We start from the raw sequence: 144,179 nt of genomic DNA, 5'->3' as shown, positions 1-144,179 counted from the left end.
GTGATATTGTGTTCCCCAAAATATTGTATACCCTAACAAACTTCTCTGGGGTCAGAGAACAGAAAATCCACTAAAAATATAGAGGCCAGAAAATGGTGGCACACATGCCTTTAATCCTATCACTTGGGAGGCAGAGATTCATCTGGATTTCTCTGAGTTTAAAGCCACACTGGAAACAGTCAGGCATGGTGATTCACGCCTTTTTTTTTTTTTTTTTTCCGAGACTTTTTTTTTTTTTTTTCGAGACAGGGTTTCTCTGTGTAGCTTTGCACCTTACCTGGAATTCACTTGGTAGCCCAGGCTGGCCTCAAACTCACATAGATCCGCCTGGCTCTGCCTCCCGAGTGCTGGGATCAAAGGCATGCACCACCACCGCTCACGCCTTTAATCCCAGGAAATGAGCCTTTAATCCCAGGAAGTAATGGCAGAAACAGAAAGGTATATAAGGCATGACCAGGAACTAGGCTGGTTAAGCTTTTAGGCTTTTGAGCAGCAGTTCAACTGAGATCCATTTGGATGAGGACTCAGAGACTTCCAGTTTGAGGAAACAGGATCAGCTGAGGAATTGGCAAGGTGAGGGGGCTGTGGCTTGTTCTGCTTCTCTGATCTTCCAGCATTCACCCCAACACCTGGCTCCATGTTTGCTTTTATTAATAAGACCCTCCCCTCTAAGATTCTTGCTACATCTGTACTCCAGAAAATCTCAAAATCTAAAAGAAATGGACAATTTTCTGCATAGATACCACATACCAAAATTAAATCAAGACCAGATAAGCAATTTAAATAGACCTATAACCCCTTTGGAAATAGAAGCAGTCATTAAAAGTCTCCCAACCCAAAAAAGCCCAGGGCCAGATGGTTTCCATGCAGAATTCAACCAGAATTTCAAAGAAGAGCTAATACAAATATTCCTAAACTGGTTCCACACAGTAGAAACAGAAGTAACATTACCAAACACATTTTATGAGGCTACAGTTTCCCTGGTACCCAAACCACATAAAGGTGCAACAAAGAAAGAGAATTACAGACCAGTCTCCCTCATGAACACTGATGCTAAAATACTGGCAAACTAAATCCAAGAACACATTTAAAAAAATCATCCACCATGATCAAGTAGGCTTGATCCTAGACATGCAGGGATGGCTGAACATATGAAAATCTGTCAATGTAATCCATCATATAAACAAACAAAAACCACATGGTCATCTCATTAGATGCTGAAAAAGCCTTTGACAAAATCCAACATCCCTTCATGATAAAGGTCTTAGAGAGATCAGGAATACAAGGAACATACCTAAACATAATAAAGGCAGTGTACATCAAGCTGACAGTCAACATCAAACAAAATTATAGAAACTCAAAGCAATTCCACTAAAATCAGGAACAAGACAAGGCTGTCCACTCTCCCCATATCTATTTAATATAGTACTCGAAGTTCTAGCTAGAGAAATAAGACAAGAAAAGGAGATCAAAGAGATACAAATTGGAAAGGATGAAAGCAAACTTTTACTATTTGCAGATGATATGATAAGGTATGTGACCTCAAATGTTTTACCAAGGAACTCCTACAGCCGATAAACACCTTCAGTAATGTGGCAGGATACAAGATTAACTCAGAAAAATTAGTAACGCTTCTATATACAAATATTAAATGGGCAGAGAAAGAAATTAGAGAAATATCACCCTTTATAATAGCCACAAATAATATAAAATACCTTGGGGCAACTCTAACGAAGCAAGTGAAAGACCTGCATGACAAGAATTTTAAGTTTTTGAAGAGAGAAATTGAAGAAGATATCAGAGTATGGAAAGATCTCCCATCTGAGGACCAAGAATAAAATTGGAAATCTTACCAAAAGCAATCTACAGATTCTATGCAATCCCCATCACAATCCCTACACAACACTTCACCGACCTTGAATTTTTATTTAATTGATTGGTTTTAAATCCCAATCAGCTTTAGCAATTAGGGAAATGCATATTAAAATATATGCACTTTGCTAATAGGCAGACAGAAGTAAATAGGTTAAAGACATTTTCATAGTTTTTTTCTTAAATCAGAAAAGAATGTAATACATTTGATATAAGGAAAATTGCACTTTGGTCAAAATTTTATAATGAATATTGTTTTTAAATTATTAGCTATCATCTACATTACATATTTTGTTAAATTTGAATAAACTGTTGATAACAGATAACTTAGACATAATAAAACTACTTAATTTGCATTTCTTTATTATAAAATTTACACTTATTTATATAAATACGCATTTATACACACACATATATATGTGTGACCTCAATTTTGATTCAATTTCATCTAAATTCACAATGATACTATATGTAATTAAATAAAATTTGTTCCAAGATAACACATTCAAATTTACATTACTGTTTAAGAATTTTTTATTTAATTCGTATGAGTGTTTTGCCTGTCTTTGTGTATGTATACCACATGTATGCCAGCCACACATGGAGACCCCAAGAGAGTATCAGATTGCCAGCAATTACACTTTCAAATGGTTTTGAGCTATCATACTTGTGTTAAAATACTAACCGAGTCTACTACGAGAGTTACAAGTGCTCCTAATCACTGAGCCATCATATCTACACCCCCTAACTGTACATTATTTTTAACGTACCATATATTTGAATTGCTACATGATACTTTCTATCTTTGTTAGACTCTTCGTAACACAGACACTTCACCATTTGTAACGGCAAAATGATCATTTATGAAGTTTTCCATGGACTAGTAAAAGAGAATATGGGAGAGGGACTATGATTGCAAATATGCTAAAAAAAAAGAAAAAATATTCTAGGAACAGGAACTGTACCATAAATAACACACAGTGTGTGAATATAGAAAAAAATCAAGCAATTGTTCACCATCAAGTGTCTATTACAGAGTATATGAACTGTATACTAGTGACGTATTCAAAATATAGTTACAGACACTAAAGCAGTGAAGTGTTCCAAAAGCAAAAGATGAACTGAATAAAATGTCCTAGAAATGACTACACAGGTGCAGGAATTTCATTTTCTAAATTCTGGTTCAGTTAAATAAAAATAATACAGATTACATTTTTATTTTTATTTTTATTTTATTTTATAATTTAATTTAATTTTACATATCAGCCACGGATTCCCTTGTTCTCCCCACTCCCGCGCACCCCTCCCCCCGTCTTCCCCCCCAGCCCACCCTACATTCCCTGGGGATTGAGTTCAACCTAGTAGATTGAGTCCAGGCAGGTCCAGTCCCCTCCTCCCAGGCTGAGCCAAGTGTCCCTGTATAAGCCCCAGGTTCCAAACACCCAGCTCATGCACTGAGGACAGGTCCCTGTCCCACTGCCTGGATGCCTCCCAAACAGATCAAGCTAATCAGCTGTCTCACTTATCCAGAGGACCTGATACAGTTGGGGGCTCCTCAGCTATTGGTTCATAGTTCATGTGTTTCTACTAGTTTGGCTATTTGTCCCTGTGCTTTTCCCAATCAACAATTCTCACTCATGCAAACCCTCCTCTTTCTTACCAATTGGACTCCTGGAGCTCTACCTGGGGCCTGGCCATGGATCTCTGCATCTGCTTCCCTCAGTCATTGGATGGGGTTCCTAGCATGACAATTAGGGTGTTTGGCCATCCTATTATCAGAGTAGGTCAGTTCGGGCTGTGTCTCGACCATTGCCAGTAGTCTATTGTGGAGGTATCTCTGTGGATTTCTGTGGACCTCTCTAGCACTTTGCTTCTTCCTATTCTCATGTGGTCTTCATTTATCATGGTCTCTTTTTCCTTGTTCTTCCTCTCTGTTCTTGATCAAGCTGGGATCTCCCGCTCCCCTAAGCTCTCTTTCCCTCGACCCTTGCCCTTCATTTCCCCCACTCACGTCCAGGCTGCTCATGTAGATCTCATCCATTTCTCTGTCATTGGGTGATCCCTGTGTCTTTCTTCGGGTCCTGTTTTCTAGGTAGCCTCCCTGGAGTTGTGAGTAGCAGTCTATTCATCCTTTGTTTTACATCTAGTATCCTCCTATGAGTGAGTACATACCATGTTTGTCTTTCTGAGTCTGGGTTACCTCACTCAAGATGATTTTTTCTAGATCCATCCATTTGCTGGCAAACCTCATGATGTCATTGTTTTTCTCTGCTGAGTACTACTCCATTGTGTATATATGTACCACATTTTATTTATCCATTCTTCAGTTGAAGGGCATCTAGGTTGTTTCCATGTTCTGGCTATTACAAACAATGCTGATATGAACATAGCTGAACCAGTGCTCTTGTGGTGTGGTTGAGCATTCCTTGGGTATATGCCCAAGAGTGGTATAGCTGGATCTTGGGGGAGATGGATTCCCAATTTTCTAAGAAATCGCCATATTGATTTCCAAAGTGGTTGTACAAGCTTGCATTCCCACCAGCAGTGGAGGAGAGTTCCCCTAGCTCCACATCCTCTCCAGCATAAGGTGTCTTCAGTGTTTTTGATCTTAGCCATTCTGACAGGCGTAAGGTGGTATCTCAGAGTTGTTTTGATTTGCGTTTCCCTGATGATTAGGGATGTTGAGCAATTCCTTAAATGTCTTTCAGCCATTTGAGTTTCCTCTGTTGAGAATTCTCTGTTTAGTTCTATAGCCCATTTCTTAATTGGACTGTTGGGCATTTTGATATCTAATTTCTTGAGTTCCTTATATATTCTGGATATCAGTCCTCTGTCAGATGTGGGATTGGTGAATATCTTTTCCCATTCTGTAGGCTGTGGCTTTGCTTTGTTGACCGTATCCTTTGCCCTACAAAAGCTTCTCAGTTTCAAGAGGTCCCATTGATTGATTGTTTCTCTCAGTGTCTGTGCTACTGGTGTTCTATTTAGAAAGTGGTCTCCTATGCCAATGCGTTCAAGACTACTTCCTACTTTCTCTTCTAGCAGGTTCAGAGTAGCTGGGTTTATGTTGAGGTCCTTGATCTACTTGGACTTAAGTTTTGTGCACGGTGATAGATATGGATCTATTTGCAGCCTTCTACATGTTGATATCCAGTTTTGCCAGCACCATTTGTTGAAGATGCTTTCTTTATTCCATTGTGCACTTTTGGCTTCTTTGTCAAAAATTATTTGTTCATAGGTGTGCGGATTAATGTCAGGGTCTTCAATTCGATTCCATTGGTCCACATGTCGGTTTTTATGCCAGTACCAAGCTGTTTTTATTACTGTAGCTCTATAGTATAGCTTGAAGTCAGGGATCGTGATGCCTCCAGAGGTTGTTTTATTGTACAGGATTCTTTTGGCTATCCTGGGTTTTTTGTTTTTCCATATGAAGTTGAGTATTATTCTTTCCAGGTCTGTGAAGAATTGTGTTGGTATTTTGATGGAGATTGCATTGAATCTTTAGATTGCTTTTGGTAAGATTGCCATTTTTACTATGTTAGTTCTGCCTATCCATGAGCATGGGAGATCTTTCCATTTTCTGACATCTTCTTCAATTTCTTTTTTCAGGGACTTAAAGTTCTTGTCATATAGGTCCTTCACTTGCTTGGTTAGTGTTACCCCAAGGTATTTTATGTCATTTGTGGCTATTGTAAAGGGTGATGTATCTCTGATTTCCTTCTCCGCTTTTTTGTCCATTGTATATAGGAGGGCTACTGATTTTTTTGAGTTGATCTTGTATCCTGCTATGTTGCTGAAGGTGTTTATAAGTTGTATCAGTTCCTTGGTGGAATCTTTGGGGTTGCTCAAGTATACTATCATGTCATCTGCAAATAGGGAAAGCTTGACTTCTTCCTTTCCAATTTGTATCCCCTTAATCTCCTTATGTTGTCTTATTGCTCTGGCTAGAACTTCAAGTACTATATTGAATAAGTATGGGGAGAGCGGACAGCCTTGCCTCGTTCCTGATTTTAGTGGAATTGCTTTGAGTTTCTCTCCATTTAATTAGATGTTGGCTGTTGGCTTGCTGTAAATTGCCTTTATTGTGTTTAGGTATGTTCCCTGTATTCCTGATCGCTCCAAGACCTTTATCATGAAGGGGTGTTGGATTTTGTCAAATGCCTTTTCAGCATCTAGTGAGATGATCATGTGTTTTTTTTCTTTGAGTTTGTTTATATGGTGTATCACATTGACAGACTTTCGTATGTTGAACCATCCTTGCATTCCTGGAATGAATCCTACTTGATCATGGTGGATAATTGTTTTGATGTGGTCTTGGAGTCTGTTTGCCAGTATTTTATTGAGTATTTTTGCATCAATGTTCATGAGGGAGATCGGTCTGTAGTTCTCTTTCTTTGTTGTATCCTTGTTTGGTTTGGGAATCAGGGTAATTGTAGCCTCATAGAAGGAGTTTGGTAATGTTCCTTCTGTTTCTATTGTATGGAACAATTTAGAAAGTATTGGTGTTAACTCTTCTTTGAAGATCTGGTAGAATTCTGCACTGAAACCATCTGGTCCTGGGCTTTTTTTGGTTGGGAGACTTTTAATGACTGTTTCTATTTCGTTAGGGGTTATTGGACTATTTAAATAGTTTATCTGGTCTTGATTTAATTTAGGTATGTGGTAACTATCCAGAAAATTATCCATTTCTTTTAGGTTTTCCAGTTTTGTGGAATAGAGGTTTTTGAAGTATGACCTGATGATTCTCTGGATTTCCTCAATGTCTGTTGTTATGTCCCCCTTTTCATTTCTGATTTTGTTGATTCGGATGCTCTCTCTCTGTCTTTTGGTTAGTTTGGATAAGGGCTTGTCTATCTTGTTGATTTTCTCAAAGAACCAACTCTTTGTTTCATTAATTTTTTGTATTGTTCTCTTTGTTTCTATTTTATTGATTTCAGCTCTCACTTTGATAATTTCCTGGCATCTATTTTTCCTGGGAGACTTTGCTTCTTCCTGTTCTAGAACTTTCAGGTGTGCTGTTAAGTCACTAGTGTGAGATTTCTCCAGCTTATTTATGTGGGCGTTTAGTGCTATGAATTTCCCTCTTAGTACTGCTTTCATAGTGTCCCATAGGTTTGGATATGTGGTGTCTTCATTTTCGTTGATCTCTAGGAAGTCTTTAATTTCTTTCTTTATTTCTTCCTTAACCCATTGGTGATTCAGGTGGGTGTTGTTCAGTTTCCATGAGATTGTAGGTTTTCTGTAGTTTTTGTTGTTGTTGAAATCCAACTTTAGACCATGATGGTCTGATAGAACACAGGAGGTTATTCCAATTGTTTTGTATCTGTTTAGATTTGTTTTGTGACCAAGTATGTGGTCGATTTTAGAGAAGGTTCCATGGGGTGCTGAGAAGAAGGTATATTCTTTTTTGTTAGGATGGAATGTTCTGTAGATGTCAATTAAGTCCATTTGAGTCATGACATCAGTTAAGTCCTTTATTTCTTTGTTAAGTTTCAATTTGGGGGATCTGTCCAGTGGTGAAAGTGGAGTGTTGAGGTCTCCCACTATTAATGTGTGGGGTTTTATATGTGATTTAAGCTTTAATAATGTTTCTTTTACATATGTGGGTGCCCTTGTGTTTGGGGCATAAATGTTCAGAATTGAGACTTCATCTTGGTGGATCTTTCCTGTGATGAGTATGTAATGCCCTTCTCGATCTCTTTTGATTGATTTTAGTTTGAAGTCTATTTTGCTGGATATCAGGATGGCTACACCCGCTTGTTTCTTAAGACCGTTTGATTGGAAAGTCTTTTCCCAGCCTTTTATTTTTAGGTAGTGTCTATCTTTGAATTTGAGATGTGTTTCTTGTATGCAGCAGAAAGATGGGTCCCGCTTTCATATCCATTCTGTAAGCCTATGTCTTTTTATAGGTGAATTAATTCCATTGATATTGAGGGATATTAATGTCCAGTGATTGTTCATTCCTGTTATTTTTTGGTGGTGATGTGTGTGTACTTTTCTTCGTTGGGGTTTACTGCTGTGGCTTTATCTATTGCCTGCGTTTTCGAGGGTGTATCTGACTTCCTTAGGTTGGAATTTTCCTTCTAGTGCTTTCTGTAGGGCTGTGTTTGTGGATAAATATTGTTTAAATCTGGCTTTGTCATGGAATGTCTTGTTCACTCCATCTATGATGATTGAAAGTTTTGCTGGGTATATTAGTCTAGGCTGACATCCATGGTCTCTTAATGTCTGCATTACATCTGTCCAGGACCTTCTGGCTTTCAAAGTCTCCATTGAGAAATCGGGTGTTATTCTGATAGGTTTGCCTTTATATGTCACTTGGCCTTTTTCCTTTGCTGCTCTTAATATTCTTTCTTTATTCTGTACGTTTAATTGTTTAATTATTATGTGGCGAGGGGACTTTTTTTGGGGGTCTAGTCTGTTTGGTGTTCTATAGGCTTCCTGTATCTTCATAGGCATTTCCTTCTTTAAGTTGGGAAAGTTTTCTTCTATGATCTTGTTGAATATATTTTCTGTGCCCTTGAGTTGGTATTCTTCTCCTTCTTCTACCCCTATTATTCGTAGGTTTGGTCTTTTCATGATGTCCCAAATTTCTTGGACATTTTGGTTCATGACTTTGTTGACTTTAGTGTTTTCTTTGACTGATGAATCTATTTCTTCTATTGTATCTTCAACGCTAGAGATTCTCTCTTCCATCTCTTGCATTCTGTTGATTATACTTGCATCTGAAGTTCCCAATCGTTTTCTCAGATTTTCTATTTCCAGCATTCCCTCTGTTTGTGTCTTCTTCATTTTTTCTATTTCCCTTTTCAGGTCCTGGACTGTTTCCTTCATTTGTTTCATTGATTTTTCTTGATTTTCTTTCAGTATTTTATTGTTCTCTTCCAGGACTTTTTTGATTTCTTCTAATTTGTTTGCCCTTTCCTCTAGTTGTTTACAGCATTCTTCACATTTTTTTGTCTTTTCCTCTACACGAGCCTCTAGCTTCTTCATGATGACATTCATAAGGCTATTTTCTTCTGCTTCTTCCAATTTCTGATGTTCAGGTCTAGGTGTTGGAGGAGGGCTAGGGCCTGGTGATGGTGTATTGCTATTCATTTTGTTGTATGTGTTTCTGCCTTGACGTCTGCCCATCTCCTTGTGGTTCGTTCTTGGCCTTATCCGCACACTTGGTTCAGACAGAGCTGACAGATTCAGGAAGTCTCTCTCTCTTGTCCAGATGGGAGCTCTCTGTGCTGTGCTGTGCTTCAAAAGGGAAGTCCGGGGCAAGATCGTTATTTTCTTTTATAGTTCTTCAACTGTAATTCTTCTTTATAGCTCTAATTCTTCCTAGTTCTAATTCCTTCTAAGACATATAGATTTTTTTTTCAGGAGGCTTTTTTCAATAAAGAGAAGAGTTACAAAGCTACTGCTAAAGACCATAGCACATTCCTTTAGTAAACAATAAGGGGCAGATCCCTTTACCACGGCAACACAAAGTTTCAAGGTTCAAAGTTTCCCGGTACAAGACTGTGACCAGAGGCCAGGGGCACAGTGCTCTGTAAGACAAGCCACTGAGGGATAGACTTTTATCAGCCAGTCTTGGCAAGTGAAGAATTGGCATTTTTTTTAGGTTGCTTTGTGTTAATAACCTTGGTTAGACATCTGGGACGTTTTCCTTCTGTGTATCTGTAAAGTTTTTATGGAAATCCATTTATGGACACATTCAGTCCAGTTTGAACTTGCTCTTAGGTAAAAATGAACTACATGTGCATAGTTTGTCCATACTGGAGAGGAATTGTTGCTTTTTATGTTAGTTTGAGTTAAAGGAATAGAGCAGGCTTTTAAGGTCTTATAGTCCTCATGGGAAAAATAGATCTAGATATGAAGCAAATTCTTATATATTTTCTATATATCAAAATTATATAGCTTAATGAGAAGTCATCTTCCTGATCATCTATAAATATATATGCCCATAATATTGAGATTCAATCATGAGATTACGTATACATATCACATGAAATTAGTGCAGGTATTGGGGAGACACCATAGCTGTTTCTGCACATATGAAATTACAGACAGGAGAAATAGTTTCCAGAGTTGGTGATCCTGCAAGCTCCACCTGGAAAGAATTCTCATCTATCAAAGAATCATTCCTCTGGAGGGGTGACATCTGAATTATATCCCATAATAGCTCTTGACAATATTCAACTCTTGCCAAGACACAGATCACCCAGACAAAATCTAAACTGGGAAATGCTGAAACTAAATGATATGAACTAAGCAGACCTGAAGAATAATTAACAAAGCATCTCACACAAACACAAAATAAAATACCTTCTTCACAACACATCATGGACCTTTTTCTAAAATAGTGTGTGTGTGTGTGTGTGTGTGTGTGTGTGTGTGTGTGTGTGAAGGAACAAGTATCCCCCTAGCACTTCATTAGAGAACAGAAGACTACTTGAAAGAATATGTTCTCTAATACCATAATATCATAATATGGGTTCCAGGGATAAAATAGAAGTCATTAGACTGACAAAAATTGTTTTTCATACTAGAAATTCTTAGAGAACAAAATGAAACTCATGTTACTACATAGTTTTAAGAAAAATTGTAATTAAGTCTATATATGAACGTCAGTAGTTAGTATATCAGAATATGGGTTACAATAAAGCCAAATGTAGTAAATGTTCTCTTAAGAATGATACTTCACAATAAACATAGATGTAAAAATGAAGTGTTTATCTTATTTATTTATTATTTATTTATTTATTTATTTTGCAAGACAAGCTTTCCCTGTATAGCTTTGGGGCCTGTCCTGGCATTCAATATGTAGACTAGGCTGGCCATGAACTCACAGAGGTATGTCTACCACTGCCGCTCAAATTATGAGATTAAAGGCATGCACTATCTTGCCAGGGTTAAAATGAAGTGTTTTTAGTTTGGTAATATATACATCACTTAACATACATGTTAACAGATGAATGTCTCTTAACATTACAAAGAAATGTTATTTTGTAGTGATCACTAGTGTAGAAAAAGATACGATAGAAGGCTAGTTTCCCTTTTCCAATGTGAAGAGTGTTCTAACCTCACAGTTGTTTTGATTTGCATTTCCTAATCGCTAGGAACAGTGAACATTTTAAACATATTTCTTATTCATTTTTTTTTCTTTTTAGAACTCTCTGTTCTGGTCTCAGGCCCAGTTTTTGAATAGGTCATTCTTTCATTCTCTTTGTCGTTTTTGTTGTTCTTTATACATTCTGTATCTTCATCCTCTGTCAGATGTACAGCTGTAAAGATTCTCTGCCATTCCATGGACTGCCTCTTCACCTGGTTGTTTATTTTTTAAGCTGTACAGAAGCAGAAGCATTTTAGCTTCATTAAGTCCAACTTGACAATTGCTGGTCACAATTCTTTGGCAAATGGATTCCTATTGAGAAAATCCTGACGGGCGTGCGCGCGCGCACACACACACACACACACACACACACACATATCATGCAGGATACTGCCTATGTTTTCTTCTAGCAGTTTTAGTGTTTTATAATTAATGCTTAAGTCTTTGATCCTTTTGGAGTTACATTTTGTGCAAAGTGATAGATATGAGTCTAATTACATTTTTCTGCATGTAGGTATGCAGTTTTCCCAGGAACATCAGTTGAAGATGCTTTATCTCAAGCTCATATTTTAACATCTTTGTCAAATATTAAATGGATGAAGTTATGCATGCTTATGTTTGGGTTTTCAATTTTGTTTTATTGGTCTATATATCAGCTTTTGTGTCAGTACCATACTTTTTTTTTTTTACTATGACTCTGTAATATATCATCAAATATAGAATAGTAATCCCTACAGCATTGTGTCTAATGAAAACTATTGAGGTCCAGCCCCTGGATTGCCTTCACCCAGAGTTCAAGAAAAGATGCTACCAGTGGCAGATTAATCTGAGGGATTCTCTAATAAATCTATATACACGAAATTCTTTAGTCGATACACTTTACTCTTCTGAGTCAGTTCTTTCTCTACACAGATTCTTTTCTGCTCTCATAAATTGCCCCTTTCTTGATTCTCTCTACATCTTTCTGCTGTTTCCTCTAAGTGCTATCTTAATTCCTTCGTCTTAGTTCTGCCCCATCTTGGTCTTTCTCATCACGTTCTTACCCACCTAGTTCTTCTCCATCTGGCTCTTCCTCATCTTCCATCTCATCCTTCTAGTTCTCCCTTCTAGTCTTCCAATCTAGTTCTCCTCTAATCTAGTTCTCTTCTAATCTAGTTCTTTTCCATCTCAGTTCGTTCTCCTCCAGTTCTTACCCATCTAGTTCTTCCATTCTCTTTTTCCTTCTCCATCTCCTCACTAAAGTCTCTGAGGTTTACAGCTATATACCCATGCAATAGCAATGTTCTGGCTATGACAAAGTCACCAGGCTTGAATTCCATCAGGGTCAAAAGGAGAGGCAATAAGATCCACACAAAAGAATAGTAATTGCCAGCCATCATCTGTAACCCAAAAGGGAAGTGGCTAATGGGAAATAGAATTAACTGAGGGCAAATTTTGGTTAATATCTGAGCAAAGGGGATTTTATGTGCTCAAGTATATATATATTCTTAGAAGTGATTAGTTAAAGTGTTCAGAATCTATCAGTGATGAGTGAAAATAAAACTGCCTTATTTTCCCTTGACCCATTTTCTGTCCAACCTATCTTGGCTACTGTGGTGTTCTGGCAGGGCAGGAAAGTGCACAAAAAAGAAAGAAAAATATATGATACATAGTTAAAGATAGATATCTCTGCAAACTTAAAGACACAAAGTCTTATCTGTAATAAAAGTCATGTTATATTTTAGTAAGTTGTTTGCATAAGAATTTTCTCAGTGCTATTGTGACATCTTTGTTTCTTAGACTGTATACCATGGGATTAAATATGGGAATCACAAGGGGATTAGAAAAGAAAAAGCACTTTGTCACTTCTACCCAAATGACTAGTATTGGATCTAAAACATGTAATCATAGCTGATCCAAAAATAATGTCATAACTGCAAGATGAGATGAACAAGTGGAGAAGGCTTTGGCTTGACTTGTGGCTGATGGCAATTTCAAGACTGTAGAGATGATTTTACAATAGGAAAAGACTGTCAACAGGAATGGAACAAACACAAATATCACAACACCTAGGAAATCCATCATCTGATTCACCCCACAGGCTGGGTGAAGTTTTGGGGGGATGTCACGAAGAAGTGATTGATTTGATTGGAACCACAAAACAAACATGAGAAAATCTGTGATGTCTGCCCTATCTGTTTTGGAATTCTACTGATCCAGCAGCCAATCACCAGCTGAGAACACATCCTTTGATTTATGACTAGAGGATAGTGCAGAGGGCTACAGATGGCCACATGATGGTCATAGGCCATGACAGCCAGGAGGAGGCACTCTGTGGCCCCGTGGATAAGAGTGCAACACATTTGTGTAGTACAGTGTAAGAAAGACATAGTTCTCTTGGTCCCAAGGTTGAAGACCATTCTGGGTAGAGTAATTGATGCACAACATAGCTCTAAAAAGGAAAAGTTGCCAAGAAAAAAAAGTGCATGGGGGTCTGAAGAGCAGAGATTAGTACAATAGATTATGGTTGTATTCAATGGTGCTGTTTCCCAGTAGGATAAAGGAATACATGACAATCAAGAGTCCAAGTAGAAACCACTGGAGTTGGGGAACATCTGAAAATCCCAGAAAAACAAACTCCTTCATATTGGTTAGATTTCCTCCTTGTGGATTTTGTTGGTGGTTCATCTATGAAGCAGATTCAGGCAGCATGAGGTGTTTAATTACCCTTTTGTGTGAGAGGCTTTTATCCTAAAATCCAGTCATCCGAATAGTTTTCATTATCTAACCAGTTACTTCTAATGTAAAATATTACTGCTTATAAATTTTAGTTTTAGCTATTTTAGAACTTAGTATTATTCCTCTGTAGATTCCAAAAAGTATCTCCAAATTTTAATGTTAGCCTGCCTAGGTCTACAGCTGAGGCTATACTAAACAGTGGTCTACACAGCAGAGACCTTGGCACCATTGGAAGCTACTTCTGATAAAAAAAAAAAATATGAACAGATTTGTATTGCTTCTAAAACCATTAGTTGTATATCCTGACAATGCTTTTATTGGGCTGGTGAATTGGTTCAGCAGTTCAAAACACTGGCTGTTTGTCCAAAAGACCCTGGTTTTATTACAAGCACCAGCATGACAACTCAGAACTGTAATTCCAACCTACAACTCCAATTTCTGGCTAATCTGAAATGTTTATATTCAAGCAAAGCACTTCTACTCATAAAATAGAATTAAAATTAAAAAGTTTAAAAGAAAATCCATTTTTTATTCATGTGAATTTTGTTTGATTTTTAGAAAACTATATCCTTAATATTTTACAAATATAATTTTTAAAAATTTTACTAGATATTTAAAATAAAATTGTCCTTACAGTTATCCATGTTATATTCAAATGATAATCATTGGCAAAACAAAATTTTGTTTTCTCCAATGCAGTCTCACTGGATGTACAAACCACTATTTAGTGCAGACCTCGTACCCTATAGTAGATAGCATGCACAAAACAAACACAATGGCATTTGGGAAAGTTCTTTGTCTTGTAATGCTTTGTCATAGCATTTTTAGAATCCTAACAAGTCTTTTGCATATGTATTATGGGTTCCAGTTTTGAGTTTCCTGGGAATGCAGATTGTGAATATATGTGTTTTTGTGATATGTTTTCTGGTTTCTCTTCAACTTGTTCCCTTCTCTTTGCTTGTTGACATTGTCCTATTCTACTATGTTTGTTTTTATTTTTCATTTTTATTTTCATATTATTGTAGACATCTGGTGTTTTCTAATGAGATAAAGAAAATTATGCGGATTTGGTTGGGAGGAGCTCAGGGAAGGGAAATTATTTCAGAGTATATTGTATAGAAAAAAATTTCAATAGAAAAGAAAACAGATAGAAAAAAATAAAATAGTACACACCAAATTCTTAGCATACTATTGTTCATTTATTTCTTCACACATTTTATTATAATAGCTTTGGGATTAAAACTTTCAAAGTATTCCTTGTTAGCTAGTTTGAGTATTACAACACATTTTTATTTATTTATTTCAAGGGTTCCTTTCATCTCATGATTTAATTTGTATGTATTTGCCTCATTTTTTCACTTCATAATGACAAGCTACTTAACAATAATGACAGAAACTTCAGGATATCACGGTATAAGAAGTATCTTTCTGAATTATATTAAGTAGGGGTTTTAGAAGGTTTCATTCATTTAATCCAGCTTAGGAACACATTTCATATCGTCATGAAATTGGAGTACAATGGAAGAAAGACAGGGCACTGCGTGTAGAGGACACAGAGAAAGAGTCTGTAGTCATATAAAGCAAAGTCCCTGGCTGTCATGTCAAACTCCCAGGACTCTGTGTACCACTGCAATTTTAAAGTTCCCCACTAACCAACTATTCATATAAATATTTTAACCTCATTTCAAAAATTTTATAATGGTACTAAAATTAAACAATCTAATAACTTCTACCATGGTGTTATGATAGCTCATCATAGTGAATTTTCATCCCATATTTTTCTGTTTGATATCAGTGAGATAATACTATCCATATCTGAGCATTTTATTTGGTGAGAACTAAATAAAGCAATACAAAATATTCCTTATTAATTAACATAAGGAATCAATTCTTCGGTTTGTTCCTCTATTTACATAAAATTCTAGATATTTTATATGATACTATATGTTACTTTTTCCAGTAATTCATCACACTGCTTATTAAAACTTCAATTGATGGCCTTATTGATTTACTTTACAGAAAACTATTTTCTTTCAACCTTTCTTTTCAGGGTATTAAACTAGATATGTTCAGAAGGAATACTTTCATACAGTAACAAATGGTCCTCTTCATTGTAGTGGGTAATTTGTATTTCTACAATCCCAAAGAAGATGTTTTCTAAGAAATTTTATTTAGATGATCTCTAATTTCTCACTTACACCTATTCATCTCTCATCTCTACAACACCATGCGTTGAACCTTGTCTAGTCTTTTAAATTATATATTATTCAAAGTTGGAATTATATACATACAGTATTTAGTGATAACAATTTAATTAGTGATCAATTTCCTCAAATTAAAATATCAGCTAACACAATTCATCAACATAACTTTCAACATGAAACATTAAAAATATCAAATATATTTAATTGCCGGGCGGTGGTGGCGCACGCCTTTAATCCCAGCACTAGGGAGGCAGAGCCAGGCGGATCTCTGTGAGTTTGAGGCCAACCTGGTCTCCAAAGTGAGTTCCAGGAAAGGCGCAAAGCTACACAGAGAAACCCTGTCTCGAAAAACCAAAAAAAAAAAAAAAAAAAAAAAAATCAAATATATTTAATCAAGTGTGATAATCATCAACCTTGATTGTAGGCATAACAAGGAGAGATGTTTCCTTTGTAAAGTTATGACATAAACTGTCCTATAACATTCATGTACAAATGCCTGTGGTTAAAGGTCTCTTTCCTAGATTTATGTATAAGATAAATGAATGAAATACTGTAAGACGTATAAAATATCAATTGCTTAAGTTTTTGTAACAACATACAATTTAAAACATATATTTTTATGAGTTCACTTCAAAAGTTGTCGAACTTTTCCTAAAGTGACATATATTTTAGAATTTAAAGGCATAAGTTAGTTACAATCCCCAAGATTAGCTCTTACGTAACAAAGACTAGGATAATATATTAGTTATATGATGTTTTGAGTTCCAAAAAATACATTAGCATTTTGTACCGATACTTTATCCCACTTTGAAAATCATGACAGTGATATATTTGGCACTGTATCCTATAAAGGAAAATCAGTGGGTTAAGGACACAAAAACTGTAAGAAATCTCACAGACATAAGATGGAGTATATGCCAGAATAAAAGCAAGCAAAGAAAAGTATTTGTAGGCACCTAAAATTCATACAGAATTTAACTTCAGAGATAGCTGAGTGTATCAAGGGATGGCTGCACAAGTATAACTGTCTAAGTTGCATATGTAAAGTCGATGTAAGAAAGCCAGGTACAGTGATACATACTTACAATCCCAGTGGTTAGGGAGACAGAGACAGGTGGTTATCTGGGGCTCTGTAGCCTGCCATAGGAGGATATTCGGTGAGTACCAGGCCAGTAAGAGATCATGTCTACAATACAAGGTGGATGGCCACATGTGTCTATGAGCAGCAATATCCAAGTTACACACATTCGAACTTGTACACACACAAATCATACAAAAAATGTAGCTTATTGACTGCTAATTGATGATGGATACAGAACCCTTCAGTTGTCAAGGAGGACGATGAGCTATAGGGAGTGACAAACCTGACTGGGAAGATATTATCAAATGCTCCTCCTTTTCATTCACAGGGTGTGCTTTCCTCATTCGTTAAGTTTAGGGACACATTAGCTTCAACTGTTCAGATGTTATCTGAAAACAAAGGGACTATTCACATTTAATTCAGCTGACATTCATCAATGGTTATAAGCTAGTTATCATACCTTGCAAAGATATTTTGTACTTTAGCTGAACATTCCTATAAAAATGTCAACTATATATTCCCCATATTAAAATTGATACTGTACTATCACATTTGCTAATTTCGCTATAAAATTGTGTAACCTTAAGCAAATTAAATTTCCAAACTTTTATTTCATATAGAATGCTTAATGATTAGAGAGCACCATGAAATACTACAGGTTCAAAGACTTTTATATAGCAAAGCATGAAGGCAATATTGATTGGCAGTAAAGGTCAAAGACACACAGATATAGGTTTGATTGGTTATTCCGTGGTGATTCACATTTGAATTTATGAGAATATGTGTTTTCCTTATCTGGGTTTATGGATTAGAAGCCTAGATGCCTCTGGCCACTTTTCAAGTTATTATTATGTGTGTATGCCTGCATGTGTTTGGTTATGTTCTTTTGTGTGTCACTGCAGAGGCCGGAATCATCAACATCTCCTGGATCTGCAATTACAGGTAATTGTGAGCATCATTACCTGTCTGCTAGAACTTGAACTCCTGTCTCTAGAAAAGCAGTATTTGTTCTTAACTGATCGATTGTCTCTCCACAACACTACTACTCATGCCTGCTCTGTCTTTCATTTTTTTTATTGTAGTCATTCTAAAATATATCAAGTGACATCATGATATATTATTTTGTGTTACTTCATGAGTAAGCGTTGAACATTTTTTTCATGCATCTATCAGACATCTTAATGTTCTAGAAATATCAACTCATAACTTTCTCACATTTTATTACATTATTTTATTTCTTAAAACTGAGTTGTTGAGTTCTATGTATCTTTATGGTGGACCTTCACAGTTTTTCAGCTTTATAGTCAAAGCTGTTGGTCAATTTTGTGCATTGTTACATCTCATCTCAGTGAGAATCATGTTGAAAGCATATGTCTCTCTGAGTGAAATTATAGTTGTCAGCAGAACAGTTCTGCCTTCTGGAGTCTGTCATGCACAATCATTTTATATCCTCAGTGATGTTATTAGAATTCTGATTCTTTTGAAAGAAGGAGTGAGGTCACTGTTTTCCCAAGGAATGTTGGTTAGTTAATTACCACTACCATCTATCCTCTTAAGTTATTGCTTAATCAGTTTGTCCAATCAAAAATGGTAACTTAAATCCTGATGCTTCAGTTCTCCTCTTTACTTGTGTCATGTACTTTTTTTTTATTTCCTAGTTTAAATATTAAGATAATTAATTAGGATGCTTGGATTACTATTTATAGACAAGAACATGTATCCATTTTGACAAGTAACAGTTTTCCTCACATATTCCATGAAAAAGACTTGAATATGTTTCTAAAATATTCCAGGGAGGCAGTCTCAATAAATTCAATGTTCATCAGGTGATCTGTTTCAAAATGTCATAAATTGTTCCCTGATGTTCCATGAGGCAATATATTACATATAAAATCAGATGTTTAGTACACAAATTCTGTTGTGCTTATATTAGTAAGTTGTTTCAAGAAATTCCCACCTGCGGCCTATGGGAATATATAAGCATGGCATAAGAGAAAATCATAACCTAAAACATTGTGATTTGTGTGTGTATGCATACATTCATGTGCATATATGTGCATGCACATGTGTGGAGTTGAATTTTGCATATGATAGTGCTTGTTTGTCTTCTCATTGAGGTTAGAGGAGAATGTGAGTTGTCCTTCTCTGTAGCTCTCCACACTATTTTATTCTTTCATTTAATTGGAACTAGAATAACCTCAAACGAGGTCCAGCCATGCTCTATATTTGTTTCCCAAAGTACTGAAGCTAAGATACATGTATTGCCCTTCCATATTTTTACCTAGATGATGGGTATTGAAATTAAGATTTTATGATTGCAGAGGATGATCTCTTTTCTAATAGTACTCACCATGTGATTTTTTTATTGAAATAATATTTTTTCATACAGTATATTCTTATTATGACTCACATTCCACCAACGCCTTACAGATTCTCCTAATTCCCTACCTACATAAATCCACACCCTTTCTTCCCCTCATTAGAAAACAAACAGGTATCTAATAATACAACAATAATACAAAATATGATACAACAAACAAACTGAATAGGACAAAACAAATAAGCAAACAATCTGAAAACAAAAAAAAAAAAAGAGCTGAAGAAAAAGCACAAGAAACACATAGACGCACACATACATATTCACACATGGTGAAAACCCATTAAAACAAAATCAGAAACCATAACACGTAAGCAAAAGATCTGTAAGGTTAAAAAAATATAAAACCCCCAAATACCATTTTTTGTTAGCCATCTACTGCTTGCCCTTAAGTTTGGTTTGTATAACCTGTGAGACTCCATTGGTGAAAACTAATTCTTTCTTTGTGAGTGGTTATAACTTAGGGATAGGGGCTTGTGTCTACTTCTTCCCTTAGCAGTAGGATCACATCTGGTTTAACCTGTGAAGGCCCTGTGAATGCTGCCACAGTTTCTATGAATTTCTGTGAATTACTCCTGCTGTATCTTCGTGCCTCATTTCCATGGTGTTTTCTATCCCCACTGATCTTACACTGTTTTCACATTCTCTTCTGCAAATTCCCTGAGTCTTAATGGGAGGGATTTGATAGAGACATCCCATTTAGGAATGAACGGAGAACAATCTCTTACCTACTGAACCATCTTATCAAGTGTATATTACTACTTTGTTTCATTTTTTATGTACTAGATTTCATGATTCTGTAGTGTGAAATTTGTTGAAAACCATGTCTGTTGAAATGTTGGAAAGTTGGATAGAAATGATACAAGTTGAATATACTAAATATATCATCAAAACACTTGTGCACTGTCTAAAAGCACTTGGGAACAAAAAAAAAACAACTTTTATTATAGTTACTACTGAATTCTATACATATTAATAATATATTGAAATATTTTTGTATCTTCATTTAAGACATGACATATCCAGGAGTTCTCAAAATTCTGAGACACAGCATATTAATATTAACTATTTCATTAACTCATTTAGCAATTTATTCAACATGCATTGATATTGAAGTACTGCTGGTAATTCTGTTGAATGCTGAAATAAAAAGTACTAGCAAATATCAGGATAATGATTTATTAAATTAGGTAAATAACTTATCTGTTAATTTATAACACATTACAAGACTATGAATTATGTTCAAAATTTTATCACAGAATATGTGATCCACATTGTATGTTATTCATATTAAAATATCTTGTTCTTTTTATAATTCATTGAATGAAGACAGAAAATATGTACAGGATATTTCAAAACAGAATATGTATCAGGCTATTATTCAAAATAACAAAGGCATTTCAGAACAATTAAATCATTAGTATTTTGAAGGAATGAAGAAAAATTGACGTATTTCTTCAGTAATTGAGTAAGAAACAAATCAATCATTTGTTCCAGAGCTCTAGTATTATTTTATAAGTAACAGTTTTCTCAGTGCAGCAATCACATCCTTGTTTCTAAGGCTGTATATCAAGGGGTTGAATATGGGTGTTACAATGGTGTAGAATAGAGAAAGCAGTTTGTCAGTTCCTGGAGAATGTGTGGACTTCGGCCTCAAGTAGGTAACAGTAGCTGATCCAAAAAACAAAAACACTACAAGCAAATGGGAAGAACACGTGGAGAAGGCTTTTGCCCGTCCTGTGGCTGTTGGCAACTTCAAAATGGTGGCAATGATTCTGGTGTAAGAGGCAAGGATCAACATAAAAGGAAAAGCAACAAAGAGCATAGCCACTAAGTAGACAGAGAGCTCATTAACAGAAGTGTCCCCACAGGCTAACTTGAGAATGGGCGGTAAGTCACAGAAGAAGTGGTTGATTTGGTTAGAATTACAAAAGTGTAGAGAGAATATCTGACACGTTTGTCCTATCTGAACTGGGATGCCACCAAGCCAGGAGCCTGCCGCCAGCTGAGTGCACTTGGTTGGGTTCATGACCAAGGGATAGTGCAGAGGGTTGCAGATGGCCACATAGCGGTCATAGGACATCACAGCCAGGAGGAAGCACTCAGTGGCTCCCAGCATAAGGAAGAAACACATTTGTGTGGCACAGCTTAGCACAGAAATGCTTCTCTCTTGAGTAGCAATGTTGAACAGAATCCTTGGGAGAGTTACTGATACATAACAGATTTCCAGGGAAGAAAAGTTTGCCAAGAAAAAATACATGGGCTTCTGTAGTGCTGGATCAATTTTAGTTATCAAAATTATGAAGCTATTTCCAATCAAAATAATCAGGTACATTATGGAGAACATTCCAAACAGAAACCCTTGGAGGTTGGGTAGGTCAGAAAATCCCAGGAGGAGAAAATGTGTCACAGTAGAAGCATTGTCCTCTTCTCTGATTTCTGTGTATTTCATCTGTAGGAATGATTCAAACAAAATTGCAAAATATTTACCTGTCCTTGGATTCTTTTTATCCATTCTAAAATAGTAGTAGTAACACACTTTCAAATTTTCCAGTGCCCATGAAGAAAAATTATGATTTATATATGCTCCAAAAGTTTAAAGAAGATCTCTTTTTTTCTTAAAAGCCTATAAAATTTTTTCCAATACACTAAGTGTTGTGTTATTTTCTTGTTTTTTGATGGTACGCCTTGACATCTTAATTTTTTTTCTCTTAAGCTAAAAACGCAACCTCTGTTTATATTTCTTTGAATAATTAATCTGTTCCTCAGATTACATATTTCTACTTAAGTTGCTGTTCTATGGCCATTAATTCAAGATTCGTGTTAATATATGACTAAATATTCTTAAAGACATTCAAAGTACTTTTCAGGTAGAATGCTTTAATATGCAGAAGTGATTTCTATTTTCATTTGATAGTTCTGCTTATGGATCATTTTAATATGAAATTAGTTAGTTGCAGGGAGCCATATAAGATGGGAAGTTATTCATTATTATTCTGGGTTTTCAGTTCAGGGTAAACTTTTTGAAATTGGAATTCATGAATTTTAATCACATTTTCACATTCACATAGCATTCATATAGAAACTCAAGATAGAGTTAACACTGCCAGATCATCTTTTTCTAGAGGGGATCTGGGCATTTGGAGTAGTCTCTTCAGCATCTATGTGCCAGAAGTAGGTTTGCTAAGTAGAGTCTACATTCTTTTCTTGTGTCTACACTTCTACTGTAGGAAAGGAGCATTACAACAGCTCATCCTGAACATTTCCTAGATATTTCCATCCTCCCAATGATGCTGATCTTGCTGAGCATCTCTGTTCTACTCAGTCTACTTCACTGCATACATTTTTATAGGAACAGATGTGATCACATTGGCATGCTCCTTTTCATATTTATTATTCTCTATCTCTAGACATGCAATTATTAAATTTTATTTTATTTTTACAAAAACTATAAATTGTTTGAAAATGAATAAACTTTAACTTTTTTCTAAAGAGCTATCAATACACTTGCCACATTATTTGAAATTAATATATTACTGTGCCCAATATTTCCCTTGTCTTCTCATTTCCCTGTCTTTCTACACTCTACCCCCATTAATGTTTTTGTCTTCATTTGATAGCAGTTATAATTTTCTACATAATTTCTTTGGCTCTGTAATAACTCAGTATAAGTGTAGGAATTATAGTTTTCTACTCTTACAGAAATCATTCATTATGTCATTCTCTTGATATTTATTGAACATTTGACACATTTTGATTTACCTAAAAACTTTGGACAAACTGGAAGCAAAAAGGAGGCTGACCTCAAACTATGATTTAAGAGATGTTCATGGCTGATATTCAAGAGTTCATATTAAAAAAATTGACTCCAAATGGGAATGAGTAAAGATATTTGGCAACCATGCACTATAGAAGAATTTTATGATGATCAAATGTTAAAAAGAATTTCTTTTTCATTTTTATTTCTCCATATTGAATATTAAAATACTATAAAACAAATACTACTTAATAAAATAAAACTACAAAAAACTTTCAGCAAAATATAGACTTCTCAATAATAATTTAGTATTATATTGTGACTATACTTTAAATTAATATACACAATGAATAGGAACTGCCAGATAAAAATAACATTACTAAACTATGATTCCAAGAACAAAAGCTATAAGAGGTTATTTTTAAAAACAAATTATTTAATTAATTAATTAAATCTAAGAATCATTATACAGACAACAACTGAAAAAGAAATGAAAAACCTTAGTTTCAACTATTTCATGCTAGATTCATAAGCATTATGCATGCTGTATTTGGTTGGATAAATACTTCTCTTGAAAATTGTTACCTAAGAAGACTGAAAATGTACTAATGTAAAAGCCCTGATGTAATAGATTTCTAAATCAATTTCTAATCATATTTCCAAACTACTACAAAGCATTAGTAAGGATTTTACTTCTTCCATAGCTGCAGGAAATCTTATTGATTTTTGTTGTTTTCTGGTTTGGGGAGGGCACATCTCAAATTTTTATTTATAAACTATCTACAGTTTTATTCATTTTCTGGGAATTAGCAATTTCCATGAAAGAAGGTGTTGGGGTTATAGTAGCCTATCCATATCATACTTATCTATTTTTTTCTGTGATGCTGCAGATGCCGCCCTGGGCTCACACATGCTAGGCAAATATTCTGTTAAAATATTATTCCCTGGGCACCGGTGCCTGAAAGACTTAGAGTCTAAAATCTTTGTACTTATTGTTATTGTTTCGACTGTTGAAAACTTTAGAAAACAAAATTAATACTCTGAGAAATAAAACCCCTAGCATTTTTGGAAATATGGGCACTTTTGCTTTATTCAATTACTTCATGCATATTTTTCTGTCATCTTTGAAAGAAAAATTGCTTCTCCTACAGTTACTCTGATCTTAACTACCACATTTAACATGAAATATTACACCAGGCTTCTACTTCTCTGACCAAATTTATCAAAAACAGAGATAAAGGTTGGAAAGGCATGTATAGTGACATGAATTCAGAAAAGTTTTTCTCTTGGCAAATTGCCTAAAGACACATGTAAATATAATAATTCTGTAATATTTTCATTTTCACTTACAGAATTTAATCATTAACTACTAGGTAAAACTTTGACTATAGTAGGTGGCAAATATGTTTTAATAGTGCTCATTCTTGATCATCTTAAATGTAGATTTATTTTATGAGCTATGAGCTCCAACTAACTCATGTAAAGCAAAAGTATACATGAATAACTGAAATGAAAGCTTTATAGACTATAAATAATACCTTTAAATGCATAAAATATGTTAAATATTAATAGAAATTAGCACATAAGAAGGTGTCCATATTGATATTTTTGCTCTTTAATATATTGGCTTTTTATACAGAAGCATATTTTACATTTTATTCTTCTTATATCTATGTGATAAAATGGCAGAAAAGTTAAAAATATTGAAATTATATTTAAAATAATGAAAACATTAGATACAAAATTGTTTTCAACTTTTTTTTTAAATAGTTTTTTTTTTTTTTAAAAAAGGGATTTGCTCAAATCCCTTTAATGGTGGCATTTTAAAAACAGAGACAAATTCTATGTATATTTGATATGAGTCAAATGTAATTTGAGCTTATATTTGTAATGTTAAGTTAAATATAAGTCTTACCTTTATTGATTAGTAAAAGAAAATAAGTAAACCTGGTTTTTAAGACTTAAATACTTCCTTTATGTTTAACAGGCATAACATATTCAAGCATTTATTGTACTGTCAAACACACAGTGCTGTTTAAGCAGGAAATGATCTCTACTCTGGGGATAAGTTCCTTCCCCAAGATACATTCTAATTGAAGAAAACTATTTGCCCTTCCACTAAAAGTTAAGCATAAGTATACATGAATGAAAATAAAAAAATAAAATGAAACTAATGAAAATTATTCCTTTTGGACATTCCGTTTTGTTTTACAGTTTTGTGATTTTTAAGAAAAATGAATATTGAGAGAATCAGCAATTGCTCATGATATCTGTGTGTGTGTTCATGCGTGTTTGTGTTTTTCACTTGTCCCTGTATAGCATCATATTTGGGCCACTGTATCAGTGATACCAAGGAAGAGTAAGAAGATGATTGATGTTGACATAGACACAATGCATATGGATGATCTTATGTTTATTCATACTTACATTGTTCTGTATGTAAAATACATATATGGTGTGGCTGATTTTGTGAAAAATGAATGCTTTTATATAATATTCATTGTAAAACTACTTGCCAATATTCTTAGTATTTATTTTCTTAGTTCTTCTCTCATACTCACATTTGAATAACATTTATTTTGTTTAATAGCATCATTTGCCATACTGAAAAATTCATGTATAAATAAACATGCACTGTACTTAACACACACATTCATCTGTAATGAAACTACAAACACTGAAATGAGAACTTTAAGTCATTATGCATGCAGCTACATAGAATAAACTACTTAGTATGTATGAGGTTCTTGTTAAGAATATCACCACTACAAAAACAAACAAACAAGGAATATAATAATACCTTGGGGTAACACTAACTAAACCACTGAAAGACCTATATGACAAGAACTGGAAGTCTTTGAAGAAAGAAATTGAAGAAGATATTAAAAATGGAAAGATCTTCCATGCTCATGGAGAGGTAGAACCAAAATAATACAAATGGCAATCTTACCAAAAGCAATATACAGATTCAATGCAATCCCTATCAAAATCCCAACACAAGTCTTCACAGAACTCACAAGAACAATATTCAAATTCATATGGAAAAACAAAAAACCAAAGTTAGCTAAAGCAATCTTACAATAGAACAACTTCTGGGGGCATCACCATTCCTGATCTCAAGCTCTACTATAGAGCTATAGTAATAAAAAAAAAAAGCTTGATATTGGTATAAAATCAGACATTTGGACCAATGGAATAGAATTAACAACCCTGACATTAATCCACGTACTTATGAACACCTGATTTTTGAAAAAGAAGGCAAAATAGTACAATGAAAAAAGGAAGCGTCTTCAAGAAATGATGCTGGCATAACTGGATGTCAAAATGTAGATGATTGCAAATAGATCCATATCTATCACCATGCACAAAACTCAAGTCCAAGTGGATCTAAGACCTCAACATAAATCCATTTACACTGAATCTGATAGAAGAGAAATTAGGAAGTAGTCTAGAATGGATTGGCTCAGGAGACCACTTCATAAATATAACATCAGTAGCATAGACACTGAAAGCAACAATTAATAAATAGGACATCCTGAAACCGAGAAACTTCTGTAAGACAAAGGACACAGTAAATAAGACAAAAGGACAGCCTACAGAATGGGAAAAGATCTTCACCAACCCCACATCTGACAGAGAGTTGATCTCCAAAACATATAAAAAAATCAAGAAACTAGACATCATAATACCAAACAAACCAGTTAAAAATGAGTTACAGATTTAAACAGAAAATTCTTAACATAAGAATCTCAAATGTCAGAAAGACATTTAAGGAATTCATAACATCCTTAGTCATCAGGGAAATGCAAATCAAAATGACTATGAGATACCATCTCACACCTGTCAGAATGGCTAAGATGAAGAACATTGATGACAGCTAATGTTGGAGAGGATGTGGAGCAAGGGGAACACTACTCCACTGTTAGTGGGAATGCTAACATGTACAGCTACTTTAGAAATCAGTCTGGCAACTTCTCAGATAATTGGGAATCAATCTACCTCAAGACCCAAAGATACCACTCTGGGGCATATACCAAAGGAATGCTCAATCATACCACAAGGACACTTGCTCAAGTATGTTTGTAACAGCATTATTCATAATAGCCAGAAGCTGGAAACAACCTAGATGCCTCTCAACTGAAGAATGAATAAAGAAAATGTGGTACATATACACAATGGAGTATTACTCAGCTCTAAAATACAATGACATCATGAAATTTGCAGGCAAATGGATGTAACTAGAAAATATCATCCTGAGTGAGGTAACCCAGATTCAGAAAAACAAATATGATATGTACTCACTCATAGGTGGACACTAGATGCAAAGCAAAGGATATTCAGACTACAACCCACAGCTCCAGAGAAGCTATGAAACAAGCAGGACCCTAAGAGAAACACATGGATCACCTTGGGAAGGGGAAACAGATGAGATCTCCATGATTAAACTGGGGATGGGTGGGTGCTATACAGGGAATGAGACAGGGGGATAAGAACACAAGGGAACAGGATGATTGAGCTGGGGGAGGGTAGGAATGGGAGAGCAATGAAAGAGATATATTGATAGAGTAAGACATTATTGGGTAAGGAATGCCAGGGAAATTCACAGAAACACACAAGGATGACCCCAGATTAGACTACTAGTAATAGTGGAGAGGGTGCTTGAACTGGCCTACTTCAGTAATCAGATTTGTGAATATCTAACTATCATCATAGAACCTTCATTCAGTAACTGATTGAAGCAGATGCAGAGATCCACACCCAAGCACCAGGCCAAGCTCAGGAGTCCAGTCAAAGAGAAGGAAAAGGGATTTGATGAGTAAGGGGGGAGGAATCATGATGGGAGAATCTACAGAGACAACTGAACCAACCTCATAAAAACTCTTGAACTTTAGAGCAACAACTGTCAAACTTGCATGGGACCTGACTAGGCCCTCTGCATACAGGAGACAGTTATTTAGCATGTTTTGTTTGAGTGGCCCCTGGCAGTGGGATCAGGAATATCACTGATGCATGAGCTGGATTTTTGGAGCCCATTACCTATGGTGGGACCACTTGCCCAGCCTTGATGCAGGAGGAAGGGGCTTGGTCTTTCCTCAGCTGAATGTACTAGGCTTTGCTGACTCCTCATGAGAGGCTTTATCCTTTTGCAGGAGGAGATGAGGCATGAGTCAGGGGTGAGGAGGCTGGGGGCTAGGGGAGGAGGGATGAGACAGAGATCTGTGGTTGGTATGCAAAATGAATTTTAAAAAATTATATAAATGAAAAAAAACTAGCAAGAAAATCTTGGGCTCTTATGTTGAAAATTAGCTCTTTGGAGAGTCACTTTTAAGCCAAATTAGGTAAGTGAGTATGTGCATGATTTTGTGCATATCTTTCATCCAGTGTCCATTGTCTGCTGTAAGCATTTGCTTTTTGTTGATGGGATAAAGACTGTGATCCAAAGCAACTTGTGAGAGGAAAAGACTTTATTTTATTGTCAGCTCATCTAATAGTTCACCAAAGAAGAAAGTTAGGGTAGGGATTTAAGCTGGAATTTGGAGCCAGGAATTCTGCTAATAGATGTACTTCCTATGATTTGTTCATGTACTTAGGTAACGCCTATGTCCATCTGGGTAACAGACGGCTGGAGCATCTTAAATCAATAAGAAATTAAGAAAATGCCCCACAGATTTAACCATGGTCCCTCCTAATAGAGGGGAATTCCTCAATCAAGTTTCCACTTGTGATATGACTGAAACTAGTTTGTGGCAAGCTGACAAAAACTAAGCAACAAATCTATATTCTTTAAAAAATGCCCACCCTAACCTAACACTGTAGTGTAAATGAGAATTACATAATTTGTGATAATATAACGTCATCTCTGCTAGAAGATCAAGTCATTCCCAGTGTTCATTCTCTCTGATGCTTGTGATTTGAGATTAGAACTATCAGATATTCCTGTAGCCATTGTTTTTACATCATGGACTCTAAACCGCTAGGCTAGCAAGCATGATGAATTGCTTTCTTTTATAAAGCACTGTACTTTTGAAAGTAAATACTGGTTACTTGGTAGTAAATACAGAACTGTTCTTCAACTTAAACAAATAAACTTTTATTTGGAAATAAGTACCTTTGTAAAAATAAAACAAATGATACACACTGAAATGAGAATAGTTCTGGAAATGTTATACACACAAAAAAAATAAAACCATATCTTCCAATTTGTAATGCTGAATTACAGTTAATTCTTTGAATTATGACTACCTCACTGTCATTATGTTTTTAAGTATCAGGGTCACAATAGTAATATCACATCTACAAGATTCAATGAACAGACACAGCAGGTTTTGGGCCAACATACAACTAGTAGCAATTTAAAGACTATAGAGATTCTTTCACATTACTAGAAAATTATTAACAGAAATTGAAACAAGACAAAAAATACAGCATCATGGAACACGACCATCTCATCCACAAAGGTGTCCAAACATAGCAAGTGAATCAGGGAGGGGGCAATGTCACAGAAGAAGGACTGGTTGGATAGGAATTAGAAAAATCCCAACAAAACATCTTTAAATCAGACCCATGTAAGCAGGATTCTACTGACCTAAGAGTGCACTATTAGCTAGATGCACAGGCTAGACACTAGTCCCTAGAGATTATCAAAGAGGGCTATAGAAGAGTATGTAGCAGTAGGGAGTAGCATATTATGACATCCAGGATAAGAGTGTCCCTGTAACACAGGTAGTTAAAGTACTTTAGACATTAGTGTAGACACCCATTCTGTTATCTTCTAAGTAAGAATTTTCTCAGTGCAGCAATCACATCCTTGTTCCTAAGGCTGTATATCAGGGGGTTGAACATGGGGGTCACAATGGTGTAGAACAGAGAGAGTAGTTTGTCGGTTCCTGGAGAATGTGTGGACTTCGGCCTCAAGTAAGTAACAGTGGCTGATCCAAAAAACAGAAACACCACAAGCAAGTGGGAAGAACACGTGGAGAAGGCTTTTGCCCGTCCTGTGGCTGTTGGCAACTTCAAAATGGTGGCAATGATTCTGGTATAAGAAGCAAGGATCAACATAAAAGGGACTGCAGCAAAGAGGATAGCCACTAAGTAGACAGAGAGCTCATTAACAGAAGTGTCCCCACAGGCCAGCTTGAGAATGGGCGGTAAGTCACAGAAGAAGTGGTTGATTTGGTTAGAATTACAAAAATGTAGAGAGAATATCTGACATGTTTGTCCTATCTGAACTGGGTGCCACCAAGCCAGGAGCCTGCCGCCAGCTGAGTGCACTTTATTGGGTTCATGACCAAGGGATAGTGCAGAGGGTTGCAGATGGCCTCATAGCGGTCATAGGACATCACAGCCAGAAGGAAGCATTCAGTGGCTCCCAGCATAAGGAAGAAGCAGGTTTGTGTGGCACAGGCCACTTTGGATATACTTCTATTCTGAGTACCAATGTTGAATAGAATTCTGGGAAGAGTGACTGATACATAACAGATTTCCAGAGAAGAAAAGTTCGCCAAGAAAAAATACATGGGCTTCTGTAATGCTGGATCGAGTCTGGTTATCACAATTATGAAGCTATTTCCAACTAGTATAATTAAGTAAACTATGGAGAACATTCCAAACAGAAAGCCCTGGAGGTTGGGCAGGTCTGAGAACCCCAGAAGGATGAATTGTGTGACTGTGGAGACATTGTCCGCTGACCCGATCTTTGTATGTTCCATGCTTGGAGATGTTTCATTCAGAAGTGCAAGTCATGTTACTACATTTGATTTTCTGATGCAACATATAAGCTACAGATACCACACTCCAAACTTTGTAATTTTCTAAAATAATAAAAAAGATAAACCCATACATCTTACACGTTCTCTTAAATGTTGGGGAAGTGTATTTCTTGTGAATCAGGATATCTAGAAAAAAAAAACTTTCAGTATTTTTTATTTGCTTATTTGTACTATTATAATTTTTGTTGTCTTGCATTCTTATGCACATCAGTTTAAATTTTCTTCTCAATATTCAAAATGCAAAATTTGAGTTAATATTGTTAAACAATGATCCATTCTTTTTTCTGTTATTTATTTTTTATTTAATTCAATCTACTCCTCCTCTGTTTCTGTTAATAATGGTGAAGGTCTCCCATGGGTATGATTCTTTCTTACAATTGAGTTTTTTTCTCTGCTCAATATTTTGTTTTATGATTATTAGCTTGAAATTAATAAATAATATGTGAGTAAAATTCAAAAAGTCCTAAAAAGGTACACTGATAATATATTTAAGTATTTCAATCTTATTCCTCTGTCAAGCATGTTAGTTTGATACATAGGCTATTTTAGTAAAATTAGTCATTAACTGTCCCCCAAATATTTTATGTAATGTAAAATAATTAAAATTGGTATTTCTTTTCAGTATTCAGACTGTGAAAACTAATGTCATAATTTTTATATATATTTTAAAGGTTCTGTACTTGACCTAGGAACTTAGGATGAAATAAAGAATGTTAATGTCTTTCTATCTCAGGATGCTCAAGAAACAGAAGTTATTCCACACTTTTGCATCTGCACACACGTTCAGGGAAGTGTATCTAAGTGGTGCATCTCCCTATTCTGAATAAACATCTATTGTAGCAAAACTGCATCCATTGGGGCTCATGTCATGCAGCTCTAAGCCTTTCACGTTCACCCTGATTGTATTTATACAGCTGCCTCACTTGTTCCATTCTTCCACTGCATGCCTTTCTGGAGGTTTAAGCTTGAGAATGCTGACGTGTTCTCATGCATTTTCCTAGGCTATATTTACCATAGAACTATAGCGTTCATTTAAATGTCTCTTTTACCATATATTTCTTGGTTTTCAATACTTTATTATAAAACTTCTCAACATTTAGAAAATTGTGAAAGTATTTCATAAATAACAACTGAACATATCCCTTTATCAAAAAAAAAATCACATACTCTACTGATTCTACCCTTATCTTCCTTGTTTCTATCCTTCTACCTCTTCATGCATCCATTTAACTCTCTTCGGCAGTAGATACATTTTCTCTTATTGTATGTGGCCACGGGTTAGTATGTGGGATTTACAATGATTGTCAGTTCTGTCAGAAATACCTGACTGTCTTATTCTTCTCAAAGCATCAGCACATTTTCATGTTCAGTAATAGTCACTTAAGGATGAATCCGCAAAGTCATTGCAAGGAGGAGTTTGGCTTTCAGTTGTGTTTTGAGAGTGTTGTTTGGCTGGTGTTCAAAATTTCAGTCCCTCAAAATATATGAAAATTTGGAAGGTGTATGGGTTTGTGCATATCTTGGACTTGGACTTCCTAAAGATGTTTGACAAGAATAGGAATGTTAAGCCAAAAAAAATTTTTTTCCATCAGCACTATATCATATTTAATGATAGTGTTATAGTAGTGGTAGAACTTGATGCTCCTTTTAAAATTCAGAATTCTGTAGATAAAATTTTAATATAAAATGTGAACTTACTATAACTGAAACTTAAAATGTACAAATACTTTTAGTAAAAGGTGGCAGATCTAAACTATCATTTCAAGATCATAAAATTAGTCCACGAAGTTATTTTCTTCTTCATTACACTACATGGTGCATTTAAACATGTATCCTCAACAATTTAACACAGTCTAGTACTGTATACCATTTTCTAGCCTTTGTATCTAGTGGCTGTTCTGTCTCTGACCCCAGATAAGTTTATTAGCATGCACAATATTTTGGGGAACACAATACCACAATTGCCAAACCCTACAGCCAGATCATTTTCTAGAAGACTAGGATGTAGTATGTGACCTACATCTGCTTGAAAGATACTGCCATAAAAAGGTGCCATTGTCACAATATAAGAAATGCATAAGTATAAAGTGTGCCTTCTGCTTTGATTTAACTGTGTTTGATTTTGGGAAGTGGGGGTGGGTGTGATATGCAGGTTCTTTATATATTGTAGTATGTTTTGCAGCATTTCAAACCATTTCAATGAAAATGTATGTTTCTAAGTAGAGATGTGCTTTAAAAAATACTATATAAAACAACATTAGCAGATGTTTTGCTTTCCCTATTTCTACAGAAATCTTTCTGTTTTAATGGGAAATATCATTATTTCATTTGGAAGAGAAAATCATCAGCATATGTTGTATCCATATATGAAATTTGCAAACAACTAATAAATGGTATAAATAAATAACTTTGAAAATTGAAAAAGATACCTATTTCATTCATGTTTGCTGAATTTCCCATTTTAAACTACAAGTTAATCAAGAGAGATTGGAGATTCTTGTATCTATCCAAACATACTTACCCTTTTCTTTGTTGTTTGACATTTACCAGCTGAGTACCTGGGCTGGTGCATGCTAGTCAATGGTCTGTCACTATGCTACCACATCAGTTCCTGCACTTCCTTCCACAAAGGATGCTGAAATCATGTATCAAAACTCCTATTTTTCTGTTGAAAAACATTTAATTAATTAAATTTAACTAAGAAATAAAGCTTAAGGAGGAATATGTGGAAATGATACAGTATTCATATATGAAATAATTAAGAAACAAAATTGTAAAATTGTTAAGCATTGCAGGAAAATATAGTGATTTTTGCTTTGACTAAAGATATTTAAGCTTATTTAAATCACATATCCCATGAAACAATGAAATTCTTGGTTGTCAATATTGTAATGTCAAATAATATAATATCCCAATAAGTATAATGCATACAAAGCATACTGAGGTATTATATGAAATAACATCAAAGGTAGAGAATAAATGTAAATTTGAATACATGAATTCAGAAATGTCTTTATAGCAAAAATATCAAAACAGAAATGGAAAATATAGGGTTGGAGATTTAGCTCAGTGGTAGAGTGCTTGCCTAGCAAGCACAAGGCCCTGGGTTCAGTCCTCAGCTCTGGGAAAAAAAAAAGAAATGGAAAATATGCCAATGTGACCCCAGTAATTTTAGATTCTTTCATAATAGATGTTAATTTTGAACAACCATGAGCCCTTTTGATAAATGTAGACCACAAGTACATTTTGATGTTTATTAAAAATTCTGATCATTTATTTACATAGTTATATTTTATAAGATATGAATTCTAGTTATTTTGTTTGTTTGTTTTAAATAATTTCTTTAATTTTATTTTATGTGCATTGATGTAAGGGTGTTAGAAGTTACAGACAGGTGTGAGCTGCCATGTGTGTGCTGGGAATTGAACCCAAGTCCTCTGGAAAGGCAGCTAGTGCTCTTACCCACATAGCTGTTTCTCCAGCCCCAAACTCTAGTTCCTTTGTTTGTAAAATAGTTTAAAACATGTGTAACAGAAAAAGACTACTCTAAAATTACTAAAATAAAAGATCAATTACTATTTGATTCATGGTAGTACATAAGACAATGTCTTTAGTGACTTTAACAATATTTTCTACTACATTATCTTTCATATTGAAAAATATTTCATATTTTGCTTTCAACTGACCTAGTAATATTATCCTAAAGCTAATGCAAAAAGCACAGGGAAATATAAATTTGATATGTATCCCAAGTAGAATATAAGAAACATGATCCTTACCTTTGTAAATTGGCATAAGACAAATAATGATAAATAAGTTTGTATTTCTAAGCTTATGGATGAATTTATTTAAAAAGAGGTTAATCACCTTCTAACACACTTTTCACACTGTGCTTTTTTAAGTAGGATACTGTCTCTGCTCTGGGAATAAATTCCTTCCCCAAGTCACTTTCTAATTGGAGGAAATGTATTTCCCTGTGAATCAAGAAACACCACAAAGCAAAACAAAACAAAACAACACCAAAGATACACTTGAGTAAACTATTCTTTTTGCAGTGTAAATATGTTTTTTTTTCCTATTTTGTGATTACAAAAGGCCAGGAACAATGGTGCATGACTGCAACTCGAGATATTCAAAAGCTGAGGCAGGAGGATTGTGAGTTCAAAGCCATGTAAGGTTTCATAGTAAGACTTTGTTTCTAAGTAAATAAGTAAATGAATCAATAAATAAGTTGAAACAATGTTTTCACTTTTCAAAAAAGAAATAAAAAACAATGAAAACATCAGAAATTGGAAACTATTTTATTTAATTTTATTAATTTATTTGGAGGCTGAGTCTTGTTTGTAGTATGGATGGACTGGAGCTCCCTATGTAGATTTGTCAGACCTCAAAATTATGATAACCAGTCTGCTTCTGCCTCCCAGTCCTGAGAGTAGTGCCAAGCACCAATGCACCTCACTGTACACACATTTTACATATTATATTAAGACACACTAACAAAATTCCAGATTTATAATGCAGTCATATAAATGACGGTAAATGCACAAGAGGTCTTGGCATCACTCACCAGGAATGAAATTCAGCATGTCTCCAAGTCATTCATCATATAACTTTATTTTTCCAAAAATTATAGGAAGAAGAGAATGAAAAGTAACCTCATTTTTCTCCCTGGGGTGTGTGAACTGGGTGTTATGCAGAATTTCCAGAATGACCATTTTTGTAAAATGTAGATACATGATGATAGCAGTGAAGGTGAGAATAGACAGCTTCGTTTCTATCTTTACTACATGTTGACAGCTAGGACTCAGTATTTATTAATCAGCAATTATGTTCAGGTGTCCCAGCTTGGAAATCCACCTACTTCCTACTTATGATCCCCACCAAGGACCTCCTAAGGTAGAGCATAAAGTAATATGAATAATTTCTTTAAACTCTCCAAATGTCACCATACAAATACACATTGATGGGTCAAATTATAGCAGAGGAGAATTCTAGAACATCCCACCAGATCCTATATTAATGCAGAACTAATATTTTAGACAAGAGAAATTAAAATAAGTACTTTAGAATCATGAATCTTCATCATGAACCATGCATTATTTCATATTTAAAAACAATTTTGTGAAATATTTTCACTTTAACTGCAGACATCATTATGTTTATAGAATACTAAATAATCACTATTAGAATTTGCATTCAAATCATTACATAATGATGATCAGCATCTTTATTTTAAAAAAGTTTTAGTTTTTATTTTCGTGTATAAGTGCATACATGTGGTGCCATGGAGAGCAGTAGAAGACACTTGACAATCTGGAGCTGGAGTTACAGGTGGTGTTAAGCAAACTCATGTGGGTATGTGAATAAAATATTCAACATCTTGAAGAAGAGCAGCAAGAGCTGTTAAATGATGATCCAGCTCTTCAGCTTCTGATAATAACCTGCCCCAAATAATAATAATAATAATAATAAATATAATAATAATATTAATAATTATATTAATTATTAATTAAATAATAATTATTATATATTATTATTATTATTATTATTATTATTATTATTTACAACTGGAAGGAGAACAAATGTAAAAAGAGACATAGAACTTTCCCAAAATTCTGTAAAGGGATCTAAGTCATAAAGCAAAGTGTAAAATCTTTAAGACAATCAAACTAGCCTCTATAAAAGCTTTAATGAGGTAATGAGTTTAGTATTATTGTTTATGAGTTACATGGAGTATATGAAATGGAACTTTATTTACCAGAAAATTCTTTGCAATGTTCATTGAAGTATATTATATTTAGGACACTGACATGAGAAGAAGAAATAAATCACATTTAGTAATACTAAATATTAAATAAATATGTACTTTTAATGCTATTTAGGTATTAATAAAGACTTTTTCTCACAATTTTGTAACATGACATAAGCTGACTAGATTACATGGATTCCTAAAACTCATAAAATCTTATCAATTTAAAAGTAATAAATATTTTATATTATCTTAATGACATTTAGAGAGAACCAGTTTGCATCAAGTTAGAATGAAGTTGTGTAGGTACTTTATAAAGCAACATCCCACTACAGGCTTCATCCTGAGAAGGACCACTCATGACATTCCAGTCTTTCAGAAAAAGGAACAAATTCCAAATCCTTCCTTTAGTGTCACTCCCTATGGTGGGCAGCCAGTCTCTATTGATAATGGACTTCACTGGACTTTTCCAATCACATTTGAATGTTATTGTTGTTAAAAACAGGTCTTGCTCCTACCCAAATATATATATATATATATATATATATATAATAGTTTATCGGGCACATTGAGAATATAGGGATTTCTCCGTTTCTACTTTACTCCACTCTAATTGAAGTAGAGGGAGAGGTTATTTACTTTATGGATTTCTTTACTATATTTTTCTTAGTTTTATTTGCCTCCTGATGTTAATCATTCTACTACATTTAGTGATGTCTGTTGACCTCTTTGGATAAGAGTATTGGTGGTTTATTAATTATTCTCTTTGACTTACTTGTCATTTGGGTGATTGATACACACTTATGATGTCTTTATCGAGGCAAAAATGCAGTAACACATGTGTTTTTAGTCTTACTTAGGATTCTACAAATAAATGTGTTTAGAACTGGCTGATTTCACTGATTTAAAAAAAAAAAAACCTTTGAAATCATGTTCAAATTTCACAATGTATTGGATACCTAAATCTCACTGTTAGGTCAGCATGTGTCTGAATTTACATCATCCCTATGTAAAGCCTCTTTTTTAGGCAAGAACAGAATACTAAAAAAATCAGGTTTTAATTGTATGAATAAGAAGACAGAAATATCACCAGAAAGTCTCCTACTATCAGAGAAGCTACAACCATGGAGTTTAGAAATATGGTTGTCTAAACAAATACAACACCACTAGATAAGGTATCATAGAGGGGGAAAAATTCATGGGGCCTCAAACATAGACAAAGAACTAGAGGTAACTAGGGAATGCTGAGAGCATGAGAAACAGTCTTCTCCAATGAAGAACAAACACATTGTTATCCAATAGCAGGTGGTCAGCCATAAAATCATGCAAGTCAATTTACATAAACTGAACAAGTTTGTGTACATATATGTATATGATGTGTATGTAATGGTGTGTGTGTGACAACAGGAAAAGAATAGAGGGCATGAATATGAATAACACATACATAGGAATGGATGGAGGGAGGAAAGCAAAGGGGGAAACAATGCAAATATATTTTAATTTCAAAAAGGAAAAATATTTTTTAAAAGTTATTACTGACTTCTACATTCACAATGAACACATTTTCTATTTGCTTTTATTTAAACCTTAAGTAATAATGTCACAAGAAACAAACTGCTATAGCCATTTTAATATCTGAGGAACTACACTTCAAACTAAAACCAATCAGAACAGATATAATATATATTATATGCTATCAAAGGAAAAATCAACCAAGAAGATATTACAATGTTAAATAACTAGGCAACAAACACCAGGTCCCCCACATTCATAAAAGGAACACTATTCCAGCTACAATCACATAGTGCCCTTCACACAGCAGGAGTAGGTGTCTTCAGTACTTCACTCTTGCCAAGAGACAAATCACATAGACAAAACATAAACTGGGAAATTCTGGAACTAAATGACGTCATAAACTAAGTGGAGAGAAGCTTTCACTCAAACACAGAATAAAATATCTTCTCAGCATCTCATGTAACTATTTCTAAAATTGTGTGTGTGTGTGTGTGTGTGTGTGTGTGTGTGTGTGTGTGTGTGTGAACTTATGGGAACATGTGTTCCGTAGCACTAGAAGTCTGAGGGCAAATTGAAATAGTAGGTACTCTACGGTGATATTGTGACTTCTAGAGCTAATGTACAGGTCACCAGACACAGCAGCATATCAGAATATGTGTTACAATAAATCTGGTAATATTAATTATATCAAGTATTCTTTGGGAATGAGAGTTCACAATAAATATAGATGTAAAAATGAAGTGTATTTAATTTGGTATTATATACATCACAAAATATATTTTAAGAGATAAATGTCTCTCAACATCACAACTAAATTTTATTTTGTAGTAATCACTAGTGTAGAAAAGATAAGATACATAGTTAAAAAATAGATACCTCTACAAACTTAGCTATAGGCACATGCAAATTCATATCTATAATATAAGCCATTATATTTTAGTAAATTGTTTGCATAAGAATTTTCTCAATGCTACTGTGACATCCTTGTTTCTTAGACTGTATACCAAGGGATTAAACATGGGAGTCACAACAGTATAGAAAAGAGAAAGCACTTTGTCAGTTCCACCTGAATGACTATTATTGGATGTAAAATATGTAATCATAGCCGATCCAAAAAATAATATCACAACTGCAAGATGAGATGAACAGGTGGAGAAAGCTTTGACCTGACTAGTGGTTGATGACAACTTCAGGACTGTAGAGATGATTTTACTATAGGAAAAAACTATTAACAGGAATGGAACCAACACAAATATCACAGCACCTAGGAAAACCAACATCTCATTCATAAAGACATCACCACAGGCCAGGTGAAGTATTGGGGGGATGTCACAGAAGAAGTGATTGATTTGGTTGGAACCACAAAATGAAAGAGAAAAAATCTGTGATGTCTGCCCTATCTGTGCTGGAATTCCACTGATCCAGCAGCCAATTACCAGCTGAGAACACACCCTTTGGTTCATGACTAAAGGATAGTGCAGAGGGTTACAGATGGCCATATAACGGTCATAGGCCATGACAGCCAAGAGGAGGCACTCTGTGGCCCCCAGGATAAGAGTGCAGCACATTTGTATAGCACAGGCAATGAAAGAGATGCTTCTTCTCTGGGTACTAAGATTGAAGACCATTCTGGGTAGAGTAATTGAAACATAACATATCTCTAAAAAGGAAAAGTTGCCAAGAAAAAAATACATGGGTGTCTGAAGAGCAGAGTCTACCCTTGTGATGAGTACAATGAAGCCATTGCCAAGTAGGATAAAGGAATACATGACAATCAAGAGTCCAAGTAGAAACCACTGGAGATGGGGAACATCTGAAAATCCCAGAACAAACTCCTTCAGATTGGTTAGATTTCCTCCTTGTGGATTTTGTTGGCGGTTCATCTGTAAAGCAGATTCAGTCAGCACGGGTTGTTTAATTTCCCTTTGGGTTAAGAGGCTTTTATCCTAATATCCAGTTATCTTGATTAGTTTTTGGTATCTGACCAATAGTATCTAATGTAAATGTATTGCTGCTTATAAATTTTAGTTTTAGCTATTTTAGAACTCTGTAGATTCCCTAAAATATCTTCAAAAATTAATGTGAACCTACCTAACTCTACAGCTCAGGTTACACTAAAAAATGGTCTATACACAGAGACCTTGCACCACTGGAAACTCCTGATAAATATACCGACAGACATGTATTATTTCTGATACCATTTCTGACAATGCTTTTATTGATCTGCAAAATTGGCTCAGCACTTATAAACACTGGTTCTTCTTAAAAAAAAGACCCAGGTTTGACCACCAACACCCACATAGCAACTCACAACTGTCTGTAACTCCAGATTTGGGATGATCTGAAACATATATATTCTGGCAAAACACACACACTTCAAATAGAATTTTTAAAATGTTTAAAAGAAAATCCTTTTTTTAACTTCATGTGAATTATGTTAGATTTTTTGGGAAAAATATAACCTTAACATTTTCCAAATATAATTTTTAAAACATTTCCTAGATATTTAAAATAAAATTGTCCCTACCCTAATCCATAAGTTATATCCAATTGATAATCACTGCAAAAGAAAAAATTGTTTTTTCTGATACAGTCTCACTGGATATACAAATCACTCTTTAGGGTAGACCCCATGATCAACAGCAGATGGCCAGCACTAAACAAACACAATGGCGTTTGGGGCAGTTCTTTGTCCCAAATGCTTTGTCATAGCACTGTTTGTAAACCTTACCAATTTTTTGCATACATAATGTGGATTCCAGTTTTGTGTTTTCAGAGCTTTCAGTGTGTGAATATATGGCTCTCTGTGATACAGGCTTAGGCTTTTATTATATTTTTGGCTTGTTCTCTTCAGTTTGCTTGTTTGTCTTATCCTATTCTGGTATGTATGTTTTTACTTTATCATATTTATTTTCATATTATTTTCTAAATGTCTGTTGTTCTCTAATGAGAGAAAGAAAAAGTGTCGATGTGATTGAGAGGCGTTCAGGGAGGGGCAACCATAATCAGACTGTATTATATGGAGAAAACAAATTTCAATAAAAAAGAAAAAAAGGGAAAAATGTGAAATTATACACATGAATGCCTTAGCAATACTATTGTTTATTTGTTTCTTCAAAGATTTTATTATAATAGTTTTGCGACTAAAACATTCAAAATACTGCCTGTTACCTAGCTTGAGCACTATAACACACTGTTATTTATTTCAAGGGTTCCTTTCCTCTTATGATTTAATTTGAACATATTTACTTCATTTTTCAATTCATAATGACAAGCAATTTAACAATAATGACATAAAATTTTGGGATATCATGTTTAAAAGAAGCATCTTTCTGAATTATATTAAGTAAGGGTTTTAAAAGGTTTCATTCATTTTATCCAGCTTAGGAACACATTTCATACCAGAATGAAGGTAGCAGTACAATGGAGGAAAGACAAGGCACTGTGTGTTGAGGACACAGAGGTAGAGTCTGTAGTCATATGAAGCAAAGTCCTGTTGAACTCTCAGGACTGTGGGGCATACTTGGGCTGCAAAGGGGGTGCCGAAAGAAATTTAGATAAATAGAGCTTAAGCTTTAAGCTGTTTGTGCAGAGAGTGGATACAAATGGTACCAGAGGAAGTTAGTAAGCTGTTTGTGCAGAGAATAGATACAAAGGATGGCTAAAAGAAAGTTAGCTTGGGTTGTTTGTATGGAGACTAAAGACAAATAGTGAGAAAGGAAGTTAGCTCAAGTTATTTATGCTAAAAACAGGAGATGATGTCAGGGCATAAACAACTTGTAAATAGGGTGATCTTTAAAATGATTGGTTGGTTCCTTCATCCCCTCCTAGGGTTCTGAGGTTTTCTAGTATAAAAGAGACTTACTGCCTGTCAATAAAGGAGTTCTTGCTTGACTTGATTCCCCGCTGTGTCTGATTGGGTAAGAGGGAGGCTGGGGAAGGAGACGCCTTTCCTCAGTTCCAGGCCACCTCTTCACAGGTGACCTAAGTTTCCGGTGGGGCAGGTCCCCACACAGGACTCTGTGCACCATTGCAATTTTGAAGTTATTAAAACTTCAGTTGGTGGCCTTATTCTGAAAATTATTTTCTTTCAAACCTTTTTTTCTTCAGGGTCATAAATTTGGTGTGTTCACAGGGTATATTTTCACACAGTGACCAAGAGGTCCTCATTCACTGAAGCAGCTAAATTTGTACTTTTACATTCCTGAAGAGGATGATTCCAAAGAAATTTTATCTGCAGTGATAACTGACTTCTCACTTAGGCCTATTCATCTTTCATCTCTACAATACTGTGCATTGGACCTTTTCTATAAAAAAAAAGTGTAGTAACATAATTGTCAAGAGAGAACAGAGTCCTACTAAAATGTGATGTAGTTGAATAGTTCTTCCACTTTCTTCTACTGTGTAAGATACATTCTGTGGTAGCATTTGGCCATAATTTGTTAAGCTATCCAATGACCTAGATTATAAAACTACTTAGAAGTATTGTGAGAATTGCACCTCTTAATATAGGTAAAAAACTTGATGTAGTCATAGCACACATGTTATTACAAATGTTATCTATATTAGTTTTCTAATACTGTGTTTAATTCTTCTACATTTTCTAATAGTTTCAGTCCAAATGGATTAATAAAAATTTAATCAAAGACATTCTCTGGATCCCTCCCTTTGCTTAAAATTTATTTTGGAAATGAGTGTCATTTCCTTGTTATGAGAAAACTTTAATGAAATCTTTAAAATCTGCCTGAAGGTGATACAGCAATGAATCTCTTTTTTACAACTTTTTCCTTTCATTCACCTCTCCTTAATGTTTCTCCAATATCAGGACTTCTCATGGGAACCTTCGTTGAAGTTTTCTCTATGCTTTAGTGTGAATTATATCACACAAATCATAAATGACATGCAGGAAAAGGGCCAGGACCTTTTTACTACTTCAACCATGTTTTTTCTTTAGTAAATAGTACTCTGCACTTGTCTGATGCTCATTATGCCATTCAGCTTTGAACTAAAGGCAGTTTAAAGGAATTTTTCACTCTCAAGCAGCAAAAAAATTATTAATGTGGAGGAAAAGAACAATGAAATTCTCCTACATTATGTTTTCAAGTGGCAATGATTTATATATTTTACTCTTATAAAATATTTCTAGATCTACTCACACTAGAGTTTAGAGATATGCAATACTAAATATAGTTACTCAAATGACATTCTGACCAATGACTTATCTTCTGATCTGGAGGAGGCAAAGCTATAAAGAGAAGAAATTTACTCACTGTGCTATACTCAAATAATGTTTTTGGGTTTTTTTTTTGGTAAATGTTTCATTTCTATTATGTTTGCACCAATAAGAATGATGCCAGGGAATTTCTATTTTAAGTTTCTCCTGTCTTAATAAATCCAAAGAATTAAAAGAATTTGTACCAGTATTCTAAGTCATCTGAAGATCAGACTTTACACAATGTTTTTAGAGTGTATTTTGCTATGCATAAGCTATACTTCCTCTAATGAATTTAAATATTGCCATTGATCTTAAAATATTTTTCATTATATTGCAAAGTACTTATTTCTGTGAATTCATTATGATTCTTTAAAAATAATTAGACTTGGGTCACCGTTATTATAAATATATTACATTAGCTGTTTAATTCTAAGACTCTGATTAAAATATGATTAAGACTACATAAAGGAATATGCCACTACTTTGTTAATTTGTTAGAATGTACTGCTTCAAAATGAAGTTTTTCATAAAATTATCTATGTGTCACAAAATTATAATAGGTAAAGATTTCTCGATTTTCAAGTGGTTCACCATCTGTGTTTACTATAACAATCACTATATAAATTATATTTATTTAAAAAATCATACATTAACATTTAAATTAGTTTTCTATAATATGTTAAAATTTGGAATACATTGATATTGAACTAAAATGGATTTCAGTATAAAATAAGTCATATTTACCTTTCTAATGCAGATTAATTTTGACTTTTTATCACCTTGATTTAATGTCTCATTTATTTTAAGTGGAGTCACTTGTATCCTCAAAGCTTTGTCATCTTCTGTTAAGGAATTTTGTTTCTGAAGGCCATAAAGTTCTCTTCAAATAAATGTCACTGTGTCCCTCACCTGAACGCTGTCTACAGATCTAAATTTCTGTGTCACTGAATCTCTTTAAGGTTTGCTTACTGGCCTATTTTATAATGTTTACTCCACCTTGACATTTAAATTGGGCCCCCAGTGGAATTGAAAGCACGTTGTGGTTTTTTTCCTAGACATGGACAGTTTACTGAGCAACACTGTGAGAGATAGTCCAAAATTAAAACCTTGACAATAATTACCTAATTTGGCAAAATTTAAAGCTGTGATGTTCTCTATTATGAAGACACTATGTATAGCCTTGGTTCATAATAGCCTGAGTCTGTGAGCATGTATTTTTTTTTTCTCCAGTCAGTATACTATAATGGGTTCTGTATCCTGTATACCCTAACAGGATAGCCCGTGTTACAGTTTTAACAAACAAAGTAATCTTTATTTAGGGTGAAATGAGAATCTAGAGTAAGCCAAGCTGCAATAATGAAAAATCCATGAGGAAAGAAATCTGCATATTCCAAATTTCAGGCCCGAGAGTGACAATTATGCCTAACATTATGTACCTTAAAAATCTTCATGAAGGGGGAAACAATATTGTCAAAATATGTCACAAGCAAAATGATTAATAAAAATTCATTTTGAACAGTATCGTCAGTGGAGTTGTTAGGTTTCTAATATATAACTGCTTCATATTATTCATTAAATAGTGCTTTTAACAGTTTTGATGGTTATTACAAAATCATTTCTGATAAGATCTCCTATAGTACTGTGAGAGCAAATAGCATTTGATAAAGTTCATTACAAGTTCAGAAAGCATTAAAATGGTCATGGAAAGGTATTGAGGAGCAAATAGTTAGGCCTCATGTCAATTCAGGTGTGGCAGAGCTCAGGATGGCAGTGAGATGCCAACGCTGACTATTTTAGGTGAACATCCAAAAGTTAGCTGATTTAAAGGGATTCCTGTGTCCTCAAAAGAACGATAGGAAGATGTGTTGATAGAGAATGAAATATTCTGCAAAACTACAAATATATATGAGAATTATATAAAAAATTGATGAGACAAATTCATAAAATTTATATATTTAAACAAAACGTTTTAGACAACTGAATAAGCTCTGAGGAAAGAAGTTAACTTTTATTAATAATTGATGCTATAACAAAATTAATCTTAACTTATAAACAGTATTATATAGAATATAGAATCATGAAATTATCTAAAACTTTATTTTTAAATGACTACTAATCTAATCATATCTAAATCTTTAGAATATCAAATAAAAATAAAAAAGAAGCTACAAAATAAAATAATTCTGCAACGAATAAAATACTCATTTCACATTATGCACAATGTTAACAAATAAGAAAAAAAAAACTAATATTCTTGTGTCGAGTATAAAGCTATTCTTCTCTTAGTAATAGAATTTTACATGTTAAAATAAAGTCCAAAATACAACTAATATATATATATATTATACTATATTAATTATATATGTATATATATGTATGCCAATGACAGAAAAGAAGAACAAATCCTGTAAATATTTGGACAGACGCCTAACAGAATTAATCATATAAATCTGAGCACACAGAGAGCTTTCAATAATCTAAAATTCTTATATTACTTATATGAATTCTACATGAGGATATAAAGCTAACATCAATGAACCTAACCAAAGCTGTGTTCTTTGAATCAGTGGTTAAGCTGTACATGGATAAGACTATGCTTAATATCAAGACAATGTTTCTCTATTTCTATACAGTAAATTTGATATGACCCATTCTGTAGTTTGCCTTATATGACTCTGCTCTTTTGTATATATTCACCTCTTTCCTTCTCTTCTAAAGCATCAAGCCAGCATGTCCATCAATAAAAAAATTGAAAATCCTAGTTTATTAGTCTCATTCTGTTAGAGACATATTTATTATTGTTATCAATTGTATTTTTTTTAAATCAATACAAAACGTATTTGTTTACTTGGTTTCAATGACCAATAGTATATGGCCACAAGACAATCAACTGTATTGTTTTTTTTACCAAGAACAACGAGTCTTATTTCTCTTGTCTATGTCTTTATTTATACATTTATACTTATACTGTGTATCTAGCTATGTAGGCAACCCAGACCTTTTTCTCTCAAGCTCTGAATATGTACATAATATGATTATAGTACTACATGCATTTTAATTTTAGTTTGTTTTTCTATAATAATTTATTCTTTGTATGTTGCTGGCTTGTTCATCTGGTAATTTTCTAATGTTACCTCAATGATTAACTGAATCATGCTTTGATGAGACTTCTACTGTTGATCACTAACAGGGATGTTCTGAGACAAGTATTTGGTAAATGTCTAGTACAGATAGACTCTTTAAATGAGGCCAGACTATTTGTTAAAACATTGCCTCATTTCCCATGCCGTCACTGCATCAATTGTTTTCAGCTTTGTGTGTATGAATGTACCCTATTAAGTCTATTTCTTATTTATTTAGGTTTTTTTTTTTCAAAAAAAAGATGTTTTAATAATTTAATAATGATTTCTTCTCTCTAAGCTCCTCTCCTCTATTTTTTTCTATCACCCAACATTCTGCTTTCTCTCTCTGTCTCTCTCATGGAACAAAAACAAAACCCCACATAAATGCAAATCAAGTAAAAGACAAATAAAACAAGCAAAATACCAATGAAGTAATAAAAAAAATCTGACCACAGAGAAAAAAAAATTAAGTCCAAATTCTGTTGGTAAACCACAATGGGCATTAGGCCTTGCGGGAATGCAACTAATAAACCCAGTGATATTCCTTAAGAGAAAATTGATTTTCACTTGGCTAACAGGCATCAACATTAAAACACAAACTATAAAACCATAATATGACCAACAAGACAAAAGATATCTAAACAAAGAAATATGAGGCAAAAAATACCATTGTGTTTTTTTCTGTTGAACATCTCACTGATGAGCAAGGGACCTATCCTGAAGTATTTCTAATATTCTTAGTGAGACTTCATAAAGAAAGCTAATTTTTCCTTTACAAGTGGATCTCAGTTGCACATATCTTCTTTGTTAGGGATAGGAAATCATGTGTACTTCCTACTTTTCAGCACAGGGGCTTCATCTATCATGAGCCTGTAGAGACCTTGAGCGTGATGCAACAGTATCTCTGACTTCATATGTGCATCAGTCTTGTTTTGTCTGGAGAGTGTAGTTTCCTTGGAGTCATCCATCCCCTCTAGCTCTGACAATCTTTCCTCTTCCTCTTCTGTATAGTTCTTGGTGCCCTGAGGGGAAGAATGTTCTGAAGCCATCAGTTTAGGACTGAGTGTTACAAAGTCTCTCATTCTCTGCACATTGCCCACTTGTGGGTCTCTGTGTTAGTTCCCACCTACTGCAAGAGGAAGCATCTCAGGAGATGGATGAGCAAGGCACAGGTCTAAGGGTATAGCAGATTGTCATAAGGAGTCATTTTATTTCTATGATCCTTTAGCAGAGTAAATAGTATTTAGTTTTCCCCTAGGCCCATGGTCTATCTAGTCTTAGAATTTTGGTAACACAAGCAGTGTCAGGCATGGGTTCTTCCTCATAGGGGTGAGTTTTAAACCCAACCTAGAACGGTTTGTACTCCTACATCTGAGTTACTATTTCGTATGTGTATCTTGGAGGCCAGTCACCATTGTAGATCATAGGTTTTGTAGCTGGGTTGATGGTTATCTTTCTCCTCTGATAGTGTCTTCCAGTGAATGTTAGTCAGAAGGAAAAAGTTTCTGTTTAGGCACCAGCTCAACTTCTTGGTGTTCCGTGATATAATTATTGTCTTTAGCAATAAGGCCTTACAATCAGTTTGTGGACAGCAACCAATAGCATGAGTTGAATATTTCTTTAAGTATTTCTCAGTCATTTGTTTTTTATCTTTTGAGAATTTTCTGGTTAGTTCTGAACCCTTTTTTTAATTGAGCTATTTGTTTTCTGGATACAACGTATTTTTTAATAATTAATAAATTTTAGATACTTACCTTCTCTTACATGTGTATTTGGTAAAATCTCCTCCTATTTGCTATCTTACCACTTCTGAATGATGGTATCTTTTGCCATATTGAAGCTTTGCAGCTTCATGAGGTCCCAGTTAGTAGTTGTTCATAGTACCATGTGCTATTGGTGTCCTGTCCAGAAAATATTTTCCTGTGCCAGTTATTTCAAGCCTATATACCCTCTTTTCTTTTCTGTCAGATTCAAGGTATATGATATTCTAGCGTTTATTTGCAGGGAACACTTCTTCAGGTAAATAATATTTCAAATCGCTACACAGAATTCATAGCTATCACTGTCAGGAAGACATACTCTGTTTCCAACTGTGAGGAAAAAAATATTTGTGTTACAGTTAGAGAAAAGAATGAGTTTTGTTTTTTAATTCCAGAGTTTAATACCATTCAAATAAAAATGAGAATCACAAAACAACAGCCAAACTAATAAAACATGTAAAACATGAGTCCTTAGAAATTGGTTAACATTTGATTTATAAATAATGATGTCATTTCTAGTCACTGTTAGTATGATCACCCAGATAAGACAAGTCTTATGAAATGTAGCAGAGTTTGAAAATGCCAGAAAATCAGAAAAGAATAAATTTAGTTTTGAAGTGTCATTTATATCTCTTGGCTTTTCTTTTTCTTTTTCTTTTGGTCTGTGATAATAGTATAAGCAATCATTTGCCCTGTATTATTTATTTTCCCCCTCCTGTATTTCTAAATTGGACTAACTACACCTGATTAATTAGTTTATATCCTTTTTTATCTTTGCTCAAATTCTAACACTTTGAATTATGCATACAAAGCTTAGGGACCTTTAGGAGTTAATATATGATAAATATCTAAGCGTACTAAAACAATGTACTCCCAGCTCACACTTGTATACAGTTAAATAGATATAAAGAGACACTTTCCCTTTGGCTTCTTTTTAAAGTATTTTCATTTTACTTATTTATAAACAAAACCTTGATATAGAACTGTTGCCATTTATTTTTATTTTCTGATCATATGTCTATGACCACATATTTTAAATGTTTTCTGGCACTATTTGTGTATTTGGTAAGTACAGATTCTGTATATGTGTACATCTGCATGTTTACACCTGGGTAGAAGCAGAGGGCCCCTCACTTTTTGAGATATAGTTTTCTACTGAAACTTGTATGCAGTAATTAAGACAGACTACTGAGATAGCAAGCCTAGCAACCTTCAATTCTCCAGCTTCTAGCTTTAAGATAACAAGTTTGTGCCAACGTATCAGAATTGTAGGTGGTCTCCAGGATTCAAAGAAATTCCCATGTTTATTAAGCAAACATTTTGTTGACTAAGTCATCTCCTTCTATGTCATAATATTTTGAATTTTTATTTTGTTATTTTGTATTTTTAATTTTATTTTTGAGATTATAATATAATTTCAACATTTGTCCCTTCCCCTCCAAACCCTTCCATAAACCTCTCTCTACTCTACTTCAAATTAATGACTTTTTTGCCACTAATTACTATGGCATTCCTAAGTGCATATACATGTATCTATGTATCTCTCTACACACACACACACACACACACACACACACACACACACACACACACATACACACACACACATATATATATATATATATATATATATATATATATATATATATATATATATATAGAGAGAGAGAGAGAGAGAGAGAGAGATTCCTAAATATATGCTGTCAGTCTGTATAATGTTACCCTTATATGTTTTCAGGGTTGTCTGGTTGGCACTTGACAAAGAACTGGTATGCGCTTTTCTGGAATTACCACCTCCCTTTCTAATCTCTTCCCATTTGCTAATAGTGTGGTATTGATACCTCACAAGCTTTTCCCTGTCCACTTAGGCATATTCATTGGTATTATCCTTCTTCAGCTCATGTTTGATCAAGTGATGTTTGTGAGACCCTATAAATGTAGCTTCTGATGTTACTAGGACAAAAATGTCACAGAAAACTCCCTAATCCTCTGGCTCTTACAATTTTTTTTACCACCTCTTACTCAGTATTCCATGAGTCTTAAACATTTAGATGTTTTGTAGATATATTAATTGGGACTGGGCGCCACAAATCTACATTTTGATTAGTTGTGTTTTCCTGTAGTAATCTTCTGTTTCAAAGAGGTGTTTCCTTGATGATGATTGAAGGCTACAATTATCTATGGGTACAAGGAAATGTGCTCATAGATTGTTGTTGGGGATTGTGCCAGTTTAGTAAATTAGCAGCTGTAGATTCTCCTCAAATAACTATGATGTCACTAGCACCAAGTAGTTAAATAGGTTTTCCTCTTGTTGAGCAGAATCCCTCATGTTAAGTCCATTTAGTGAGCTGAACTTGACCACCAATGAATGTGTGCCTGTATTAACCTTTAGGGTTATCTTGTCATGATGATGTTTATGTTCTTCATAGGCATCATAGCTGTGTTGAACTGTTAGCTACCTCTCTCCTTTTAGAGCTTGCAGAGCACTGTCTGGTACCATGAGAGCTGATACTCAAGGAGGGGCCTTCAGGTCAGTTCCTGCTCAATAGTGTCTAGGCTCAGCTTCTTAAATCTGTGATGTCTACATCAATAGGCACTTATATTCCACTTTTTTGGGATAATGAAGGGCAACAACAATGGGCTATATGTTTTGGGACTCTCTTGAATTCCCATGCTCAGTAACTTAAAATAAGGCTTCTCGTGTCTGGTATTAGGGGCTTTGTTAGGTGATCTTTGGTACTTGGAGGGAGAAATGTCAGCCAAAATGAGAAAAGTTCATTAAATCTTTATGTTCTATAGAGTGAGTTTCAGGACAGTCAGAGCTACATAATAGAAAGACCCTATCTCAAACAACAAAACAAAACAAAAACAAATAAAGAAACAACTATATGTGCATAATTATATACAGAATTAAGAGTATTGCAGATTTGGGGGATTTGTTTTTAGGTAAACAGTTAATCCAATTTTTTGTGTTTTTTTTCAGACATCCTTATGCATATTTCACACATCTCCCTCATTTTTTCTGTATTTACCATACTTCTTGTTTGTGGTTTATGTTTTGATGGGGTCAAGTAAATTTTATTTTCTTTAATTTTTGAGATATTAATGTTATTAAAATATTCCCCCCATCCCTTTCCTGTCTATTATTCTTACATATACTTTTCCTTGTACTCTTTCAAATTTATGGCCTCTTTTTCCATTAATTGTTGTTACACACATATATGCATATGGATAGATTATCTTACACATAACCAGCTGAGTTTGTATAATATTACTTGTATGTATATTTTCAGGATTGACCATTTTCTACTGGATAATCAACTGGTGTGTTCTTGTGTGTATAAGGTTACTTATCCTGCTCTCAGAATTCATTAGTTGTCTATAGACTTTGTGGAAGTTTGATGCCCCGTGGGCTTTTTCTCAACCACTTTGGAGTGTCTATTGGTAGCATCCTTGTTCAGCATATGTTTAGGCAATAATGTTTGTGAGATTTCATGGGGATAGTTTCAGCCATTAGTAGCAAACATACTTTCATTTTAAATCTAATAATGTAAATTGTGTGTCAGAGGTGCTTGTAATTCTTATGATTTTCTTCTAGAATTATGAATGTATTATTTGAATTTGATTGTGTTATTGTATGTGGGATATTCTGAAAATTCTATATGGTTTTTATTATATTTTCAGTAATTTATTCTTATACCTTTATACAGGAGCATAAATATTCAATATATTGTTAATTCAAATATATAATAGCATATAATATTCCATGTTATTAATTAATAAATAATGTATCAATATTTAACATCTATTTTGATATTCTTGAAATATTTTTAAGATTTAACTATATATTCATAAATAAAAATATATTAATTTAAAAACTAGGTTTATGGAGTGCTGTTCAATTTTATGTCTGTGTATCATGTGCATACCTGATTCCCCCAGAGAAAAGAATAGGGCACCAGATCCACTTTAACTAGAGTGAAAAAAACGGCTAAGAGACACCCTGTGATTTCTGTGTCCTCTGCAAGAGCAGCAAATGCCCTTAACCACTAAGTTGTCTCTCTAATCCCTAAAATATATTTGACTATGTAAATAAAACCTCATAATTTAAGAAAATACTCACACTTTCATAAAGGACATATTATTTCATTTTTCAGGGATGGGAATATTGATCTGTAATTTTTAATGAGAGATGTCACAGCTTAAATAGCTTTTTCTAAGAAATTCATAGAATTGTCCTGCTAACATTTTTCTAAATATATTTCCATCTTTTTATTCTTATTTCTGTACACGTTTTGGTAATACTATAGTAAACAAAATGCCAAGATTGCTTCAAAATTTTTTTATGCCACACCTTCTCCTAATGCTACAACCAAGGATGAATTGAGACATTGCTTCAAATCATATACAAGATGTAATTAAGATTTAGCATGTTTTTACTTGTTTTCTGTCAAAGTAGTTCTTTATCAATGTTATACATATATATGATGAGTTTAGGTTACACTTTGTTTATAATGATTCTATTTGCAAAACATGTGTATAATGAGTTCTATATGCTCTCTCTCTCACCTCCTCTTCTCTCTATCATCAGTCTATCTACTTATCTATCTATCTATCTATCTATCTATCTATCTATCCATCTATCCATCTATCTATCAATCTATCAATCTATCTATCATCTATTCATCTATCTCTGAGCCCTATCAATCCTGCCTCCTCTCTATTCCTTTCTCAGAATCATGCCTTTTGGTTTGGTTTTGTAACTCAGTAAAACCAAGGCCCTCTGTGTGGCCATAGATCAGGATTATCTATTGGAATGTGGCCGTATCATTGGTGTATAAAAGATGAAAGAAAATGACCCACTTACCTGAAATCTATAAACAACAAACAATTAATTAATGAGAAATAGTTCCTTTGAGCTACTCATCCACCCATGCTTGACCTTTATACTTCAACTACATTAGCTACCTTTTAGCATTTTAGTGTACTAAAAACAAACAAACAAACAAATGAACAAAATTAACTACAGAATCAAGGAAGAGAGTGTATGAAAATCAAACTAAATCCATCTCAGAATATGACAACTGCCCCTGCTCATAGATCACAACAAATTATCTGCCAAAGAGCTGCTCAGGCAGTCTTAGAAGAGTATTTAGCTGACAGTGAAAAAGTCGGTCTTAATAGCAGACACAGGCAGCTGATTTATTTTCCATCTGGAAACACGGAGGCCCTGTAATGAAGTATGAAATTAATGTCGCATGACAAAATTTGGCTGTTAAACATAAATTTAATCCATATTAAAGAATGTCAGAAGAAAAATACATTTGTGTGTGTGTGTGTGTGTGTGTGTGTGTGTGTGTGTGTGCAAATGATAAACACATACGTGCTCTTCAAATCTTTATCTCATACTAGTAACTTACTGAGCAGTTTTCTCAGAGCCAGCATGATGTCCTTGTTCCTCAGAGTATAGATAATGGGATTCAGAGTTGGGATCAAAATGGTGTAGAACAGAGACAATAGTTTCCCAATTATTTCAGATTGATTTGGCTTGGGTTGCAAGTATGTGATGCCAGCAGTTCCATAGAACAGGATTACAACTGTCAGGTGAGAGGAGCAGGTGGAGAATGCTTTGGCCCTCCCTTTGGCTGAGGACAGTTTCAGAATGCTGCAGATGATTTTACAATAGGACAAAATGATCAGCACAAAGGGAGCCATGACAAACACCATTGCAACTACGTAGACTGCTATCTCATTGACAAACGTGTCTCCACAAGCAAGCTTGAGTACGGGTGGGATGTCACAGATGAAGTGATTAATTCTGTTAGAGCCACAAAAAGGTAGTGAGAATATCTGATATGTTTGTCCAATCACAACTGGAATGACACTGATCCAGCAGGAAGCCACCAACTGTGCACAGATCCTGTGGTTCATCACTAGAGAATAGTGTAGAGGGTTGCAGATGGCCACATAGCGGTCATAGGCCATAGCTGTCAGGAGAAGGCACTCTGTGCCTCCCAGCAGAAGAATGAAACACATTTGTGTGGCACAGGCAAATAGAGAGATGTTTCCTTTTAGAGTACAAAGGTCCATGAGCATCCTTGGAATGGTGACTGTTACATAACAGATTTCCACAAAAGAAAAATTGCTAAGGAAAAAATACATAGGTGTCTGCAAAGCAGCGTCAGTTCTTGTTAATAGCATTATAGTGCTGTTGCACATCAGAATAGTCAAATACATGAGCAAAAATATTCCAAACAGAATCCACCTGAGATGGGGGACATCAGAAAACCCAAGTAGGACAAATTCGGTCAGAGAAGAGGCATTCGATTTTTCTGTTGTAAATTTCTGTTCATCTACTGACAATAAATCAAAGGTGGTTAATTAACTCATATCTGATGTTCCATTGATCTGTTCCTTTACTTAAATGAAGAACACGAATATACATAAATTATATCACTAACTTACGATGTTCCAATGAGTCTTGAAACTTCTAAAGACAGCAAAAAAAACTAGTTAAAATTAATTAAATCAAAGTAATAAGATCTATTCTATTTTATTAGATTTGGCTGTACAGCCACAAAAATATTGAGTAGTGACCATTATCATTTCAAACACTCTATGCTTTTTGTGAGGAGCATTGTCAGCTCAAGTGACTATATATATATATATATAACCTATATATAACCTAGGAAAACAGATACACATTTGAAATAAAAGGGAGAACCTATCTAAAACTGTGTGGATCAAGAAAAAATAGAGACAGAACCTTGAACAGAGAGAATTGACAAAATAATAAACGAAGACTATACTTGTGTGTGTGTGTGTGTGTGTATGTGTGTGTGTGTGTGTGTGTGTGTATGTACAGACCTGGTATATAATGTTAGGTAAATATAATGTAATACCTTGAGAATTTATCAGGCATACTTTATTTATCTTTCATCCATATGTCAATATTTTATTGTTTTGTTATTAAGATTAGAATAGGTGTGTTTTTGTTAATGTTTTTGTTATTTTGTCAGTTTTTTACTATTTTGTCAAATTATACTTCCCCTTTAACAGCTCCTGTGAAGTATATTCTAAATAATTAAAACTAGTTTTGTTGATAAATAATAGGCTTCATTTATAGCATTTTCAAATTCTTTTTCATTTTTGGGGGGGATTTCATTTAACACTATTTCTTCATTTTCAAGTACAATTTCTCTTCTTTATTTTCACTTTATAATATTGTCTTTTTAATGTAGAGGTTTTTTAATGTGCAATTGTAGTATGCTGAGCATCTTCAAGTGAGCAAATATGAAAAGGAATCTTAAAAGCAAAAGTAAACAAATTTTCATGTTGCTTCATATTACCATCATCTAATGCAAAGAAGTCAGCACTGTTTGAAGATCCGCTTAACATTTTTCTTGATGCTAATTTCCTATTTGTAAAACAAGACTGTCCTTTATCTTTTCATCCCTGTCAAGAGTTCATACCTCCAAGATTAGTATACTGGTGCTTTTGAGTTATGATATTGGTGAATTTGGCTTCAAACAGTCTCTCTCATTTTGTATTTTATTAGTACTAGTATTCAAATTCATCTCATTTCCACTTCTAATGTAAATTTTCATTACTTGAAACATGTTCTATATTTTGATTTTATAAGCAATAAAGTTGAAAGGCCTGTGATTAATATGAATAAGTCATTGCATTTTAAGCAAAATGCAATGACTTTTTATTTTTCTCTTTTATTAATTTATAGCTATCCTTAAGTTAACTACAAACAACAATGTTGCATCTTACCTTTGGATATTTGCATGAAGAGCCTAATTATGTGCAGGTGATTGGTGATAATTTATAGGCTCTTAAACACTTTTTTTCAGGAAGTCACACCAATATTTCAAGGATTATTTTGCTTGCTTGGAAAACCAGCTCTTCTTAAATAATACTGACATTTGCCCTAGGGATCAGCTTGCCCTGAGTGCCAGTTTACATTCAGTAAACATTCTGTTAGGCAATCATTCTGGTTTACTTTTTAAAACTTTCTTGCCTGTATAGACAATACAATTCCCTTTCTTTCCCACTCAACATCATTAATCATGTCAATTCATAGTTGTGTGTGTGTATGTGATAGAGTGACAGAGAGACAAAGTGAGAGACACAGAGACAAAGACAGATAGAAACAGAGGAGAAAAAGATAGAGAAAGAGAGGGAGAAGGAGGAAGGGAGAGTATGCTGTATGTATGCCCATTTATGTGTGAGTATGTATGTGGTGTGTTTGTGGGTGTAAGTGTACAGCTATCAGTGCCCACATATGTACATGGATGCTGTGCATGTGTGAGAGAGAAAGAGAGCATAAAAACATATGTATGTGTCCATGTGTGCTTCGAAAGCTCAGAGTTGGCACTGTGTAGACTCTTTAGGCACACCCAAAATAAATCCAAATAAACTACAATTTTTTTTAGTATGTGTCTACACTTCTTTTAACTTTTCTTAATTATTTCAAAATTTCCTACCTGGATACAATTGATTTTGATGTTGTCTACTCACATACTCTCCCTTCCAACTCTTCTCAGTCCCTTCCCTACAAGAGAAGTCTCCCCCTAAACTCCATGTCCTCCCTTGGGATTCATGTTCAAATGTGTTATCTGTTTCTTGTTCTCAGTTAGAATGTATTTGAAAAATAGCCTCCTTATATTCTATTCTGATGTAACTTATTTATTATTTATTATTGTTTAGCAGTCACAATTATAAGACAGATTTATTTGCACATGTACAGTAATGAGTAACAGATACTCCAAGTCCAAATAAATTTATAAACACCAAAGTTAATAATCATTTGATACACTTGTGTATTATCTGGTTTACATATTCAAGTCTGTATGAACTTTCTTCGTTGGGTAAATATCCATGTAATCCTTTAAGAAAAATTCTTGGAAAAAAAACATTTTGGCATATTTCAGTTAAAGCTAACAGCAAAGACAATACCACAAATTCAAAAAGTTTAGAAGATACTTTTACCACTATGATGCCCCAGTAGGAGGTAACTTTGACAGATTATATACAACACCGTTATTACACAAATAGCTGTGAAGACAAAAGAATGATGTTTCTATAATCATGAAATGACACTCAAATCATACTATTTACATTATTTACCTACTGAATGCTTTAAATTAAAATCAGAGAAACGTAGAATAAAAAAATATAGGTGCTGTGGGATGTTCTGTATGGCAAATGTGTTGCTTTGATTGGTTAGTAAATAAAACACTGGCCAGTAGTCAGGCAGGAGAAAGTATAGGTGGGACAAGAATTCTGGGAAGTGGAAGGCTGAGTCAGAGACACTGCCAGCCACCGCCATGACAAACAGCATGTGAAGATGCCAGTAAGCCACGAGCCACGTGGCAAGGTATAGATTTATAGAAATGGATTAATTTAAGCTGTAAGAACAGTTAGCAAGAAGCCTGCCACGGCCATACAGTTTGTAAGCAATATAAGTCTCTGTGTTTACTTGGTTGGGTCTGAGCAACTGTGGTACTGGCAGGTGAGAGAGATTTGTCCTGACTGTGGGCCAGGCAGGAAAACTCTAGCTACATATAGAAAATAATTATTCTCCTTCACCTTTGTAAAGACTTTTTAAACTTAGAATAACTGTTTTCAGTAAAATAAAAGTGATGAAATCCTCAAAAACATCTTAATCATGTTCATTACTTTATGACAAGAATGGAAAATGATATGAAGGTACTCATTATACTGTATCAACAAAGACAATTTAAAAAAATTGCAAGATCAATATTTACTTCTGCAAAAGCAATGTATGACACATAGCAGAAGGGAAGAGATTTAAAGATTTATTTATTAAAATATGAGGACACTGACTTAATAGAATTAGGTATTTCAAAAAGAACACAAGGGATGTTAATCATTTTTCACTATATTATTTTTACATATTTTGGAACCTCATAAATTTTGATAAATAGCTGCTACAAAATTGTGCAAGAAGTACAAAAATGGTAAATATTCTGTATTTTCCAAAATGAGTTTTTACAACATGCAATTCATTTTTATATAACATATAATATAATAAGATAAATTAAAAAAAAAGCATTACATTGAAGTTGGATAAGGCAAGCCAACAGAAGGAAAAGACCACAAGAAAAGGCACAAAATTCAGAGACACACTCATTCATATATTCCTGTTTCTAATAAAAAGGGATAGACTCAAAGCTATAATATAAAGGCAGAGGACCTATTTCTTTCAACTGCACTGTGTTTTTTGTATTTCTATATGAAGTCAACAATTGTCCCTTCAAGGTCTGTGAAAAATTGTTTTGGAATTTTGATGAAGATTGCATTGAATATCTAGATTGCTTTTGGTAAGATGGCCATTTTTACTACATTAATCCTACTGTCTTATGAGCATGGGGAATCTTTATATCTTTTGATAGCTTCTTCAATTTCTTTCTTCAAAGACTTGAAGTTTTTATCATACAAGTCTTTCATTTGCTTGGTTAGAGTTACCCCCAAGATTTTTTTTAAATATTATTTAAGGCTATTATGAAAAGTGTTTCTCTGGTTCCTTTTTCTATCCATTTGTCATTTTATATATAGGAGGCTACTGATTTTTGTGAATTAATTTTGTATTCAGCTACATTAATGAAAGTGTTCATCAGCTGGAGAACTTCCCCAGTGGAATTTTTAGGGTCACTTATGTATACTATCATATCATCCACAAATAAAGATACTTTTACTTCTAAAGCTTTCAGGTATGCTGCTAATTTGCTGGTATGAAATCTCTCCAACTTTTTAATGTAAGCACTTAGTGCTATGAACTTGCCTAATAAAACTACCTTTGTTGTGTTCTATATGTTTGGGTATGTTGTGGATTCATTTTCATTAATTCTAGAAAGTCTTTAACTTCCGTGCTGACAGATTTTCCATTTAGTACAAAGTTGTTAAGTTCCCCTGAATTTGTAAGCTTTCTGTGGTTGATAACCAGCTTTAATTATGGTTGTCTGTTAGGATGCATGGAGTTATTTCAATTTTCCTGTATCTGCTGAGACTTGCTTTGTGCTCTCAAGTATGGAGATAATTTTGTAGAAAGTTCCTTGACGTGCAAGAAAGAAGGTATATTCTTTTGTGGTTGGGTAAAATGTTCTGTAAACATCTATTAGGTCCACTGGGTTTATAACATCAGTTAGCTCTAGAATTTCTTTTTTTTTAAATTAATTTTTTTATTCCTTTTAGATACCAATCAAAGATCCCCCTCTTTCCTCCTCCCGCCCCTCCAGCATCTCCCTCCCAACCCACCCCCCATTCCTTCCTACAAAAAAGTAAGGCCTCCCATGGGGAGGTACATTTAGTAAAGGCACATTTAGTAGAGGCTGGTCCAAGCCCCTCCCCCTGCCTCAAGGCTGTATGAGGTGTGCCATCATAGGTAGTGGGCTCCAAAAAGCCTGCTCATGCACCAGGGATGGATTCTGATACTATTGCCAGGGGCCTCTAAAACAGAGCAAACTACACAATTGTCTAGCTATGCAGATGGCTAGTCCAGTCCTGTACAGGCTCCACAGCTGTTGATCTAAATTTCATGAGTTCCCACTAGTTTGTTTAGATTATCTCTGTAGGTTTCCCCATCATGATCTTAATGTCCTTGCTCATAGAATCCCTCTTCCCTCTCTTTGACTGGACTCCTGGAGCTTGGCCTGGTGTTTGGCTGTGGATCTCTGAATCTGCTTCCATCAGTTACTGGAGAAAGGCTCTAGTTACTATCTGGATAACTGGTCTACTGGTGAGAGTTTGATATTGAAGTGTCCCACTATCAGCGGGTGAGGGTCAATATGTGAATTAAGCTGAAGTAGTAGTGTTTTGTTTTGTTTTCTTTTCTTTTTAATAAACTTGGGTACCCTTGAGTTCGAGGTAAAGATGATAAGAATTGAAATGTTTTTTTCGGTGGAATTTTCTTCTGATGTGTATGTAGTTTCCTTACCTACAGTTTTAGTTTGGAGGCTATTTTGTTATATATTAAAATGGGTATATAAGCTTGCTTCTTAAGTTCATTTGCTTAGAATAATTTTTGCCACCCTTTACATGGAGATAAAGTCTATTCTTGATGTTGAGATGTATCTTTGACGCAGCAAGAGGATGGATCCTGTCTTCCCATGCACTGTTAGTCTGTGTCATTTTATTGGAGAATTGACACCACTGCCATTGGGAGATAGCCATTGCAATTGATTGTTGATTGCTGTTGTTCTTGTTATTATTGGTTGTGGTGATGGTGGTGGTCATGGTCATGTGTAATTGTTTCATTTCTTTTGATTCCATTTCCATTTTCATATTTTTGAGAGTTTTATTCATTACCTTCCACTATTTTTGTTTTCCTGGATTTCTTTAAAGGGTTTAAATGGTTCCTGTTTTAGGACCTCTATAATATTCATATAGGCAGTCTTAAGGTGTTTTTCTTGTGCTTCAGTGTAGTTCGTATATTCAGAACCTGCTATGTTAGGGTTGTTCAGCTCTAGTGGAGACATATTGTCCTGGCTGTTATTGATGACAGTGTTCTGCTGATGTCTAGGCATCTGGGATTTCAAAGATTATAGTTCTATACTGGTTTTTGTTTTGTTTTGTTTTGTTTTCTAAGTTGGGTGGGTGTTTTGTTCTTTGGTTTCTGTTTCCTCTCTAGAATTTAGGAGAATATGGTAGCTGTGTGTTGCCTGGAAGGAAATGTACCATGGGCATGATTGTTGTGGTCACTGAGGGTTCCATGAAAATTACACAGCATGCAATTCTTAAGCAGCTTCCTCCTTTTAAGGTAATCCTTTTGCTCATCATGAAATCTTCTGCAAAAAACTATGTTAACAAAGCCTGGCTTCTTTTATTAATACTTTTTTTTCTTTCCTGTCTGATTTTCAGTCTCTTTCACTTCTTGAATGTCTGATCAACTAATCTCTGATAAAGAGCATTTTAAGTCAAATCTTGAATTATTAGTCTTGGATTCTTTTGTAACTCTACTAGCACCCTTCAGAAAATTTGTGATTTCTTTCTACTCTTCAAGCATCCCTTTGCTCCCTGTCCATGCTCCTTCTGGGCTTGCTATTTCAGTATGTCCTTGCCCTGTAAATTGACTTCTACTCTTACTACTACTGCTACTGCTTTTTTTAGCTATCTCTGCTGCTGCTCCCGCATGCACTAGAATTGCTACTGGAGCTGCTTCAACTACTAGCATTGCTGCTTCTGGAGCTGTTCCCACTGTTACTTGACCTACTACTGCTAATGCTCCAGCTTCTACTCTTGTGTGTTTTATTTCTTCCTTGACCTCTGCATCTGCTCCTAGTCTTTTCTTTTTTCTTTCTGAATATACTGTCAAGTCTGGTTCTACAGGCACGTCAGGAAGTTTTATATACTATACAGGAAAATTGCTCCACTCAAGGGTAGGTTCCCTTGCTCCAGAATCACCTGAGGTCTTGGCAGTTCAATTTCTAATGTGTAGAAATATTCTTTCAAATAAGGATTTAAGATTCATGTTAGCAACCTTTCTCATTAGTTCATCAATAATCATTGCAGAACTTAATTTTCCTGGATGAATATGACATGATTTTCTTAGCAATTCATCTCTGACCAGTTTCTGATTCTTCTAGGTTTTAATTATTATAGACATGTTTGAATGAACAAATTTTACATTCATTTATTTTCTACTTAATAAATAGTTTTATACATATTTGCATGTTTAGAAAACAGTCAGAATGCTTTCTAATACGGTCTTACTATTTTGTATCACAAACACCCATATGCTTCTGTCCACACCTTTGCAAACAGTTGAAACTGTCAGGAATTTCAGTTTCAGCTTCTAGCATCAGTGAACTCGGTTTCTCATTGCTGCCTTGATTTTCATGGCTTCAGTGACAAAGACGATGAATGATGAGCTCATTTGTATGTGGTTAATACACTTATTTTATAGAGCTTTCATTGAACTCATTTCACCCTTATGACTCAATTATCTTCCCCCTATTTATGTTCCCTTCATGAAGCTTAGTTGTTGGTTACATATGTTTAATATAAGCATTTATACTGCTTTCCTGCTTACACCATTTTTTTTGTATTAAGTTATTCTATGTTTTTGTTTTCATGAGTCTCAATAGGTGTATGTTCTCACTTAGTTTATGAATTGTTTTCTGATATTTTATTTTCAGGACAGTATGTTCCAGTACTGGAGTGTAGCTTAGTAGCAGTGTCAGTTCTTGTCCAGAATCACTAAGATTGGGTTTGATCCTATGAGCTAACGTAGTATGGTCTTTAATTATTACCTGTCTTCCTTTTAAATCGTTTTTATGAGTTTCCAGATTTGTAAAACAAGTTTTGATGATATTCAGCATGTCACCTATTCCAAGATCCACCCCCTCACTCTCTATCTACCTGTTTTATGTCCTGAATTGTTTGTTTTGAACCACCCAAAACAAATTGGTGCTGCACAAAATGTTCCTGTGGTCTGGTCTTCTACTAGAGCATTGTTAACTTACCAGGGCCTACACTATAAGACAAAAATGATGCTTCCTTCTCCAGAAGGTAACATTGCTTATCACTTGTGTGTGTTTCCCATGCTGGGATTTGGTCTAGTTTTTGCTTTCACAGGTTCTGCTTATGCTTATCATAACCATTCTGTCTGCCTCTGCCTGCCTCTCTTCCATAATGATCCCTTCTTGCTGTTTCAAAAATTATATATTCATATAAATATTAAAAACTATGTTCATATAATCATCTTTTATTATTTTACATTTTTCTGTTTTAAAACAAAATTTCACTTTGGAATTGTTTGGATTTATGTTTTTTCTTCTTTTAGGGTTTTTTTTTGGGGGGGTGAGAGTAGGGTATTATAGATGTGATAGAACATCCAGAAGCATCTTGAAGAGTCCATCGCAGAAAGGACATGGCCAGGGTTATTTGTAAGACAAGCAAGAATAGTCTTCTTTTGGTTTTCTAAAGCTGTAGTTCCAAATATTTCTGTCATAAACACTTTCTGATTCAAATATGTGTTAACTAATTTTTGTTCCTCTTTCATGATGTATTATAAGTATACTAGAAAGTACAATTTGTTTTTAATCCCTCTGCTCTAATGTAAGTAGTATTTCCTTACTAGGTATTCAATATAAACAAAGTATTATATTCATCTGCATCTTTTTTGAGTCCTATCTAATATGCCTCTATACACTTCCATAATATATAAGATTATATACAGTAGACTCAATTAACCCATCTGGATATAGTATAATAAACTTTGATTTGACTTTTCTTTTCTATTAGTACATGTCTTTAGAAGTTGTGTATCAGTAGTATGTTTTAATCAAAATTATTTCGATGGGGGAGTTGCCAAATTATAATGCACTTATCAAGTTATTTCAGTAAAAATGTTTTTCTCATACTATTTCATGAAGATTACATTTATTATATTGGATAATGTAAATTCTATATACTTAATTTCATGAGTAACAAACTTTCTGTAGTTATGTTGAAGGGAAATTATATGAATGGGAGTGATTCTTTATCTCATATTTTATTTTCTGCTTAAAGTATCTTATTTTTTTTTGAGACCATATTTCCTATATATCAGACTGGCCACCAACCCACAATGTAATTTCAAACCTGGTCTAGATTTCTTGATGTTTCTTTCTTAACCTGTTGGAATATATTGTTGGTGATAGAGGTTGGAGTCTCTCCATGGCCTGGCAGCTTATCTCAACAACTTGGCTACGTGGAGTTCCCTCCCTTCAGCAGAAATTTCTTCCACTGCCTTCCTTTATCTGGAGAATGTCCCTGGGCCTGAAAGACTGACCTTATCTGAAACTGTCTCTAAACCAGATGCCTAACTTATCTTTATCTTGAGCTCTGACACAGATTCTTGCTAGAAGGCTCCCTTGCTGCACATATGATAACTAAGACTTGTGCTAGAAGCCTTATGACAGAAACATGCCACTTAATGCAAATTAGGGTTTGTCCCCAGGCTCCTGAATCCTATATATTCCTTATATGCTAGGATGAAGTTGAAGTGATTCACCAAAACCTGTCCCCCAGAGGACTGTCTCCTTTCATGCTCATGGGCCACGTACAAAGTTTTCTATTGCCACTACTGCCTCTTGCCCTCTCAACATGGGGGCAAACAGGCTAAGAGGGAAAGAGGATCCTCCACATTAACCTTCTTGGGGTGGAATGCTAACTTTGCCAACAAATATTTCTTTTACATTTTATTTTGACCTAGATTTATCCACATTAAGTATGAATAGTCTACCAAAAGGGAAGTTTTATTTGAAGACCAATCTCTTTCATACTATTTTGGAATATTTATTATTTTTTTAAAGTGTGCCATGAACTGAGTTCCTCCAATGGGTACTGATGATATGTCATGGTTGTTTCGAACTATTATACCTCTACTCCATGGTTTGAAACTCTGCATTTTATATTAAATTGTGATCCTCACCGTAATAAATTCACCAATTTTATTTTTTTCTAAGAACACATTGTACTTTGTTTACTATTTTTATTACATAAGAGTTTGAGAAGTAAGTTTCAGTTCAGCAATATACACAGCACAAATGCATGAATGAAATTTATTTTTACATAACTATTTGAGAATTCCATACAATGTATATTGAACACATTCACCATTTAAGTCATACCCTGACTCCTCCAACATCTATTTCCATTTTGTTATTTATGCCCAACTTAGTAAACTTTACTTTTTAAACCCATGCAGCCAAATTTGTGTTTCTGAGAACAGAATCATCCACTGTAGCTTGGGTAGAACCACCAGGGGCCATTACATACTTAAAGAAACCTGATTTCCTCTCTCCAAAGACTGCAAAAATCTCCTCAGTTAGGGGTAGAATCTCATTATACTCTATTCCCTTGTGCTAAAATGTTGACTCCTGAAATTAAAGATTGCTTTAACTTCTTTCTGGATTGCTATAGGACTACTTAACTAAAGTTTGTCAAACAGTCCACTTGACATGAGATATAATATTAATTATAACTGGATATTTCAGAAATAAAGGTAACAATTCTTATGTGCTATATAAGCATGTAAATAATATAAAGAAACCATTTCTGTAATCTTAAGTGTTCTCATATGTTGATAACTTAGTTTGTAATTTTCTTAGTGCTACCATGATGTCCTTATTCCTTAGTGTATATATAATGGGATTCAACAATGGGATCAAAATGGTGTAGCAAAGAGACAGAAGCTTTCCCATGCTTTCTGATTGGTTTGATTGTGGTTGTGCATATGTAATAGTAGATGTTCCATAGAATAAAACCACAACTATAAGATGAGATGAACAGGTGGAGAAGGCTTTCGACCTTCCTCCAGCTGATGACAGTTTTAGAATGTTGCAGATAATCTTGCTATAGGAGGCAATAATCAACAGAAAAGGAACCATGATAAACACCACCGAAGCAACATAGATTGCTAAATTATTCACAAATGTGTCTCCACAAGCAAGCTTGAGTAGTGGGGGGATGTCACAAAAAAAGTGATTAATTTTGTTGCATCCACAATAAGGCAAAGAGAAAATTTGATAAGTTTGTCCAGTCACAACTGGAATAATACTGATCCAGCAAGCAGCCACAAGCTGCACACAGACCTTATTGTTCATGACCAGGGGGTAGTGTAGAGGATTGCAAATGGCCACATAACGGTCATAGGCCATGACTGTCAGGAGGAGGAACTCCATGCCTCCAAGCATGATGACAAAACAGAGTTGTACAGCACAGGAAAACAAGGGAATAGTCCCTTTTTGGGTACAAAGGTCCATGAGCATCCTTGGGATTGTGACTGTTACATAGCAGATTTCCACAAAAGAAAAGTTGCTGAGAAAAAAGTACATAGGGGTCTGCAGAGCAGGATCAGTTCTTGTTAGCACCATTATAATGCCATTGCAGATAACAATAGTCAAATACATGAGCAAAAATATCCCAAACAGCATCCACTGGAGATGTGGGACATCAGAAAATCCTAAGAGAACAAATTCTGTAGCTGTAATATTAGAATTTTGATCTTCACCTGAAAATAAGACAAATTCCATACGTTTAATGCATTTACTTTTCCAAGATCACAAGTTTCTTATATTGGCTGGATGAGATGAATGAATATAAGTTCTGTTAAATAGCCATTTAGCATAATTCTGCTTTTTAACTACAACATGAGATTGTTAACATCAAAAAAGTACTGGCATGTGGTTAAAATGAAACCATGACAGATTTATTTTCCTAAATTCAGCTATATTTCATTAAGGCTTTGAGATGCATACATTACTAATATGGGCATAGTGTAGGGAAATTATACATTGTACTTTGCTCTGAAAAGTGAGATGTTAACTACTAACTTTTTTCTATGTTTTTGTGTTTGCATATTTCCTTTCCTTCGTTTGCATATTTCCTTTCCTTCATTTTTATCAATATAAAGTCTTTAAATCTATAGATTTTATTTGAAGCTTTTCTTTAATTCTTATTCAAAAAAGTTTTGCCTTTCATTGTGAAATCCACAGGTTGTGGGACTGCTTACAAAGAGAGATGGATCCATGGTTATGTGCTTGTAGCTTGCAGCTTGCTACCTTGGAGAGCAGAGTTCACATCTCCAGAAACCCAAGATAATGCTTAATGGTTGTGGAAGCCCTAGTATTATTCTATGCTTAAAAGTCAGAGACATGATCTACAGCAATCTGATATCTAGACTAGCCATCTGACTGAGTTCTGGAATTGTTCCTCAGACCATAAGTTGGCTAGTTAATTAGAAGAGCAATTGGCAATTATTCCTGACATCAAAATGACCTTTATAAGTATGCACACCCACAGATATTTGGAAAAAAACAAGCAACAACAACAGAAACAGAAAAAATACTATATTAAAAATAAGAAATGAAAAAAATCCACTGAAGCCAGTTTCCTTAAAGCAGATCTTTTCTAATAAGAAATGAGAGATGCATTATCATATTGCTCTGCATAATACATCATTGTGATAATTAAGGTAAACACAAATACTAGAAGGTATTATTTATATTTACATATTTCATATATATAAAGATAATATTTATATATTTCATATCCTAGTTTATCATTTGCTTTCTAGATTCATTCACAGATGCATTTAAATTACCACATTGAAGTGGCTAAATCTATGGGTCAGCATTAAGAGCACTGCCTGCTCTTCCAGAGGACCTGGGTTCCATTCCCAGCACTCACAGGTGGCTCACTAACATCTGTAATGCTAATTCTAGGAGATCTAATACCCTCTTTTGACCTCCAAATATACCAACCATGCGTGTGATACACAGACATAAATGCAAAGAAATCATTCAACAACATAATAAAAGAAAAATTAAAACATTACGTAAATAAATACAATCACATGCTCTTGTGTTTTTAAATTCTCTTTGTGCTCACATTCTATCTGTCTATCTATCTATCTATCTATCTATCTATCTATACATACATACATATATATATACATATATATATACATATATATATATATGCAATCAATTCTTTTGCCAATACCATCATTACTACAATTTGACAAATATCTAACTTAACTTAGTAAGGAGAACAGAGGTAAGTGAGACATACTTAATGGGTAGATCATTTTCAAAATAAGATCACAGACTTCTCTGTGGTGTTTTAAGAGCATCTTGACCTTGAAGGTCAGAGCTATCCTTCATAAATGGTGTAAGAAAAGAACTCCAGCTTACCTCTACACATTCACCTGAAATCGTTTATGAAACCAAACAAGAATTTTAGCTTTTGTGTTTTATATGCTCCTGTTTCCTTTAGGCAGCCACATTCATTCTACTCTAATTATTTTGGTTTCAGATGTGGATTGTTATTAAATAAGAACAATCAAAACCCTGGGGAACATTTCTCTTGTGCATCAACTTAATTTGGGAGACTATAATGAGTTTCTAAGAAACTCAAATTAGTCACATTTGTATTCTTCTATTATCAAATTATCTAATTACTTTTTATGTTATTTACTATGGTTTTCACAGTATTACCCTCTGGTTCTAGAAATCACAAACAATCTTCATGCATTACACAAACACTTTTTTCTGATATATTATGACTATATATTTTATGTACATTCCTGCACACACTAACTTTTAGTAATCTTCCAAACAATGACCTTTTTTTTTTGGCTTTACTTACAGTACACAAGTAAGGAATGACATAAGAGTATGAATGACCCCAAAACGGCTGCACCACTGTGAAGTACCAGCTCATCATGCAGGATAACATCAAGGAGACTTAATCAAAAAGTCCCCTTCAGTTAACTTTGAATTTCCTATACATTCTAGCAATATGTAAGAAGGCAGTAAGGAGTAATGTTACAATCCCTTAAGAGATTCTTATGACCTTCTAATCCATCCTTCTTGAAGGGTCACTAGTTCCATTATAAATTCCTAACTATATATTAGTTTTTCTGTTCCATTAGTTCCAGTGGTGAGCAAGCTGTTTTCTCTACCCAAAGACTTCAAGTGATGATCATGTTATCGCCAGAGGAGAGCAGCCAACTATATAGTACCATGATTTTTTCATTATCTTTTTGAAACCAATACTTTTGTTTCAGTTCTATTTTCTCTATATGCTACTAATCCTATCATTAGTTATAATTATTCCTTGTTAATTGTTCATCATTTTATTATTTAAGTATGTAGGAACTAGAATCTCCAATTGAAGGGTCAGTAAATTTAGTAAGAACAACTATTTCTTGATCTCAAATACAGAAGAGGTTATTTCAGAATGTTTTTCTGAAAATTTCCAGAACACTACATAAAAACATAATATCTCACTATTACCAAAATTATCACTATACTATACACAAATGAGTGATGTTATAATATCTTCCCTTTTGTATCTGTATTATTTCTGCTTATATATTACCTTTCTTTTAATGTAATAATGTTTAAGGATGAATTCTAAAGACTGGGATCAGTGTCCATTGGAAATATGCCTTGCCCCATGAGTATGACAGACAGAACTGTACTCCTGTCAATAAGCTTCAGTTGGTGTGGCAGGATGCCTGTGACCCAAGTGCTGGTGAGTTGAAGAAAATGCATCCTGGAAGCAGGCTGGTTTGCTAGACAAGCTGAATCGAATAGCTCCAAGTATAATGATGGATCTCACCTCAGCAAATAAACTGGCGAGTGATTGCAAAAAAAACACCCAAAAGTCAATACAGTTACACCAACATAAGTGCTCACATGCATGCGAACATGTATATACGTACAAACATACATATACAAAAGTGTTTTAAGAAGCCGTTTTTTCTTTTCCCTTTTATTAAGAAATGTTCTATTCATTTTACATGGCAACCACATATCCCCTCCTCTCCCTCCTCCCAGCCCCCAGCTTTCTCTCCATCCCAATCCCCATTCCCACCTCCTCCAAGGCAAGGTCTCCCATGGGGAGTCAGCAGAGCCTGATACATTCAGTTGAGGCAGGTCCAACCCCATCTCCCTGGACCAAGGTTGTGTAAGGTGTCCTACCTAATAGGTAGTGGGCTCCAAAAAGCACGCTCATGCCCTAAGGGTGGATCCTGATCCCACTGCCAGAGGGTCCCTTAAACAGATCAAGCTACACAACTAAAAAAGCTATTTGTAACTGAAAATCTAAAGGGTAAAATATAAAAGTGCACTGTCTTTGATTCATGATCAATTTTTTTTTTTTTTACTTTGGATCAGTGGAACTGAATTTAGTACTGCCCACAATAAAACTGTGATCTCTGTATTATTTATTCCATAAATTCACCTTAAATATCTTTCAGTTTATATGCCTTGCACAGAGTGTTGAGTTTCATAAGTTAATTTCCTTCATGTCTATAGAGTATTTTGAACATATTTACCTCTATAAACTCTACTTCCTCTTTGCTTCCATCTGGATATGTGGTATGTGAACCATTCTCATACTTTATGTGTGTGTATGTATGTGTATCTCTTATCTACCTATAAAAATTCAAAATCCACAAAGCAGTGAATGAATATCATTTTTATGCTACGTATTTTTTCTTTGCCCAGGTGCATGTTGATGAGCACCGAGGCTAATTCTACAACTTGGCAATTATGAATTATGGATGGTTGGGAATCTCTATGGTATGTGTATTTAGAACAATTGGGCATAGACCCAAAAGAATTATTGGGGAGTTTTTGGTAGTTCTGTTTTCAGCCTTATTAAGATCCTCCAGACTGTGTTCCATAATGACAGCACTTTTTATTCTCAACAACTCTCTATAAATGTTCTCTCTAACCACATATACACCAGAATATATGGCTACATTTTGTTGTTGCTACTTGTTTCTCTCATTTTATCACAGAAATTCCAACTGTGATGAGGTGGGAAGTCACTACATTTTTGCCTTTCAAATTTAGTAATGACATTATAGAATTTATTTTCATTTGAGTGCATCGTGTCTGACTTCCTCTAAAAAGGAGAAGCTTTGCTGCAGTACACAACTGCCTTCATCAAGATGTAACCTAAATGAGTATATGATTTACACAGATCATCAAACCAAAGATAAATAACTGTTAAGATATTTACTTAAAAATTCAAATTGTATCAGTCATTAAATTATTTTTTATGTATCTTTGAAAATTTTATGCATGTATGCCATGGTTCTTGCTCATACTCAACCTTCACCCCAATCCTGTTGTGGGATATCATTCTGTATGCTGTGAATATGGGTTGCTCTGATTGGATGATAAATAAAAAGCTGATTGGCCATTAGCCAGGCAGGAAGTATAGGTGGGGTAAGCAGATGAGGAGAATTATGGGAAGAGGAAGGCTGAGTCAGGAGTCGCCAGCCAGACACAGTGGAAGCAAGATGACAAGGCAGAACTGAGAAAAGATACCAAGCCACATAGCTAAACATAGATAAGAATTATGAGTTAATTTAAGTGCAAGAGCTAGTCAGTAATAAGCCTGAGCTAACGGCCAAGCAGTTCTAATTAATATAAGCCTCTGTGTGTTTACTTGGGGGATGCAAGTGGGAGAGATTTGTCCCAACTGCTGGCCAGCCAGAACACAGGAAAAATTCCAACTACACAATCCCAAAATTCCTAACCCTTGCACATCTCCATCTCAACTCCATGTCACTTATTTTTTCATTTCTATTACTCACTGAGCTAAATTATTGCTTTGGTTTGTAGATATCCACTGAGGTATGATCAACCTACCAGTGACTGTGACCATGTCCCCAAAGAAGTGTGATTATCCCTGCTGCAACAACTGTGGACTGCCCATAGATCTTCACCTGGAGTGGGACCTTATGGTTCTTACCCAAATCAGTTCTAGAATTGCACTACCTTGAGCTTGTACAGACAACCATAGCTGCACTGAGTTTCTACATGCAACAGTAATGTGATGTGGAAAAAATAGCACTTCAGCACCTCTTGTCTTAGTTAGGGTTTTTGTTGCTATGAAGCAACCACAGCAATGCTTATAAAGGAAAACATTTAATTGAAGTGGTGGTTTACGTTTCAGAGATTCTTGTGGTGGTATTGTGTTCCCCAAAATATTGTGCACCCTAATAAACTTATCTGGGGTCAGAGACAGAATAGCCACTAGATACAAAGGCTAGAAAATGGTAGCACTCACACCTTTAATCCTAGCACTCCAGAGGCAGAAATCCCTCTGGATCTCTGTGAGTTCAAGGCCACATTGGAAACAGCCAGGCATGCTGACACACGCCTTTAATCCCAGGGAGTGGTGGTAGAAAGCAGAAAGGTATACAAGGCATGAGGACCAGAAACTAGAAGCATTTGGCTGGTTAAGCTTTCAGGCTTCTAGCAGCACAGTTCAGCTGAGAGCCATTCGGATATGAGGACACAGAGGCTTCCAGTCTGAGGAAACAAGACCAGCTGAGAAGTTGGCCAGGTGAGGTTAGCTGTGGCTTGTTCTGTCTCTCTGACCATCCAGCATTTCACTCCAGTAACTGGCCTCAGGTTTGATTTTATTAATAACTCTCTAAGATTCCTGCTACAGGTTCTGTCCATTATCATCAAGGCAGGGAGCGTGATAGTATACAGGCAGATATGGTACAAGAGGAGCAGCTGAGAGTTCTATACAGGTAATAGAAAGTTGATTGAGATATTGGGCAGTATCCTGAGCATAGAAAACCTCAAAGCCTTCCCCACAGTGACACACTTCCTCCACTAAAGCCACACCCACTCCAACAAAGCCACACCTCCTGAGATTTGGGGGCCAATTACATTCAAACTGCCACATTCAAATCCTTGGGCCCCAAAGCTTGAAACAATATCATAATGAAAAATGCATTTAGTCCAACTTCAAAACTCCCCATAGTCTATCACAGTCTCAACAATGTTTCAAAGTTCAAAGTTTCTCCTGAGATTCAAGCAGTCTCTTAACTGTAATATTTTATAAAAATTAAAATACAAAAGCAGATCTCATATTTTCAACATATAATGGCACAGGACATACATTACCATTCCAAAATGCAGGGAAGGGAGCACAGCAAGGAAATACTGTACCAAAGCAAGACAAAAAACCAGCTGGGCAAACACCAAATTCTGCATTTCCATGTCTGATGTTAAAACACTCTCTAGATCTCTAACTCTATTCAGCTTTGTTGACCGCAACACACTTCTTTCTTTTGGGCGGACTCCACTTTCTGTTAGCAGCTTTCTTCAGCAGGTATCCCATGACTCTGGCATCTCTAACATCTTGGGTTCTCCAAAGCAACCCAGGCTTCAACTTCAAAGCTTCTTACAATGGCCTCTTTACTAGGCCTCCACTCAGGGCTACCCTTGACACATGCCTGGCCTCGGTAGCTCTCTTTAGGTGTGGAAGTAAATTTCATAACTCATTTCTTGTATCCTTAACTCTAAAGCCAGAACCATATGGCTGAGGTTCTGCTGCCAAGAAGCAGCTGCCAAGTTCTGCTGCTTACTGGGGCTGGAACATGGCCCTCTTGTTCAATTATATCGGTTACCATATTTCTGTCCTTCATTGCCTAAGCTTGACTGTCCTGAAACTTGCTCTGCAGATCAAGCTGGCTTCCAGCTTGGAGATCCTACCCCTTCTCCCTTCCCAGTGCTGGGATTAAAGATGTTCGCCACCACAACCAGTTCTAAGCTTTCCTTTAGTTCCTTTTCCCAAGTTGGAAATGTAGCTGGGTGGGACCTGGCCCTGCTCATCATTCCCTATATTCCATTTCTTTTTTATTTAATTAAGGAATTTTTTATTCAATTTACATACCAATTATAGATTCACCCTCTCATCCTTCCTCCTGCCCTTTGCACCTGCCTCTCAAACCAACCTCTAATTTCCTCCTCCAACAAGGCAAGGTCTCCCATGAGCAACCTGCAGAGCCTGGTATATTCAGTAGAGGCAGGTCTAAGCCCCTCCCCCTGCATCAAGGCTGTGCCAGGTATCCCACCATAGGTGGTGGGCTCGAAAAAGCCACCTCATGTACCAAAGATGGATCCTGATCCTACTGCCAAGGAGCCCCTTAAGCAGATCAAGCTACACAACTGTCTCGATTAGGCAGAGGGCCTAGTCCAGTTCTGTGGAGACTCCACAGCTGTTGGTCTAAAGTTCCTGAGTTCCCACTAGTTTGGTTTGGTTGTCTCTATAGGTGCCTGAACTGACTTACCCCAGTAAATAGATCAGTGAGTACCCTAACTGTCATCATAGAGCCTTCATCCAGTAACTGATGGAAGTAGATGCAGAGATCCACAGCCAAGCACAAGGGGAGCTCCAGGAGTCCAGTCAAAGAGCCAGAAGGGGGATTCTATGAGCAAGGGCCATCAAGATCATGATGGGGAAACCTACAGAGATATTTCATTTCTTTATCTGTTTACCTCCTTAAACACAGGACTTAGCTCCTTTCCACTTCCTGGTACTCTTTTTCCTCGTCAAAATTTACATTTTGTAATTTACACTGCCCAGCTTGCTACCTTTCATTATAAATCTTCATTAGAGTTACCACTAAAAAACACATGGCAGCGTCTATACTAGACTGTTTTGAAATTTCCTCTGCTAACAAAGTTAGTCCAAAACTCTCCACTTTAGTTAGCTTCAGACAGACTCTTCAGATAAGCACAAAAGTCAGCCAGTTTCTTCACCAAAAAAAATCACAAGACCAGTCTGCTTACTATAATTCTTCTCCTCCAAAACCTCTTGATCCCCACAGTTCATCAAAACACATTCAGCAACACTGTCTTGAGGTTGCAGTTTACAGTTTCAGAAGTTCAGTCCATTATCATCATGGTGGAGAACATGGCAGCATGCAGGCAGATGTGGTGCTGGAGGAGTACCTGAGAGTCCCACATCCTGCAGGCAGCAGGAAGGTGGCTGACACATTGAGTGGTTTCCTGAGCACAGGAAACCTCAAAGCCTTCGCCCAGAGTGATACACTTCCTCCAACAAGGCCATACCCACTCCAATAAAGCCACACCTCCTAGTAGTGCTACTCCCTATGAAATTATGGGGGCCAATTAAATTCAAACTACCACACTTTGCTTCTCTATCTTATAGCTTACATATTTATATCCAGTCTTTCAAGATGTCCCCTGAACCCGGGGTAAAAGAGGTTGATTTTAGATGTCCCATCTACAATTGAGCATTTAGTCACTGATTCTTAGTATTTTAACCAGTGATAATTCTCTGCATTAATCACCACAAACTGTAAATGATAAGTTACTCTGAGCAAATTTGGGAGCAGCACAGACATAGCATTTGGAAGGCAGGTAACAACATGATCACTTAGAAAATTAACATCAAGAAGATCCCTATCCAGGGCCTATGACTTCCCTAGCCATGGGGTTTTACTAGATTTATAGTAAGAGACATGAGTTCTCTCTTGTGAAGCAAGCCTGACATTTAATTTGGAGTCAATTGGTGTCCTCATAGGAATCACGCTGCTATTGTGCACTGGGCTTTTCTTACCTGGCAAGTCAATATTAAAGCACATATAGTCCAGTATTAGAGAAGAAAAACATCCTCTTACATTGTAAGAATATTTAAAATGAAATTTAATTTTCGGTATTTAAAAAGCCCTTTACAAAGATTTATTCCTTCCCTGGAAAGCTAAATTTTCATCTCAGTAATGGTGTTACTGCTCCTATAAGACTTTTTTTTTTTTTTTTGGTTGCTAATCTTTGTAGATTATACATGATTGTGATAAATTTTCTTTGTTTTCTTTATATAAGTTTACTATATTTTGTTTTAATTTTACTTGTTTTTGAACACTATCATTAATACAAATGGGAATATAAAACTATTGATATCATTCTGTTCCGTACACTATTGCTTCATTTTGTGGAAAGCAGTGGTTCCCTAGAATTTGCTTTGCCCTGAGGAACTCCATTTTAAAGGTTTGACTCTATTTAGGAAGCAAGTTGATTGTATGCCTGGGTGTTTATGTAAATGACATCATCTGTCTGGAACCACACATTCAGCAAAGATTCTTAAACGACTTGGTCTTGGGCATATAATGGGTGTCACCCTATGAGTTTATTTGGACGAACTGAGATTATATGGCCCATGGGGGTGCTAAACTCCTATCAAAAAACCAGGTCTAAGAATGATGCCCAAGAACTTATATGATACATCAGACCAAGAAAGTGGTATAACTTCCTCACTAGGACCCTAGTAAAAATGACAAAAAAAAAAATGATTTCATTAAATGAAAAAGTGTCTCTACAGCAAATGAAACAATCTGCTGAAGAAACATTTACAGAATATAAAATATCTTTGTTAGCCATAGATCTGGCATAAAATTAATATCTAGAATATATAGACTTAAAAACCTAAAACAGAAAATATTTTCAATTATCCAAAATATAAACAGACTATTGAAACAGACAGTTTACGAAAGATGAAATACAGATGCCCACTACACACAGAGTAAAATGTTCAGCCTCATTAGCCATCAAGGAAACATGGATCAAAGCCACACTGAGATTGTACCTTGACACACTGTGAATTTTAATCATTAGGAAAACAAGTAATAGGGCTGGAATGGTAGCTTAGCAATTAGGAACAATTAAAGTTCCAAAGTATCTAACACCCTTTTCTGACTTCCTGTGGCCCCTGTTCTCCTGTTTTGGACTTCAACTCACACAGGTATACAAAAATACACATAAATAGAAAATCAGACTAAAAGAAAGAAACACCCAAAACTAAAGAGATCAAGAGAAAAATTAGAGAACCTTTTTATACTTTTGTAGAATGCAAAACAGTCTAGGCTCTGTGGAAAGGAGCATTAAAGGTGTTTTTTTTTTTTTTTTTTTTTTTTTTTTTTTTTTTTTTTTTTTTTTTTTTTTTTTTTCCAAACTAAAGTAAATCAACCATATGGCCAAGCTACAGCACTTTAGGGTAAGATTCAAATGCGTCTGTATTAACAGATCAATGACGTACTGGCATATCAATGTTCATTGTAGTACTGTTCTTAATAGATAAGTTTGAGAACCAAACTAAGTATCATTTGAAAATGGAATTACTAAAGAAAATGTGACATATGTACACACAACAGATGTTATGGAAACCATGAAAAAAAACCCAAATTAAATCCTTTAGAGAAAAATATATACAATTGAAAAAAATTATAATAAGTTAATTGTTTCTTTCTCAGAAATATTTGACTTTATTTCTGTCTTTTTGAAAGATCACTTATGTCTTGTTTTCTATGATTTTTGGATCCTTTTCTTAAAGATGTATTTGTTTGTTTGTTTGTTTGTTTGTTTATTTATTTATTTATTTATTACATAGTGTCTGCCTGCATATCTGCCTGCATGCTAGAAGAGGGCACCAGATCTTATTATAGATGGTTGTGAGCCACTATGTGGTTGCTGGGAATTGAACTCAGGACCTACCTCTGGAAGAACAGCCAGTGCTCTTAACTTCTAAGATATCTCTCCAGCCCCTCATTTGTGGATTCTATATTTTATTTATATTGGTATATATTTCAACTCATATATGTGTGTGTGTGTGAGTGTGTGTGTGTGCAATGGAGAGAGAGAGAGAGAGAGAGAGAGAGAGAGAGAGAGAGAGAGAGAGAGGCCAAGAAGACAGGAAAGGTAGGAGGAAGTCTACTCAAAATATATTATGTACTTGCATGAAAATATCTTTTATAAACTGGTAGCAATCATTTATATATATATATATATATATATATATATATATATATATATATAAAATATATATATAAAATCATTGTATTGTGTAGGGATGTGAAGAAACATAATGTATTCTAAATACAGATCATCAGGTCCCTTATAAATCAAATTTTATAATAATCCCAATTATTTATGGTATAAATGTAGAATTAAATGAATATATTATCAGTCATCTGAGGTTTTGAAAATAAGTTCAAATAAGTTTAATTTGTTATGTGAGTTCAGTAATCTTACTGAGATACATAGTAGGCTCAATGTTGCTTTCAAGATTCATTGCCTCATAACCTCTAAGTTTACCAAAATTCTGATTGAAAACAGCAAGTTTCATTGCTTTATCAATTAAATTATTCTATGCTTTAAAAAATATTTGTTGTACTTAATAATATAATTGTTAGGTATAATGTGATACCAAGCAAAAAAAATATAGCAGGAAATAAACATGAAGATTAGGGACAATATTAAAGTAAGTAATTTAGACGTATAAATATGTCACATGAAAAGAGACTGATTCAGTTTATTGTTTTCATATGGATTTTGTGATATACATTACATTTTATTCATGGTGAATGCACATATACATGGCTGGTTAAACTGTAGACAAAAATTAATAATTGATTACTAAGTCCTATAGAAGACATCTATATAACCATCTAAAGTTCAAAGAATATTAAAAAGGGGACACCAAATTAACGGAGGAGTGACAGGAAGGGGCAAATGGCTACAAAACACCAGCACCTGGGCATGACAAAGCCAATGACATTTTGAACACATGGCTGCTGCTCTTCCCTTTATTGGGCCTGAATGAAACTAGCCCTATCAAAAATAAGTTAAGAAAATAATGAATAAAATTATTTTGCCAACAGAAATCCTACCTACTAACAAATTCAGTGAGAGCAAGGGTCAATGCCTTCAGTTGATTATACATAATACATTCAAACCTGTGGTAGCACAGAGGGCCTCATTTAAGCCCATGGGTCATGAAAGACAACAAAAAGAAGTACATGTGGGGAAAGATTTGGATGGAGGAATTGAGTATTGAGAGGAATAGGGAATTTCACACACAAGTAGAAAAATGTCAAAGAACAAATTTAATTAAAATGTTTCATTAGACATACAACATCAACAATATAACAATTTGGTTAGTGTATTTCAATGCAAAATAATGCTATACTAACTTTCAAAAGTAACATAGAGATCATAATAGCAATTAACATCTAAAAGGGCAAATATAGATGTAACAGTCTATGTGAGAACTGTGGTTGCAATACAATCAGTGTACATAGTCTATGTTCTAAGCAATAATCTTCTCAGAGCTACAATCACATCCTTGTTCCTAAGGCTATATATCATGGGATTGAACATGGGAGTTAGAACGGTGTAAAAAAGGGAGAGGAGTTTGTCACTTACTGCAGAATGTGTTGACTTTGGCATTAAGTAAGTAATAGATGCAGAGCCAAAAAACAAAACCACCACCACCAGATGGGAAGAACATGTGGAGAAGGCTTTTGCCCGTCCTTCAGCAGTTGGCAACCTCAGGATGGTGGCAATGATTTTGCTGTATGATGTCAGTATTAGTAAAAAAGGGATTGCGGCAAGCAAGATAGCCACTACATAGACATACAGCTCATTAACAGAAGTGTCTCCACAGGCCAGCTTAAGTACAGGGGGTATGTCACAGAAGAAGTGATCTATCTGGTTAGAGTTACAGAAATGTAGAGAGAATATCTGACAAGTTTGTCCTAGCTGGAATGGCATGCCACCAAGCCAGGAGCCCACTGCCAGCTTTGTGCACTTGATTGGGTTCATGACCAGAGGATAGTGCAGAGGGTTGCAGATGGCCACATAGCGGTCATAGGACATCACAGTCAGAAGAATACTGTCAGTAGCTGCCAGCATTAGGAAGAAACACATTTGTGTGGCACAGGCCAGAAGAGAAATGCTTCTGTCCTGGGTCCAAATGCTATACAGAATCCTAGGTAGAGTGACAGATACATAGCAGATTTCCAGAAAAGAAAAATTTGACAGGAAAAAATACATGGGTTTGTGTAGTGCAGGATCAATCCTGGTTATTAAAATTATGAAGCCATTTCTAATTAGGATAATTAAGTACATTATGGAGAACATCCCAAACAGAAAGCCCTGAAGGTTGGGAAGGTCAGAGAATCCGAGGAGGAGAAACTGGGTCTCTGCGGAAGTATTGTCCTCTTCCTTGATGTTTGTGTGTTTCATCTGTGGGGATGATTCAATCAGAACTACACTTCCTTATCCTTGGTTTTACTTTATCATTCAGAAATGTTGTTGTATTTGAATGGTTTTCAGTTCTGCTTACAAATATATAAAAAGGTTGATATATATATCTTGATGAACTCAGACTGTGTCATGATAAATATTCTTTGTCACTAAATATACCTTTGAGGTAAATGCTACTGTTTTCCACCTCTCTACTGGGTACATTTATATATATATATATATATATATATTCTTGTTAATGGCACAATGACATATACTCTTTTAAATTATTATCTAAATATTCAAAGTGACAAATTATGAATTAATGATTTTGTTTTCAGTTGGCTGCTGAATTTTCTTCAAAAATTGTTTCCTGTTATCATCACAAATCAATTTTATTATAATTAAATATTCTTTATTCACTTATAAATTATCTAGTAAAAAATTTCTTCAATGTTTTAATGTGGTTTTCTAAACCTTTTTATCCCAATAATCCTGTACATATGCAATTTATTGCAAAATTCATGATAAACTAAGCACCAGATTTGATGAGATTCTATTTTATATTTAAGATTTTGGAAGTTTGTTGTAAAATCTATGCAATCAGAATTTATATTTCTTAGTCTATCAAATTCTTTGGAACTGTATGCAAATCAAAAGATATATTAATTACAGTTTTTTTTTTTTTTTTTTACAAATAGTACTTACCCTGCAGTTTATAAAGTATTTAAATAAGAATAAATGAAGCCGGGCGTTGGTGGCGCACGCCTTTAATCCCAGCACTCGGGAGGCAGAGCCAGGCAGATCTCTGTGAGTTCGAGGCCAGCCTGGGCTACCAAGTGAGTCCCAGGAAAGGCGCAAAGCTACACAGAGAAACCCTGTCTCGAAAAACCAAAAAAAAAAAAAAAAAAAAAAAAAAAAAAAAAAAAAGGAAAAAAAAAAGAATAAAAAGTAAAAAAAGATAAATGCCTACTTGTAATTTCTACTGGATTTCTTTCTCGGCATAAAAATGAGAGTCTGAAGGTTTTCAGCTGGCACACCTGCATACACACAGTCATGAGAGAGAGAGAGACAGAGAGAGAGACAGAGACAGAGAGAGGAATGTTAAGTGATTTGAGGAAGTCAATTTTAGCAATTTGTGTACATAACTTGCCTGCAGTAACTGTGGCATTTGTTGGTTGTGCAACAGTCTAAGCTATAGCTAGGCGAGCAGTCTACCTCTAAGCTATTTCCTCAACTACTGTATGCAAGTAATTATATTATAAGCTAAAAAAGTGAATACTATATCAAAATGGATATGTGTATTATAAGTATATATATATGTATATATGTGTGTGTGTGTGTGTGTGTGTGTGTGTGTGTGTGTGTGTAATTGCCTTAATTTTGAAGAGTTTCCTACGAAAAATTCTGTAGAACCAAAGGACAACATGCAATAATTCTATAACATTTTCAGATTCACTTCTGATAGATTCTGATAGATCTTAAGACTCTGCCACTGGGAGCTGTTCTGCCCATTATAGGTGTCAAGCCCATGTCAATGATTATCATTCAACATTTTAATTCTCTATTGCAGATAGAAGGAATTTCATGATATATGTTCCCCAGATGTCATATCATTGAAACATTTAAACAAATGTTTAACAGAAAGTAATAATGTAATACACCTTAGCACATACTATGTTGATGTTGAATACTGTGATCCTTAATGTATTATAGTATTTCATATGAAAGGATTGTATATGCTGTTTGCTCTGGGTGATATATCATCCAATGACAGAAGAGTAGGGTAAAGCCAAGCTGAAGCAATGTTTGAAACTTAACCAAAAATAAATCAATTTTTTAAATTACTTTGGGCAATTTTATTCAAATGCTGATATTAAAAATATAAAAATACAGGAACACAAACTTTTTGTCAGTCAAATATAGTCTATGTTGTTTGGAATTTTGTAAATTATAGTTCTTACCTTGATTTATTGACATACAATAGTAAAATGATAAAGAAATTTCTTTTTCTAAGCTTAAGAATTTTTCCTTATTAGAAACAGAGGTCAAACACCTTCTAAAATATATTCTCTTGTCATAACACAGTATTCTACTTAACAAGGAATGTTCTCTACCCTTGGGACAACTCCTTTCCCATGTTAATTTCTAATTGAAGAGAATTTTTTCTTATGACTCATGAATTTGGCATAATAGGAACCACAAATTAAATTAACAACATATATATATATGTTATGTATATATATATATATATATATATATATATATATATTGTCATTATTTGTTTTTGGTATTATTAATAAATATTAGAATTGAAAGTATCTGAAATTGGAAAGTTATGTAGAATTTTAAGCAGCAATAACTCATTAAAAACTAATCACAAATCTACAGCAACTGGGAGGACAGATTCCTAAATTTATGTCTAGCTGGACTACCATTGATGGGCTGGGATTCTCAATTCAACACCATTTACACTCAGATGTCACAATCCAGAGGTCCACCCAGTCATTGATTGAGTTCCCCATCAATTATTTCCCTTTTTAACTACTAATTCATAAGAGCAATTTTGATAAAATCTACAAAGACCCCATATAAACACACATGAATTCACATTCACAAAATAAATGGAAGAAAATATTAGAAGACTTTGGGAATCTGTAACTAATTTACAGAAATGTTAAGATTATGATTAGAGAACTTATGATTAAGAACTATGAATTGTCATCCAGCCTACATGTTGACATCCTTCCGCATAATGGAAGACTGTGTATTAATTTAACAATTTTGAATGATATCATTTGCATTAATGTGGTTAAATCCTGGATATTATGAACATACTGGTATAACTCTAAGTCACTTTTTTCCCTTATATTTATGTCACTACCTACCGGTATTAGCATCTTAGACATGTGTTTTTCTGTTTATTACCTCAGAAAAAGTTTTGATTTTATTTGTGTCTTTTGTACAAAGATAAACAGCAATTAAGACATTGACTTTAGAAATTCATTTTTTTTTATTTTAAGTAAACTTAAAGGAAAAGTCACTTCCAATGATTAAAAGTCATTTGCAAGATTTTATATCATTTACCCACCATACACATAAATCTCACCAATTTGACTAACCAAAATTTTGCTGAACAAGGACAGCAATAGACATGCTAAGGTGGACTAAGGAAAGTCCAGGAAGCTGTAACTGTACAGAACAACTAAGGGCAACTATAGAATGCTAAAAGCAGAGTAAATAGTCTTCTGTCTTTCCCAGATGAGAACACACCAATTGGTTATCCAATACCATGTGATCAGCTCTGAAAACAAACAAACAAGTAACATTATATGATTGATCAGGCTGTATTTTGGAATATACATGTCTATACATATATGTATGTAAAATTAATGATAAAAGAGGCCACGAATTTGAAAGAAATGAGAAGGGGTATATGAGAGGGACTGGAGGAAGGAAAGGGGCAGAGAATATGATATAATTATAATCTAAAAATAAAATACAAGAAAATGTGAATTTTCTATGAAAAGAAAAGATAAACCACTTGTTTGTTTTTGTTCTTTTAGGGATCCACCACCCACAATCGCATGCAGAGAGACTTATTATTAATTATGAATGCCCAGCCTTAGCTTAGCTTGTTGTTATTGTTGTTAGACAGCTTTTCTAAGCTTAAATTGTCCTATCTACATTTTGCCTCTGGGCTTTTCCCATTCCTTTAATTCTATAAATCTTACTCTTACTCCATGCCTGGCTATGTAGCTGGATGTCTGTCCCCTGGTGTCCTACTCCTTCTCTGGCTACTGCTTCCTTTTTCCTAGATTTCTCCTTCTATATCTCTCTCTGCCTGCCAGCCCCACCAATTATGTCTCCTGACTCACTATTGACCATTCAGCTCTTTATTAGACATCAGGTGTTTTACACAGGCACAGTAACACAGCTTCACAGAGTTAAACAAATGAAACATAAATAAAAATAAAATACCTTAAAATAATATTCCCCAACATCAACTCCATATAGTATTATATAACACTGACTGTTCTTAGTATTTTCCCTTGAAATTATTTTATAGTTAAAGTAAATTTGAAATGTCTTATATTTATTTAAAGTTTCTTTTTTAAAATTTATATTTCAAATTTTTCATTCAATATACTTATTTTTTTGGTTTTTCAAGACAGGGTTTCTCTGTGTAGCTTTGTGCCTTTCCTGGATCTCACTCCATAGACCAGGCTGGCCTCGAACTCACAAAGATCCACCTGCCTCTGCCTCCTGCATGCTGGGATTAAAGGCATGCACCACCACTGCCCGGCACAATATACTTTTATAATGTTTCTTCTCCTCCAGCTCCTCCCAATTCCTTGCCCCTCTCCTACTTCTACAAATTTTGTGATCCCCCTTAAAAATAACAAAATGAAACAAAATCAAAAACATAATAAAACATGGAGTCAGTTTTTGTGGTGATTAACTCTGCTTCTATTCATACACTTGATCTTAGCCAAAAGGCTGAGAAGCGATGTATTCATAATAGCCATAAATTGGAAGCAACCTAGAAATCCACTAAGCACTGAAAAGATAATGTAAATTTGGTACATTTATACAATAGAATATTGTCCAAATGTTAAGAAAAATGAAATCATCAAATTTCAAGTAAAATGGTGGAGCAAGAAACAATCATCCTGAATGAGGCAATTAGATGCATAAAAGACAAACATTACTTGTTTTCTCTCTTACATGGATGCCAGTTTTTAATCTTTTGATATGTGTGCTACAGTGCAAATAACCAGAGAGTTTAGGTACTTAGTAAGTTCCCAAAAGAGAAACGAGATCTTCCAAGGAAGGACTATGCAATATAGTGTTATTTAAAGTTTGTATATTTCAATTCATTTTTCTTTATCTTTGAAAAGCAGCACTAATATAAATTTGAAACTCAAATTGGTGTGAGGATGTAGTAATGTGACATAGTATAGCACAAGGCCGTGATTACTTCCATGGCACAAATAATAAATAACAGTGAATGTGTAAGTTTATCACTTGGTATTTCCTAGGTATCTGACAAAGCAATAGGAGTCACTCAAATGGTCAAGATCATGTACCATGAATCTCAAGCTCAAAATTTTCTTTGGTTCCTTCAATGATTACTAGTAAGTAACAAAAATTGTAATTGCAGTTGAATTATTTTGTGAATATATATTGAGCACCACTGAATCTAAGCACCAGTCTATGTCTACAGTGATGAATATATTTTCTAATATGCACACTATGCATTTGTTATTGTTGTTGGATATACTAAAATAATAATAGGTATTTTATTAACAATTTCAAAATAGAAGAGAATGCACACATTCATGTTGGTTATGATTTTCTTGTCTTACCAACTATATGACTGGAACATTTTTTACTTATGATTCTTCAATATTGTGGCTACATTTCCTTTGGGCATAAACTCAACATTGCCTTATTAGATCATTTGGTATTCTGTTTTAAATTCTTGAGGAGCTGCCATACTATTTCTATAAAGCATGTATTAGCTTATATTTCTTATAAAATCTATAAGAATTATTTTTCTTCTTAGTTCACATGCATACTAGTTATCTATAACAGTTAATAGTAGCTATAGTAACACACAAAAATGTGATAGTACTATGAACTCATAGTTTGGTTTTTCCTTATAATCTGTGGTGTTTGATACTGTCACCCATTGTCACTGTGAATTAGTTGCTAATTCAAAATTTAAATGTATGTCACAACTATATAGGTGACTTATGTCTACCTACCTCTATGACATCATTTTGCTTGTCAGCAGAGCAGCACTATCTTCTTGAGGTTATTCTATAGGATGTACTCACACAATTAGTTCGTCACCTTGAGGTTATGTGGTGATATATTGGGTACCCTAACAAAATTTTCCTGATGATCAGAGAACAGAACAAGCCACTAGATTAAACATAGGGGCCAGGCAGTGGTGGCACAGACCTTTAATCCTGGAACTTGGGAGGCAGAGGTCCGTCTGGATTTGTTAGCTCAAAGCCATCCTGGATTACATGAGATTGACTCAGTCTAGGAGAGAAACAAAGCCAGGCAGTGGTGGCACAGACCTTTAATTTCAGTACTTGGGAATCACACGCCTTTAATCCCAGCACTTGAGAACTCAAGCCTTTGCTTGGAAAGCACACACACCTTTAATCCCAGGAAGTGATGGATGGGTGAAGAAAGGTATATAAGGCATGAGGAGACCAGAACAAAAGTTTTTTTTTTTTTTTTTTGTTTGTTTGTTTTTTTGTTTTTTTGTTTGTTTGTTTTTTTTTTTTTCCCACTGGGGAACTCCTTTCAGCTAGAGGCCTTTTTGCTAGAAAGCCTTTTCTGGCTGAAGAGTTGGTGAGGTAAGAGGTGGTGGCTGTGGCTTCCTCTGCCTCTCTCATCTTTCAGCTTTCCCCTCAATATCTGGTACCAGGTTTTTATTAAAAGACCATTTTAACATTCATGTTATATTATAGGAGTTGAGGTCAGTGTTTTCTAAGGTGTCACTAGTTGCAAAGGTCGTATCTAGAGATTACCTCTTAGTTTATAACCCAGGCTTCCCCAACTCATCACGTAAGCCCAGCATACCCATGTTTCTTCTTCTTTTCTTATTGCATAATCAATTTGTTGCCTGGAAATTATGTTTCCATATTTTTTTTCCTATTCACATCTGGAGTCCCATTTCACATGTTATTGTTATTCTCACTAGTACACAAAGATGATTTGGTGATGTCTCTGAACACTTGATGTATATGTTTCAATATCCCAATGAGGATGCATAACTAATTTACTTGTTCTTTATTTGATCATATTCCAATCCCCAATTGCTATAATTGCTCTATTAAAATATCCATCATAGTCTGTCATGTAGTCATTAAGGAACAAATAACACATGCTGGTGAAGATAGGAACTAGTGGAACTCTTGCACCCTACTGGTTGAAACAAAAACCAGCCAAGCCTCTATAGAAATCACTTTGGTGATTCTTCTGAAGTCAAAGTCAATCAGCCAAATGACTTAGCCCTACCAGTCCCAATGACAGCATTGAAAAATGTCAGGAACTTATGAATACATCAATTCTGACTGCAGCGTTCACAAGATGGCAGTTGCACAACTAACCCAGGTGCCAATGAACAGAAATGTATATTTAAAAATGAATCTTATATACACAATGGACAGTATTTTCAACTACAAGGAAAAGCAAATACATGAAATTTGTCAAAAATTGGATGCAATTGTAGAAAATCAAATTAAATGCAGTCATTCTGTCTCAGAAAGGTGAATACTAAATGTTTTCTCTGATTTTAGCTTGAGATATTTTATTGAAATTGCTAAATTAAAGTATATGTATGTGTGACAGAAAAGTAAAGGTGAAATGTCTACAATAACAAGGGGACAAGTCCAAAGTTTAAGGTCTCTATGTCTCTTCTGAGATTCATGTAATCTCTTGTTTTTGGGTTTTTTGTTTGTTTGTTTGTTTGTTTTTGTTTTTTGTTTTGTTTGGGTTTTTTTGTTTGATTTCTTTGTTTTTTGAAACAGAGTTTCTCTGTACCTTTGGAGCCTTTCCTGGAACTCACTCTGTAGTCCAGGCTGGCCTCAAACACACAGAGATCCTTAGCCGGGCGGTGGTGGCGCACGCCTTTAATCCCAGCACTCGGGAGGCAGAGCCAGGCGGATCTCTGTGAGTTCGAGGCCAGCCTGGGCTATCAAGTGAGTTCCAGGAAAGGCGCAAAGCTACACAGAGAAACCCTGTCTTGAAAAAAAAAAAAAAAAAAAAAAAAAAAAACACACAGAGATCCACCTACCTCTGCCTCTCCAGTGCTGGGATTAAAGGCATGGGCCACCTCCACCTAGCATGTTTTTGTTGTTGTTGTTTTGGTTCATGTAATTTCTTAACTGTAATCCCCTATAAAATAAAAATTAAAATACAGATCACATACTTCCAACATTTAACAGCATAGGATACACATTACTGTTCCAAGACAGAAGAAAGGGTGTTGAAGAATATGGTTTTAATGTGTGTTACTTCTGTTTATGCTCTAGAACATTTGTTTAATGATGCAAAGATATGTTTGATTAAATAAAGTTCACCTGCAGTCAGGAGGCTTAGTTAGCAATTAGCTAACAGGAAGTGGTAGTGAGGAGCTAAGTGGAGAAAGGTTTTTAAGAAGGGGCAAGAAGCCTGATGGATTTTTGGAGGATGTGAGCAAAGAGAGGAGATGAGCTACTTGCTATTCAGCCTGTCTGAAGAGCAGAATTCCACCTTAACCTTTGAATCTTGAGTTCCTTAGAGAGACAGAGGTTTACTTAAGTTCCCTTCATAGCTTTGCAAGAGTCGGGGCCTGAGGGAACAGAATTCCCTCCAGCTTCAGCCCTTGCTGCCTAACTAAACTGCTGCTGGTAGCTGCGGAGTTGCAGTGGATGGTCTGGACAGCTGTGGCTTAAAAGGCAGCTACAATTAAACAGAAGGACAACCAAAGGGAGCATAGTAAGGAAATACTGGACCAAAGCAAGACCGAAAACAAGCTGGGCAAACTTCAAATTCTGCTTCTCTGTGTTTGAGGTCTAAGCATTCTTCAGATCTTCAATTTCTTTCAACTTTATGGACTGTAACACATCTCTTTCTGTTTAGCTGGTTCAGCTCCCTGTTAGCAGCTTTCCTTGGAAGGTATCCCACAGCTCTGGCATGTCCAACATCTTGTGTTCTCCAAGGCAATCCAGGACTCCCCTTCACAGCTTCACACAGTGTCCTCTCTGCAACTCCACGCAGAGACACCCAGCCACACAACTGGTCTCAATGACTTTCCTTAGTCCTTTCTTCTATCCTTGAATCTAAAGCTATAACTATGTGGCTGAAGCTGCCAAGTAGTGCTCCTTGCTAGGGTTGGAATATAGTCCCCTCATTTAAGTATATCTTCACTAGCCTTCTGTTTCTGGTGGTTTCCTTCACTGCCTAAGCTTGGCTGTCCTGGAACTTGCTCTATAAACCAAGTGAGCCTTGATCTCAGAGATCTGCTTGTCTCTGTCTTCTGGGTGCTATAATTAAAAGATTGTATCACCAAGCCTGGAACAAAGTTCTTTAATTCCTTTTCTTTTTCATTCATTGGTAGCTTACCTGGGTGGGGTCTAGCCCTGAGGTCACCACTCCCTTTATTCCATTTTTAAAATCTATTTAACCTCCTTAAACACAGGACTCAGCTCTACTCTATTTTCTGGTGCCCTTTTTTTTCTCAATTTTTTTTTTTTATATTTTTATTTGCAGAACTTGTTCATTTTCATATAAGTCAACACTGGTAACCACATCAGAGTCTATGCTAGGCTGTTTTTAGACTTCCTTTGTCAATGCAATTAATCCAAAGCTCCTCACTTTAGCCTCAGGTAGACATTTGGAGCAAGGACAAAAGATGGCACATTCTGTTGGTGAAATTATTAAGGCCACTCCACGTAGTTAAAAGGAGATTTATTTAATGGCGTAACTTACAAATTAAGGGATAGGTAGGTCGCAGGGTCTGGGGAAGGTGTATCGCAGTCCAGTGGTGTTCTCTGGAGCTCTGCTTGGCCCACCTCCACCATCCAGGGTCCCGGACTTGAGAGTGCGCTAGCAGATCCAGATCTCGGGTCCCCAGGCGCCTCCCTTGGCCCCGCCTTGTAGGCGTGACAGTTGCCGAAGTCTCAATGGGGGTTGGAACTTCCAGATCAAAGCTGGAATGACTACCCACTACAACATTCTTTACTAAAATATCACAAGAATAATCTCTAGGCAACATACTAAAATTCTTCTCCTCTGAAAACTCTTAAGCCAGAACCCCAGGGTTCAAATTGCCCTCAGCACCACTGTCTTCCATGTTCCTACTAGTGTGGCACATTAAGCAGTGCTTAAAGCATTCCACTGATTTCCTAACTCAAACTCCTAAAGTCCAAATTCCTCAAAACAAAAATATGATCAGGCCTATCACAACAATCCCCCAGTCCCTGATACCAACTTCTGTCTTAGATAGGGTTTCTATTATAATGAAGAGACACCAAGACCATGACCATTTTTATAAAGGAAAACATTTAATTAAGGCTGGCTTACAATTTCAGAGGTTAGTCCATTATCATCATGGCAGGATATGATGGCTGGTGTGGGGGTTGGGGAGGGGAGGGGTGCAAAACAGCTTGATCATACAACTGCCATGATAGGCTTAGAGGCCCAGACATAGATTCTGTGACAGGCTTACTGACTGACAGGCAAGACCCAGATCCAGGAAAAGCCAAAAGCTACCACCACCCAGGAATCCACCCATGGATGGGCCAGCATGTAAGGGGATGTGCCAGACATCCCAAAACTTTCCAACCCTTAGAGAAGATTAGATAAGATCACCAGATGTCCCTGAGCCTAGCACACACCTATTTCTCTTTCACAGATACCCCTAGACAAATGTCAGTCAATCAGGGTCCTGAACCCTAGAAATCTCCACACCCCAACCTCTGCTATGATTTAAAAACCATACCCCACATGAGCTTGGGGCTCTCTGCTCTCACCACTGTGTAAGACAGAGAGTCTAAGCACCAAGCTTGAAAATTAAGGCTTTTTGCATTTACATATGGGATTCATTCTCCATGGAGGACTTTTGGGGGTCCCCGTGATTCAAGCATAACAGTGGCAGTCAGGCACAAGGATATGTTGCTGGAGAAGGCGCCAAGAGATCTACATCTTTATCTTATAGCAGCAGAAGTGACTGTGTCCCACACTGGGTGTAACCCAGGCATTTGAGATATCAAAACTCACTCCTAGTGACACATTTTCTTCAACAAGGTCACACTTCCCTATGGGCAAAACATTCAAACATAGAGTCTATGGGGGCCATACCCACTCATACCACCATAAGTTTCTAGCAGTAAGTGATTAATAACTCACAGAGAAAGCACAAAAATGAAAACTCTGTGTGAGAACTGGGATTGCAATTCAATCATGTACACATAATTCTCTTGCACTATTAACTAAACAGGAATCTTCTCAGAGCTGCAAACACATCGTGTTCCTAAGGCTATATATCATGGGATTGAACAGGGGGGTCATGATAGTGTAGAAAATGGAGGAGGTTTATCACTTACTGCAGTAAAAGTTGACTGGCATTATGTAGGTAATAGATGCAGAGCCCCCCCCCCCAAAAAAAAAAGAAAAACCGAAATTACCACCACCAGATGGGAAGAACATGTAGAGAAGGTTTTTGCCCATTGTGATGGTTTGAAAGAAATTCACCCCCATAGTGAATGGCACTATTAGGAGGTATGGATTTGTTGGATTGGTGTGGCTTTGTTGGAGGAAGTATGTTACTCTGGGAGTAGGCTTTGAATTCTCTAATGCTCAAGATATGCTCAGTATGACACACAATTTTTTTCTGCTGCTTGTGGATCAAGAAACAGAGTTCTCAGCTTTTTCTCCAGCACCTTGTCTGAATGCATGCCACTGCCATGATGATAATAGCCCAAACCTCTGAACTGTAAGCTAGCCCCATTTAAATGTTTTCCTTTATAAGAGTTGCCATGGTCATAGTGTCTCTTTACATCAATAGAAACCCTAACCAGATATCCATCCTTCAGCATTTGGCAGCCTCAGAATTTTGGCAATTAGTTTGCTGTTAGATGTTAGTATTAACATAAAAGGGATTGAAGCAAGCAAGATAGCCACTACATAGGCATACATCTCATTAATAGAAGTGTCTCTACAGGCCAGATACAGGGAGTACGTAAAAGAAGAAGTGATCTATTTGGTTAGAGTGATAGAAATGTATAGAGAATATCTAACAGGTTTGTCCTATTCAGACTGGCATGCCTTGAAGCCAGGAGCCCACTGCCAGCTGTGTGCACTTGGTTGGGTTCATGACCAGAGGATAGTGCAGAGGGTTGCAGATGGCCGCATAGTGGTCATAGGACATCACAGCCAGGAGAATATTTCCAATAGCTGCCAGCATAAGAGAGAAACACATTTGTGTGGCACAGGCCAGAAGAGAAATGTTTTTGTCCTGGTTCCAAATGCTGTACAGATGCCTAGGGAATATGATTGATACATAGCAGACTTTTAAACAATAAAAATTTGCAAAATCTTCATCCTACAATTTGTTCTGCCTACTAGGTGTGCTGGTATTAGTGTCCAGCCCAATGGTCATGAGAGAGGCTTCATCCAGCAACTGTTGGAAACAGATGCAGAGACCCATAGCCAAACTTCAAATCCTGTAGAAGAGGGGGAGGAAGGATTGTAGGAGCGAGAGACCACAGACACCACAAGAAAACCCACAGAAGCAACTAACCTGTGTTCATAGAGGCTCACAGAGACTGAACCAACATACACGAGCTTCCATGGGACTGACCTATACCCTCTGCATACATGTAACAGTTGTGTAGCTTGGTCTTCTTGTGGGACTTCTAACAGTTGGTGAACGTGCTGTCTCTTACTCTGTTGTCTGCTTTTATAGCACTTTCCTCCAACTGAGTTGCCTTGTACCGCCTTAATAGGAGAGGAGGGACCTAGTCTCACAGCAACTTGATATCCCCTGGCTGGTTGATAATTATTGGAAGACTGCCCTTTTCTGAAGCAAAACAGAGGAGGAATGGGAAGACATGGAATGAGTGGAGGTAGGGGAGGAGGGACTTAGAGAAGAGGAGGATAGGAAACTGTGGTCAGGATATAAAAACAAACAAAATTAATAAAAAGTACAAAAGAAATTTCTAGGAAAATTACATGGACTTCTGTAGTACAAGGCCATTTGTAGCCATCACAATTATGAAGCTATCAATTAAGATAATCAAGTTCATTATAGAGACCATCTCAAATAGAAAGCCTTGAAGGTCTTGAAGGTCACAGAATCTCAGTAGGAGAAACTGTGTAACTGTGGAAGCATTTTCCTCTGCCCTGATTTCTATGTGTTTCAACTGTGTGGATGATTAAACCAGAAGTACATGTTACTTGAATGGCCTTGGAGTCTGTTGTTTTATGCAAAAACTGGTTATTATAATTGTAAATATCTGGTTCACAAAATAACTGAAATATACATCTTCATGAACTTTGAATTTGTCATAAATTAGATTCTGTGTTGCTAAGTATATGTTTAAGCTGATTTTATTGTTTTTCAGTCTTCATGAGGCTTTGATAGGTGATCTATTTGGTGATATTTAGTTTGCCCCTTTAAATTTTTACCTAAACTTTCAAAGAAAAAAATTCTAAATTTTCTTTCAGTTATTCATTATTTCCATTGAACTTATACATTATTTTCCAACATATTGTTATGATTTTCTAAAAGTAATATTAATGAGTAAACATTCAATATCTACTCCTAATAAGCTTTATAAATCATTTTTTTAATTTATGAAAATGTATTTTCTGATTCACATTTTTCTATCTCATAATTCTGAATATAGGCTATTTTATTACAACATTTTATTAGGGAATGTTTGATGTTATTACAAATGGTTTTTCCTTTGAAAGTCACTTACTTCTTTGCAATGTGTATTTCCTTATCATTAATAACTTTACCAGAATTCGACTTCCTTGTCTCTGGAATCAAGGTGGTTGAAAAAATTTTGATCTTAAGTAATGACCAAATTGATCCCTATCACCTCAGAGTACTGAGTTCCACCTGATATGACACACCTTCACACTAGTTCTTTGTGGATATAAACCAGTATAATTGTTTTTCCTGTGCTAGTCACATTAATCACAGAAAATCACTGTATTCTCTCTGACCTTAGAGATTAAATCACCCAGCATCAAACTATTTTAGGTCAACTAGACAGTGTCATCAATCTGTTTGCTTCTGTGCAATATGTTCCCAGATGTTTGAGAAATCTCAAGTTTCAACATTTTCATTTAAACTTTAGATTCACTTATGGTGAATTTCATAATCTCTTAGCTCTCAGTCAACAGGAACCCTGCAGATCCTTGGAGGTTCAGTTGATTTCTGTGATTTCAATTTCACATTTCAATCAAATCTTATACATAGTTAGATTTATAAAAGGTGTGATACCTAGATCTTATCCATTAGAAACATTTACACAAATATCCAACAGGAAATGAGCTGATGATACTGATAATAGTCATTAATGCATTAGTGTGTAAAAGAGTAGACATTCAGTTCTCATTGAGTCTCTCAGCCACAGGTGTCAGAAAAACAGGAAAGTATTTTAAAAATTTATTTGCAATCTACAATAAATAGATAATTCCACTTTTCTTTTAGTTTTCAAAACTAACAATCAGGAAAATATAAATTTGGCATTTATTAAAAGCAGTTCACGCAATATCTTTGGAATATGGGCAAAATATAACTATTAATGAATGATAAATACAGGTAGTAATAAATTTTCATTTTGTAAACTTACAGACACTCACTTTTTAATAATAGAGGCTTTTTATATTTTATTATTAGAACACAGTCCATTTCAGTAGGAGCCCAGGATACAATTTCCTTTCCCATGTTATTCCTAATTGTAAGAAATCTTTGTTTCCTCTCATTCAAGGAATTTAGCATTACAGAAAATGAATTAAATGATATTAAATGAAAAAGTTATCTGAATGCACAATTCTTGTATATCCTCAGTCTTTCTTCTTTTTGTTATTAAAAAGAAATATTATAATCTTAAGTACCAAAATTGTTAACAGCTTTAGTTTTTTCCAATAATTGGCACTATTTTATTTTCAGTATTGAGTACACTGGCCAAAGAGTCTTGAATGGAGCAAACACTCTACTACTATCATTCTTCCTTAGCTTTCCTTCTTTTTTCCTTCCTTCCTTTCTATGTTTATGGCAGTATGTAATGACCTTAAATTCACAGTGGTCACCCTACCCTTGTCTCCTTAATGCTGAGATAAGTGGCATATGCCATCATGTCCAAATTTAACTACATTTTAGTTATGATACTACGATATTCTAACAAATTTGTGAATTTGCAAATCATAAAGTAAATTATGAACTATTTTGGTCATTAAAAATTAACAATAATCTGGTCTCTTGAGCTTGTTTCTTACATTTTTCAAGCCCTCCTTGCAAGTATGGCCTCATCATATCCTCTAAATAAAGGCTGGAAAAAACAAAGAGAAGTGTCAGGCTTTGTTCTTGGTTTTTTGTTTGGTTGGATAATTTTTGTTGTGTTATGTTTTGTTTTAGAGTGACAAATGATATAACATGTAGAACTTCTAGAAATAATTGCTCACCTAAAATTGATCATAACTTTATAGCAGTAGGGTGGATAAGCTGCAGAATTGAATTTCTAGCCAGACTGTTGTTAAAATGCCAAGATTCACATTTTGTATGGATTAGTCCTTCAGTAGTCACAAACATGGGGTCCATGATGATTTAAGGTGGATCTGGCTTGCAAGATTTTTTCCTGCATCCTAACTTCTAGGGTTCCAGAAAATACTATGGAAGCTTTCAAGGGATAGAAACAATTAAGCAGTCCTACCCAGTCCTACCCAACATCTACAAACCACAATTACCAGTATGTCAAGATATGCATAAAGGTGAATTAAGTGGCATTCACATGTTATTAGTATCCAATTGGTGTCTAATCAGACTTAGGACCTATTCCATAGTAGGAAACTCTCTCTACTACAGAAAACCTAGGCAGCTTCGTGGAACCTTAGAAAAGAATCTACTTATGCTATTAGCATAATTTCTTAGTACATTCAAAATCTTATCTTTATACCCATTGGGAAATGTAGCTACCAGTCCTCATCAAAGCAGCCTCTCTTTTTAGCAAATGGAAACCACAGAAAATCACAACTGAACACAATGCAGAGATAAAAAATAATGGGTATCTCAGACCCAAGATGAGATACATCCATATCACAAACCCTGCATCTATGGCTTAAAGAATATTATGGAAAAGGGGGTGGCTAGCTATATGTTTACTTGGGTCAGAGAAGGACTGAAGATAACTCCAGCTACAGGGGGCAAAGGGATTATTAGAATTAGAATACCAAGAAGGTTGCTGTAAGACAGTCTTTTCTAGAAATCACTGCATAAACAAGACCATCATAATGGCAACTGCAAGGGACATGTTAACATGGAAAAGGGAAAATTGCCTGAGGTTCTAGACTTAGACAACAAACTACAGGAAAATAATGACTACTGGGAGAAGGAAAATTAGCCTTTCCTAGTGATTAACCCCATAAATGGTTGTCCAATGCAGTGTGGTCAGCCTTGACACCACTTATATACAAACAACAGAAATAGATAAAGCATGTTATATTTATATATAATCGTGAGTGTATGTATGCATGTATGTGTGTATATTTGTGTGTGAAAAACAATAATAATAAAAGACAATGAGCCTATCAATGAGAGTGGGGTGCATGGGAGAGAGTCAAGGGATGGTAATATGGTAAAGCTAGGAGGAGAAAAGGGAGGGCAGAAATGGATGCAATCCTATTTCAATTATATTTTTTTAAATGAATACAAATGATAATGAAATTCTAGTGCAGATAGGGACAAGGGGGAGACCTGAGACATTGCTGGTAGGTGTGTAAACCTCAGTGTGAAAGATATTCCAAAACTAAAATTAAATCTGTCATAACACCCAGCTAAACTACTTTTTATCCAAACCAATTGAAGTTATCATGTTATAGAGACATTTTCAAATAAATTTTATCTACAGTCATTTTCATATTAAGCATTTCACCTTTAAAAACAATGATGCATATTGAATGCAAATATGAAGTCAGCTTCCATTTATGTCTTAAAGGCTAGGTGTGGTTGGTATTCAAAATTCCAAGCTTAATACCTAGAGGGAAATTGGGAATAACAAGTTGAGATATAATTGAGGATCCTCAGGATTTCATTATGATATTAGGGATATTAAACAAGTTCATTTTCTATACATAAAATTCCATATTAAACAATAAAGTACTAAAATACCTCATCTTCCCTCCATCATAATAGAAATACTGTAAATGAATAAACATGTTTTCATATTTATGAAAAACATACATTAAAAGGTACTATGGTTAACAAATCTATTTAGGCAGTATGTACATGCTTTTGTTTTGTTCGATGGTTTCAGTGCTTTATTAAAAAATAAAAACAATAACAATAAAAAACATGACTGCACATGTAAAGCTAGCACACGACCACTGAGCAATTTTAAACAATAAATTACCATAATCTTGGTTAAAAAAATTTCAAGTCCTTTAAATTCATATATTTATTGAAATCTGATGTATACAGCAATTTAAATATGATAAAAATTTATGCATGATGATAGATTAATTTATAAAATATATTTTATGGCAGAAAACATTTTAGGATAGTTCGAAAACTATTTTTAAGTATGTCTACTGATATTACAATTGTTCAAGTCTTGCTTAGGCAGCCATTTCTAGTATCACAGCAGGAATCCTGGTCTTCTGACTCTTACAGTCCCCCTCCCTTCTTCTGTCATGTTCCCCGAGTCTTAGCTGCAGGAATTGAGTTCAGGATATATAACTTGGTGCTGGACCCTTCACAATTCATTGTTGTCTGCATTAGGTCCAATTTTTAATTTTCTTTAATAGTCTTCATTGGCTATAAAGAAAAGCTTATTTGATGAAGGTATCTGCCCTGAAATCATATACACACAAGCAACATAAAAAGACTCAGAAGATGTGTTTATACATTTGTCTAATACATTTGTCTATATCTACATAACTATCTATCCTCTGTCTGTCTATCTATCTATCTATCTATCTATCTATCTATCTATCCATCCATCCATCCATCTTTTATCTACCTATCTATCTATCATTTATGTATCTGTATATCTACCTATCATCTATCATTTATGTATCTCTATTTATTTCACCTATCTACTTATAATTCATCATTTATATATCTATGTATCTCTCTATCATCATCTATATAATCACATACCAATAATAATCAAAGAAATAAGGCCATCATTTTGAGAGGGAGAGGGTGTAGATAACCTGAAAGGGACTGGAGGAAGGGACATTGGAGAATTTAGAAGGAGGAAAGGGGAAATAACGTAAATATATTTTAATTATAATATATTAAATTTAAAAAGTAAATACACATAATAACATAGACACAGTTACCATGTAAAAAGGAATCTACACAGTTGAAATATTTCTGGTAAATGTTGAAGAAGGTGTTCATTCACTTGTAAGTCTATGACTTAGTAAGTAAAACTCTTCTCAGTGCAGCAATCACATCCTTATTCCTAAGGTTGTATATCAGGGGGTTGAACATGGGGGTCACAATCGTGTAGAATAGAGAAAGTAGCTCATCAGTTCCTGCAGAATGAATGGATTTTGGCCTCAAGTAGTTAATGGTAGCTGATCCAAAAAACAAAACTACTACCAACAGATGGGAAGAGCATGTAGAGAAGGCTTTTGCCCGTCCCGTGGCTGTTGGCAACTTCAGAATGGTGGCAATGATTTTGCTATAAGATGCAAGTATCAGCATGAAAGGGGAGGCAACAAACAGCATAGCCACTAAATAGACAGACAGCTCATGCATTGAAGTATCCCCACAGGCTAGCTTGAGAATCGGTGGAACATCACAGAAGAAGTGGTCTATTCTATTAAAATGGCAGAAATGTAGAGAGAATATTCGACAAGTTTGTCCTATCTGGACTGGGATGCCACCGAGCCAAGAGCCAATTGCCAGCTGTGTGCACTTTGTTGGATTCATGACCAGAGGATAGTGCAGAGGGTTGCAGATGGCCACGTAGCGGTCATAAGACATAACAGCCAGTAGGAAACACTCAGTAGCTGCCAGAATTAGGAAGAAAAACATCTGAATAGCACAGGCCAGAAGACAAATTCTTCTATCTTGAGTCCAAAGATTGTACAGAATTCTAGGAAGAGTGACTGATACATAACATATTTCCAGAAATGAAAAATTGGCCAGGAAAAAATACATGGGCTTTTGCAGTGCAGGGTCAATTTTTGCTATGACAACTATGAAGCTATTTCCTATTAAGATAATCACATACATTATGGAGAACATCCCAAACAGAAATCCTTGTAGGTTGGGAAGGTCAGAGAACCCAAGAAAGAGAAACTGTGTCACTGTAGTAGCATTATCCTCTGGCTTGTTCTCTGTGTATTCCATCTGTGGGAACAATTCAACCAGAAGTGCAATTATTTCCTTAGCATTGTCTATAATTTCATCTGTAAACTGTAAATAGCATATATGCAATGCCTGCATCCCATAAACTGTTACAATATGGGAAACTATATTATTGGGTACTAAAAAGATCCATGAGCAATTTTATTTTCATTTTGCTTTTGTTTTGTGACTAGATGTTAATGTGTGTTCTTGTTAATAATAATAAGGCATGCCACTTTTAATGCTCATCTACTCAGAGGCAGAACTCCAAATTAATTGTCATTTGTGCAATGAATCTCTTCTTTCGCTTATGTCTTTTACTTCTTACCTAATATTTTATTTTTGCATGTGTAATTATCACAGTGTTTATTAAGTTTAATAAAGATTTATTTTGTTATTTTAAATTATTTTTATGCAATATGTTTTATCATGTTTTTCCTTTTGCCCACATCCTTCCAGATCCTTCCCACCTCCTTACTATTCACTTTATGTTCTTTCTCTCCAAAAAATGAAAATCAAACCAAAGAAAAAAGAATAAAACAATATTCAAACAACAACAGCAAAAACAAAAACACAATTGACCACCAGAAATAAGACAAAATATGGAGTCTACGTTGTGTCTTGCAACTCATCCTGAGCATGTTTTGTCGTGTGTATACCCAGTGACACTCCATTAGAGAACACCAACTTTCCATTTCCCAGCAGATATCAATTGCGAATAGCTTTTTGGTTAGGTTATTTCTCTTCTGCTGCTAAGTGCTGGGATTTTGTCTGGTGTGAACCTGTGCTCATTTACATAAAGAAATATTCTTTAAATGTTTGTGAAATAATTTAGGCAAGGATATATTTATTATCAGAAAGTGAATTTCTCAAACTTTCTTAACTTCTTTTTTCCTACATAGAGTCTTTTATTGCTAAATAATCATTAACTATCTACCATGTATAATGAGGTGCTATTAAGATGTAAACCCATTCTTTTTTTTTTTAATTTATTTATTTATGTATACACTGTTCTGCCTGCATGTCTGCCTACAGGCCAGAAGAGGGCACCAGATCTCATTACAGATGGTTGTGAGCCACCATGTGGTTGCTGGGAATTGAACTCAGGACCTTTGGGAGAGCAGCCAGTGCTCTTAACGTCTGAGCCATCTCTCCAGCCCGTAAACACATTCTTATCTTTCATTGCAAAGACCATAAAAATCAATATTCATAACTTTTACTCAGATTTTAAGGATTGTGTGTCATTCAGCTATGAATTTAGTATGCAGAAAATAATTTTTAGGGTGATCTTCCTGTATGGACTAACTCATGAGGCAGAAAATTTTCACTGGCATTGATGGTCAAAAGAAGATCTAAGGAAGGTGTGCATTTCTCTACTCAGAATACAGATCTGTTGTAGAAATGGGATCAAATGCAGATATTTTTGAGCTGTTCTCAAATCAATGACATCTTCCCTGATTGGTCTTATTTGTTCTGTTCTGTCTATTGCTTTGTATTAGCTTGGGAGGGTTCATGCATGCATTTCTTATTAAGTTGTTATTTATAATAATTATTCTCATTTTGTCTCTAGACCTGTATTATAATTTCAGTTGGTATCATATATATTTTCTATATTATGGAATTGGTCATGTGTTCAGTAGATGAATACGTGGGAAGAATATTCATTTCATCTACTCTTGCAGAAATAGATCATTATATCATTTATTTTCAGTACTTGTTGAGTAATTTCTAAATTAATCATTATTAATTTGAAGAGAAACAGAGATGCACAGCAAATAGGATTCAGACCACCAGTTATATTTAGAGACTTATGTGTGTATGGTATCCCAAGCTTGTGTTAAATATGAAAAAAGAACCTAAGAATTTTCTGATAGATATGTAAAGTTATAATTTATTTTCCATTTTGAAATATTTCATATTAAGTACTAATAGACTAAAAGCAATTATTAAAATGTGAAAATGAATTAACTAAAAATTTAATGAACAGAAACTAGTAGGTAAGAGTTCACCTTATGAAGGTATATATTTACACTCACAAATTTACAACGCAAAAGTTTTCATTTTTCTACACTATATGCTAAAATTCTTGTAAACATTTATTCAACCACTTAATTCAATATACAGCTAATTTTAGAGACAACAATAAAAAACTTTATTCATTTCATTGAAGACTAGAAAGTATTGTTTTCTGAGTATGTTCAGCCAAATATTTCCCTCAAAAACTGCTTCCTTCAAGAGGGCACACACAGAAAATACCATCTCATTTTTCTTTACATTGGATGTGTTCATCATTTCTTACTGTTTAGGTCATAGAATGCATCTCTACATTGAACTAAACTAGGTTTACAAGATATTAGAAAGAGAAAAAGCATCATGAACAGATTCACTTCCTCTACATCTCTAGAATTGTTTTCTATTTATTTATTAAACTTCTCTGATTTTTTGCTTGGTTTTAGGTGAGGGAGTCTTACTTTTACATTGTTAAGAGAACAAACAATTTTATTCACACTTATGGGTTTTGACATCTAAAACTATGTGGAAAAGAAGAGACAATGCAATTGTGTGATTAAAGAGTTCTTATATTCTCCTTTTTTATTTGTCTGTGGTTCTGCTCTAACACAGGGATTCATGTATGCCAAACAACACTCTAACTTGACCTGTTTGCTTGGTAAAGTCTTTGCACAAATTCCTTCAAATGTTTTAACATGTCTGTTTTTATGTTTTTGGAAACCTTCACAACTGAATAATTACAGTAATAAAAGGAAAACCAGTAGGCGTTTCAGGTAAATCTAGGCATATTGAATTCATGCACCTTACCTCTATTTAACTGTCATCCTTTATGAAATACTGATTTCTGTTTATGTAGATATTGCTGTGATATTAACAAGAACATTTAACATCCATCAGAGTACACCCAACAGTTTTATTTCTCTAAATAAGTATATGAGTAAAATTGAAGATGGGGAATAAAAAATTCATTTCTTTAAAACCCAAAGGAAATATGTTATTTTTTCAAGATTAATTTATTGTTAATATTAACTCTTAAAAGTCAGGAATAATTTGGGTAACAATAGGTTAGCAAGATATTTCAATCATGTTCATCAATATTTTGATTATCTGCTATACAGTTGGAATTCCAGATTTAATGCAAATACATTTAAATACATTCCTAGTCAAAAAAGAAAATGACCTGATACATATTCTCACAAAAGATAACAATATTAATGACAATAATTTTAATGATCTGCCATTTATTTTAAAAGTTTTCATTTGATCTAATAAATGTCAAATATTGGAACAGTAAATAAAATCATTCTGAAATATCACTTGCAGTTATAAAACCCAGCAATCTATGAACTCCTTTTCATTATTTTGTGTGATTCCACTCTAATGATGATATTAAAAAAATAGAAGTACAGGTACCAGTAAATTTAATATTTGCCAAAAGAAGCTCAAGAATATCAGTTTAGACTTAAAATATAGCATTCTTACCTTTACTGATTGATAAACTTCAGAAACTGATGAAGAAATTATTTTAACTGTGCTTAAGAATTCTGTTTTTGTCAGAGACTTGTCATCTTCTAATACATATTCTATTGATGGAAGACACACTACAACCTCAGTGGTCATCTTCTAATATATATTCTATTGATGGAAGTCACACTGCAACCTCAGTGGTCATCTTCTAATATATATTCTATTGATGGAAGTCACACCGCAACCTCAGTGGTCATCTTCTAATATATATTCTATTGATGGAAGTCACACCGCAACCTCAGTGGTCATCTTCTAATATATATTCTGTTGGTGGAAGACACATTGCAACCTCAGTGGTCATCTTCTAATATATATTCTGTTGGTGGAAGACACACTGCAATCTCAGTGTCAGATCATCACTACTCTAGGGAGAAATTCCTTTCCCATGTTACTTTTTAATTGAGCAAAACAAATTTTTTCTTGCTACTCAAGAATTCAAAATAATAATAAAAATGAATAAATGAGGCAAATATCCCTTGGGCTATCATTACTATATATCCTTAGTCTTTCGGTTTTGTGTGCAGTTATTAGGAATGTAAGTTCTGACATCAGAAAACATAATAAAGTGGTAATTAAAATAATTAGAGTTTTGGTTCTCTTTTTAAAGTATTTTGGATAGAACCAAATGACAGTTATATATGAAGAAAGAATGTTGCCACTGATCTAATTTCCCAATCCTTTAGCTCCTTAAAACCATTTATTCACTCAGTTGTACACAAACACACACACACACACACACACACACACACATGCACACACACACACACACACACACACACACAGAGAGAGAGAGAGAGAGAGAGAGAGAGAGAGAGAGAGAGAGTAAAGAGATATTTTAAAAGAAAAGTAGAATCCCTTGTCCTCACTACTAACTTTACTATATTTTATACAGCCTCAGGAAATATATTTGAAGTGAACCATAATTTGTCATCATTCACTGGAAAAATACTTGTCTGTGTTCACAGAAATATGCTATTGATTTTTTAACATACAGTTATATTTCAGTAATATTTATTTAATCAAACCATGGTTTCCTACAATGATTACTTATATACACACATAAAATATGACCTCTGTCTATTACTCCTAAAATAATAACAGTTATATAACTATATACACCAAACTGAGTACATTTAGTGCCTTGAAATTTCTACTTGATGAGCAATTTTCCAACATGTGCAAAGTCATTGCTACGTTTCTTAGCCCCCAAAAGGACCTAAAAGGACAAACTTGAGGACTTTTTATGATAAGTGATTCATTTGGTTATTCATATTTAGAGCAAACTCTTTACATGTAAAAGTATATGAGCTTTTGTTATTTCATTTAATGCCCATTGTCAATATGTCATTGTTTTCAAATACTGCTGTCACTAATTCATGAAAGTGAAGTATATTATTTCCAATAATTTCCAATTAATAAAATTCAACATAGATTGCACTGGAATTTGTGATAAATATTTCATGCATAGACATGAAAGCAAATTAGTTTCAACATTACATGTAAGGTTTAATTTCAAAAAGTTATCATTATAAAAATTAGTAGGAAGAGACTAAAAATAAATGATTCTTGAAATTTTATTATACATATATGCAAAATATATTCAATAGTTGTAGTTCCAAAAATGTTCTAGTAAATCATTTAGATAATAATTATATCAGAATTTAATAATAGGGTATAAAAAGTAAGTAATAAAAATAGTAAAACCAAGCCAAAAAAAAAAAAACAAAACCCAGCATCCAGTAAGACCACCATTTCTTTTACATATATGTCCTCCTAGGCAAGGTGAAATATCAAGAAAATCAAAGAAGTGCTTGATATAGTGGGAACCACAAAATGATATAAAGTCTGTGATGTCTGCCCTACATGTACTTGAAATCTCCTGACCACCAGCTGGGAGCACACACCACAGAGTGTGACTCATGAATATAGGATAGTGCAGAGGGTTGCAGATGTCCACATAATGGTCATAGATGATCACAGCCAGGAGAAAGCACTCTGGGCCACAGGATAAGAGCAAAGCACATTTGTGTAGCACAGGCAATGAAAGAGATAATTCTTCTCTGAGTCATAAGGTTGAAGACTATTCTAGGAAGAGTAATTGAAACATAACATATCTCTAAAAAGGAAAAGTTGCTAAGGAAAACAATACCCATGTGATTAGTACAATGGTGGTGTTGCTCAAGAGTATAAAGTAATACCTGAAAATCAACAGTCCACCAAGAAACCACTGGATGTGAGAAATATCAGAAAATTCGAAAACAAATTCCTATGTTGGTTCAATTCCCTTCTGGCAGTTTTGTTTGGTGGTTTATTGCGGAGCCGATCCAGTTAACACAAATTATATAGTTTGCCTTTAGTGCAAGAAGTACTTCATCGTATGTTAGATCATGAATGTTGATTTCATGATCATAGTAATTATTTTCTACTGTTAAATGTAAATCTCACTTTAATAGTTTTAGAAACTATACATGATTTACAAATACAATCCTTGAAATTTCTTTTTTTAAACCTTTTTTTTTTGAGATTACAATGTTTTCTCCTTCCAATTCTTCCCTCCAAACTTTACCACATACCTCACCTTGGTCTCCTTCAAATTCATTATCTCTTTTTTTAATAATGATTATCACATGCATATATGTATTTGCATACAATATGTATTCCTAAGTATAACCTGTTGATTCCATAAGATGTTACATGCATATATGTATTTGTACATAATGTATATTTCAAAGTATAACCTGTTGATTCCATAAGATGTTACATGCATATATATATTTGTACATAATGTATATTCCAAAGTATAACCTGTTGATTCCATAAGATGTTACATGCATATATGTATTTGTACATAATGTATATTCCAAAGTATAACCTGTTGATTCCATAAGATGTTACATGCATATATGCTCTCATGGCTGTCAATTTGTCACTGGATATCTTGGTGGTGTGATTTTCCCTTCTGAAGGCCCTTTCTCTGTTCCCTACTGTACTCAGTTTCCCAATAACTCAATGAATGATTAAAACAGGATTACTATGAGTATTAGATATTTTGTTATATACAAAATACCTTGAAGTAACCATAACATCTATAGTGGTCTGTATAAATATTGGTTATATTTATTTTTATAAATTAATTCCTCCATGTTTTTATGCAAACATTTGAAAAATTATACTTGAGTACTTTTCTATATGGAGACAGCAATATCTTAGAAGAATCATCAAATCTTATGTAATTTCCATACTCTCAAAAGTTTCATGAATCTTTGTTATACTGTGTATTTCTCCTCCATGCTGACACCCTAATTCCAACACTACATTATGTTCAAATTTTCCCTAATCTTTAGTGTGACAGCTATTTCATTAATGAGAAGTGACATGAGAGTTAAGGACGATGAATACTGTACTGATGTGCACATGTTCAGATTCTAGAAAATGGCTGTAGATATTATCTGATGCTGGCTGTTTGATTAAAAAATGAAGTAATAAATCAAAAAGGAGATAGATTTTCTTAAGAGGGAAGGCATGGTGTAGAAAAGAGAAGAGCAAAGTCTAACTTTCTTGTATCATGTTTGTGAATGTCATTAACAATATAATTAATTTAATACACATATAATATTTATAGAACAAAATAAAGTACAATTTAAGGTTGTATAACTGCATATTTGGTGAAAACTATTAAGATATAAAATTAAATAATTTGTCATTTGAGTATGTTTGGTACAAAAAGGAAATGTCAAAAAGCAACTATGACACTGTGTGTTCTAATCAGATCATAATATTCTTTTCCTTTAATGTTTAAGTTATCAATAAGTATTGATAATAAGAATGGTACTTCAATATTTATAAGTAAAATGAATTATCTCTTTTCTGAAAAACACAGAATTAAGGAACTATGTAATAATTTTCCAATTCAGCCACATATTGAGACTCCATGATTTTCTTCTTAAGGTATATTTACCATGGAGCACACATTAAAGCCATTAACTTTTAAATGAATTAAAATAACTATTTTGAACACAAACATTTATTATTTCAATTTCAAATGTTTTAATTTTTTAGTTTTATGCTATTTTTTGTAATTGTAAACCATTTCTATATTTAAAAATACGTTAATCATGTTCTTCCCCTTCCCTAAGTCCTTCTACAGATTCTCTCCCTATCCACCCAACTTTATGTTCTTGATCATGAAACAAACAAAAATCAATACAACAAAAGCCCCAACCTAGAAAACTAAAAGAAGAACTAAAAGAAAAAAATAAGACCAAAGTGTAACCAAATAAAAGTACATACACACACACACACACACACACACACAAAAAAAAAAAAAACAAAAAAAAAAAACAAAAAAAACAAAAAAAAAACCCTGTGGAATCTGTTCTGTGTTCATCAATTACTCCTGAACATGAGTGGTTGATATGCCCAGTGTCACTGCATTGGAGAAATAGATTTTCCCTCTCCCAGCAGGTAATCAATTATAAATCAAATGTTAACATTTCCCACAGTTTCTAGGTTTTCATTCATTCATTTAAAATACAGCAAAATAAAATATAATAAGTTAAAACAGAAGATCACATTAAAGTTGGACAAGACAAATCAACAGAAGGATTTAAAAAATAAGAGAAGATACAAGAATCAGAGAACCTGCTCATTCATACTCAGGAATCCCATTAAAACACTAAAGCAGAAACTAAAGTATAAGCACAGATCCTGGTACAAACCCATGGAGCCACTGTGCATGCTGCTTCAGTCTCTGTGAATTTCTATGAGTTCTGCTGCTGTAGCAGGTGTAGCACAAATCGTTAGAAGGTCTTATTAATAAAGAACAAACCTGGAGCCAGGTACTGGGGTCAACGCTGGAAGATCAGAGAAGCAGAACAACCCAACTACCTCACCTTGCAATTCCTCAGCTGATCCTGTTTCCTCAGACTGGAAGCCTCTGTGTCCTTATCCAAATGGATCTGAGCTGAACTGCTTCTTGAAAGCCTGAAAGCTTAACCAGCTCTAGTTGCTGTTCCTCGCGTCTTATATACCTTTCTGCTTTCTGCCATCACTTCCTGGGATTAAATGCATGAGTCACCATGCCTGGCTGTTTCCAGTGTGGCTTTGAACTCACAGAGATCCAGATGGATTTCTGCCTCTGGAATGCTAGGATTAAAGGCATGTGCTACCACTGCCTGACCTCTATGTTTAATATTATGGCTGTTCTGTTCTCTGATGCCCAGATAAGTTTATTGGGGTGCACAATATATCAACCACAAGCAGGCTTTGTTTTCTTGGTGTCCTCCAGTACCTCTGTGTAGGAGAAAAATGCATGGAATGACCTGGGGGCCAGCCTACTTGGAGCACTGAGCTTTTGAATAGGAAGCATGGCACACCATGCTTCTGAAGTCAGAACACTGAATTTCAAAGCAGCATGAGTAGCCAACAGCGGGCCAGTAGCTGTCTTGTATATGAATCTGCACTCCCCACATCTCCTTTTAATGTAGTAACTTCTTCTGCAATAGAGACCCCGATGGTATGAGTGCTACCCAATCTGAGGTAATGTGCTAACCAGTCATAGTGAATAGGCTTCAACTATGTAAGTGATTGTTCACATGCAATGAAGCAGATGTTGTTCACTGTTCACCCTTTACCAATCCATGGGCATTTCTGTATTGTTGAGGAATACCCAACAATGATGGCAATTGGGCACCTGAACCTGAAAGAAGGCAAGTGAATCACCAGTAGTGACCTGTAGAAACGGCCGATCCCATTACCATCTCCCAAAAGCTGTTGAAGAGCACTTGTATGATTTGATTAGGAATTTGAAACTGAAGAGGATTTATGGATACTGTGCATAAATCCTTCAGGGTTCCCAGAAAATTAAAAGGTGAGATTCTTTGTACTTTTTTCCTAGGTAATTCTGAGACCTCTATTGCTTAAACTGGTCAATATTAGTTGAAAAACTTATTCTAATGTGAGCAAGCAAAGTATAATCCATATAATGAATAAATGGGTCATTTAACAAGTATGCAAAGACTGAAATACATAATAGTGACACATGGTAAGACTATTTTTTATCCCTATAGGCAACCTGCAAATTTCATTATTTTTATTTTATAACAGCTGAGTAATATTACATTGTTTAAATTTACCATGTTTTCTTGATCAAGTCATCTGTTGATAGATGTCTAAGCTGTTTGAAGTTTTTGGATATTATGAAGAGAGCATCAGTGAACACACTTGAGAAAGTGTCTCCATAATATGATGTAGAGCCCTTTAGATATGTATCCAAGAGTGTCATAGCTGGATCTGGAAGTACATCTCTGGTCCCGTGTTCCTACATAGCTGTCACATGAAATTTCATAGTGGCTGTAATTGTTGGCACTCCCAACAGCAACTGTTGAGTGTTCTCATTATCCTACATCCTCACCCTCATGAACTCTTATTTGATATATTGATGTTGGCCATTCTGACTGATATAATATGAAATTTCAAAGCACCTTTGGGTTCCTTTTTCTGATGATTAAAGATGCTGAACATTTCTTTAAGTGTTTCTCAAACATTTGTGTTTCATCTCTTGAAAACATTCTGTTTAATTTTGTACTCTATTTATAGCTGAGTTTTTGTTTTCATGATGTTCAGAACTTTTTAGTTCTTTATATTTTTTAGGTATAAGTCCTCTATCATTCATAAAGATCCTTTACTATTCTGTAGCCTTCTGCTTCATCTAAATGACGGTGTCATTTTCCATATAGATTTTCAGTTTCATGAGATCCCATTTGCTAACTGTTTTCTTAGTGCCAGGGCAATCAGTGCTGTGTTCAGAAGTCTTTTCCTTTGCCAATGACTTCAAGATAATTCTCTACTTCCTCTCCTATCAAATTCTGTGTATTTGATCTTATGCTGAGATCTTTGATCCATTTGGAGTTGTACAGGGTGATAAGTATGGATCTACTTGGATTTTTCTTCATGTGGCCATTCATTTTGAACAACACTATTTGTTGATGATGGTGTCTTTCTCCAGTGTATATTTCTGAGTTCTTTGTAAAACAACAACAGCAAAAATAACAGTTATTGATAGAAATTGATAGGTGTGTGGACTTATGTCTGGATCTTCAATTTGATTCAGCCAATCATTGTGTCTGTTTTTATTCCAAGCCATGCTGTGTTTATTATTACAGCTTTTTAGTACAACTTTAGATCATGGATGGTGATACCTCCAGCAGTTCATAATTGTTTTAGCTATTCTGAGTCTTTGTGCTTCCATATGAATCCGAAAATTGTTCTTTCAAGTTCTGTGAAGAATTGTTTTGGAATTTGGATAGAGATTGCATTGAGTCTGTAGATTGCTTTTGGTAGAATGACTATCTTCACTATAATTCCACTGATCCATGAGCATGAGAAATTTTCCATCCTTTGATATCTTCCTCAGATACTTTTTAAAATGTCATAACATTTTGAATCATACAGGTCTTCCATTTGCTTGGTTAGAGTGACCTGAAGATATTTTATATTACTTGAAGCTGTTGTAAATGGTGCTGTTCCATGATTTCTTTCTCAGACCTTTTTTCATTTCTACAAAGGAGAGCTTCTGATTTTTGTGAGTTAATTTTATATTCAGATACTTTGCTGAAAGTGGTTATCAGCCATAGGAGTATTCCAGTGGAGTTTTTAGGGACATATACTATCATATCTTCCACACATTAAGATACTTTGACTTTTCTTCTATCCAATTTGTGTCACTTTAATCCCTTTTGTTTTCTTATTGCCCTAGCTAAGTCTTCAAGTATTATATTGAACAGATAAGGAGAGAGTGAACAACCTTGTCTTGCTCCTGATTTCAGTGGAATTAATTTGAGTTTCTCTGCATTTACGTTGATGATGGCTATGTGTTTTCTGTAAACTGCCTTTATTGTGTTGAGGTATGTCCCTTGTACCCTTATCTGCCTAGGACTTTTTCATGATGGGCATTAGATTTTTGCCAAAGTCCTTTTCTATATCTAATGAGATGATCATGTGTTGTCTGTCTATCAGGCAGTTTATGAGGTGTATTATGCTTACTGAGTATGTATGTTGAGCTAGCCCTCCATCTCTGGGATGAAGCTTTCACTGTAATGGTGGATAATCTATTTGATTCAGTTAGTAAGTACTTTACTGATAATTTTTACTTCTATTTTCATAAGGGAAATTTGCCTTCAATTCTCTTTCTTCATTAAATCTTTGTGTGATTTAGTATCAGGGTAATTGTGACCTATTAAAAGAATTAGGCAATGATCCTTCTGTTTCTGACTGCAGTTTATTTTGAGAAGTATTGACCTTTATTCTTCCTTATTAAGACCTAGCCGTAAGTCCACACAAAAATAGACACCTGATTTTTGACAAAAAAAAAAAAAAAACCCAGATATGCACACTAGAAAAAAGACAACATTTTATGCTTATCCCATCTTGTCATTTTTGTGGGGGTGTAGGGGGGTAGTTAGTGCTCATATTTCACTAGAAAATATTCTTTATTCTTCTTTCTGAAGACCTAGACATAAGTCTACACACAAAAAAAATTGACACCCAATTTTTGACAAACAGCCCAGATACTCACTGTGGGAACCTGCTCCACCAGGAACTTAGGTCACCTGTGAAGAGGTGGCTTGGAACCCAGGAAAGGTAAGTTCAGGGTGCTTGTCCTTTCCCCAGCCTCCCTCTTACCTGGAGATAATCAGAGGTAGTGGGGAGTCAAGTCAAGCAAGAACTCCTTTATTGATAGGCAGTAAGCATCTATTATACCAGAAAACCTCAGAACCCTAGGAGGGGGTGAAGGAACCAACCAATCATTTTAAAGGTGACCCTATTTACAAGTTCTTTATGCCCTGACATCATCTCCTGTTTTTTTAGTATCTTAGCATAAATAACTTGAGCTAACTTCCTTTCTCACTATTTGTCTTTAATCTCCATACAAACAACCCAAGCTAACTTCCTTTTAGCCATCCTTTGTATCTATTTTTTTTTTTTTTTTTTTTTTTGCACAAACAGCTTAAACTGACTTCCTCTGGCACCATTTGTATCCACTCTCTGTGTAAACAGCTTAAAGCATAAGCTCTGTTGATCTAAATTTCTTTCGGCACCCTCTTTGCAGCCCATGTATGCCCCACAATGCACACCGGAAAAAAGACAACATTTTATGCTTAATCCACCTTGTCATTTTTTGTAGGGGTGGGTAGGGGTAGTTAGTGCTCCTATTTCACTAGGGTTATAAGTCTGATTAAATTGCTCATCGGATATTAACTTAACATTGTTTGGCCACATGTATCAAGAAATGTATATAATTTTTAGGCTTCCTGTTGCTCTGAGTACTGATTTTTAAAGTATATACTTAGGTCTCTCTGGTTTTCTTCAGTATTGGTTGTGATGTGTAGTTTTATCTCTATTTTTATTAATTTGGATCATCTCCATATTTTAGTTGATTTGGTGAAGAATTTATCAATCTTACTGATTTTTTTTCAAAGAACCAATTGTGTGTGTGTATTTCAATGAAAAAAAATTGGCTATTATATATAATACATATATATGGTGGTGTCCATATATGTTTTTCTATATTATTGATTTCAGTCCTGTGTTGACAATTTCTAGGAACTTACTTTGCCAAGGGATTATAATTTTTTGGTTCTATATCTTTCAGATGTGCCATTAAGTTGTTATTATGAGACATCTCCTTTTTAACTTTCATTTATTTATTTATTTTAGGTACTTATTGCTATGTACTTGCCTTTATAGTATCCCATAGGTTTGGAAATACTGTATTTATCTGACTTTTTAAATAATGTTTTTAAACTAGTTTTTCTTCCACTATATTTTGATCATGTTTTACCTCTCTCTTAACTCCTCTAAGACTCTACCCACCTGTCTGTCTCTTGATGACAGTGAGAGCTGCCCTTTGGCATATTCCTTCCATAAACAATGTGTCCCTATGCTTGTCACAGAAATTCTGGCTTTCTTTGGTACAGTACTTTTTAACTAGAGACAGAAATAATTTATTTTTATAAATATTGGAGATAATATGTTTTCTGGTATACGTATTAATAAAAATAAGAAAAGCAGCTGGAGATAATTTTGTATACTTGATAATTATTACATTCAGGGAAGCAAATCAACTTATAAGTCTGTACTGGCCTATCAACAATATCAAGTGCATAAAAGTAATTCTATTTATTATTTACCCTCTCATCATAAACATAATATTGATATCTATATCATCTATAGTGAATCTATAAGAACTTAGCTATTTTCACACACTTCTAAACTTATAAATATACCTAATAGGGTAGAATCTTAGAGGAGTTAAGAGAGAGATAAAACATGATCAAAATATAGTGTAAGAAAAACTATATATATTTATATATATATATGTATATATATATATATATATATATAAAACTGTCAGTATTTTATTTTTTTATTTCTTATCATTCTAATGGCTATGTCCATGTCTTATTTTGTTTCATTTCTGTCTTGCTTATTATTGGTGGAATAATAATTTTGTGGGTTTTTGTAGTATAAAATAATTTATGGATTGATTTACATTTAAAAAAAATGTTGGTGTAACATACATTATTTCCTACCATAGGACCATTACTGTACATTTAAGCACTTTTTGTCTTAATTGTAAACGAATGACTTTCTTCTGAAATACACACTCATGCACCAAACTTGAATGCCCTATAAACTATTGTCTTCCTATTCCTATATTCTTGCATGTGTGTCTTGGAGTGTGTGTGTGTGTGTGTGTGTGTGTGTGTGTGTGTGTACGTGCATGTGTGTGTGTGTGTCTGTGCATGTGTGTATGTGTATGGGGGGGGTGTTGTGTGTAATAAATGTGTTTGTATGTGTGTGTGAATGTGGATGCCAGAGATCGACATTGACTGTAGTCTTCAGTCATGCTTCACCTCATTGTTTGCTTTTCCCTTTGTTCTAACATTCTCTACCCTGATAATGGTTCCATACTCCGTACTGTTCCAATATCCTCCCCATTTCCCATCCCATCCAGATCAATTCCATTTATTTCTCTCAGTCCAGAACAAAAGGGCCTTGAAGGGATAATAATAAAATATAATATAGTAAGATAAAACAAAAAACTAACACATCAGAGTTGGTCAAAACAAACAGAAGAAAGAGGCCGACAGATGGCAAAAGAATCAGAGACCTACTCATTCAAACACTCAAGAATCCTACAAAAACATTAAACTGGAAGCTATAATACATACAAGAGGACCTGGAGCAAACCTGTGCAGTGACTATACATGCTTGCCTCAATCTCTGTGAGTTCATAAGAGCTTTCATCACGTTCATTTAGAGGGCCTTGTTTACTCGGTGTCCTCCATGTCCTCTAGCTCTTACACTCTTTCTAACCCTTCTTCCATGGGGTTTTATCTTGTATGTATTTGAATCAATCACATGATATTCTTGGAAAAATTGATATTCTTATGTGACATATTTAACATCTTTCAGTTTGAAAATTTCACTTGGAATATTATCTAGGGGGAAATGCCTTTTTGACTGAATACAGTTGAAGTTATTATTATTTTCCATTCTGATATAAAAATATTACCATGAATGAGGATGAAAAATTAGTTCACATTGTGGTAGGAAAGCAAAGCAACAATTTATGATTAAATAAAAGACCAGTTATGTTAGAAAATATGAAATAGATATAAATATGCAACTAATATAGTAAATTTTCAGCAATAATTTTAAGACCCTTATGATATCTTCCTTTCTCAGTATCCACACCATTGGTTTAAAGATTAAAAAAAAAAAAACAGGATATAGAAAAAGAAAGAAAAATGTATCTCTTGGAAGAATGTTTATATTTCAGTAGTAAACAGAAACAAACACCAAGTTCTATCGGGTGATGAGTCAGTGCAGTTTTCTGACTTGTCTGGTCACTGAATAATGTACCAAAACTTCTCTCTGTCTCTGTCACTGTCTCTGTTTCTGTCTGTCTATGTCTCTGTTTCTGTATCTCCTTCTCTCTCTCTCTCTCTCTCTCTCTCTCTCTCTCTCTTTATATATATATATATATATGTGTGTGTGTGTGTGTGTGTGTGTATACATACATATATATATATATATATATATATATATATATATATATTTGTATGTACATATATTTATGCGGCATGCCTGAGATTGATATTTTAATCTGAAATCTTTAGTAACTTCCACTTCTAAACAGATTGCTAAGGTAAGACCTGAAAGTAAAACAGACAGTTAAAAGTTCTAAGAGAAATATAAAATATAGGACAGTAAGAACATGAACAGATATACAGGTTGGAAATTATATGGACTATCGAAATATAGAAAAATGGAAAAAGACAGATTAAAGGCAGAGAAAAATAAGTTATCTATTTTCACAAACCAATTTTTCTAAAAACTACATTTAAAATATGATCAATATCAGTCATTATGGGAACCAAATCAACCCAAATAGTCGCAAAACACAGATGTAAAAGTTTAGAAAGCAGACACAGGGAGCATTGTGTCAAGATGAATCTGAGGTCAGGGATACTTAGCCACAAATGAAGGAAGGCAATAACTCCAAAACATTGAAGGATGTGAACAGCCATGACAAATCCAAATTTAAGAACAGAAGACAGAAAATCCAAGGAGGACTAAGACTGTTAGACAAAGTTCCTTTTAGCAAATGACCCCAAAACTTGGTGGTAACCTAACTAGCTTACATTGAGCTGCACAAGTTGCCTGAAAACAGAATAGTTAACAATGCGAGCACTGATGGATCCTAATAATGATATTTTCTGAGTTCAAGGCCAGCCTGGTCTACAGAGCAAGTTCCAGGATAGCTGGGGCTGTTATACAGAGAAACCCAATCTCCAAAAAAACAAACAAAAACATGACATTTATACTGATTTACTCAACACAATAATTTCTATGAAACAAGTGTCTTTTAAAACATTGTAATTTGTTAATCACAAAACTGATCTTCAGCATTAAAGTTTGCAACACCAAGCTTGAGTTTTTATTTGTATGCATCTGTATTTTCTATTTTAAGCTTTCCCACCTTGTCAGTAACTTATTTTGCAATTTTCTCAATGCCATCATGATGTCCTTGTTCCTCAGAGTATAGATAAGAGGATTCAAAGCTGGGATCAAAATGGTGTAGAAAAGAGAGAGCAGCTTCCCCATTCCTTCTGACTGATTTGATTTGGGTTGTAAGTAAGTGATGCTAGCAGTTCCATAAAACAAGACTACAACTATCAAGTGAGAAGAGCAGGTGGAAAAGGCCTTGGCCCTCCCTTTGGCTGAGGAAAGTTTCATAATATTGCAGATAATCTTGACATAGGAGCCAATGATCAGAAGAAATGGTACCATGACGAACACCACTGCAACGACATAGACTGCTACTGTATTCGCAAAAGTGTCACCACAAGCAAGCTTGAGTAGTGGGGGGATGTCACAGAAGAAGTGATCGATTTTGTTGGAAGCACAAAAGTGCAAAGAGAATATCTGGTAGGTCTGCCCAATTTCTACTGGAATCCCACTGATCCAGGAGGCAGCTATAAGCTGCAAACACACTTTATCCTTCATGAGCAAAGAATATTGAAGAGGTTTGCAAATGGCCACATAGCGGTCATAGGCCATCGCTGCCAGCAAGAGGCACTCTGTGCCTCCTAACATAAGGACAAAATACATTTGTGTTGCACAGGCAAGCACAGAAATATTTCCTTTTAGGGTGTAAAGATCCATAAGCATTCTTGGAATGGTAGCTGTTACATAACAGACTTCCAAAAAGGAAAAGTTGCTAAGGAAAAAATACATAGGGATCTGGAGAGCAGGGTCAGTTTTTGCTAACAGTATTATAATGCTGTTGCACATAAGAATAGTCAGATACATGAACAAAAATATTATAAACAGCATCCACTGCAGACTAGGAACATCAGAAAACCCCAGAAGAATAAATTCTATCAGTGTAGAGACATTTGATTTTTCTGTTTTAAGTTGATTTTCATCTGCAGAAATGGTAAAACTGAAATAGTTAATTCCATTGTAATTTGAACTGCATTAATGTCATAACTGAATCATAAGCATACATGCCATATGACACATTAAATCCCCATTCACCTTACTCTAATTCCGATATTTGACACTTCAAAACTGAATATGTTTTTGAAATCAATCTAATATATAAGTGCAATATATATTATTGCTGCATTATGATATGCACATAATTTACTACTGTATATTATGGACAAACTTTATTTTACTACTGAGAGATAGTTATGTTACCTTATTTTTTAACATTTTTTCCCAGTTTATAATATTTTTATTTATATTCCATCATTCTCTCTGCAAACCTTTTTCCCTTGAAAGTTGTGATCACTCATTCAAAATGATCTAAGTCTTCATTTTAACATTTTAATTAGAGTTAATATTCTGAAATTAATATTTTCTGATGAAAAGACAGTTTGTTATGACTCTACTTTTTATCCTTCTCCTCTCAAGTATGCCAGGTATGAGAATCTTAGCCTCAGCAATCTTCTCAGGAAACTTTTCAACTAACATCTCTGATCCAATGTATGAAAAATACTAGTTCAGGTAGGATATGCAGTTCAGAGTTATAGCACTTTCCTGTTCAAAGGTGTACTTAGGTTAAATTGACAAGCATGTGAAAAACAAACCTGATATATGTTATAAAATTAACTTTAAGATAACAAATATAAGTTGTTACACAAACTATGTTTTTGTAGTGTTCTTCTTCATGTGAAATTTTTCTCTATGATTTTCTCTGAAATTCTGAGAATTTCATACATATTTTCCTTTTTCTCTAAACTATTTCATCTATACATTAGTTTCTACTTTGAACTAGTATGCCAGAAATAAATTTCAACAGACAAATATCCCCATATTTTCTCACTTTTATTAGTACTAGTTTTAAGACAATTTCAAACACATTAATAGCACTATTATTGTCATTAATATTATTTGAAATATGTATTATTTCATTTCACAGTTAAGAAAATGAATAGATTCAGTAGTTGTGCTAAGTAATTAGCTTATATTTAGATGATATTCTCAGAATTTCATGATTTTTGCTTGGTTGTCTTGATTTTCAATTTGAGAAATATCCTAGCAGCATAATTATACATTACCTTGATTGAGCTCCATCAAATTGCATTTGAAAATAGAAGTGGCTTTTTGCCTGTGACTTATCAAAGCCTCCCAAGGAAATCACTCTACCAGCAACAGGTAATAGCTGGACATTCAGTACTCCTGAAATAGAAAGATACACAGTGTCCCTGGGGACCACCTTGGCTCATGTGTGGATTTAATTTCTAGTAGATACTCCAACAGTAATTTTTCCTGTTCTATTTCAGAGCCATGATTTCGGTATGGACCCATCTTTGGTGTCACTATTGCTGGCACAAATGACTCATCCGTCTTGGGGAGTTCCCCTCAAAGTGAAATACCAGTTAATTGCTTAGTTTTCCTTTAGAGAAAGAGGTGCACTATTTACAGCTGTGGCAGTTGAGGATCTTACACTGGTATGGCTTTGTTTTCCTTTGTTTTTCTCCTGACTCATACAGCCAGGCCACCATGTCCTAAAGGACAGTGAGCCTTGCGTTCCTCCATACACACTGGGATTTTTGTCTGCCATATTTAGAGTAGTAGAAGCCCTTTTCAGCATTGGAATTTGTACTGATAAATTAACTTTTAAGAAATTATAAATATGCTGGGTGGTGGTGGCGCACACCTTTAATACTAGCCAGGTGGATCTCTGTGAGTTCAAGGCCAGCCTGGTCTACAGTTCGAGATCCAGGACAGGCACCAAAACTACACAGAGAAACCCTGTCTTGAAAAAACAAACAAACAAACAAAAAAGAAATTATAAGTATAACCACCAGCATGAATTTTTAACTGCATTTAGGCAGGTGTTTTTGGATCACACATTAAACATGACACTCTCTAGTTATCTCATGGGTGCAGATACATTTGTTCATCCTGCTTTAACTTCTTTGGCTGTTTGATGGCCAAAGAAATCTCATTTTCTTTCTGTTCTGAACCCTGCTTCTTTTTACAATAAAATTCCTACCATGCATTGTACCTCTGTACACATTCTATCAATGGAATATATCTTGGTCTGTTTCACATCCTATTACTAAAATACCAACTAAATATTTTGTGATTCTTAAATATCACAATAACCTGAAAGTATCTCAGAAACTAAAGCATTGCCTTTCCAATGATTGTCCAAAAAATAAATTATCCTAAACTCACAGTGAAGTACAGTTATGTGGTCAGTAATTAGAAATCCTGATTCTACCATTCTGTAGACAATAATCATACTCACACAGACAACTGGATTTCAGAAAAAAATAATTGTAAACAAAACATTAGTAAGAAAATCCACATTGTTTGGGTATGTGCATGCTTGTGGCGTGTGTGGGTGTGTAGGCAAAAGTCACATGGGTACAACTTTAGGTGTCAACTCTTTTCCTTCCTGTTGTTGAGAACAAACTCATGTGTTCCTTCTGCTGCTGCAGTGTGTACTTTAGGATAGCTGACACTTGAATTTCCAGCTCCTGTCTTTACCTTCCATCCTAACGTAGGAATGCTAGGGTGACAGACGCATACAACTGACTCCAGTTATTTTAAAGGTCTGGGAATCAAACTCAAGTCATTAGGCTTGCAAGACAAACACTCACCATCTCAAACAAATCCTTGATCCCTCAAATCCCTTTTTGAGCATCAACTTATAGCAAATTATATATATACACACACACACACATTATATTTCACTAATCCTGTGGTCCACAAATGAAATCATAAATTGTAATTCATGCAATTTTTATGTAAAAATGTGATTAGTGGTTACAGATTAAATATGATAGAGCTAGGCACTGCTATTCTAATACTATCATATATAAAATCAACTTATTTGGAGAGCTTCAACCTTCTCCACCAAAGTCTTTGCCTTTGCTGCAAAAAGAAAGAATGTTTCAATATGATTTCAAAATGAGAAGTTTACTACTCTAGTCCTGTAGCATTCTGTCTTGAAGAGTCTATGATATTTAATCATGGTATTCAACTTTCTTATCCAGATTTTACAACTTACTATTGGTTGATGTAAGGGACAGGACCTGAAGACATAGCTTATACATCAAAAGTCAGTGATTTAAAACTTGTCCTTTTTAATTCCTTACTGAAAACATTTTAACGGGGGTTAGGAAATAATATTAGTAGTTCCTGATAATGTGTTTGATGAAGTTTTTCAATGCACAAGCATTATAAATTCTATTGTCACACCATAGAGGCAGTTTATCACTGGCCAACTCTCTCAGTATGTCAGTGTCTGTTACAGCCTCAGTCTGTTTATTACATTTGCAGATAGTTCAAATGGTGCAAAAGAGAAGCAAAATTAACATATTTATCATGGCAAATCAATATTTAAAGACAAGTTTCAAAGCAAAAAATCATGCTGTGATATCATAACCTTAATGTTTAATATATTGCACAGCAGAAAAGAAACCACTTTACATGAGCAAGTATTTAACTCTTTTAAAAATACAATTGTGTTTTGTAGGATTTCATTATTTTTCAGTTTATGTCATTCTTAAATTTGTAAAACTACTGACACACAGGTTTTATAAAATTAATCATGTGCTTAAAATATATACATGGTCTTCAAAATTATGAAATATTACAAATGAACACATATTCAAAAACCAACCTACAACTAGAGCTCTGGGAGTCCAGTTGAAGAGAGGCGAAGAAGGATTGATTATATGAGCAAGTGGGGTCATGAGCATGATGGCGAAATCTACAGAGACAACTGAACCAAGCTCATAGGAACTCACAAACTTTAGACCAACAGCTGTGGAACCTGCATGGGACCAGACTAAGCCCTCTGCATACAGGAGACTATTGTGTAGCTTGGTCTGTTTGAGGGGCTCCTGGCAATGGGATCAGGATCTATCCCTGGTACATGACCTTTCTGGAACTCATTACCTATTTTCCATTTCCCACCCATATTTTAAAATAAAAATTAATATAGTTCCCTTACATAACATTACTTTTAAAATGTCATTATGGTTCAACAATGTCTCAAAAAAACCCAAATCTCCCACAAAAAAGGAAGATTACAGATGAGGAAAGATTGTACAATAAAAGTGGACAGATGGCTACTATTTTTGTTGAAACACACAGAAAGTGACTCTTTAATTTGTAATGGCTGAGCTCAAGTTTACAAAGATTATAATTTGAAAAGGCATGTACATAAACATGTAGTCAAATTTAGTGCTGATAAATAATTGTGTCATAACAAATAGCAGAATTGGAATAAAGTCTGGCTTCTCAAAATTTTTTATTTAAAATACAACTCAGATGGATTGTGCATTATAAAAGCTAGTGATGTGGTAACATATTTAATAGCCAAATTACAAAAGCAATTTATTTGCTAATGGTGTGTTTTTAAAGCAATATATAGAGAATGTGACAGATATAATACACCTTTAAGACACAAATACTTCTAAAACTAGTTTATCTCATCATACTGCAGCTGGCAAAGAAATTGAAAAATCTATCCAAAGAAGTTTGAAGAGTAGAGAGGTGAGGTCGGGTGTTTTGGGTTTTGTTTTTTTTTTTTTTTTAGCACCTTCTCTGATATTTATGAGAACTTGGTATGGTTACATGAATAAGAGACATTAAATTCATTTTCTCTGACTTTTTCCATTGAAAATTTCACATGTCCAGATTACTTAAAAATATGACTTGAATTTCACAAAAGCATGCCATCTTCTGTGAGAACCAAAAAGAAATCTTAATTTTACTGGGATTTTTCATACTTTTCCTTTACCTCATTGAGCTACTATATATTTTTGTAAATCCAGTACATATATATTATAAATATACATATACATATATATATATATTTATATATGTACAGTCCTTTGTAATCACACATTATTTAGTGAGAGGTTCTTTATGGGTATTGTAGAACTGATTTTTCACTGTGTTTAATATAAAATTTAACAGGTAGGCAATGGTAGAAAATCCGTAATTTGGAAAATTTTGATATATAAACTTTCAAATCTGGATTGCTGTTTAAAACATGCATTTTTTCTTGTTGGAATAGTGAGAATTTTCTTTTAGAAATGCTGTAAATCATTATCATAAGTGGGTAACTTTTATTGCCTGCATGTACCCCAGTATATTAACATTTTCTAGCTCAGAAATCATTATTTTTATGTCCAATTTTGTTTTACATTATTAAAAAATAAAGTATGGCATAGTGAGTGGCACATGCCTTTATTTTTTAGTTGGTTTGTTGTTGTATTTGTTTTTTCTTTGCTGAAAATAGATTGAGCATACAATATAGACTGATTATAATTTCGCCTTGTTCAACTCCTCCTAGTTCCTCCCCACCTGCCCTTCCCTCCAGATTCACCTCCTTCAGTCTCTTGTTAGAATAGAAGCTTCTAAGAGATAACAACCCAACATGACAAATTAAATTATAAAAATATGGAAGAAAAACTATCATATTGAAGTTGGACACATCAAGACAATAGGAGTAAAAGAGTCCCTAGAGCAGGAATAAGAGTCAAAGACTCATTCGTTCTCACAGTCAGAAGTCCCATAAAAATACTAAGCTGAAACCTATAATATATACACAGAGGACCTGGTGAAGATTCCTTTAGGCTCTGTGCACTCATATGAGCCTTGGCTAGTTGATTCAGATGGCCTTATACTCCTAGTGTTCTCTATAACCTATGGCTCTTACAATCTTTTTGCTTCATTTTTTTGTGGGGTTTCCTGAGCTCTAAGGAGAGGGAATTGATGGAGATATCCCATTTAGGTTCTCTCAACATAATATTTGGCTGTGGGTCTCTGCATCTGTTCTCATCTCCTGCAAGAGGATGTTTCTTTCATGATAATCGAATAAGAGACTGATCTATGAGTCTAGCAGAATATAATTAGGAGTCATTTCATTGATATATTTTTTTTGAGACCAGTAATTTTGATTTTACTCTAGGTCTCTGGTCTGTCTGCTCCCTGGTTCTTGGTTACCCAAGCAGTGTTGGGAATGGGTTCCTTCTCATGGAGTGGGCCTTATATCAAACCAGACATTGGTTGGCTACTCCCACAAGTTCTGTGCCACCATTTCCCTAGCATATTTTGCAAGCAGGGCAATTTGTTCGTCAAAAGTTTTGCTGTCAAGATGGTCTTTACATTTCTTTGGTAGCTTGCAGAGTATCTTTCTTCACCAAGAAACTAGAACATATGGGTTAAGGCTCTTTGTAGGCACAAGCTTGACTTTTCTATTTTCAGTGAATTGTGTGAGTGTTGTTTTCAGCAGTGGGGTCTTTCTGTCAGTTTGCAGAGAGCAAACCATTTTATTAGCAACAGCCTGGGCTGTTTGTGAATTTCCAAGGGACACTCTTGGCCTACAACACAATTGAATGCAACCCAGTCCCACTAATGTACCCTTGTTTGGTAGCCAGATTTGGCCAGTTGAGACTCTGTATCCCCCATTATTAGGAGACCTCATTAGAATTACCTTCATATGTCTTAGTAAGTTTCCACTCTACTAGGTTTCCATAACATCCCCCAAATATCCCTCAGTTCCAGCTGTCTCTCCCCATATTTTCCTCCTAACCTCGCTTCCCTCCTCCCTCCCACCTGATTGTCCCAGTCATGTTCTCACCTGCCTATAAAATCTATTCCATTTTCCCCTCCCAGGGAGATCCATGTGTCTCCCCTTGTCCTTTAGCCTGCACCTAACCTCTCAGGGTCTACAGATAGTAAGTGATTACAGCTATTCCATATAATAAAGCTGCAGCTATCAGATGAGATGAGCAGATGGCCAGTTCTGCCAAGCCTTGTCCTGTCTCCTTGGTAGGAGCATCCCCTTTCTTGTCTCATTTCCTTGTATCCTAATATGGTTTCCTTACTGGATTTTTTTTCCTAATGGTGCTCAGTAAAGTTTAACCTTGACAATTTACCACATTGTTTCTGGTTAGACTGGAAAGAACTAGAAGTTGAAAACAGATGTGGAATGTGTAAGACATCCCCCTAACTTTAAAAAAATTTTACTTTGCCATCATGATTCTGACCCCCCCCCCCCAGTTTTATGATCCTTCCTTCTCTTCAACCGAACTCTGGGATCTTGGCCAAGTGCTTGGCTGAGGGTCTCTGCATCTGCTTCCATCAGTCACTGGATATAGGTTCTAGCTTCTCTGGGGTTGTGGATTGTAGCCCGGTTATCCTTTGCTTTGCTTCTAACATTCACTTATCAGTGAGTACATACCATGTTTGTCTTCCTGGGTCTGGGTTACCTCACTCAGGATGATTTTTTTCTAGTTCTATCCATTTGCCTACAAATTTCATGATGACATTGCTTTTTACTGCTGCATAATGCTCCATTGTGTAAATGTACCATATTTTCTTTATCCAGTCTTCTGTTGAAGGACATCTAGGTTGTTTCCAGGTTCTGGATATTATAAATAATGCTGTTATGAATCATGATGAAAAAAAAAACACACAAATACCTCACCAAAGCTAATGAGAGCTCATGAATTGACAGCTGGGGAGCCCTCTGAATGTGGGTGAAAGTTACGTGGCTTGATGTATTTGTTGGTCCCCTGGCAATGGGACCAGGGCTTACCTCGGGTACACAAAGGGGCTTTTTAGACCCCATTTCCTATGGTGCAATGCCTTACTCAGCCTTGATGTTGGAAGGAGGGGCTAGGTCTAGTCCCAACATGGTATAACAGCCTGTGTTGACTACGCAAAGGAGGCCTAACTCTTTATCAGGAGAGGATGGGTGTGAGATGGGGGGAGGTGGAGGGAGCAGGAGAAGAGGAGGAAAAGGGAACAACCCTGGTATGTAAAAGGAAAGAAAATCTTTTTTAATAAAAAATGATATATACATATATATTACTTTGTTTTAAAAATGATTTACAAAATTTTGAATTGTTTTTTTCTGTATGTTCAATTATACTTAACCAAAATTTGAGAGCTAATAATAGTGTATACATCACAGAACTATTATGCAATATGGGAACAAATCATTTCAAACCACTTAAGATAGCATGTTACAAACCTGATTACATATATTATCCCGATGTTTACGTAAACAATGACTTCTTTCTATATAATTTCTTATCTCCTGGAAGGCTAGGGTGGGAATTTTTCCCTCATCAAAACGTTTCCATTTTTAGAAAAACTAATGCTGAAAAATTGTTCATGTTTTCTAATATTGCATTGGCTAACTGTATGGGAAACAAAACAGTTTTATTTTTATTCTTTTCTCATATATTACATCTGATCACAGTTTACCCTCCTTCCAGTCCTCCCACTCTCTCTCCCAGTCTCCCCTAGATTCACTCCTCTTCCTTGTCCCTTGATAAAAGAGCAGGCCTCCCAGGGATATCAACTGAACACAGAATCACAAGTTACAATAAGACTAGGCATATACCCTTTGTAAAGATGAGGCAACCCAGTAGGAGGGAAAGTGTCCCAAGAGCAGGCAAAAGAGTCAGAAGAATACAAGGATAAGGGTTTTACTGGGGGAATTTTGCAGTAGGTAAAGCAAAATCATTTCTTGTTGACTTACAAACTTCTATTTACCCATATAAAGCAAGGGAAAAAAACTGATGTTTAAAAGCAGAACATTTTTAATGAGCTTGCAGATTAAGTATGAAAAATCGAGTCCATTGAGAGGAAACCATATTATCAATTTATTTACAGGATGAAATTGTGTTCTAATTAAATATACAAATATATAAAAATATTTTTTCTGATTTGAATTGTCTCACACTGCTACCAATCTGGTAAATAACTTTCTCAGCGCCCCTGTGACATCTTTGTTCCTCAGGCTATATATTAGGGGATTAAACATTGGAGTCAAAATGGTGTAAAACAGAGAAAGGAGTTTGTCTGTTCCTTCATACTTATTGGACTTAGGTTTTAAATAGGTGATACTAGCTGATCCATAGAATAAAAACACAACTATGAGGTGGGAAGAGCAGGTGGAAAAGGCTTTGGTCCTTCCTGTGTTTGATGGCAATTTCAGGATGGTTGAGATGATCCTGCTGTAAGATGCAAGGATCAACATGAAGGGAACAGTGACAATCAATACAGCAAATATAAAGACTACAATCTCATTCACAAAGATGTTACCACATGCTAATTTGAGCAGTGGAGGTATGTCACAGAAGAAGTGATTGATTTGGTTAGATTCACAGAAGGGCAGAGACAAAATCTGATATGTCTGCCCCACCTGAATGGGAATTCCAATGACCCAGGAACCAACCACTAGCTGGGTACACACCCTGTGATTCATGACAACAGGATAGTGCAGAGGGTTGCAGATGGCCACATAACGGTCATAGGACATCACAGCCAGAAGGAAACACTCTGTGGCCCCCAATATAAGGAATAGGCACATTTGTGTAGCACAGGCAAAAAAGGAAATACTTCCTTTCAGTGTGAAAAGATCCATAAGCATTCTAGGAAGGGTGACAGAAACATAACAGATTTCTAAGAAAGAAAAATTACTAATGAAAAAATACATGGGGGTTTGCAGAGTGGGCTCAACCCTTGTGATTAGAATGATGATGCCATTCCCCAACAGGATAATTATGTAGATGAATAGGAAGATTCCAAAGAGAAACCAATGCAATTTGGGAATATCAGAAAATCCCAAGAGAACAAATTCCATTGGTAGAGTAAGATTAGTTTCTATGATTTTCAATTTGTTTCCTCTCTGTAGGTTCACATGTTTGAATTGCATTTCTCTTTTTCAAATAGGATGAGGTGTGTGTTTTGGTCTTTATAACTTCTACGTTTCTTTCTGAATCTTGCACTTTGTATTTCTGGGTGATGTACTCTGAAACTAGAAGCAGTGAATTCACATGAGTAAAAATGGAACCAGTTTATGAATAAAGTCTTCCAAATGCATTAGCCATGATAGATGTATATTCTAATTTCCTCAAAGAAATCCATAGATCTATATGTTTTTATTCATTTGCCATACCAGAAGGATAATACACACATATATGATCTTGATGTTGCACTACAGTGCCATTTCTCTAGCCTCCCTGGGGCTATTTCTTTTCATAGTTTCAGTATTTGTTTAAACTAGTTCCTGACTTTATTAAGCATTAAATCTTTCAAAAGTTATTTATCTTTGAATTTCAAAAATAACATTGACATCTATGATGCTTTATTATTATTATTCCTTTTTTGAGACATGAATTTTCGATCTCACATGCAGTCTGAGCTAAACAGAACTAAAAATTTTATTTCATTTGCCAACGACTGGATAAGAATTTCCATTTGCTTTTTCTATGTATGGGATTACTGCTTCTCTTTAAATGTGTAAACTACTGAGACTTGCATTCTTTAAAAGGTCTTCCCTTTCACTTGTAGAGTAGTAAATGTCTGAATGTTGTTAATCTATGATGTCAGTACATATTTTAATTAACAATTAAAATGTATTAAACAAAAATATTCATCTATATGTTTTTATTAGATTATATCCAACTTTTAGCAATCACGATATGTTAACCAACATTTCAAAGGATAGGATAAAAAGCAGGGCCTAGGGGAGGAAAGGGAAGGAATAAATGTTTTAATTACATTATAATCTCAATAAATAAATACTTTTTCATATGACATAGCTATTGTATATACACAAAGGTGTGACAGCCTACTCCACAGATACTCGCTCAGCTGTGTTCATTGTCACTTTATTCATAATAGCCAGGAGATGGAAAACAAAACTAAATATCTATCCCTCAGTGATAAATGGATAAAGAAAATATAGTATGTGTACATCATGAAGTTATATTCAGCTGTAAAAAATAATGTAAGCATGAAGTTTTCCAGTAAATGCATGGAACCAGAAAATTTCATATTGTATAAGAGGAGCCAGACCCAGAATGACAAACAACACATAAAACCTATTATTTTAAATCTAAATTAAAAGTACTTTCTGACTTCTTATATTTGAAATACTTAAATTTCCTTCAATGTACAGAATACACAGGATTATTTCATTTCAAACTGGATATTTTTAAAAAATTTTTACTGTGTTGCACTCTTTCCTTCTCCATCTTTCCCCTCACCTCCCCCTCTCTCCGTCCCTCTCTCTGTATCTCTCTCTCTTTCTCTATCTCTCTTTCTGTGTTTGCATGTGAGTAGGTTGAGGAGGGTATTTTACACATTCCACAGGCCACAAGCAGAGGTCACAGGACATGTTCTGGTATTTGGTTTTCTTCTTGAGTCATGTGGAGCCAAGGGACTGAATCCAAGTTATCAAGTTTAGCAACACCTTCCCTTATCATTGAGCTATTAATCCAGACTTCAACCCTGACTACTCTTTACGTAGCCACCTAATTCTGTGTATTCACTCCCTCAATCTATTATTTTTAATACTGAGTTCTAGTTCATGATCCCATGAAAGCGAAGCTTAAAGACCTTCTGCTATTTCTTTTTATTTTTCACATGATGATTACGTCTTAATATGTAGTAGCAATGCTTGTACAGCTATCAGAGAAGCCACCATGATTTTTGTGAGAATTGCCATTAAGTTGCATTCACAAAAGTAGGTCAAATGTTTCTTAATTAAATTTCATCATTTTTATGTAGTAAAAAGAAGTTGTTTATGCCACCTCGATTCGTTGTATAGGGAGAAAATGAGACTCAAAAAATTCTTATAAAGCAAGCTGTTGTAATGTCTTTCTGTAATCTACGTTCTTAGGAGTTAAAGGCAAGATATTGGCAGGAGTTCAAGGCAACCCTGGTTCTAAAAGTGAAGTGTTGTCTCACAAAATAAAGTATTCTCCTAATTAAAGATGTTGTTGGTTTAACCATTTTGATTTTTGGAAATTTTAGTATTATTTTCTTTCTGTCATTTTTCACATTTTTTCTTTTAAACAATTCTTAATTATTTTTGTCTGTTTACTTTGTTGAGTTTCTACTTGTTAAATAAAGGACTTAAGCAAGCAAGTTATATGAAAGAAATAAGGCGAAAAATAGGTCAATTGTATAGTAATTGTTATAAGTTGTTTACTAACCTAAGAAAAGAAAAATTGTATGCATATAGTGAAAATGTGTTTTTATAATAGGAAAACACTTAGAGGTGGGTACAGACAAGTACCACAAAATATGTATTTGCCTATTGCTGTGAAGCCAAAAATTTAAGAGTACTCAGAAAAAACAAAACCCTAATTCAGCTATCAATCATGTTGTCTTGCTTCTTGTAAACCCCCTTTTAATCTGTGTAGCCCTTTGCCAAACTAAAGCATACCAGTGTATCCCACTGAACAGCCCCAGAGCTCCTGTTTATATGTTCATGTCTTTTCTGCACTCCACATTATTTAACATGATCCATTGTATTACAGATACAGATACTATTTTATCTGATATGTGATTCCAAATTAAAGTAATGGTAGAACTTCTCATTAGAATTGGCTTCTTCATGTGAGTCAAGTGGAAAGATTCAATGAGAATGTGAGAACATAAAATTTAATTTTCAATATCTAAAGATCTTACTAATGCTTACAGATTTGATTAAAATAGATATTGCATAAAAGTATATATTTTGTTTTTATTCTTTATTTATTAAAGTAATATAATTATGTTTACTTTCCTTTGCATCTAAATTATCCCCATGGAAAAATAAAACAACTTTTACCATATTAAGCACATGTAGTCATATATTGCATACTAATCCTGTCATGATTTTGCTTGGGAGTTTTATAGCCAATATTAAGACATAAATCATCACAATCAAATCAGCAACTGTTCACCAATCATGACACTTGTAACATGGAACAAACAATTTCTGTCTGGTTTCCCTTCTATCAGGAGAGTCTTTAATACAGGGAAAGTATTTCTAGGAAAGCTGTTAAACTAGTAGATTTTCCTTTATTACCAACACAACAAAATTTGCTTTCATTGTAATCAAAGCAACACTTTTTCATTATGCTTCTTTATATTTTTATCATAATGATAGAAAAATGTTAAGAATTAAAAACTCCAGAGGGTTGCCATATTATCTTATCAATTAAATTATGCAGTAAGAAAAATCTGGGAATAATCAAACAATAAAACTTTAAGTCCAATATTTTTAAATTCATTATTTCAGATGTCCGATATGTATTATTAAATCATGATCCATTCATAATGCTGAAAGAAATATCAACATATTATCAGTTTACCTTTTCAGTTTTGTTAAAGTTGTTCTTTCTCACTGAAGTTATATTGTTTTTAATATGTATAAATTGGTGGTTATATCACATTTAAATAATACCTGACTAAACACCCAGTGCTATTTATAGAGAAAATACTTCTTTCCAATGGGGATACCTATTCTCACTTGTCACACCTAAATTAATACCTTGGTGCCTAAGTTTGCAATTAATTTAGTATATGTACATATTATATATTACAATCATGTATCACAGACTAGACTGTTTTTGTAACATCTCCACAGAATTCTTCCCCAAACACATTCAAATCATTCACTAGCCCCAGAAGAATAAATATTAAAACTTTGATATCATTTATCTGAGATCATTCACATTCTTTATCTGTTTAATTTCTTAGCTGTGTGATGTTGTATGCTATCATTTTCATGGGGAGAATTTATACTAACCAGAGGGCAGAAGATGAACCCCACCTCACACACATACTGTTGCACTCTAGCAGTGGGAGATGCTCCACAAACAGATCATGCTGAAGCTACCAAATACTATTATAAACAACTGGAGAGAATTTTATTGTGAAAGAGAGGACATCTAGCACATTCTGCTGCCTAATGTTAATTTTTTTATACTTTCACACTACATTTATTCTAAACCACTTTCTACTCTGTCCTAAATGCTTCTCAATATTTTTAATGTAATTCCTTTAATGGTTGGGGGTATTTTTTCTTTTTTATTATGTTTTTCATTTTTAAAGTATTAATACTGCTTAGTTTTTTTTATTTTAATATTAGCATAAATAAATATAATACTTTGATTTTTAATGCTAAAAATTAGTATTAGATCAGGAGATACTTTGATTGTTTTAGATTTGTCTCATATATATTACATCCACACAGTGAGAGAGGTAACTGCAGGGAATCATGGAATTGGCCAGGCCTAGCTACCACGAGAGGCATGAGTCGTAGGTTTTTCAGGTTACAGTCTCCTGGGGCACTCCAGGGCACTATGTGCTTTTTCACTTCCTGAGAAACAAAGGAACTTCTTCAGGCAATGAAGTGTTGAGTGTTTCTTTCTATTTTCCCTTAGAAGTCAAGAAATTATGGAATCTTGATACAACAATTGGTCTTAGACATTAATCTTGAGTACCCTGCATAGCTTGCAAAAGTTATTGTATCCTGGGAACTAGCTAGCGAGGAAGACCCTAGGAGGGACACATGGATCGGTGAGCAAAGGAGAAATAGATAGAAACACAAAATAGCCTCGGGAGGGCCTGGATCCTTATCCATTGGCCCCTCCTGTCTCTTCTAAAGGGCTATTTATAGGAATGCCAATGGGTGGAGCAAAAGATCTCCTCCTAGCTTAGCCAAGTGTAGACCCTTCCAATCACCTAGGAACCATGTGCATGGTCAAGCAATCCTCTATTGCAGCTCTGCTGGGTAAATTAAGCTCAGATCTCACTAGGAAATCTTTGTGGCGCCAAAATGTGGGGCAAGAGTTTCCACCTAAAACCTGAGAAAACTTTAAAAAAAAAAAAAAAAAAAAGATTCTAAAATGGAGCTAAAAACAGCTTCCTAGTTGTTTCTCTCAGGCCAGCTGAAGCCTGAGGGCTTGAACTACTCTATGGCAGGTTTGTGGTGTTTGGGCTTGACCTACAGATCTCTCTCTCTCCTTTTATCTGTATTTGTTTTTCTTTGTTTTTTTCTAAAGAGAGTATCTCACAGAATATACCATGATCCTCTGTCTCTTACATTATTGCCATCCTCTCTTCCGTGATGTTCTCTGAGCCTTAAGTGAAGGGGTTGTATTGAAAGTATATTAGTTGGAGTTAAATACTCCATAGTCATTTCATCTCTGCATTTTAACCAGTTGTGGCTTTTTCATCTCTGCATTTTAACTAGTTGTGGCTTTTTGTACTGATTTTTGTTTGTTACAACATGAAGCTTCTTTTCTTTCTTAAGCCTACGTATATTTTTAAACACACTGGAACCTGTTGAGAGGTTGGGTTTTTTTCCTTTTTTTTTTTTTTCTGTCTCGACATCTTTTATGGAATATCTCTAGTCTTTTTTGTCTTCGTGAGCCTTAAAACTACTAGCAACATGGCTAGGACCTCCGCTATGTCTTTGGTGGTTGACTCTGTCTGCTTCTGTGGTCTTTGAGAGCCAAGCCTAAAGCTCAAGGGCTCATAGGAGGTAGGTGACCAAGAACTGGATTCAACTCCCCCATATCTGGAATGCCAGTACTTGTGCTGCAGCAAGTATCACTGTTCAGCACCCTGTTTCTACCTAGCTTATCAGTACTAACTTACCAGTTGTCAGTACAGTAGAGACTCTTAAAGGAGCCATATCTACCACCACCCCTTTTTCAGCTTTCTCAGGCCCTATATGAACATACAAGCCCCACTTTGGATGCCAAAATGTAGTTGGTTATTTTTTTGATGACATGTGACAGCTACTCTTAATCTGCTTGTTAAGGATATGTATTTAGAGTAAAGGTGGGAATCACAGTATTTTAAGAAACTGGTAATGGTAGGTTTTCGTTCAGATATCATGGGCACACCAGCAACAGGAAGTTGGCTAAATTTGCATTGCCACACATGAAATTCTCATCAAGTAGGCCTTAAGTCCAAATAAGTGAGTGTTGGTTACCTACAGGATATAAATGCCAGTGTTGCAATGAAGTTGTGGTTCTGTGAGGCCCAAAAAGGTCTTCTAATGAGATCTGAGCTTGCTGTACCCAGCAGAGCTGCAATAGAGGTTTGCTTGACCATGCACATGATTTCTAGGTGATTGGAAGGGTCTACACTTGGCTAAGCTGTCAGGTGGTCTTTTGCTCCACCCCTTGGCATTCCTATAAATAGCCCTTTAGAAGAGACAGGAGGAGCTGATGGATAAGGATCCAGGTTCTTCTGAGGCTATCTTGTGTGTCTATCCATTTTTCTCCCCTCTATCCTTCTATCTAAATCTCTTATCCCTTACTCCTCAAGAGTAACCTGGAGTAAAATGTGGGAGTTAGTCTCCAATCGGGCCTCCCACAGGTTCATTGGTATTTTAGCTCGATGAGACTGTTGATTATTTTTTAATGTGTTGAAACTTTGCATGGCTCCTTGAAAACTAATGAGAGATGAATGTGAGGAAGGAGACTTCCAGGTCAGATCCAGATCTATTTTTTTATTCTTTGGGGGACTGCCAACTAGCTCCCAAATAAATACACAGAGACATTCTTACTTATGAATGCCTGGCCTTAGCTTGGCTTTTTTCTAGCCTGGTTTTCTAACTTGAATTATCCTGTTTCTCTTTAAGTACATTTTGCCTCTTGGACTTTTACCTTTCTTTATGCTATTCTTTATATCTTTTTTCTTTCTTACTCCAAAACTAACCACGTGACTTAGTGAATGGCCACTGGTGTCCTCCTCTTCTTCTCCTTTTCTCACCCCTCACTCCTCTTTTGAGCTCAGATTTCTCCTCTTATTTATTATCTCTGCCTGGCAGCCCCACCTATCCCTCTATGGCCTAGCTATGTGCTCTTCAGCTCTTTATTAGACCAATCAGGTATTTAGGCAGGCAATGTAACACAGCTTTACAGAGCTAAAAAAATGCAACAAAGAAGAACACAACACATCTTTGCATCATTAAACAAACATTCTACAGCATAAATGAATTAACAAATCTTAGACTAATATTCCACAACACTATTGACAATTGGTAGATTCTTGGAGAATGAGACCATTTTCTTCAAAGGTTTGACTCCTGATGCATTGACTGAACATCAGTAGACAATCTCACATCCAACTGTTTGTGGGCAGTACACACTAGACATGGTGGAGAAAACAAAGACTTGAATTGGTGAGGGAAGGCTGTGAGGGAAGAATTGGAAAAGAAAAATGAATATAATAAAATACATTCTATGAAATTCTCAAAAAACTAATGCACATTTTTAAAAAGTGAATTAAAGAAATAACATAAGTAAAAATGTTGGAAACAAAAATAGAGCAAGAACAGCAACAAACATCTAGAGACAGAAGACTGGAGACAGCAAGGTGCCAGCAGGAATGCAATTGTCATCAGGGTAGACAAGGAGACAGATTTTAAAAAAGCTCACTAAAATTGATACTGAAAATAAACATATTGATATTTACTGTTTTATATTTTGAAGTGATTAAGTAATACCATCTTGCCCAGATTCCATTTTGTGTTTGCTTAGACTCTTCTCTGCATTCTACCTTTCCTTACAATAGCCAGGTCTGTCATGATACCACACATGGAATTGTCTATGACCCTGACCACTATTCAGATGTATCAACCAAAAACTTAACATTTGTACAAAGTAAACATTAACTAAAATAAATGATAAAGGCATGAATCAAAATTGGTTGTTGAGCCAGGCAGTGGTGGCGCATACCTTTGATCCAAGCACTGAGGAGGCAGAGGCAGGCGGATCTCTGTGAGTTCAAGGCCAACCTGGGCTACAGAGTGAGTTCCAGGAAAGGCGTAAAGCTACACAGAAAAAACAAAAAAAAAAAAAAAAAAGAAAGAAAGAAAATTGGTTGCTGAGTTGTGTCTTTAATGACTAAGTTGAAGAAACAAAGGTTGCAAGCTTACTCTGACACATAAGTTTGATGTAATTTGTGATTTCTGTGATCCTTTACCTTTAAAAGCACTGTATCCCAGGGTAGGAGATTTAGCTCAGTGGTAGAGCACTTGCCTAGCAAGGCTCTCAGCTCCAGGGGAAAAAACAAAAAACAACACTGTATCCCTTAGCTTCAGCATCAACAATCTCTCTGACTTGCTGGCCCAGTCTTTGTCACCAGTCAAAAATAAAGAACTCATAATTGGTTAAGTAAGCATTGTCTGCAAGTTTCTCACATAGATTTTGGTTAAAAAACTACAGTTAGGAATGAGATAGTCTATAAGGATGGGTAAAGTCGCTCAAAGTCATTCTTTAGTAAACAAAAACCAAATTGATTGTCAGGTTTGTGGCATCTATTCAAAGACTGTTGTTGGTTGCAAAGGCCCTGGAGGCCTCAAAAAAAAATTCAGACTCCTTACATGAATTTTACTTTCCTGCCTAAAATAGAAAATATCTCATTGCTGAATTTTGCCTACCATACCATTCCCTGTGACTGCTTTTACACATGGCAATCAGGGTTGATCCCTTTGCTGTTTTTGTGCTCATCCTTTGAGCTCTTTCTGGATGAAGTTCTAAAGATAGCTCAAAATTTGCATCTTGTAACCCATGGAGAGAAAGTATGTGGATATTGTTATAATTTGAAAATGGCAGGCGATGGCCTTCGCAGGCTGGAGACAATGGGCCTCACGGCAGGTGAGAGAGAGACACACATACCATGCAGACAGCACTCACATAGAGGGTTTATTGGAAGGGGGAGAGAAGAGCTGGGGAGAGAAGAGGAAGAAAAAAAAGAAGTGAGAGGAAGAGGAGAAGAGACAGGAAAGGGGGGAAGAGAGGAGGTATAGACTCAGTCTTGTGGGAAGAGAGAGGAAGAGAGAAAAAGAGAAAGAGAAAGGTGGACAGGGACCACTTCTTAAAAGGGACTTAGCACATACACAAATAGGCTATGCAAATGCGTACAAAAGATGATGTTGTCAGGTCCCTGAGTAGGCCAAAGTAGTGACTGCTTACTGGCTAGGTCCTCAAGGGCACTGCCAGGTAATGTCTAAATGCTAACAGACATTAGGGTTCCTACTTTCACCGAATTATTTCAGGACTCATGTGCCAGGTTGGCAACTTCATACCCTGTAAGGGCATGGACTGTAGGCTCATCTATGGGGAAAAATTTGAGGATGAGAACTTCATTCTGAAGCATAAAGGTCCTGGAATCTTGTCCATAGAAAATGCCGAACCACACTCTGATGGTTCCGAGTACTGCTTCTTTGCAGTCAAGACTAAGTGCCTGAATGTCACATGCCATTTTTTAGGAAGATGAAAAAAGGCATAACCTTTGTGGGAGCCACAGAGTGTTTTGGATCCAGGAGTGTAAAGCCCAGCAAGATCTCAACTGTCAACTGTGTACAACACTAATATTTTTTGACTTGCCCATGAAATCATCCATTCTGTAGCTCGGGAGAGCTCCTCCACCCCATATGCTCACAATATGCTATAATCTCTGCTCTCACTGATGTTCTTTGAGTTCTACATTTTCCTCATTCCCTTCAGAGTCAAGTAGTAGTACAGAGTCAAGATTATTATTATGAATTAAAACTAACACAAGAACAAATTAAAACAAAAAAAAAATCTCATCACCAAACACTTTATTAAGGGGATATAGAGAAATCAAGCTAGAACTAAGCTAGAACCTTCCTCCCTACTCACTAGCTTTCACAGTGCTGAAAAGTGCTGTAATGGGTCTATATAGTATCTTGTGTAAGAAAATGTATTAGCAGTCTTGTCTAACTACAAACTACAATGTTAACCTGCTAGGCGAGATGGTACAGGGTAACCAACCATCCTGATTTTGTGTAGAAACCAATACACCAAATGAAAAAGGTGACTGGAGCTGAAAACATGGTTAAAAATATGTCATACATCCTGGATGGGGAAGGGAGAACTACTGTTGCTCATCTAAATTGTCATGGTACTAAACTGCATCATAAACTTTGTTTGTTTTCATAGGCCGTGGTACACTCAATCAAAGAAGTTTCTCTTTGCTCTGAATGGTAATGGATTCTTTGACTAGGGTACTGAGAACATGAGTGCCAGAGTTGAGTATGCAGCTCTAACCAGGACATTTCTACTACCTTCTGTAGGCTGAGGGATCATGAATGACTCAAGATAGCTACATCAAAAATGTCTCAGACAAGTCTTGCTGAAGTTCATGGAAGCAACATCCCTAGATCTCTCTATATAATTTACACAAAGCATCACAAGTTAAATCCTTTACAAGAAGTTCCCTGGGTTGGAAAGTCTCATTTTCCAGCTACTCTTTACTGCTACCTCATGCTTTTGGAGGGATCTTTTAAATCTTGTACATTCAGTTTTGCCAAACAGTTGGTATTTGTTTATTTTCTGAGTCTTCTGAGATTCCTTCCTACCCAGATGAGGGGATGTTTCAACTCCGAGAAAACTGTACATAACAATAGAACTTCATATGTTTTGATGAAAAACACAACACTCACTGATAATTTATTAAGAATCATATATGTTATAAACACCTTCAGCAACATAACAGGATACAAGATCAACTCAAAAAAATCAGTAGCCCTCCTATATACAATTGACAAACAGGCTGAAAAGGAAATCAGAGATACATCACCTTTTACAATATCCAAAAATGATATACAATACCTTGGGGTGACTCTAACTAAGCAAGTGAAGGACCTATATGACAAGAACTTTAAGTCCCTGAAAAAAGAAATTGAAGAAGATCTCAGAAAACGGAAAGATCTCCCATGCTCATGGATAGGCAGGATTAACATAGTAAAAATGGCAATCTTACCAAAAGTAATCTATAGATTCAATGCAATCCCCATCAAAACACCAACACAGTTCTTCACAGACCTGGAAAGAATAATACTCAACTTCATACGGAAAAACAAAAATCTCAGGATAGCCAAAAGTATCCTATACAATAAAACAACCTCTGGAGGCATCACTATCCCTGACTTCAAGCTCTACTATAGAGCTACAGTAACAAAAACAGCTTGGTACTGGCATAAAAACTGACATGTGGACCAATGGAATCGAATTGAAGACCCTGACATTAATCTGCACACCTATGAACATATAATTTTTGACAAAGAAGTCAAAAGTGTACAGTGGAAAAAAAGAAAGCATCTTCAACAAATGGTGCTGGCATAACTGGATGTCAACATGTAGAAGGCTGCAAATAGATCCATATCTGTCACCATGCACAAAACTTAAGTCCAAGTGGATCAAAGACCTCAACATAAATCCAGTTACTCTGAACCTGATAAAAAAGAAAGTAGGAAGTAGTCTTGAACGCATTGGCATAGGAGATCACTTCCTAAATCTAACACCAGTAGCACAGACACTGAGAGAAACAATCAATCAATGGGACCTTTTGAAACTGAGAAGCTTTTGTAGAGCATAGGACATGGTCAACAAGACAAAGTGACAGCCTACAGAATGGGAAAAAGGTCTTCACCAACCCCACATCTGACAGAGGGCTGATATCCAGAATATATAAAGACTCAAGAAATTAGACATCAAAATGCCCAACAGTCCAATTAAGAAATGGGCTATAGAACTAAACAGAGAATTCTCAACAGAGGAAGCTCAAATGGCTGAAAGACATTTAAGGAATTGCTCAACATCCCTAATTATCAGGGAAATGCAAATCAAAACAACTCTGAGATACCACCTTACGTCTGTCAGAATGGCTAAGATCAAAAACACTGAAGACACATTATGCTGGAGAGGATGTGGAGCAAGGGGTACTCTCCTCCACTGCTGGTGGGAATGCAAGCTTATACAGCCACTTTGGAAATCAATATGGCGGTTTCTTAGAAAATTGGGAAGCAATCTCCCCCAAGACCCAGCTATACCACTCTTGGGCATATACCCAAGGAATGCTCAAACATACCACAAGGGCACTTGCTCAGCTATGTTCATATCAGCATTGTTTGTAATAGACAGAACCTAGAAACAACCTAGATGCCCTTCAACTGAAGAATGGATAAATAAAATGTGGTACATATACACAATAAAATACTACTCAGCAGAGAAAAACTATGACATCATGAGTTTTGCAGGCAAATGGATAGATCTAGAAAAAATCATCCTGAGTGAGGTAACCCAGACTCAGAAAGACAAACATGGTATGTTCTTACTCATAGGAGGATACTAGGTGTAAAACAAAGATGATCAGACTGCTACTCACAACTCCAGGGAGGCTACCTAGAAAATAGGACCCTAAGAAAGACACAGGGATCGCCCAATGACAGAGAAATGGATGAGATCCACATGAGCAACCTGGATGTGAGTGGGGGTAATGAATGGCAAAGGTCGAGGGAAAGAGAGCTTAGGGGAGCAGGAGATCCCAGCTGGATCAAGAACAGAGAGGGAGAACAAGGGATAACAGACCATGATAAATGAAGACCACATTAGAATAGGAAGAAGCAAAGTGCTAGAGAGGTCCCCAGAAATCCACAAAGATACCTCCACAATAAACTACTGGCAATGGTCGAGAGAAAGCCCGAACTGACCTAGTCTGGTGATAGGATTGCCAAACACCCTAACTGTCAAGCTAGAAGTCTCATCCAAAGACTAATGGAAGCAGATGCAGAGATCCATGGCCAGGCCCCAGGTGGAGCTTTAGAAGTCTAATTGGCGAGAAAGAGGAGGGTTTGTGTGAGTGAGAGTTGTTGAGACCAAGATTGGAAAAAGCACAGGGACAAATAGCCAAACGAATGGAAACACATGAACTATGAACCAATAGCTGAGGAGCCCCCAACTGGATCAGGCCCTCTGGATAAGTGAGACAGTTGATTAGCTTGATCTGTTTGGGAGACATCCAGGCAGTGGGACCGTGACCTGTCCTCAGTGCCTGAGCTGGCTGTTTGGAACCTGGAGCTTATGCAGGGACACTTAGCTCAGCCTGAAAGGAGAGGACTGGACCTGCCTGGACTGACTCTATCAGGTTGAGCTGAATTTCCAGGGGAGTCTTTGCCCTGGAGGAGATGGGAATGGGGTGTGGGCTGGGGAGCAGGGGGTGGGTGGGAGGGTCAAGGACAGGGGAATCTGTGGCTGATATGTAAAATTAAATTAAATTATAAAAAAAAAAACAGCCACATAAAAAAAAAGAATCAGATATGAATGAATATGGACTCAAAACACAGGTTCATGATACCCTGAATGATATATTTTAATATAGAAGTGCTTAAATGAACACTTCATACTCCACAGCAAAACAAAGTTACAAGTTAAGGCACTCAATAAATTTGTTTATATGAACATTAGGTAGGAAGGCTACAGAACTGTAAAGAAGAGTCTCTGCTGTAAGTTTTCAGATGCTATCTGATGAGTTTTGGGTTTGATGTTGATGGAGACTTACCAGCCAAGCCAAATTATTGAGAAATGTTTTACACCATAGTCCAAAGAATGTTAAGTTTGTTAAATAGTTGGGGAATAACTCACTATTAAGACTATAAAGAGATGACTCAAATTAACTGCAGTATTCGACCAACAATACTCCATAATAAAAGAATTTAAATTAATCAGCATGGTAGCGTCTTCGTTGTGTCTCTTCTTTTCCCAGAGTGCTTGGTCTGGAAAGTATCTCAGTTTTTCCTTATTAGTCAAGACAGAAACATATACAGACATTTACCACAAAGTAGTTGGAGCTGGACAGGGTTTAGTTCCATCACGGACACAGTGGCTCACATACGCTTGTAACTCTGATTCCACAGAACCCAATGCCCTCTTCTGATTTTCATGGGTACTACACACATCAGTACACATATGTACATGCAAACACAACACTCTTTAATAGAGTAAAAACAAAATATCTCTTTAAAACACACATTCTCTTTGTGTTTCCTCCAAATTATGTTCTTATATGGGGCAGACTAGGCTATATTTGATTAGGTATCATGAAGTTGTATGTTACTACAAAATATCTTCAACACTTCATGAAATATCTACTGATTCCTATGATGACTCGGTGCTAAATCTTCTATGTTAACTGATGAGAACAAAATATTAGGCAGTTCATCTTATTCTACCCCTATTACATCAAAGGTATCTGCACACCAAATTTCTGTCTTGATTTCTGCTATGTGTTCATGTAGCTTAAAAACTATATATGATATTTTTCAAAATGACTAGAATATGAAATGTCCTACGAAAATTTTATTGTTAATGCTCTCAACACTATTGAGATACACTTCCATGATTTTCTATTTTCTATTATCTAGAGCAGCTAATTAAGCTCTCTCAATCCTCTATATTGTTTTATTATACAGGGTCACAGTATATAGCTCTGGCCAGCCTGGAACTTGATATGTAGAAAAGGATGCCCTCAGAAACACAACTTCGCCTAATGAGTACTTGGATTATAAGCAAGTGCCCAGCTGTCCTTTATTCTCTTTAAACTTGAGAGCTTTGTTCCATTTCCACCACTCTTATAAGAATTAGATAAAAAATACTAACAGATAAATTAAAAATTGTACATATTTGTTAGAAATTTGATATTTCAATGCTAAATACACACATGATCATTTCTTTATTTCAAATATATTCAATGTATTTCTTCTAATTTTCAGAAATTTGCAGTATGTTACCATTATCGCTAGTCACTCGACTGTGCAATAGCTATAGCTTACTACCAGTTATCTTCCTCTCCTGTACTTCTTGCCTCCTGATTCACCTAGCCGCTGATTACCACCATTGTATTCTGTAAGACTGAATTGTTTATCTATAAGATTAACTAATTTGTAGTATTAATAAAGGAAAAGAAAGCTTAACAATTAAAGATTAAAATCTTTTTAAAACAAAAATAAGTAAATATTCATTGCTATAATTGGCTCATTAAAGATTGTACCTATATACTTAGTTACTTTTTTTTCAAGACAGAGTTTCTCTGTGTAGCTTTATGCCTTTCTTGGAACTCATTCTGTAGCCCAGGCTGGCCTTGAACTCATAGAGATCCACCTGCCTCTGCCTCCCGAGTGCTGGGATTAAAGGTGTGTACCACCACTGCCTGGATCTACTTATTTTACTATTATATATAATTCTGTGCAAATACCATGCCTGAATAAAATGTGCACTTCTGTGAAGGAAGTTTGTAATATTCAGAAATTCACTAGCTTAGTGGATGGATCTTCTTCATTTCAGAAGAAAAAAATGTAAAACCACTGAAATGCATTTGAAAACTCTGTTTCCCAGTGATATTTCTTGATAAATACTACTAATATATTAATACTAAAATTCCATGGAATTCCAATTTTTTTTACTTTTAAAAATATGAGCAATTTGTTAAGAAAATATTTCAAAACAACTACCATGGGTATTAATGGAAAAAGAGAGGAGTGTTTTAAGGAAAATTATATTTGTTTTCTTTGGGGTTTTTTAAGACATGGTTTCTCTGTGTAGCCCAGGCTGCCCTGAACTTGTTCTACAGGCAAGATGGCCTTAAACTCAGAGATACACCTGTCTGTGCCTCCAGAGTGCTGGGATTAAAGGTGTGTGTCACCATGTCAATCTGTAAAACAATAATTTAAACCCACATATGGCAGCAGACTACTCAAAAAAAGTAAGATTTCTTTAGCATAAAATATACGTAATGTCAACTGAAACTTGATCTTTCTATAGTAGAATTATATGATTATGAAACAATCAATAATCAAGTGCATAAAAAAGCATCAATAACTGAGTTTACCTACTCATTGTTAATTCAGTTCAACATTATAGTGTAGTAAGCATGTTGTAGTAAAGGGTTCTATTGCTGTGACAAAACACCATGACCAAAAGGAAAGTTGTAGAGTAAAGGGTTCATTAAACCTACACTTCCATATTGCTGTTCATCACAAAAGGAAGTCAGAACAGGAGCCAAGTCAAGACAGGAGCCTGAAGGATTGAGTTGATGCAGAGGCCATGATGGGGGAGCTCCTTACAGGCTTGCTTCTCCTGTTTTTTAAGCCAGATTTCCTATAGAATTCAGGAACAACAACCCAAGAATGGTACCAGCCACAGTGGTCTGGATCTATAATTGGAAGTTTTTTTGTGTGTGTTACACCCAGTCCCCAGCCGCTCAGACCCAAATAAACACGCAGAGGCTTATATTAATTAGAAGTGGTCATTAGTCCAGGGTAACTACTGACTACCTCTTACACTTAAACTCAGCCCATTTATGTTAATCTATATGTCGCCATGTGTTCCATGGCTTTACCTGTGTGCTACTATAAGCTGTTCCCTGGACAGTGGGCTGCCATCTCCTGACTCAGTCTTCCTCTTCCAAGAATTCTCCTCTCTGCTTATCCCACCTATACTTCCTGCCTGTCTACTGGCCAATCAGTGTTTTATTAAATCAGTGTAGAAAAGCATTATCCCATAGCATGGGTCCTCCCCCATTGATCACTAATTAAAAAAATGCTTTAGATCTTGATCTCTTGGAGACATTTCCTCAACTGAGGCTCCCTTCTTTTTAATGACTCCAGCCTGTGTCAAGTTGACATCAAAACAGCCAGTACAGCATACATCTAGATGACGTTTTCATGAAAAAGAAAATATAGCCATTTTTTGGAATTCCTATCATAAAAAGAACAAACACATTCTTTGATAACTCCATTGTTACTTTAGAACTTTATTATCTTGAAATTAGATTTGCACATAAATAAGAACTGAAGTTTGGATTTAATCTACTGCTTGAAAATAAACACTGAGTTGGTTTTGTGTAATATAAAAAAATGGGTTCTCATACAAAAGCACTCAAAATTCAAAGTTGCTGAAAGTTAACCACAAATAATTTATGAAAAAAGAGCATGTTTTATTGTATTTTTATGTACATAGATTTATATGTGACAATATTTAAAGAAAAGGAGGTCATGAATTTGAGCAGGAATGAGGGGAAGGGTGCATGTCATAAGTAAGAAGGAGAGACAGCAAGAAATAAATGATATAATTATGTTACAATTTCAAAAATAGAAAGTTTATAAAAACAAATCAAGCATGTTTTTGAGTCATAACATCATACATCTCAGAAGGAACTTTTTCATTGCAATCATAACATCTTTGTTTCTCAAACAATATATCATGGGATTAAACATTGGGGTCACAACAGTATAGAAAAGAGAAAGGAATTTGTCTGTTCTTGCTGAATGGCTGGACTTTGGCCGCAAATATGTAATGATACCTGATCCAAAGAATAAAGCTACAACTATAAGGTGGGAAGAACATGTAGAGAAGGCCTTGGCTCTCCCAGTTGCAGATGGAAGCTTCAGAATGGTTGAGATTATTTTCAAATAAGATCCAAAAATCAACATAAAAGGAATAGTGACCACTAAAAGGGCAATCACATAGACCAGGATCTCGATCATAGAAGTGTCCCCACAAGCTAGGGTCAGGACTGGAGGTATGTCACAGAAAAAGTGATTCAGCTGATTTGATCCACAAAATGGTAGAGAGAAGATCCAATATGTGAACCCTATGTGCACAGGAACTCCACTTAGCCAACAGCCAGCTGCCAGTTGTATACAGAGTCTATTGTTCATGATGAGAGGGTAGAGCAATGGGTTGCAAATGGCAACATATCTGTCATAAGCCATAGCCGTCAGAATAAAGCACTCAGTGGCCCCAAAAACAAGAAAGAAATACATTTGAGTAGCACAAGCCATAAAGGAAATGTTTCTGTCTTGTCTGTAGAGATTTGTTAATAACCTGGGCACAGTGACTGACACGTAACATATTTCTAAGAAAGAAAAATTTCCAAGGAAAAAGTACATGGGAGTCTGTAGGGAAGGGTCAGTCCTAGTAATTATGATGATGAGGCTATTACTCATCACAATTATTAGATAGATTATTAAGAACACCCCAAAAAGAAGTTCTTGCAAATTGGAAACATCAGAAAAGCCAAGTAAGATGAATTCCACCAATTTGGAGTGGTTCTTTAGTTGAGGACTTTGTAGTGTGGATCCATCCATGTATAATTAGTATGAAGGAGAGAAGTCATTTACTCCATGAAATTCAGAAAAAAAAAAATACTACATACTAAAAGTTTCAAATCCACAGACCCTGGAGAGATGTTCGG

The 144,179-nt window shown here is 35.2% G+C and overlaps 9 protein-coding genes, 1 long non-coding RNA gene and 3 pseudogenes across 11 annotated transcripts; all 13 read right to left on the bottom strand.

Moving 5' to 3' along the window:
• Positions 1-12,688: 12,688 nt before the first annotated feature.
• LOC131908265 (olfactory receptor 10AG1-like) lies at positions 12,689-13,642 on the bottom strand (annotated as a pseudogene).
• Positions 13,643-20,733: 7,091 nt separating this feature from the next.
• Positions 20,734-21,816, bottom strand: LOC131908264 (olfactory receptor 10AG1-like). Its single transcript, XM_059259316.1, has one exon. It carries the CDS (start codon positions 21,805-21,807, stop codon positions 20,863-20,865), a length of 945 nt encoding a protein of 314 aa, XP_059115299.1. The 5' UTR covers positions 21,808-21,816; the 3' UTR covers positions 20,734-20,862.
• Positions 21,817-29,877: 8,061 nt separating this feature from the next.
• LOC131908263 (olfactory receptor 10AG1-like) lies at positions 29,878-30,821 on the bottom strand (annotated as a pseudogene).
• Positions 30,822-39,074: 8,253 nt separating this feature from the next.
• LOC131909319 (olfactory receptor 10AG1-like) lies at positions 39,075-40,028 on the bottom strand. The gene has a single exon (XM_059260836.1). The coding sequence runs from the start codon at positions 40,026-40,028 to the stop codon at positions 39,075-39,077; it is 954 nt and encodes a 317-aa protein (XP_059116819.1).
• A 13,583-nt stretch (positions 40,029-53,611) lies between these two features.
• LOC131907778 (olfactory receptor 10AG1-like) lies at positions 53,612-54,623 on the bottom strand (the record flags this gene model as incomplete). Its single annotated transcript, XM_059258871.1, has 1 exon — positions 53,612-54,623. A coding segment is annotated over one exon (978 nt), but the record flags the coding sequence as incomplete, so codon positions are not given.
• A 10,697-nt stretch (positions 54,624-65,320) lies between these two features.
• On the bottom strand, positions 65,321-70,452 carry LOC131909320 (olfactory receptor 10AG1-like). Of its 2 annotated transcripts, none has more exons than XM_059260838.1 (2): positions 70,443-70,452; positions 65,321-66,261 (listed from the first exon to the last, which is right to left on the bottom strand). In XM_059260838.1, exons 1-2 carry the CDS (start codon positions 70,450-70,452, stop codon positions 65,321-65,323), a joined length of 951 nt encoding a protein of 316 aa, XP_059116821.1. The 2 variants fall into 2 exon arrangements, with proteins under 2 accessions (XP_059116821.1, XP_059116820.1); XM_059260837.1 differs by lacking the exon at positions 70,443-70,452 and adding an exon at positions 68,019-68,043 and having other exon boundaries at positions 65,321-66,267.
• Positions 70,453-78,679: 8,227 nt separating this feature from the next.
• Positions 78,680-79,624, bottom strand: LOC131909321 (olfactory receptor 10AG1-like). Its single transcript, XM_059260840.1, has one exon. It carries the CDS (start codon positions 79,622-79,624, stop codon positions 78,680-78,682), a length of 945 nt encoding a protein of 314 aa, XP_059116823.1.
• Positions 79,625-82,684: 3,060 nt separating this feature from the next.
• Positions 82,685-89,327, bottom strand: LOC131909322 (uncharacterized). Its single transcript, XR_009378824.1, has 3 exons — positions 89,120-89,327; positions 87,444-87,544; positions 82,685-82,928 (listed from the first exon to the last, which is right to left on the bottom strand). It is a non-coding gene; the product is annotated as an uncharacterized LOC131909322 (long non-coding RNA).
• A 1,290-nt stretch (positions 89,328-90,617) lies between these two features.
• Positions 90,618-94,500, bottom strand: LOC131907777 (olfactory receptor 10AG1-like; annotated as a pseudogene).
• A 3,278-nt stretch (positions 94,501-97,778) lies between these two features.
• LOC131907776 (olfactory receptor 10AG1-like) lies at positions 97,779-98,726 on the bottom strand. The gene has a single exon (XM_059258870.1). It carries the CDS (start codon positions 98,724-98,726, stop codon positions 97,779-97,781), a length of 948 nt encoding a protein of 315 aa, XP_059114853.1.
• A 16,563-nt stretch (positions 98,727-115,289) lies between these two features.
• On the bottom strand, positions 115,290-117,647 carry LOC131907774 (olfactory receptor 10AG1-like). The gene is made up of 2 exons (XM_059258869.1): positions 117,556-117,647; positions 115,290-116,304 (listed from the first exon to the last, which is right to left on the bottom strand). The coding sequence occupies exons 1-2, from the start codon at positions 117,645-117,647 to the stop codon at positions 115,290-115,292; spliced, it is 1,107 nt and encodes a 368-aa protein (XP_059114852.1).
• A 7,411-nt stretch (positions 117,648-125,058) lies between these two features.
• On the bottom strand, positions 125,059-126,039 carry LOC131908262 (olfactory receptor 10AG1-like). Its single transcript, XM_059259315.1, has one exon. The coding sequence runs from the start codon at positions 126,037-126,039 to the stop codon at positions 125,059-125,061; it is 981 nt and encodes a 326-aa protein (XP_059115298.1).
• Positions 126,040-143,112: 17,073 nt separating this feature from the next.
• On the bottom strand, positions 143,113-144,072 carry LOC131908261 (olfactory receptor 10AG1-like). The gene has a single exon (XM_059259313.1). The coding sequence runs from the start codon at positions 144,070-144,072 to the stop codon at positions 143,113-143,115; it is 960 nt and encodes a 319-aa protein (XP_059115296.1).
• Between the last annotated feature and the right edge of the window lie 107 nt (positions 144,073-144,179).

Source organism: Peromyscus eremicus, chromosome 4, assembly GCF_949786415.1.
Source record: "Peromyscus eremicus chromosome 4, PerEre_H2_v1, whole genome shotgun sequence".
NCBI lineage: Eukaryota > Metazoa > Chordata > Mammalia > Rodentia > Cricetidae > Peromyscus > Peromyscus eremicus.
This window is presented reverse-complemented; position numbering and strand designations above follow the sequence as displayed.

What these genes read in the sequence shown, in the direction of transcription:
- LOC131908264 (XM_059259316.1), bottom strand. Translation starts at nt 21,807, where the DNA reads ATGAAATACACAGAAATCAGAGAAGAGGACAATGCTTCTACTGTGACA.
- LOC131909319 (XM_059260836.1), bottom strand. Translation starts at nt 40,028, where the DNA reads ATGAACCGCCAACAAAATCCACAAGGAGGAAATCTAACCAATCTGAAG.
- LOC131909321 (XM_059260840.1), bottom strand. Translation starts at nt 79,624, where the DNA reads ATGAAACACACAAACATCAAGGAAGAGGACAATACTTCCGCAGAGACC.
- LOC131907776 (XM_059258870.1), bottom strand. Translation starts at nt 98,726, where the DNA reads ATGGAATACACAGAGAACAAGCCAGAGGATAATGCTACTACAGTGACA.
- LOC131908262 (XM_059259315.1), bottom strand. Translation starts at nt 126,039, where the DNA reads ATGCAATTCAAACATGTGAACCTACAGAGAGGAAACAAATTGAAAATC.
- LOC131909320 (XM_059260837.1), bottom strand. Translation starts at nt 68,043, where the DNA reads ATGTGGCTGCCTAAAGGAAACAGGA. An exon ending in GCTGCCTAAAGGAAACAGGA is followed by an intron (nt 66,268 to 68,018) that starts GCATATAAAACA and finishes TCTTATTTTCAG; the next exon opens with GTGAAGATCAAAATTCTAAT.
- LOC131907774 (XM_059258869.1), bottom strand. Translation starts at nt 117,647, where the DNA reads ATGGGTCCATACCGAAATCATGGCTCTGAAATAGAACAGGAAAAATTA. An exon ending in AAATCCACACATGAGCCAAG is followed by an intron (nt 116,305 to 117,555) that starts GTGGTCCCCAGG and finishes ACATTAATGCAG; the next exon opens with TTCAAATTACAATGGAATTA.
- LOC131908261 (XM_059259313.1), bottom strand. Translation starts at nt 144,072, where the DNA reads ATGGATGGATCCACACTACAAAGTCCTCAACTAAAGAACCACTCCAAA.